This window comes from Rattus rattus, chromosome 5 (assembly GCF_011064425.1).
Source record: "Rattus rattus isolate New Zealand chromosome 5, Rrattus_CSIRO_v1, whole genome shotgun sequence".
In the NCBI taxonomy this organism is placed as follows: Eukaryota; Metazoa; Chordata; class Mammalia; order Rodentia; family Muridae; genus Rattus; species Rattus rattus.
The window spans coordinates 97,552,469-97,692,674 of NC_046158.1; the positions used below are offsets into that span (position 1 = coordinate 97,552,469).

The 140,206-nt window shown below is 41.8% G+C and overlaps 1 protein-coding gene and 1 pseudogene across 1 annotated transcript; one reads left to right on the forward strand and one right to left on the reverse strand.

Annotated features, from left to right (window-relative positions):
• Positions 1–3,203: 3,203 nt before the first annotated feature.
• Positions 3,204–99,889, reverse strand: Ino80 (INO80 complex ATPase subunit). The gene is made up of 36 exons (XM_032903970.1): positions 99,120–99,889; positions 82,971–83,156; positions 82,308–82,477; positions 82,112–82,179; positions 79,911–80,072; positions 77,197–77,317; positions 75,824–76,038; positions 74,013–74,066; positions 72,470–72,673; positions 71,185–71,380; positions 69,791–69,858; positions 67,937–68,146; positions 67,164–67,244; positions 65,538–65,633; positions 61,173–61,232; positions 60,242–60,384; positions 58,914–58,998; positions 57,949–58,066; positions 55,049–55,134; positions 53,832–53,999; positions 53,519–53,652; positions 52,553–52,620; positions 52,148–52,241; positions 50,911–51,082; positions 44,862–45,002; positions 39,208–39,433; positions 33,898–34,025; positions 29,788–29,882; positions 21,046–21,118; positions 13,401–13,559; positions 12,868–12,970; positions 12,224–12,312; positions 9,953–10,108; positions 9,527–9,686; positions 7,436–7,651; positions 3,204–4,754 (listed from the first exon to the last, which is right to left on the reverse strand). Exons 2-36 carry the CDS (start codon positions 83,111–83,113, stop codon positions 4,537–4,539), a joined length of 4,680 nt encoding a protein of 1,559 aa, XP_032759861.1. The 5' UTR covers positions 83,114–83,156; positions 99,120–99,889; the 3' UTR covers positions 3,204–4,536.
• Positions 99,890–118,140: 18,251 nt separating this feature from the next.
• Positions 118,141–126,058, forward strand: LOC116900959 (annotated as a pseudogene).
• The last annotated feature ends 14,148 nt before the right edge of the window (positions 126,059–140,206 follow it).

Genomic DNA, 140,206 nt, shown 5'->3' on the forward strand with positions numbered 1-140,206 from the left:
TTATCTGAAAGCCCAAATGAAACCAAACTATCACCATTAACAACCTCCCCTATCTAATCTAGCAGTCCAGATGACCACTGGAGCATCTGGACGACATCCAACTTGCCACTAGGGTAGAGAAATGGAAGCACGTTGTGGTGCCGGCTTTGAAGAGCAGAAGCCAGCAAGGAAGAAACGAGGAGACACAGGACCTCTACCAAACCTTTTTCCATTCACCTCTGTTGACACATGGTTCTGGGCCTGCCACTTAGGTTGCTATGTCTAAAGCTATTCTTGGGGCTGTCTGTCTGACACAGCCTTTGTGGCAATGGGTGGGCCATTCATTCCCACAAGGTCTGAAAAGGCACAAGTTCCCACTATTCAATCTCTCAAGGTCTTTCCGTAGAATCTATTGTTTCCTCATAGCAGAAACCTGGGCACAGCCAGAGGCCCTGCTTCCTTTACCTGTCCTCTCCCTCTAAGGGATGTGAGATGCATTGTGAACATGGCCAACAACAGGCTGCTACTTGGACTGTAGGGTTGCATCACTCAGGAGCTGTCTCAGAGAAGCACAGTGAGAAGCCAGATTTCTCTATGCCTATGAGGAAGAACCAGGGTCAGAAAACTGACCCTGAAGGAGTTTGGTGGTCACAGTAATGGCTTCACCATGCTAGGCATACAGGCTGGTCCTATAAATGACAGTAATCAGACAGGTTGTATCTGGGCAGAGGTCACAGTACTCAACAACACATGGTGTTGGTAGAACCCACATTGGACTGTGATGGAGGAAACAGTTTAAAATAAAAACTAAAAGAACAAATTCAGGTGTGCTGACACACGCCAACATTTGGGGTCTTGGAAATTCAGATTTATACTTTTTTTTTTTTGCAGTAGAATCTATTACTTAAGGTTCCAAGGTAGGCTGGTATGGTGGTGTACTTGGAAGCTGGAGGCAGGAAAATCAGGAGTTCAAGGCCAGTTTTCTCTATTTAGTGAGTCTGAGGTGAACTTGAGGTACCAGAGTCTTGCTTCAAAGAACAAAACCAAAACCAAAACCAAAATGGAAGAAACCAAAACAACAACAAAAAAGACTGAAGGCATGACTCGCTTCAATCGCCTTTTCTACTCAATGGCTGAACTCTTCCGGCAAAATCCTTCCTTGGCATTAAAAGCAGAGTGGATGTATGCAATGTGACCAGGATGGGCCAATCTGAACATCTGTAAACCTCTCCAGAGAGTTTCCAATTATAAATTAAGAACGGATGAGATCTGCTTCCTAGGACCTGATGGTCTGGTGCAAGCAGCTCATGTGAGAGCCACCAGTGAGGATCTGTGATGGACACACACCTGCAAAACCAAGGCTTGCGTGAAAGACACACCCAGCTAATTGCTCAGTCTGCATGGCCCACATAGTGTGCCCAGCCCAAAGTCCTGGGCACAAGCCAGTCCAGGAAGTTTCATTTAAACCCCAGGTAGAGCCTGTCAAAACAAGTGCAGCGGGGTTGGGGATTTAGCTCAGTGGTAGAGCGCTTGCCTAGCAAGCGCAAGGCCCTGGGTTGCGTCCCCAGCTCCGAAAAAAAGAAAAAAGAAAAAAAACCAAAAAAACAAGTGCAGCACAGACCTGATCTCCCAGGCTGAATATTCATGACCTTAAAATCCATTTATGTGGCCTTCCTGGCTGACTCCTGTAGTCACGTGACACTGACCAACAGGCCCACTTTACAGAGCCAGCTCATGTTTTATCCTGGATTGGGCTCTGAGGCTTGCTGAGAAATGCACCTTTTAGCCCACCTGGAATTCTCTCTAACCAGGTTTTGTTTGCTTATTTATTTAATTATTTCAGTTTTTCAAGACAAAGTCTTTCTATGTAGCCCTGTTTGTCCTGGAACTCACTCTGTAGACCAGGCTGGCCTCAAACTCAAAGAGCCATCTGCTTTGCCCCCAGAGTGATGGGATTAAAGGTGTGTATCTTGGTTTTGTTTAAGGAACCCCACACCCACCAAAACCTGCTCCTGGAAAGCTGGGCTGTTTTTACATAGAAAACAAGACATGTTTTGAAAGTGAGGAGATGGGGTAGGAGACACTTGTTGTGTTCAAAGCCTTTTTATTGGAAGATCACAATACTCTAACCAGGAAAAGGAGGCAGGTGTGTGAAAACTGAAGCCATGAGACAGCCCAAACACTGGTGAACAGTAATACTGTAGTGTGTTTGCAGTTCCCAGACTAAGAACTGACATCAACATGTGGGTGAGGTTACTCGGAGTCTCAGCTATCAGGTCTAAGAGAAGCAGCCACTGTGGATCTAAGACCAAGAGGAATGCACTGGTGGCTTTATTGAGATGGAAACCAGAGAGGCCTCAGTCTGATGGGCTAGTTGACTTGAGAAGTTATAAAAGCCACCCACAGCAGGGACAGCTCAGGGTACCGTTCATTGGGAACCTTGTGCCACTGTTTAAGGCCCTGGTCATGTTTACCAGCAGGAAAACAAGACCCAGGCTATCAACAGTGTTACTTGAAAATGAAGGTCTGGGGGTTGGGGATTTAGCTCAGCGGTAGAGCACTTGTCTAGCAAGCACAAGGCCCTGGGTTTCATCCCCAGCTCTGAAAAATGAAGGTCTGTCTTTAGTAATGGAACAGAAGCTGTCTAACAGCCAGTCTGTCTACATCAAAATATATGGGGTGAACCAAGGTTAGGGAGTCCTGCTCAAAGGTGATGCAAGAACATGTGAGTATTGTCTGTTCAATCTCAGAACAGTGACTGCCAGTCTAGGCTGGTACCTAGTGTCCTTTTCTCAACTGACCAGGCAGCTGTAAAAAGAAAGAACATGTGGAATCCTTAGGAACTCATTTTACTGTTTTCTTCCATGTTTCTTACAGGTACTAAACTCTGGGACAGTGTTGGTATTCAGATTACCACTCTCTAACTCTGCTTTGTCCAGGCCAGGCATGCTGTGACTGAACCATGAGGAACCCTCACCCCCAGGGCAGATACTGCAGGCCAGGGACTTGGTCCATCCTCTTCTGAAGGGTGGAGACAGATCCCAAGTGCAATTAACACTGCTCCTGAACACACCCTCAGCGCACTCCTTGTTCCACTGAGGTCCTCTTTGGTCACAGGAGAAGGTAGGACTCTGTAATGTTTTGACCCTGTCAAATCTCCAACCTCACTACTTTGTTTGTACTGCAAAGTACAAAGGCAGCTACAAAGACCACAGACACTTTAATTTACATAAAATTATCTCACTCCATTTTATTTAAGATTTTTTATCCAGTTAGTAAAAGAAAGATGTGTCTCTCTTTATACATATGTACAAGTTCAGTTATAAAAATAGACAGCACATTCAAAGAGAAAAAAGGCTTGGCATTTTCTGATTCCCTCTAAAGAGCATCTGTACACAGGAGTCAGGGTTTGGGTAGGGGAATTTTTATGATTTAAATTAAATGATTCCCCTATACCTACTCCAAAAAAAAAGTGTTTAAAAAATCAATCTATCTAAACTCAATTCCGCGATTTCAGGTGTGCAAATTAGAGGCTGGCCCGCCCAGAAGCACCTGTTCCACCAGGGACGTCAGGTGGAAAGCCCTCCCAGCCGCCCCTCTCCCCTCTCAGAGGGCAGCAAGCTCAGGCGAGTGGGCAGGGCAGGGAGGGGTGGTGCTGAGCCAGCTCCCTCCCCATTTCACTCCTGCTGTCCCTTCTTTCTCAGTGCAATACAGACAGTGCATACAGCCAAGCAGGGGCTGAAGGGCAAAGCCAGGGAGGCTGTGCATTCAGGATGGGCAAAGGGGCATCTGCAAGAGGGTGGTGAGGATGTCCTGCTGATTGAGGTGGTTCCTGGTCTCTTTACTGGCTTCTGGGAAGTCCCTTGAGTGGGAGCTGCTGCTACTGTTGCTGGTGGGACCTAAAGCTTCCCTGGTGTGAACCGTGCTGGACAGTGGAGGAAATGCTGGGAAAACTGCCTGTGCCTCTGCTTGCTCCAGCCTCTGTCATCCTCACTGCTACCACCTTCTCTGGCATTCCTTGTGTTCTTCAGTGATGACACTGTGATGACACAGTGATGACACTGTGGCAAATTGGGTTGAGAGACCCAGGCGTGCTCCCAGACTATGCGGACCAGGGAATCACTTCCTCCTTTCCTAGCCCTGAAGGAAACCATAACCTTTAGAGAAGTCTCCACTAGGGAAGGCTCTTCACAGCACCCATGGAGCCTTCATGAGGGACATAGTCAGAGCTGAAGGGATGGGGATGGAGACAGTGTGCCTGAGCATCTATAAAAGGGGTTGTGTCAGGCCCTTCCCCAGAAAGAGGTTAAGAGTACGGCTGTAGAGTACATCTAGGATGCTGTGGGGCCGAACCCAGGATATTCCTTTGGAAACAGGTGATAAAAGTGCTCACACCAAACACCTGCCTGTCCTCTCCTGCTACAACTGGTCCTTTCCACTCTCCAAATAGGATGCAAGATGCCACACTGGGCAAGCCATCCAAAGACCACCTATGGCCCAGGACTGTAGTCCCTGGTTTGGTTGAAGGAAGCTAGAGGGCAGAGATGGTTACCATGGTTACCGTCCTCCAGAGGGGTTGGTGCCTTTGCCCTGTTTCCGGATCAAGGAGTCTGAGGCTAGGCTGCTGGTCATGTGGAGGCTTTTAGGAGTCCCAGGAATATTATTTCCTTTGTTCAGAGGGGAACTTAAGGGAGAAGAGGCGCTTGAAGGTCCAAAGTCTGCAAGGCCAGCAGGTCGGACAATGGATGTCTGAAGAGGACTGCTTGCAGAGATTCCTGTAGGGATGGAGGAAAATGCAATGACCCTTAGTACCAGCTGTCAGCCTTGGGAGTCCCAAGTTTAGTCTAAATTTGGGCTGGAGGAAAGGGGTGGGAACCCTCTGTCTGCTGCTCCTTGCCAACATCTCTGAGGTGTATTTGCCTATTTTTCCTGTTAACTGCCTTTTGGCAAGATGGCTGCATTGTTAAGAGATAACAACATACACTCAGCCCCACCTACATTATCCATCCAGAGAGGAAGGCACACTCTTTAGGCTCTGGAGAGGGCACATGTCTGGTGTGGAAGGCCTGGGTTGCACAGTGAGAGCTCTAGCTCACTAGGCCACTAATGCTGTCTTGTCTTCTGGAAAACACCTGGATTCAGTTGCTTTTTATTTACTGAGATAGTATTATCTTTACATAGAGCTGACTGTCTTGGAATGCACTCTGTAGACCAGGCTGGCCCTGAACTCACAAAGATCTGACTATGCCTGCTTCCTGAGTGCTAGGATTAAAGGCATGCACCACCGCAGCCCCACTGCTGCGTCCTTCATTTCACAGAAGCCACTACTCTTCAAGTCTGGCCAAGGCCACCTGTTTTCTAAGCTCTATCACAACAAGGACTTGGGCAAACCTCTTATCTTTGGTGCTAGTTCCCTGGACAACAGTGAATTTTCCTTACCTACTGTGAGACAAACGTACCTATTTCTTATAATACACTGTCTAGTATGTTTGTTTTGTCTGTTTGCTTCTCCTCTTTTTCAGTAGCCCAAGCTGGTTTTGTCAAACTTACTATGTAGCAGAGAATAACCTGAAACTGCCTGCATCCAGCAAGTTCTGGGGTGTTCACCACCATGGCTGGTATGTTTCTTCTGTGTTCCATGTTAGGAAGACCTCTTTGCTCACATACAGGTCACTTCAGGATGAGTCCTCATTTTTCATTCCCAGCTATCAGTTTTTGTGGGTTTCCCTTAGGCCAGTCTACCTCCTTGCTTCCAGTATCCCTCTGCCTGCTTCTCTGATGTGTATCCCATTGCCTCACTCATGGATAAGCCCCGGCATAGCGGCTTGGATTACTGGAGTAACTACTATCTTTCAGGGAAAAAAAAGAGCTAAAGGGCTAAGGAACATCTGGGTAGGACACTGCACTTATTTCCTTAATGAGCCAATAAATGAGAGCAGAGATGCTGCAATGGGAGAAAGGAGAGGTGAATACGCTTTACTAAGTGCTCACATCAGGCCAAGCACCTTCTGTAGAAGTATGCCTTTCCTTTAGCCATCAGAAGCTCAAGGTCACTCACCATTGTCTGCATTATGACAACAAAGCCAGCTTCAGATACATTAAACTCTATCATAAAACTTAACAAACAAGGGCTGGAGAGATGGCTCGATTTTTTTAAGAGCCACTGGCTGCTCTTCCAGGAGACCGGGGTTCAATTCCACCCCGGGGTTCAAATCCACATGGCAGCTCATGGCTGTTTATAACTCTAGTTCGAGATGCCCCTACACTCTCACACACACATATGCAGGGAAAACACCAATGCACATGAAATAAAAATGAAAACAAGGGGTTGGGGATTTAGCTCAGTGGTAGAGCACTTGCCTAGGAAGCGCAAGGCCCTGGGTTCATCCCCAGCTCCGAAAAAAGAACCAAAAAAAAAAAAAAAAAAAAAAAAAAAAACAAAACAAAACAAAACAAACAAACAAACAAGCTCCCCTCCCAAAACCTATGAGCTTTGCTAAGCCCACCTGAGATTTTTGTTTGTAGCAGGGCAACTCTGGCTGGCCTAGAACCTGCCTTTTGGGTGCTGGGATTATGACTGTGTGTTACCATATCTACCTGAGGCCAGACTTGGCACAGAGGAGGGAGGCAGCTCTGTAGTGGGTTCTTTCTTCCTATACTTGGATGGCTTGCATTCTACCCTTAACCATCCTTTCTATGTCTCTATCACAGTTGCGCTACTTCTCTACAACTGTCACGAGTCCTTCCTCACACATGCATTCAGCCCTTAGCCACCCGGTTTGCCATGTCTTTCCAACATTGACTTTCATCGCTCCTTCTCAGTGTCACTTGGTAAGCTGCTCAGTGAACCTCAATATGCCGTGGTGGTTGTCAACACTTGCATTTGTCTGAATCCTTTCTCACATACAATCCCAATCTCCATTCTGAACGATGCCCCACAATCCTTACAGCAGGTCCATGGTTCCCCTGCTTTTGATCTGTAATCACCAGTAAGTCGTCCTCTTTCCACTTCTCTGTAAAGTGCTTATAAACCATCTATGACACACTTCTCTTCTGGTTTGTTACATCCAAGGGCATGCATGATCTACCAGCTCTACTCCTCTACTCCTATGTACACTTAGGTGTGCACCACCTAAGGCAGTGGCTCAGGTAGCTGGATGAATGTTAACTATCCTTGTTTAGATTACTGAAAAATAAATGTCTCAGAAAAAAACAATATCCAACTAGAATTAAAAGGGGAGGGGGGTTAGGAAAACTGGGTTTCAAGTGCAGCCCCTCCTTCAGTTCACTCTGGCCAGAGCTACAACTTCATAGACAGCAATTTCTCAAGAGTGCAAGGCTGAGTCAGAGCTGCTTGGTCCCTAAGCTGGCCTCTGGGCTTTGGCATAGAGTATCCTGCACACTCTACCTTGGATGCTAAACCGATTCTAGGTCCTTGACCACAATCTGCACCAACCTTTAGACACATTGTACCCGTAGGCGGCATAAGCAGCTGCAGAAGCCGCTGCAGCCCCTGCTTTGGCTCCTGCCATCGCAGCAGCGCTGCCTGCAGTGGACTTGCGGCTTCGGCCTTTCCCCGCTCCTTTGGCTGTGCTTCCTGAACCCTTGGGGCGGCCTCGGCTTCGAGCTGAGTGACCACGTCCTGCAGCTGGCACTTCCTGAATGGAAATTCCTGTGGGAACAAATAACCAATAGGGAAAAAAAATAAATCTTTAAAATGCTAGCAAATATCCCCTGATAGGGGATACTGGCTCTCAAGGGGTCCTTTTTTGTTTGAGACAAGGTTTCCTAATGTTGTTCAGGCTGGACTTTTTAAAATTCCTGATCTCAAGTAATCCTCCAATCTCAATCTGAGATCCTGAGTTCTGGGCCACAGGCACAGGATCTAGTGCCTGGCTCACCGAGACCTGAGGACATTTGGGGCCGTCTTTTAACATACCTATGCTCTTCCAATTGTCTTTCCTTCTCAGGAGTGCTTCCACCATGGTTATTATTTTTTATTCTAGCCCCTTACTAAATGAACTCCAAGGATTTGCTGCAGGAATTAAAGTGTTTCTGCCTTAAACAACCAACCTCTATCTCTATTTAAAGAGAGAAAAAGAAAAGGAACAAACCAAAGCTCTGGGCACTGATTCCAGGCTTGGGCATGTTAGACAAGCACTCTACCATTGAACCCCACATCTAATCTTATGTAGAAGGTTGGTTTTTGTGTTTTTGATTTTAAATATATATTTTGAGATGGGGGTCTCATTATGTAGCCATGGTTGGTCTTGACCGCCCTCTTCACAGCCTTGTGCTCAGTCCTATTTTCAGGCTCAGGCTTTAAAAAAATTAAGGTTCATCAAGAAGCAGTAGTAACATTGGGCCTCATGTAACAACAAAAAAGGAATGTCCCCAAAACTAACTTTAATGAAAAACTAGCAAAATAGAGGGTTTGGGGAGATGGCTCTGCTGGTGAAGTACCTGCCATGGGAGCACAGAGACCTGAGTTTGTATCTCCAGGGCCTGGGAGGGCACTGCATGTGTGTGTGTGTGTGTGTGTGTGTGTGTGTGTGTGTGTGTGTGTGTGTGTGTGTGGTGTGGGATGGGGGATGGGGAGGGCAGACAGGTGGATCCTGGGGCTTGCTGGCCAGCCAGTTTAGCTCAAACAGTGAGCTTCAGGTTCAGTGTTCTAACACCAAAAGAACTGGACAATGACAGAGGAAGACACCTGATGTTAACCTTTGGCCTCCAATACAAATATATACACCCCCAAATGTGCACACATACCAATCAAGAGAGACACCCACTGTCAACCTTTGCCCTCTACATGCATATGCATGTACCTACACAAAATTACACACTTGAATACACACATACACACAGACACATATTCATACTCAATATGTAAAGGGTTAAAAAAACTAGCAAAAATAACAGTGAAATACTAAAGACAGAATAAGTAGAAAACAAATACAAAAACTTTACAAAGTTCTTATTTTGCTTTTCCTGAATGTTATCTATTCCCTTTGCATGGAAAGACTATTAGAAAATTAAAATCTTTTTGTATATTCTACTCTTGGAAAAAAGAATAAAATTCCTATATCTGGGTTCATGAGATGGTTAGACAGGTAAAGACTGTTGAGACCAAGCCTGATAGGCTGATTCAATCCCTGGGACCACAATGGAGAATCAATTCTTGTATCCTGTCCTTTGACCTCCATGCTTTATGCACACACACAATAAATAAAAATGTGCCAGATGTGGTAGTACATGCCTTTAATCCCAGGATGTGGAAATCAAAGGCAGATGGATCCCTTATGAGTTTAAATACAGCCTAGTCTACATAGCAAATGCCAGCACTATGTGAGAGACCCTGTCTTTAAAACAACAACAACAACAACAACAACAACAACAAAAACAACACCCCTCTCCCAAATCAGGAGAAAAAAAGTAATAAAGAAATATCCCTTATCTTAAAAGGAAGTGGAGCTCACTAACCACCAAAGGAATGCTTCCTATTAAGTAGTGGAGCAGGCTGAAGCTATGAGAGAGTAGCACCACTTACCATTCACAGTGTCTGACACAGAGCCTGTTATGGAAGCAGGAGAGTTGGTGGCTCTAGACTGAGGCGCTGAGGAGGCTGGGTCATCCACGATGACTAACATGTCACTGCTGCTCTCATCAGGGGGAATGGAGCCAGTGTGAAGTTCGCTGCTGATTGAGATCTAGAAGCAGAAGGGCTGAGATTACTAATAACTTCAACTGGCTGTGTCCTTAGGCTCGAGTGAGAACATGCTTTGGGGACATGTCTGTACTTCTCTCTCCTGTCTGCTTTCAGTGTTGATGCTGCGGTGGGTTCTGAGAGTCAGTCTGTCCTTATGCAACCCTTTTCCACAAGGCTGGAAGTGAACAGCGCCCAGCACTGTGCCCCTGCTACAAGATCAGAACGCAGCCCCACTGCTGTGATGTAGAAATGCAGGAGGAGGCTCACCTCACTGAATGGGCTGGGCATGGCTGAGTCTACACTTATGAAGGAATCGTCTCCATCAGCAGAGAGGTTGGAATTGTCAGCAGCAGGGACAAACGGGATCACAAGGTTCACACCCTCTTTTCTCCTCTTCCCATCCAACTCATCTTCCTTTTTTTTCTGGGAATACAAAGGTCAGAAAATGCATAGAAACATGAGCATTTGCTCCAAAGAGAAAAGTGAGACTAAAAAATCAAAAATTATAGGCAGAGTCTTGCTACATGGCTGTGACTAGCCTGGTACTTGTTACGGTTCCTGGAGTGGCCTCATCATCCTGCCCAAGCCATAAGCACACACCTCACAGCTGACTTGAGACAGCTATAGTTTAAGCTGTCCTCAAATTTTCTCCATCATCCTGACAGCATCACTATGCTGGCTCAATTAATTTTGTGTGTATGTAACTGAGGACTGAACAAAGGGCTCTCACTCTCGAGGAAAATACTCTACCACCGCCACTGCTCAAGCCCTGAATCTTGAAGCGAAAACTTACAGAGGAGGAGGAAGGTATACCATCTCTCCAGACAGCCCATTTCTAGGCTGGCTCATTCATTGACTGACTGACCGACTTGCATTCCCGTGCAAGTAGAAGACAACTTGTGGGGATTGGTTCTTAACTTTCCACCAATTATATAAATTCCTGAGGTCAAACGCAGGTCATCAGGCTAGGCATCAAAGGCCTTTACCCTCTGAGCCCTCTCACTGGGCTTTTGAGACAGCCCGTTTTGACAGCTATTACAGGGTTAAAGGTGTATAATACTATGTAGCTCCTGTTGTCATTGTGCACTTTCCATTTTAAAATGTTCATCTTGAATAGGAGAGGTGGCTCAATGGGGAACGCTGATTGCTACATAAACTGGACAGTGCCAAGTTCCATCGCAGAGTCCATAGAAATGTAGGAGAGCGACAACTCCACACAGCTGTCCCCTGAGCCTCCCACACCCACCGTGGCATGTGTACAATAACACTCACACACAAAAGAACTCTTAATTTCTGCATCAGTCTATGTGAGAAAGCCACTTTTTGTTCTTTGACAGGTTCTCTGCCTGTCCTCCCTTCTTCCCTCCCTCACCAATGCATTTTTTTTTTTTTTTGGTTCTTTTTTTCGGAGCTGGGGACCGAACCCAGGGCCTTGCGCTTCCTAGGTAAGCGCTCTACCACTGAGCTAAATCCCCAGCCCCACCAATGCATTTTTAAAGGCACAGGGATGATACTCAAGTCCTTTAACACGAAGCTAGACAGACCCTCAGACCTAGACATTGTTTCTGAATGTTAAACTATTTCATCTTAAGTAGTGTTAAGTAATGGGTTGGGTATGAGAACAGAGCGGGGAAAAGCAGCCTGACAGGGAAGGGGCAGAGGTGTCAGCCCCAAACAGGAGGACTTTCCTTCATTTTTAGAATTTCCAAGACTATAAAAGAAGTGACTAAAAGGTATCCCCAGGCTAAAACTAGCTCTTCACAAAAAAGGGCTCTAATAGACCAGCAGACCAACCTCAGGATGCCAGCCATCAAAGGTCTATCTTCCAAGGGATCTAACCCCATCCTGTGTGTTTTTGGGGACTGTCTCATTATGCAGCCATGACTGGTCTGGAACTCAGAGATCTGCCTGACTCTGTCTCCCCAATGCTAGGAGTCACCGTGCTTGCCCAGGTCCTTTTAAAAGGGCCTATGAAAGAAGTCAAGCACTCCTGAGGCAGAAGCAGGAGGATATTTTGAGTTCCAGGCCAGTCTGGTCTACACAGTGAGCTCCAGAACAGCCAGGGATACTTAGGGACCCTGACCCCAAACACATAAACACAGTTCTATAAAGTTCTATAAGTTCTATGTAACATTATCACATTAGTCATCACAGTTATCACTGATTATCCAGTCCAACACTAGGGCGTGTGAAAAGGGAATACAGCTCTACATTTGACGTTTCTACCCCATCAGATGTCTACTAGCACAGAACTACTTCAAATAACACAGATAACAAGACAGCTCAGCAGATAAAGTGCTTGCCTGCCAATCTGGAGGACCTGAGTTTAATCTCCAGAACTTATAAGATAGAGGGAGAAAACCAACTTTCACGAGTCATTCTCGGATCTCCACATGCAAGCTGTGGTTTACTTAAAATATGTATGTATGCATGCATACATGTGTGTGTGTCCACATATATATGTCACCCAAAGGGTTTTTGTGCTTCTAAAACTTATTCCGGGCCCTGACAGTCACCATGCAACCTGTCTGGAGATACCTTTTCTGCGTACTTCTCCCGCTTGCGTTTGCGTTCTTTCACTCGGTTACTTTCCTCCTGCTGCCGTTTCTCTTCCTGCCGCAGTCTCACTATCAAGAAAATGTAGCAATCATAATCTTTATCCTCTGAAACTCTGGTGGTTCCCAAGGTATAATTTTTAAGAAAAACTTTTATTTAAGAAAAATATTGGTCTGGGTGCACACTTTAAATCCCAAGGATCAAGAGACAAAGTTAGGCAGATTTCGTGAGTTCAAGGCCAGTCTGGTGTACAGAGCTAGTTCCAAGACAGTCAAGGAAAGATACATAAAGAAATTCTGTCTCAGATAAAAACCAAAACAAAGCAAAACCCAAACAAACAAACAAACAAACAAATAAACGAAAGCCAAACAATTGTTTTCCTAAATAAGCAACAATAGTGTCTCAACAGCTTTTAGGTTCAAACTTGGAGTCTACGTAATTATGTGGCTTCCATGTCTTCTCTACTTGAAAAGAGATTATTTTGAGATGTGGAAGTGAGAGTCTGTCTGTCTGTCTGTCTGTCTGTGTCTCTGTCTCTCTTTCCCTCTCTCTCACCTTGATGTACACAGTGCTCACTCATTCTGAAAATCTGGGGAGGGCAGAACTTTGGCTGCCAGAGTACGTACGTTTCTTCTCCAGTTCTTCATCATCTAGAAGGAGGCTAACCACCTCTTTGGGTTTCAAGGTATCTGGTTTGAAGTTCCCACCAGAAATCACCATGCGCTGAATCTACACGAAGGGGATTAAAATGTCATGTCCATGTGTCCTTTCCCACACAGCAGCATCAGCATCAGCATCATCCCTGTGAATCAGCTCCAAAGGGAGGCTTTGGCACACTAGTTCTTGTTCACTGAACTGGCTCCTCCACATTATTTGTCCCAAAGAAAGGACAATTTGAGATTTTTTTGGGACAAACCAAGGTGGACTCTGAAATGTCACCCTTCCTCCTCCAAAGCTGAATATGCCAAACACAGGCCCTTCCTGGTGTCAGTGTGCACAGGAGCAGCTAGTAGGACTGCTAAGGTACAGGCTCCCATGCTTACTAAGAACACTAGCTTTGCCATGCCTAATGAAATATAAGTCTTAAATAGTTTTGGTACAGTTACTGTGACTGCTTTCTGTCCCTTCAGCATGATCACCCTTCCTTCCCAGTGCTTACCTCACTCTTTTCCTTGGCTCTCTGCAGAATACGCTCCTCAATTGTGCCTTTACAGATAAGCCGGTACACAGTGACCTGCTTTGTCTGCCCCAAGCGGTGGGCTCTATCCATGGCCTGCTGGTCTACAGTGGGGTTCCAGTCACTATCGTAGAAAATCACCTACATAGACAAGAAAAGGATGCAACAAAAACGGATGTACTCTGAGTGCAGGACAGAAATTCTGAGCAGTACAGCCACTCTTCTACAAAACTGATGTTATCCATGTCCAATTTCTTTCTATGATGTAATGATGAGAAAATGAGTTCTTAGAAGACCAAGCTATATGTTTGTTGCTCTGAAAAAATAGGCATGCCCTTGATCTTTCCACGGATTTCATTGAAAAGGTGAAACTATGAACTAGAGAGATGGCTCTGAGGATGCGGACCTAGGACAGTAATCTCCTGTACCTTCGGTTAAGGGGACATGACATATCGAGCCTTTATGGCATGTGCAGACACATGGTTAAAAAATAAAGAAAATTTAAAAGGCAGTGGTGATAGCAATTAGACAAGAGTGCTTGTATGTGCCTAAAGTCCCTGAAACTCAGGAAGCTCACATGGAAGGATCACTATCAAGACCATGTTGGACAAAACAGCAATAGTCTCTTAAACTAATATAAACGATAATATCAATAGCTAACAGCTACATCTAGTATTAGTAAGCTAATATATCATTAATAGTAGACTGGAAGTACAGCCAACATTCTAAGTCAGTAACCTCTCCGACAGTATCTCTATGGCCTGTACTAATGAGACCTCTATTTTAGCACTGGGTATGCAGCCTGATGGCAGAGCACACACAGCGGGTGTTCAATATGAACAGACCTTGGTTTGATTCTTGGCACTGGGGGAAAAAACCCTTATTTTATAGTTGAAGAGATTAAGGCATACAAGAGTTAAATAGAATTTGTCTAAGTGTGTAGCGGTGAGTAGTTGATCTGCTTTTGTTCCTGGCTGGTTGTGTGTCTGCACTGAGCGAGGAGCAGAGAGAACTCATCTCCGAATCCTTTTTTATGCTGTCTTTCCTGGTGAATACTACTTTTCCATAGTGAGATGGATCTCATGTACCCAAGCTAGCCTTGAGCTTCATATGTAGCTCAAGGATTCTTTCTTGAGCTTTCTTGAATACGGATTCTTTCTTTAGCCTCTACTTGCCAAGCATTAAATATTATTCATAGGCAGTTTATCTGTGCACTTATTTAAAGTTAGAACAATTCTCTTATTCTGTGCACAATTTGGATTCTGCGTAAAGATACATAAAAAGCATCAACATTTAAAATAAATCATTCCATATTTGTCTGTGAACTGCCATGTAGGTGCTAATAATCAAACCTGGGACCTCTGGAAGAGCAGTCAATGCTCTTAACCACTGAGCCATCTCTCCAGCCCTTGTTTTCATTTATTGATACAGGATATTGTTATATGGACCAGGTTAACCTGAGCTTACAGTGATACTTTTGCATCCTCCTCATGAGTGCTTGGTTATAGGTGCACTGGTGGTAGGGTCTATTACTTAAACACCCCACTGGTTCTTTTGTATGATGTCCTTTTTGTCTTGCTTTTTCATGCTGTTTTTCTATGTAAGCTAGGTTAGACTTGAATTCTCTGAATAGTGTTGTGATCCTCCTGTTTCTGCCTTCTAAGAAGTGGGATTAAAAATGTATATCACGACACATGTCTAGTCTTGCCTTAGGTATGATTGTTCAATTGTGGCATAGGTTAGATGCTGGGGGTGAGGCTATAAAGTGCTGGCAAAAGCAATTAGATCTACAGACCTGATGTGGAAATACACAATGTCTGCTCAAGGAACACTACAAATTTTACCAGAAGACACATTAGAATTTTAAATTGAACCTAAAGATTTCAGACAAATCTACCCATCTACCTACCTTCCTACCTACCTACCTTCCTACCTACCTACTTTCCTACCCACCCACCTACTTACTTACCTACCTACCTATCATGGCACGAGGGATCAAACCCTGTTATATGCTGGCAGCCAGGAGAATACACTATCAGTGAGCTACATCCTTTATTTCTGTGAGACAGAGTCTTCCTATACAGACTGGTAGGCCTAGAATTTGCAATATCGACAAGGCTGGCTTTGAATTAAAAATGATCCCTTATTTCATGCCCCTATCACGACTATTCAGAAAATCCATTTCCGTTTAACATTTTCAGAAGAGCAAAGTAAGGAAATACAAACTTAAGAAAAAGGAGACATATAGGGAACTGGAGAGGTGGCTAATATCAACAAGATGTTCCTGCTCTTCCAGAGGTCCTGGTTCAATTCACAGAGCCCACAGTAAACCACAGCTCACAACCTTCTGTGACTCTAGTTCTTCTCTTCTGGCCTTTTCTGATATCAGGCATGCCAGTAGTGCACAGACACAGGCAAGCAAAACACCCATACACAAAATAAACTATCTCAATATTAGTAATATCTAACATATGCAAAAATGACACTCACATGGGATGCAATCACAGTATCCTGAAGTGCCAACTTTACAGTAGAGATGCCTACGCCATGAATCAAAGATTTCTTTAACATCTGCATTGTTCCTAGACATCTGAGTGGCAACCAAACCATGATTTAATTTTGGCTCCTCTAGGCTCATAAACAGAAGACTAAAGCTTACTTTAAGCTAAACTTAAAAGATGTAAGTGGGACAAGAACACAAAAAAACCCAGGATATTGCTTAGAAAAAAAATCACAGGAAAAATACTGAAATATATAGTCAATAGGTTAAAGACAGACTAAGAATGAAAAGACAGAAATACAAAGCAATATTAGAGTCACCATTATGTGAGTTGGTGGGGGAGGGGTGTGCAATGATACTCAACTGAGACAGAGGGCACCCATATTTCAGGCTTCTGGTGAGACATTCTAGACACAAACAAGTTACAATTATAGTACCAGAGCTGATCTAGCCAGGGATGATGGAAGTATATCACGCAGAATGTACAGCCCAGTGATGACTAAGGTGAAATCTATGAACAGTACCCTCAGGAGGCTATAAACACCAAGCCAGGCAAGCACGTGGGGAGGCTACGAAGAGTCTGCCTGGTGTTGAGGGGTTGGACTATACAGGACAAGGGATGAGGGAATGAAATGGAAAACAGGAATATTGGGACAAGTTGGACCAAGAAAATATATGTTACTCTAGTCCCTTGGGGGAGCTACAAGCTAATTCCATTGGGCACAGGTTGCTACTAAAAGACAAAAGTTCCTTCTCTCTCCACACAAAAGCATCTGAAACAAGTCAGACAGAAAGAAAAATAAACCTGGGCAGTTTTATTGTAACAACCCCTCCCTAAACAGTCACATATACGTTTACTCCAGGAAGAAATACAAAGAACAACATAAATCACCTGTCATTCATTACTGTTAAAATCATGCTTTACTAACCAAGTAGACTAGAGAGCTCCCAATTTTACAAATACATGCTTACAAACACTTCCTTGATTAGTAAGACATCAAGTCTTTCCTGAATGAAGCACAAAGTATAAATACATCAAAAACAAAATACCTGTTAAGCACCCAACTCAACCAGCTTCCTCCATCAAACCAATAGAGATGCACTGGTTTCTCAGACAGTGTCCTATGGCCCGCTAGTTTATGTTGCTTTCCTTTCTTTTACTTTATTAAAAAATTAATAAAGCTTATTATGTAGGTACATTCTTTTTTTAAAAACATTTTTATACTTATAGTTTTTTGGTTTTTTTTTTTTTGGTTCTTTTTTTCGGAGCTGGGGACCGAACCCAGGGCCTTGCGCTTCCTAGGCAAGTGCTCTACCACTGAGCTAAATCCCCAACCCCATTTTTATACTTATAATGACTGCGAACTTGGTACAAATTTAATAATTTAAGCGAGTCCTATGTTGACATTTTGCTGCTTTGTGGTGGCTGATACAACGAACATTACCAATAGATTTTGTTTTGTTTGCATATTTAATGTGTTTTTAAAGCCAATTTCTTGTCCAATGTGGCCTAGAGAAGCCAACAGGTCCTATCATAGACCAAACTAAAGACAGGCAAGCTAAGAAAGAAAATACATTTTTTTCTTTAAAAATTATTGTTTAAAAGATTTGTGTATGATTATTTTGTATGCATGTGTATCTGTGTATCACAAGCATGCCTGGTACCTGAGGTCAGAATAGAGCATCAGATCCCCTGGAACTGGACTTTTAGACAGATATGAGCTGCTATGTGGGTGCTGGGAATCAAACCCTGGTCCTCTAAAGGGCAACTAGTGCTCTTAACTGCTGAGCCATCTCTCCAGCCCAGGAATAATTATAAAAAGTTAATATGCTCAACTTCTGTAGAGATCTTATCGAGCCTCACAGTCTTAATTATTTATAATGTGATGATATCAAAACCTGTCTCCAGCTGTAGCCTTTCTTTTGAGCACTGCCACATTAAGACTAAGACTCTTGCTTATACCACTTCTACCTTTCCAATTATGGTGTTCTCTACATTCTGTCCAGTCCTATCCTAGAAGCTAGGCACTTGAGCCAGGCACATGATTAGTCCCAGGACTTGGGAAGCTGAGGCAGAGGGGAATCAGTGTGGCTCTAGGCTGAAATCCCTTCCAAAATAAAATGCTAGCCCACGTTAATCCTTTGTTCAAATTCTTGTACTCCCCAATCTCAGTCTTACCATGGTCTATCAAGCCCTGCATGATCTGCCTGTGTGGTACATATATTCTACCTTCCTCTTTCACTAATTCTGTCCTATCTACTCTCTACTCCTTGCTGTTGCTTCATTTTGCCAACGGTCCCCATCCAGCACCCCTAGCAAGACGGGTTCTCTATGAACCCCAGAATGTCATGGAACTCACTCTGTAGACAGGGCTGGCCTCCAACTCACAGAGATCTGCCTACCTCTGCTCCTGAGTGCTGAGATTAAAAACATGTGCCACCACTCCCGGTGCTAACCAGGTTCTCAATCAGAGCCCTATACTTATCTCCTCTGCTTGAAGTGCTTTTGCCAGACTCACTCTTGGCTTGCTTTCTTACTAACTTCAGATCTCAGCTCAAATTTCACCCATCAGAGAAGCCTTAATATCCCATAGGAAACATGGGTCATCTACCTCTCTTACTGTTTGTTGTATTTTTCAACATAACACTTAAATTAGTTCTTGGAACTATTTACACTATATCAATTACCACACCTAGCAATGTAATTACTAGGAGAAAATAAAACTTCATGTTATTGAACATTGAATTCTTAATGCCTACAACAACAGTACCAGGTTCTTGCCTGATATGCTGTAACCATTTGTTTTTTTTTTTTTTTTTTTTTTTGGAGCTGGGGACCGAACCCAGGGCCTTGCGCTTGCTAGGCAAGCGCTCTAACCACTGAGCTAAATCCCCAACCCCGTAACCATTTGTTAAATGAGTGAATAGACATATGCAGGAATTGGCCCGGGTGTTAGATGCAACATGACTGATGAGTAAAGGAAGGGAGGCCTAGGAAGGACTGTTGACATTGGACTGGGATTTTGAAATACAAACGTAAGTTTACTAGGTAAAAAGAGAAGCTCAGGACGTGAAGACCTAGTCTCAGGTAACAAACACAGTGTAATAGAGTAATGGTGTACTCTAAAAATTACAGGCCAGCTCTTCTAGGAGGCAAAGAGATTTGGCAATCAGGCTGGCATAGCAGAAACGGGCTATAAGGGATGGGGCTTGTAAGCTGTGGATAGGAGCTTCAAGTAGCACATTAGTTAGGAAGGTTACAAACTGTATTTGAGTGCCAGTAGAGCCAAGAATGGATTTGGATCAGAAGGAGTGGCTAGGGAGTGGAATGAGATCAAAAGGTTAGTTATGGGGGTTGGGGATTTAGCTCAGTGGTAGAGCCCGTGCCTAGCAAGCGCAAGGCCCTGGGTTCGGTCCCCAGCTCCGAAAAAAAGAAAAAAAAAAGGTTAGTTATGAAAAATTGATGTGTGTGTAACTGTTAGTACTATCTGACAGAAATAAAAGAAAAAGAAAAAAAGATAAAAAAAAAAGGGGACAAGGGCAAATTTCCGTCATGTCATAGGACGGATGTCAGCAGCCACATCAGAGTAACCACATCACTAACACACATCACCATAGCCTGCCTTCCACACTTATGCCAACAGTCCATAGGCCTTCATGCCCTGTCCCACTTGGTAGTAAGCAAGATAAGGTTGAATTTTTGGGTGACAATTAGCATTCTCTTAGAATCTGAATTCTTCTTTGAGCACAGGTACTAACACAGTGCAGCCAACTCCCTTCAACAACTTTTTTGAGGATGCTAAGGCTGTAAGAGGACAAAGTGGGTCTAACTTAGGAGTGGACACTAAGGCCCAGGATCTAACTGCAGACCTGGCGCTATGAACATCCTCAGGCCTCTTCATCCTGTGCCTCATTTCTCTACAATTTCATGAACCTGTTCCTTGTGCTTGTGAGAATTTCAATGCTCAGATTTCAGAGACAGACCACAATAGCCACACTGAGTTACAGTGAGAACTCTCGGACTTTGGATTCTTTAAAAACTCAGAAATATTAGACTGCTTCAGACTGTCCATGGCCGATTTGCCTCCTGCTTTAGCAGAGGTGTGGGTTTGCCAGCTGCAGATCTGCAGATAGTTTCTGCGACTGTGTGACATTTGGAATTCTGGGGAACTTTACAGAGGGTGTATAAATGCTAGGGCCACCATAGGTGTGGTAGGTGACTGCTCAGGAGGGTTGGCTGTGGTCTGTAAGTAGTCAAAGTGGTCTGTTAGTGGTCAAAGAAGAAACAAGAAGAAACTAGATTAAGGGATCTCTCTCCCCTCTCTTTCTTGCCTATCTAGTGATAGGGGATGAAACCACTGAGATAAAGGTAGGAAAGTCACAAAATAGCAAAGACCATCTATAAGCAATAATTAATTTAAATCACGATATCCTTACATCTCTGTCTTTCTTTCTCTTCTATCTAGTGACAGGTGGTGAATCGGTAGTGGGGTAGGGGTGGTGACAGAGTTAAAAGGTGGGAAAGAGACCTGACCTAGTGGCAAAGACTGGCCACACTGAGTGCCATTTTCAGTCATGTCTTTTATGAAACATTTCCCATTTCACATTTCAATCTAAATGTTACTATGACTGCTACTAAATATATTTGAATCCACGGAATAATGCTAAGATTCAAAAGACAATTTCTATTCTGTTCCCTTTTAGAGGCTTAAGTATTCTTATCAGGAGACTGGGCATGAAAGGATGAAAAATTGCAAGAATATAATTAATTTACATTATTTTATTTATTAACAAGATCACTGTTATCCAAACAGCTCTGGGAACCTTGGACCACAATTTCTACCATTACCTTCTCTAGTAATGAAATCAGGCACTTCAGTAATAAAAAACCCTTTCTTATGTTCAGTTGTAGCTCCTCAGACAAATCCAACTGGACTGCCTGGTCAGCAGCCATTTCCTGTTCACTTATTTTCATGATATATCTCAACTGTCAGGAAAAGTGCTTGACACATAGTCAGCAATTAATCAAATCAATGTGTACGAATAGGAAAAACCAAAAGGACAGGTAACATGAGTGATGAATGGCATATTTACAGTAGAGACCCTCCATGGTCTCTCCTCACTTACTGTGTCAGCAGCTGTGAGATTGATGCCCAGTCCTCCAGCCCTCGTGCTTAACAGAAACACAAAGATGTCGTTCCTAAAGAGAAGGGGGAAAGACATGTTAGGAGGGAAAAGAAAGACAGAATGAGGAAACAGAGAAATCTCTAAAATTACAATCTAGGGCTAGAGAGAGTGCTGGCGCATTCTTGAGATACTACTGTGCAAAGGTATTCTGTCTTTAAAACTCAAAAGGATGGCAGCCATCTTGAAATCTGTACATGCTTTTGTTGCTACACTAATATCTCGCTGATAACCAATAAAAGTAGAAACATGGAGCAGATATTACAGAAAAATGTCATTATAGAAACAGACCTTGAGCTATACAATATTATATGCATATTGTTTGTTTTGTCTTTCTTGTGGTACTCCTGAGCACCAAACTCAGGAAACTGTACATGTTTGGCAAGCAGTCTACCTCTGAGCTACAATTTCAGCTCAATACCTTTCTCTCCTCTCTTGAGACACTTTCTTGTATCTTTGGCTAGTCTAGAACTTGGTACGAAGCTGAGGATGACACTGGATTTTTGGTCCTCTAATTTCCATCAGCCACGTGCTCAGATTATAGGGACATACTGCTAAGCCTAGTATACCCACATTAGCTGTTCTTCCTCCTCCTCTGCCTCATCAGGAGACCTGGTTTTAACTTTGTAACAATGGCTAGCCTGGAATTTGCTATGTAAGACCAGGTTGGCTTTGTATTCATAGAGATTTCCCTGCCTGCCTCTGAATGCTGGGAATTAAAGGAGGTAAGCACCAATGTGCCCAGCCTGGTTTTGGTTGTTTCTGTTTATGTATTTGTGTATGTGTGTATGTACATGTGCCCGCATGTAGGCACCACATTATGCATTGTGTTCTTCTATCCCTTTTCTCTGTATTTTGTGAAGCAGGCTTCCTCAGTGAACTTGAAGTGCATGGACTGGCTAATAAGCAGCAGGGATACTCTTATCCCTGGTTTCCCAGCACTGGGATTATAGGCAAGTGCTTTCATACCAGGATATGAACTTAGGCTCTCATATTACTAACTGAACAAGCTCCCAGCCTCCCAGGACAAGGTCTCTTTATGTAGAGCAGGCTATCCTCAAACTCAAAGTTCTGTTTGCCTCTGACTCCTCTGAGTGCTGGGACTGAAGATGCACACCATTAAGATAGTCCTATTTCAAAATTATTATTAAGAGTGAGAGAATGGGGATGGGGACAAAAAAAAAGAGTGAGAGTGAGAGAGAGTGTGTGTGTATATATATGTATATATATGATGTATACATGTATCACATGCATGTGTGTGTAAAGGTCAGAGGATGACTTTCGCTCACTTCGCCCTAGGTTTCAGAGAATGAGCTCGGGTGATCAGACACACTTGGCAGGGGCCACTTCACCAGCCTTCAATTTTTAACTAGTCAAAGCATTACTAAATTATGCAGAGGTAAATAAATCAGAAGAGAAATATTATTCATTCTCTCTCTCTCTCTCTCTCTCTCTCTCTCTCTCTCTCTCTCTCTCTCTCTCTCTCGTGCGGGGTTGCATACATGTGAGCGTACAGGATCATGTGTACCATGTCAATGAATAAGGGTCAGAGGACAGTTTTCAGGGGTTGGAGTTCTGGTTGTTAGTCTTGGCAAAACAAAAGCTTCTATCTTCTGAGCCATCTAGTAGCCCCCAAAGCATTCACTTTAAGATGACACAACTCAGAAAAATAAGCATCTATTGGGAATTCAACCTGTGATGACTTCAGTACCCTAAACTAATTTAGGACTAATCCATGAAAGATATTGAGACTGGACTTAATTTTGGATAAGGCCACTGAGCCCTAATATAGAAACAATTCGGTATTTTGATTCCTCTTACATTCTAAGTCCTTTTAAAGAATTATAAAGCAGCACATGCTATGTCATTCACTAGGCAACAAAGTATTTGACAAATAAAAAAGGTCTTTTCATTGAAAGTTTATAAACTAACAGGTGTCAACTGTAGCGTAGTGCTTGCAGACCCACCTCAGGCTACATTCCGGAACAATTCCGACAATCTATAAAAAAGGTTATATTAGAAAAACATGAAGATCCCGTAAGTCAAGTTGCTAATTTCTTCCTATACATAGTAGTGAAAAGCACGAATAGAGATCCAGTAGACATGGCTTTTTTTTTTTTTTGGTTCTTTTTTTGAGCTGGGGACCCGAACCCAGGGCCTTGCGCTTCCTAGGCAAGTGCTCTACCACTGAGCTAAATCCCCAACCCCTAGACATGGCTTTCTTCAAACTGCAATCTATACTCATATTTTTCTAAAGACAAATTTTATTTTATGTGTATTGGTGGTTTGTTTGCATCTATGTTTGCACACAAAAAGAGGGCATCTGGTCACATGGGACCATGGTTATAGATGGCAGTGAGCTAAGTAGGTGCTAGGACAGACCCTGGACCTCTGAAAGAACAGCCAGTGCTATTAACAATGGAACCATCTTCCTAGCTCCAATAACTATCTTTGGTTATGAGGTTAGACTCACCTGGACTGCATTTAAGAAAGTGAGCGAGAGAAAGAACGAACAGCTACAGACCAGTCTAGTTCACTGACATAAAGGAGAGCATAAATGTGAAATTTCAGATACAAAAGCACTGAATCACAATTAAAATGAGCTTTAATCCATGGGTTTCAGTAAAAAGGTGTGGTGACACATACCTGAAACAGAAGGATCTCTGTGAGTTTAATGCCAGCCTGGTCTACAAAGCAAGTTCCAGGCCAGCTAGAGCAACACAGTCAAGACAGTCTCTATTACCACCCTGGTACCCCAAACCCCCTAAAAGAAAACAAACGAGAACACCCACTGACATGAGAGCTCTTACCCCTTTAGGCTGTTCTTCTTTGATAAACTAATCTGACTTCTGAAACTGTTTCCTAGACTACATTGTTAAAATGAGTAACTGATAACATATTCATAGACATGACTCTAAGTGAAGAAACTTGAAATAAGCACTGGGTTAACCACTAAGTTAGATAGGCCCATTATGTGCATTTAGAAAACCTGACTTTCCTAGAGGTACACCACAGACATCAAAGTATATCTAGGGGGCCCTAGTTTGTCAAGGTTCAAAAGCTCTGCATTCCCAAAAAAGTTTTACCAGTTTATCCTTGAATTTTACTTTATTACCTTTTTCATAATTAATTAATTAATTAATTTTGGGAGGGACAGTGTCTTGGTATATTTATAAAGAAAGAATGCACTTGCTGGGTGGGGCGTGGGTCACGCCTTTAATCCCAGCACTGGGGGTGGGGGAGTGGGTTCAGAGGCAGATGAATCTCTGAGAGTTTGAGGATAGCCTGGTCTACACAGTGAGTTACAGAACAGCCAGAACTACAAAACCCTGTAAACCAAGGGAATAGAGAGAGAAAATATACTTGCAGTTGTGGTAGTGCATGCCTTTAATCCTAGCACTAAGGAAGCAGAAGGAGGTAGGGTTTTGGGAGTTAGGGGCCAGCCTGGTCTACATAATGAGTTCTAAGCCAGTTAAGGATACAAAATAAAACCCTGTTTTAAAAAAAAAAAAAAAAAAGGAAAAGAAAGAATTACACTTCTAAGAGATGTATTTCAGAGATGGAAGGACCGTCAGAAGCTCAATAGCACATTTTCCTTATTTGATGTAGGTTCTTACTATGTAGCCCAGGGTGGCCTTAGACTCTGAGTAATACTCTTGCCTCAGTCTTCTGAGCACTGGGATTACAGTTGTGGCCACTGTGCCAGTCTTTCTATTTTCCTATTTAACTGTGATTCATCATCTGTTTCAGTATTGCAGAATTTTACTTAACTTTTAGCATCATTTTTATGACTAAAATACAAAAGAAATAACAACAGCAAAAACTATGAGGCACTTTCTAGTTTATAAGCATATTTCCCAAGGATACCGGAATGTAAATGGAAACCTGTGATCTGATAGATCTTGAGACAACAACAACAACAACAACAACAACAACAACAACAACAACAACAATAAAGTTTTCAAATAAAAATTGACTAAGGAGCTGAGTGGTGCTGGTGAATACCTTAAATCCAAGCACTCAGGAGGCAGAGGCAAGAGCTTGAGGACAGGACAGTCATTACAGAGACACCCTGTCTTGAAAAACAACAAACAAAACAAAAAGATGGGTTTTTAGGGCCCAGCTGATGTGGAAAGACTGCCCTACCGTTTCACTTGAGCACTGAGGCTGCCTTGGTTCCATATAACTTCTTCCCCTGTCCCGATGCCTATGTGATATCTGCCAAGTGCTTTGGGCTTTCAGCTGGTAATTCCCTAACAAGTCTAGTATCTGAATCCCAAGTGGATGCCAGGGAAAGTAACTGAGTATGTGACAGGAAGTCCATCGGAAGGAAGCTGGGAAGGCTAAGAAAAAAAGAGCAGTGGAAAGACTACACACCGCTCATGGAGGTCTGAAGATGTGAGACCTACATGCAATAAACATTTGTAAACAGGACCCCCCCCACACACACACACAGAAAAATTCACACATACCCTTAAGTAATATAAGTAAAATAAATTAACACTTAGCAATACAATTGTAGGATAAAATTTTCTTACTATATCTTACTCTGGCGCCCAGACTGGTCTCAAGATTGCCTTGGGAGCCGCTGCCTCCAAATGCAAGAATTGTAAGCATCATGAACAGCTCGAGTGAAGATACTTCTTTTGATATCAATTATGTATGGAAAAGACAGCTTATGATGAGGTGCATCTTATACATCCAAAATCTGGGTACAATTAATGTAATTTAACCACAGAAAATAAGGATTATACAAATCTTGAGTTGTAATCATCAAAGAAGTTAGTTTCACTCTAGACTATATTGTCTGATTATTTACCTACAACTGTACTTGGACTTAATACAGTTAGATATACAAGTCAATGTTTTTTTTTGTTCTTTTTTTTTGTAGCTGGGGACCGAACCCAGGGCCTTGCGCTTGCTAGGCAAGCGCTCTACCACTGAGCCAAATCCCCAACCCCGACAAGTTAATGTTTTAAAAGTTCTGATTAGACAAAACAAAATTCTAGAAGGCAACAGTGTAGTTTGAATGCCCTCTAGGGGCTGGAGAGAACTCACACTCCCTGTTTGCTGGCTGCTGGAGTGTCTATGGATCTATGAACCAACGTTGCAGGGACACACCTTGGCCTCATTCTCACTCTCTTTAAATGTGCACTCATTCTAAGTCCCCTTTGCACCAAAATACTCAACCAGTGTGAGACATGAGTGGATGGGAGCAAAGACTTCTCCAATAAAGGAAAAGGCACAGTGTCACTATGTAGAAAACAAACAACACAAAACTCACCTACAATTACCCCACCCCACCCCCACAGCCCCGTTAGGGCTACCCTAACAGCTCAGATAACTAGGGTAGAAGGAGATGAGTGGGGAGCCATCTGTTAAAGGTCAAGGGGCAGAAGGAAGGCAGGCATAGGGCAACTCATCACAGAGCAAAGACCTTGTGAATGGCTCCTAGGATAACATACTAGTCACATGTTCTGAGCACTGCCAGGACATCCTGGCCAAATAGTCTTTAGTCTCAGTGAGACATTTTCCTGGAAGGATCCCTCATAAATAAGTCTTGTATGAAGGGAATGTAAATGGCTTTTTATAGGCACTCTTGTTTACTCTGGCTGACCTTTGAGCCACAGGGCTTTTGAGTTGAAACTACATTTCTTTCTTTTGATGTCTTTCACTAATAATAACGAAAATATTTGGTGAGGCATGCCTTTTATTTTTTTTTTTTTTTCCTTTTTTTCGGAGCTGGGGACTGAACCCAGGGCCTTGCGCTTGCTAGGTAAGCGCTCTACCCCATGGCTTTTGTTTTAAAAACCACCTGTCTTTTTCTCTATTTTAAGATGTCATTCAGACTTACAAGTTGAGAACTATCTTATGTGATAGTTCCCTTTGAAGCCACAGGAGGGTACTGGAACCCCTGGAACTGGAGTTAAGGTCAGTTAAGGTCACATGTCAGTGCTGGAAACTGAACCCAGATCCTCTGTAAGAACAGTAAGTGCTTTAACAGGTTTCAGCCCCAACAGGAATGTTTTCAAAACTACTGGCACTACTGGGCTTGCTCAATTAACTCTTCTAAGTTAATTAGGAGATTAGCTGAGAATGATGGTTCATGCCTGTAATTCCAATACTCGAGAGGCTGAGGCAGGACAATTATTGGACTTGAGCTGCACATCAAGATGCTAACAACAACAACAAAAACTAACACTGAAAAAAAATTGGCTGAAGAGATGGCTGGGTAGCCTGAGGAGAAGAAGTCCCTACCATCCACCTGAAGAGCAGGGGGCAGTGACACACCTCTGTAATCCCAGTATCCTTACACAGGTAGGTCCCAGGGCTTGCTGGCCAACTGAGTACCTAAGAGCAAACTCCTGGTTCACGGAAAGACACCTAACATTGACCTGTGGCCTCCACATCTCTCTTCCTCCTTCCCAATCTCCCTATTCCCCCAACTAGGTCAGCTAGAAAGCTATAAACTCAGTCACCAGATTTCAAAATGTTAGAGATCTGAGGGCAATTTAGAATAGAGAGATCCTGCTTTAACAAGAGGATCTGCCATTCAAAGAGCCTGGGTTATATGAGAACTTGACTCAAGAAAGCAAACAAACAAGTAAAACAATAAATAAACAAAATAAAAGAAAGTAATAAATACTTTCTTTTTTCAAGTATTAAAAAGATAAATACTAACCAGACATATAACTAAAGTCCAGAGTAGTTCTTTTTCACACTATAAAATCAAAATTATTTCCCTTAAAATTTTTTCTCAATTTTTAAAAATGAGGCTAGCCTTAAAATCGGCATGGTGACACACATTTTTACTCCCAGCACTCAGGAGGCAGAGGCCGGTGGATCTCTATGAGTTCGAGGTTGGCCTGGTCTACAGAGTGAGTTCCAGGACAGCCAGGACTGTTATTTACAGAACAAAATGCAACAAAATGAATGTGGTTACCCTACATGTAAGTCTGTGTACCAGTGTATGCAGAATCCAGAAAAGGGTCTCAGATACCTTGGGACTGGATTTAGTGGGACAGGACTTAGTAAGGCCACTGTCTGGGTGCCAAGAACCCAACCCAGGTCCTCTGGAAGAGCAGGAAGTGCTTAAATTCTGTGCTACGTCTCAAGCCCTTTTATCGATTTTTTTTTTCAATTCTCCAAATGTAAGGAGGAACACTAAGAATGGGGTTTAACAGACCTGTCTGCAGAGGAATTTGGCTTTCTCTTTGAGGAGAGCAGTCATTGGAATCTGCTCAGCACAATGAGAAGCAGCACACAGAAAAGTAATGGTTCTTGTGAACTCCCAACACTTACCCATGTATTTGGAATTTCATAGGCTCATAGCAGCTGGGAGAGAAAGTACTACTGAGAGCTATGAACAGAATAGATTGAAAGCTACTGCAATTGTCATAATGTTCTGTATCTACAATACTAGAAATCTCATAGGAAATGAACTATAGAAACAAACTAAAAATCAACCCTAAGCAAACTCTCAGATAATTCTCTTATTGTTGTAGCAGCAGTGCCTGTAATCCCAGCACTACAAAGGTGGTAGATATGAAGGCAGGGCATATCAAGAGTATAAGATCAACATAAACTACCTGTGACCCCATCTCTGTCCTCACCCTAAAAAATAAAACACCTTTACTTTCTAAAACAATAGGCCCTGATGAGTTGAGCGTGCGTGTGTGTGTATATGTGTGGTCCTGCATGCCTATAAGCCTAGCATTCAGGAAGAACTGAAGAATAACTGCAAACTCAAAGCCAGCCTGGTCTGCAAAGCTACTTCTAGGACAGCCAGAGCTACATAGCATATCTTGTTTTATATCGCTATTCTTTCTTGGTCTGAATCACTGTATACAGATTTAGTCAACTCTTTGAATTGTAGGCACTAGCTAGATGTCTTGCTATTTAGCTACTTGTGGTAGTTTGAATAGAAATGGCCGCATAGACTCACGTATTTGAATGCTTGGCCCATGGGGAGTGGTACTAGGCCGTGTGGCCTTGTTGGAAGATGTGTGTCACTTTGGGGGCTGAGTTTGAGGTCTCCTATATTCAAGTTAGTGTGACAGTGTCTTTCTACTCCCTGCAGATCATGATGTAGAATGCTCAGTTCTTTCTCCAACATCATATCTGCCTGCAGGTCACTACGTTTCTTACCATGACAATTATGTACTAAACCTCTGAAACTGTAAGCCAGTCCCAATGAAATATTTTCCTTTATAAGAGTTGCCTTGGTCATGGTGTCTTGCCACAGCAATAGAAATCCTAACTAAGACACTACTTTTGTTCAATCAGTGACCTCCAGGTTTAGTCAGTCAGTAGAGAGCAATTTGGTGAAGAAAACATGTAATGTAAGCTATCTGACTTCCACAAGTACATAGGAACACACACACACACACACACACACACACACACACACACACACACACACACACACACACACACACACACACACACAGAGTAGCGATTCATTAATAGTTAAGATTATTGGCTTTAAAAAAACCAACTCACGGGGTTGGGGATTTAGCTCAGTGGTAGGCGCTTGCCTAGGAAGTGCAAGGCCCTGGGTTAGGTCCCCAGCTCCAAAAAAAAAAAACAAACAAAAAAAAAAAAAAAAAAAAAAAAAAAACCAACTCGCCATTTAAAACCCTAGAGGAAAACTGAAAGAGTTTTTGTCATACAAATTAATATTACCTGGTCTGAAAATCAGCAACCATGTCCCGTCTCTCTGAGATCTTAGATGAGCCATCCAGCCTCATGTAGGTATGTTTCCTGTATACCATATATTCCTGCCAACCAGGATAAAAGGACACAATAAACCTGATGCCAATCATTACGTTCTAATTCTCAAGCTTTTGGGCCACCTCATCCATACCAGACTCAAGTCACTATACACAGAATGGGGAGGAAATGGTGATACAAGTACAATTAAATGAGTTTATTTTTCCTGAAATTCAAGATCAACCTAGCATCTCAATTTCAACTAATCCAGTCCAGATTTCTAAGGGCTTTATAAAAACGATCTCCCCCAAATAAAACAATCCCCAAACTAAAATGGTTTTTCTGTCACTAAACAATTTTTCATAGGTATGAACACAGTGAGTTTCTTTTCAGTAATTGGAAGGTGGTGGTAGGAGGAGGTTCAGGAGTTTTAAGAACCACCTCAGCTACAGAGCAAACTCAATGGCAGCCGGAGCAACAGGAGAAGCAGGTAGTCTCAGTGTCCTCTTCTCAACCAACAGTACCAAGAGCCCCTCAGCCTCTGGTTCCACACTCCATGTATCAGTCTGTGTACAGTCAAGCAGATGTTGAAAATATGAAATGGGAAACAAGAAACTAATAAGGGTTCTACTTATGAGATCGGGCCTTACTATGTATCCCTGAAACTCTGTGCAGACCAGAATGCCCCTGAACTTAGAGATCTGCCTACCTGTGCAATGGTAGGATTGAAGGCTTGTATGTACCATACCAGGACAGTTTATACTTTTTAGATAACTTTGGTATAGTGTATCATATTTTATTTTATTATTAGCTACCAGTATTCTCTTGATATAACTATCTTAGGTACGTACAGAAAAAAATAGTATGTATGTCTCAGGTACTGGGGAGTCTTAGAATATATCTATTAATAACCGCAGCAAAGGTAAACTGGAGGTTCAAATCTACTGAAAAAGCCAGGCCTTGTGGCACAGCTCTGTAATTCCAGCTACTTGGAAGACTAAAGTAGGAGGGTAAGTCCAAGGCCTGCTTGGGATACTGAGTGACTAAGACCAGTCTAGGCTGCTCAATGAGATGGTATTTTACAATAAGAAATTGAAAAGATAACCAGGGTTGTAGTTAAGTGACTATTTCAACCCTCATTACTACAAAAACTAACCAAAATCTAGAGGCCAGTAGTAAGTTCTATATTTTGGAAATATTTATATTGGTTTCCTGTGGCACTAATGACCTTTGCCATAGTGTAACTTTCTCCAAAATAGACTATATAGTAGGACAAAAAGTAAGGCTCAACAAATAGAGAAAAACTGAAATAATCTTGTGTATAGTGTGTGATCACAATGGAGTAAGAACACAAGTCAGCAGCAAATAAAATCCCAGTGAATGTACAATATCAGGAGATTAAACACACATTAATGAAGAATGAACAGGTAGGTTCTTTCAGGAAATCAAGATGAGAGCAATACGACTGCAGAGTTGCCTCCCTAGTGAAGAGAACACACTGCTCTCGTAAGGATTTAAGTTTGGTTCTCTGTACCCACATAGAGAGGCTCACAATGATGGCCTGTGATCCCTGCCCTAAGGGATCGCACACTATCCTCTGGCCCCTTGGCAACTTTATTCATATGTCCAGACCCCTTTCCTCCACGTATACATAAAAATGAAAATATTTAGAACAATGTGACCCTGGAAAGTCAGTTACTTCCTCTTACAAAGGACATAAAATTCTCTGAATCAAATGGAAATAAAGGATCCACCAAAACAAAAACTTAATGCAAGTAGTCCTAAGAGGAAAGTTTATGTAGCTTTAAGTGCCTACATTATGAAATCAGAGTTCTCTCAGAGAGATGTATCTTAGGGCCCACAACCATCCTCAACTCCAGATCCAGGGGGATCCAAAGCCCTCTTGTTACCTCCTTGGGCACCTGGCATAAGAAAGGCCCCCCAAAAGAAAGACTTTTGCTACCTTTACTAAGCTCATTGTGTATTGCTCTTTTAAAAAAAAAAAGAAAAGAAAAAGAAAAAAACTGTGTGTGGTGTTTTCCTTGCATATATGTCTGTGAACTACATTTGTGGGATGGCAGTGTAGTGGTTGGATCTGAGAGAGTTGTGAGCTGCCATGTAGGTGCTGGGAATTGAACCTGCAGAAGAGCTGCCAGTGACATTAACAGCTGAGCCATTTCTTCAGCCCCTCTTTGTAATTCATAACAGCTGGCAGTCACTACTTCACCAGGACCTCCCCAAGTCCTCAGGATGAAGCAAGTAGCTCACAGGAACTAAAAGGAGCCTTACTGTAGATCGTACTTCCCTTGTCTTAGCTGTTGGCATCACTTGGTCTGAGAGGAGGGTGGGAGGCACACCAGTCCTTTTAGTTGGACTATTAGAACCTTACTGTATGTAAGATTTACACCATCAGACATGGCTGAGGATATCACTTACTTAACATACATGAATAAAGTCCTAGGTTCCACTTTCTGAGCTCTATGTTGGGAAATGTGAGACTGGCATAAACACCAATCAATCAAAACATATACACCAGCGGCTTAATCACCTCTCTTATACTAGAACTTGTTAGGAGTTTCCTATCATTTATAAATACGTGATGTCATAAAACAAATCAGAAAGTTTGTCAAGTTAAAAATTAAAATCCAAGGTTGGGGATTTAGCTCAGTGGTAGAGCGCTTGCCTAGGAAGCGCAAGGCCCTGGGTTCGGTCCTCAGCTCCGACAAAAAGGAAAAAAACAAAAAACAAAATTAAAATCTAGGACTTAAAGAGATAAAAATACAATATATCACTAAAAGAAGTTGTCAAATTATAAAAAGGAACCTGCCTCCAATAGATAAACTCACTACAAAACCCACCTTCCAAAAAAACAAACAAACAAAACCCCCAAAAACCAAAAAAAAAAAAAAAAAACCAAACAAACAAACAAAAAAACAAACAAACAAGAAAAACCCCTCCGAGCTTCCCACCACTTTTTAAAATAATGTTTATAATTTGTGTTTGTGGGTGTGTATATGTGTGCATGCATAGATGTACCATGTGAAGGTCAGAAGACAATTTGTGCATTTTCAACCATGTGGGTTCTGGGGACTCAACGAACATCTTTAGACTTGGAGGCAGGTGTCCTTATCTGCTGAGTCATCTCAATGGCCCGACCTAACCTTTTATTGTATTCATTCCTTCTGTTATTACCAGGGTTCTTATCCCCTTATTCTTAGATAGAAATGGTCATGGTAATCGCTACTTAATTACTCCTTGAAGCAGCAGGCTGGAACATAGAACCTTTCACATATTAAACCCAAGTAAAAAATATGAGCTGTTTACATAGTTCTGATTACCAGATACCTTAGCCTCCTGCAGCTTTCCTATAAGAGACTTCTCTCTGTTGGCTTGTGATTATTTGTTCCTGTTCTATTCTACGTCTATGATCTCTCCCCCTTCCACAAATAAGTCATCATTCAGACAATAAAATAGAGAGAACCCAAACATGTAACTAACTAAACAAACAAACAAAAATACACCACAAAGTTGTCTTTGATGGCTAACAGTGGTGAACCATTGCTATACATTAACATTACTTCAGTTAACTTTAAATTTTAAATATACTAGTTAATTCTCAGACCTTATTCCAATGTCTGCAATATATAGTCAAGATGAGAACCATTACATTTAAGTCTGCTTGAAGAGCTGCTCCCTAGGTTTTTATATAAAAAACCGAATCCCCAATCCTGACTTCTATATAGAATTCAAGAACCTACCAAGCTGGGAGCTGCTTTAAAATTGTGGAATTTCTTTTCTAGTAAAAAGTATTCTGGGGTTGGGGATTTAGCTCAGTGGTAGAGCACTTGCCTAGCAAGCGCAAGGCCCTGGGTTCGGTCCCCAGCTCCGAAAAAAAGAAAAAAAAAAGTATTCTACTTCCCAGCTAGGGGAGAAATAGAAGTCCTCTGCATTATTAGGGGGTGGGGCACTTCTGCTCCTTCTATAGACTATAAAACCACAAAAAGCTGATATTAGTAGGGACACCGGATTCCTATCAAAATTAAATGTCAAAGACTCCTAGGTCCCCAAGGTTCCTTCTCCTACCTCCAGCAGGTCTATCATTCTGGTCATCTGAGAGTAGATAAGGACCCTATGTCCTTGAGACTTGAGCCGAGTCAACAGGATATCAAGGGCATACAGCTTTCCACTGTCAGTGATGAGGCTCTCCTTGCCTGGTGAGAAAAAAAAGGGGGGGGGGATGGAGGGAGGAAACTGTTTAATTGAAGCGACAAATCACTCACTACAAAGTTGTATGCAGCCAGAATTTCTATTATCAGGATTGCTTGTCTCATGGGAACAGGGACGTGCTCTAGAAGCAGAATGGAAAGCACTGTTAAATCCTGTCTCTGGGGGGGAGACAGCCTTTCAGCTGACAGGACTAGTAGATGTTTGATGCACAGTCTTACTGAGTGGACACCAAGGATACAAAGTTATTGCCAATGACAAATAAGTCCTGTGTTGTCAGTAACCTGGAATCTCTACTCCTTTGTTTACTTATCTCTAGAAACTTGTTTCTTCCAATTCAGTGCTTGTACTGTTTCAATGAGACTCATGAATGCTTGATCCTGTTAGTGAACTCTTTGGGAAAGATTAGCAGGTGTGGCTTTGTTAGAGGAAATGTCACTGGGAGTGGGGTTTGAGGTTTCTAAAGGCCATGTCAGACCCAGTCTCTTTCCCTCTCTGCTTCCAACTTGTAGGAAAGAGGTGAGCTCTCAGCTACTGTGCCAACACCATGTCTGCCTGCCTGCTCTATGCTATGCCAGGCTGATCATGGACTTAGATTGTAACACTGTAAGCACCTAATTAAATGCTTTCTTTTATAAGCTGTATTTGTCATGGTGTCTCTTCAGAGCAACAGAATAGTGGCTAGAACAGTGGTTCTATCCTGAAAGCATGAGAATGTATAGAGATACGGACAGAAGTCTGGAAACAAGGTAAACACCAAGAAAGGCAAATAAATGTGTTCACCTCTGAAACTCTTCAATACCCAGCTATCAATCCCAGGGCCATGTGCCCAGTATGTGCTCTTTCAATAGACCCTACTCCCAGGATTTCAGAAGGAACAGACTTTGAGTTTCTGTGAAATGAAAACTGCTTTCACTCACTAACTTGTGTTTTCTCCTTCCTCTTCCCATATAAAACACATTTCAGCCAGAGATCTTTTAAGAACATTAAACTCACAAGTTTTCATCTTATCCATTCAGTACCATTCACTATCATATCCAGGAAGGAGAGTTTCCTGTTTGCAGACTGTTCATAAACATGCCCTGAACAATTGCTACAACAGAAGAGGAAGAAAGGAGGCTTGAGGGGTTGATTAGAGCATGTATGGAAGTGGCTAGGGAACACAGAAAAAGAAAAGAAACAATACAGAGAATGTTACACTGGCAACTGCCTACAAAAAGTAAAAGAGACAATACGAAGTCAAACTGACTATCCTTAGTTCCCCAGTTAAAGCATGCTCTTTCTTCAGAACTGCAAAGGCCAAGTATTGAGAGGAGTCCAAGAGTTCTCAACTGTCATTCTTGCCACTATTTGCCAAGTACACAATTATTGTCTACACTGAACAAGAACGGATGTGCTGACAGCACCATAACAAATCACCAGCTGCTCTGTTTTGCTACAAAGCTATGGGTCCTGGATGTTTACTCCTCTGCACTGCAGCCCGCCTTTTCCCACCTTCGGAATGCTGCCAGGACACACTGCCCGCCCGCCCTCCCTGCCGCTGTGGCCCACACCTTTGTTCAGCCTCTTTGTTTGCTCCTGTTTAGATTACTGAAATGCTCTTCTCTTTGCTGTCTCCTCACCAGCACAATCAAGTGACTGCAGCGGGACAGGAGTGAGTGCCGAGCTTTCGCCCTGGCACCAGACAAGGAGGCCAGTGGAAATTCCTAGTCTGATTGGGCAGCCATGCTTTCCGAACAACTCAGAAGTTCCCTTCTCCTCACAATTCCTTCTCTAGGGCATGTCAGGAGTCTCAATTTTGATAGCTTTTAGTATTTCCCAGTTTTCCCTTTTTTAAAACCATACATTTTTCAGTCACTAAAAGGAGTGGGCAAGCTAAGCTCTCTACATTTTTATAGCCTGCTTATGTCCTCTCTCCACTCAGACACACCCCTTCAGAACAAACAGTAGAGTACACACAAATCTGTATGGTGTCTAGAATCTGTGAGGCATCGTGACTTTGTAATAAAAGATTTATTTATCTTATGTGTATGTGTACTGGCTAGTTTTATGTCAACTTGGCACAAGCTAGAGTTATCAGAAATCACAGAACCTCAAGTTGAGAAAATGCCTCCAATAAAATCCAGCTGTAAAGCACTTTCTTAACTAATGATTGATGGGAGAGGGCCAAGCATATTGTGGGTAGTAACACCCCTGAGCTGGTGGTCCTGGATTTTATAAGAAATTAGCCTGAGTAAACTATTATGAGCAAGCCAGTAAGAAGTACTCCTCTATGCCCTCTAGGTTCCTGCCCTGCTTGAGCTTCTGACTGACCTCCTCCACTGATGAACAGCAATGTGGAAGCATAAACCAGCAAACCCTGTCCTCCTAGGTTTCATCACAGCAATACTAACCCTAAGAAAGTATGAATATTTGCCCGTATGTATGTATGTATGTATGTATGTATGTATGTATGTATGTATGTATGTATACATACCATATATGTGCATGGTACCTATGGAGGTTAGGAGGGCATTGGAAATCCTGGAACTAGTGATTTGGACTTTTGTAAGCCACAATATGGGTGTTGGGAACTAAACCTGGGTCCTCTGTAGGAGCTGCAAATTCTCTTAACTTGGCAGCTGCCTCTCCAACCCCTTATTGACTTTAAAACTATGCTTAAACAGTCTTCACACTTCCTGCTTCCCAGAATTTCTTTAGTTTGGTAACTAGGATGAACTGATGCTAATATTAGAAAGGTGAAGAGGTAAAGACACACATGCACACATATACACAAGCACACATGCACATAGTGAAACATCAAGTATTGCCTGATTGTCACTGAGGGACGTGAAGGGAGTTGGACAAAATCTGGGTTGTTTTGCTTCTGTGGTGCTGGGGTCAAACACAGGGCTCATACATACAAGGTGAGTGCTATACCGGTGAGCTACATCCTTAGACTCATTTGTCTAAGGACTGAAAGAAAAGTCCCAAAGAAACAGACTTGAACCAAGAGATTGAAACACTTAAAACAACCAAAAATATCTGAGTTCTTCAGTAAGTGTGCTACATACACAGAGCAAATCAGTGTCCAGAATTTGTCCTCAGTGAGATATGTAGAAAAACAAGGCTTTTTTTGCTGTCCACACTGGTATCTTTGGGGTCTGGTATACATCATTCAATTTTTAAGAGCTACCAAGGTATGATGAACAAAAGCACTGCCTGGGGCAAAGCAAGACAAAGGCCAGAAACATAATTACCTAGAAATCAAGAAGATTCCATTCAGTTAAACCCAGCCTCAGCCCTTCCTTTAAAATAAGACCTCAGGCTGAAGAGGTGGCTCAGTGGTTAAGAACACTGACTGCTCTTCCAGAGGTCCTGAGTTCAATTCCCAGCAACCACATGGTGGCTCACAGCCATCTGTAATGGGGATCTCATGCCCTCTTCTGGTGTGTCTGAGGACAGTTACAGTGTACTCCCACACATGAATAAATAAATAAATCTTCAAAAAAAAAAAAAAATAGTAAGACCTCAAATGATCTTGAAACAATCAGAACTATCCATTCTCTCATAATCTTTCCTGCAATCCTATGGTATTTACATTTAAAAATGGGTTCTTACTGTCTACAGCCTAGGACCCTATTCAGTCACAAGACAAAAGATTAAATATCTCTTCCAAGGAAAGAAGCCCTCTGAACAGCTGAAACCTGCAAAAGCAATCGAAGTATGAAATTCATCAATTTTTGTTCAGTCTTCCAAAGAATGCAAAAGACTCCACCTTTCCCAGGGAAACAAAAAATGTAAAAGTATAGAAGAGATAAAACACAGGTTCAAATGATACCCTCCCTGCCCCCACCCCAGCTAGCCTACAGAGTACAATGGGGTCGGTGAGGAGCTTGTTGGTTCTCACAGTAAACAGCCAGTGAGGCTGGTGCTTTTTATCGATGCGAAAAGAACTCAGACACTTCCTGCTATTTAAACAAGGTCCATTTTTCTTTCAAAGAACAGGAAAAGCCACAAGAGATTCCCACAGCGCCAGCAATAGGCCTTCTACTCCTATACTGGGAACCAGAGAGCCAGAGTGAAGGAGGAAGAAATGCAGTGCATCGTGCTTCTTTGGGTACCTAGTCTCCACTCCACCTGTGTGTCTGCAATGTCCACCCTGTCTTACTTCATGCCTGGGCTTTCCCTTAACTTCTAAACACGGTTACCCACTGCTTTCCTGTATTCTAAAGTCATTTCCATATGCAATGTAGCTTTCATATACCCAGTCAGACATCTTACAGTCAAAGCACTCCAAAGGCTACCAACAGGATGGCAAAGCCTCCAACAAGAAAAAAGACAAACAGGCCCTCCATATTGGAATCCAGCTGTCACTTATACTAGATGCTCCCTTTTGAGAGTATAGTCCCTAGTATACATCCATTAAATTTCAATAATAATACAATCAAGATCGCAGAGAACTTGGACCACCAAACTAACACTGTAGCGGCACGCTGCACTCTGCACTCTGCACGCTGGCAGCAGGTGTAAAGTGCATCGGTCTGTGAACCCTCTGTGTTCAACTTCCTTAAGTGCAGCCCCACTAAAGCAAAGATGAAAACCTAGTTTCCTTTCCACCCTGGACCTTGACCCAAGGGGGTCTGGGAATCTGCTCGTGTTTTGGCACAAAACACACTGTTTTTCCTCTTGCTATCATTTAGATCTCTAGACCTTGTGCAGGACACTGTTTATGCTACTTAACCAGGCGCTCTGGGAGTGACGACATTCTCATTCATTCCACTGGCAATGGCACAAGACAACTGCACTCATTCGACCTGAAGCTGTTCCTAAACTTTGTGGGGGGTTTTCTTTGGGGGTGGGGGGTGGGGAGTGGGGAGGTCTCTGGTGGGAATGGAATCCCAGCTTTGTGCATACCAGATAAGTACTCACCCCAACCCTTTTAAAAAGTGGCCTTATACTCTTCTTATCAAAGGAGAGTACTCAAGAACAAATCTAGAAACATTTCAATTACCATCTTTGCACTCAAGACACAAAGTACTCATATTTTTAACCTATAAATTACAGGTGAGGAGAGACAGAAATCTCAGGAACTCTGAATTCCAAATAATAAAAACTATCACATGAGCTTGCTCTCCCATTCTCCTCTTGTCAAAGCTGAAAACATGTTCCAAAGAACAGAAAACTCACCTGGGATTCTGATGAAAGACCAGCCGTTCTGGGGCCTAATGCTCAACAGCCCTCCAGCTGGCTCTGGGAAGAACTGGGATCTGCGATTCAGCCAATCCGTAGCCAGCTCAGGAGCCCCATTCAACAAACACTGCTTGGCAGCCAGACTCCCTCCTTCCTTCAGAACTCCTCTCTCATACTCTGCACTTCTGTCATTACAGTAAGAATCCAACGGCACTGCGGTGACCTGCAGGGAAAAATTCGCTGACAATAAAATGGTTCTTCTGCCATTTTTCACACACATCAAGCCTTCGAGGGAAATCAACTTTTTTCTTCTGAGCCAGGATCTCATGTAACTCAGGCTGGCCTCCAAATTCTCAGGAAGCCAGGGATGACCTTGAACACCTGATCCTACTACTTTCATCTACCCAGTGTGGGATGACAGGCAAGTTTCAGGCTTGTGAATGCTGAGCTTTATCCCTATGCCCAGAACTCTGAAATCAGATCAAGGTGAATAATCTCAGACTGCTGGCTTTAAAGTTCCTCATCTAACCAAGTAAGATGATGGCAAAAACTAACTCTGAGAGGGTCTCTGGGTAAAATGCTAATCTCTAATAGCATGAGCCTGCAATCATAAGATACAAAAAGAAACTGGCATGTGTAGATAAAGTAGGAGTCTAGTCTGGCAATATCTACTCTCAATATATATTTACCACCCACTCGTTACTAGATGTGGTTTGCAAGTACTATGGCCACTTATGACAGATGGCAGAAAGGGAGCAGGAGACAGACAGCCATCATGAAAGGACTACAGTGTTTGACACATCTGAAGCTCTATTTAATGCTTTCATGGCAAAACTTCTTTGTTTCTCAATACTTTTCATGGATAAACCTAATGGAAAAAAGGGGAAACCTTTTTTCAAACCATGCTGGAGAAAGAAAAAGGAACATAGGGGACAGAAGGAAGCAAACATCAATAAGCAACATATTCATTTCCTGGCTAGAGCAGAGACTGCGTAAAACTCTTATGTCATCATGTAGTACATTCTTATGAAACTAAAATGTGGCCTTCCCAATGGAAAAAGAGTGCTTTGCCAATTTAGAAACACAGGTTTGTTTATCTGTGATGTCACGTGGTAGTAGACTGTTAAACATAACCTCTTGTTAACAAATAAAGGCTACAGTAATCCACCAGTCCAACATGATGAAAAAGCTAAAAGCCCATTCATGGTAAGCAGTAAATAAGACAAAATTTAAAAGCAGACAAAGAGATGGGGAGGCAGAAGGTATGAAGAGCTCAGGCCAGGGTGTGGAGGGATCAGAGCACAGGGCATTTGTTGTACCAAGCTAGGCAGCTCTATTATTTCTCAGAAGACAGGTTGCTAGGAAATCTGCTCTGCCATGAACTGTTCGAGGAGTGAACCTCAAGCTTGGATATGCTCCGTGATGGGAGCAGATCACAGAGATGATGCTAGGAGGGGGAGCCAATAAATACCCCGGCCGAGGAGTCGGAGCTACACAATACGGCTGCATGTGGAACCAGTTGCAGATGCTTCTAAGAGTCACAAGGTACCAAGACAGAAAAACAAAATAAACAGCACTGGCTGGCAGCCGGAGAGGAACTGAGTCTGTTATGAAACAGCACCATCTATGGCTCAGCTGCAAAATTACCTAAGGTCAGAGCAAAGGGCCAAGCTTGGTCAGGGTTGAAATGTTCCTGCAGACAAGTCTAGGAGACCTTACTGCTTTTCTTTCCTTCAGAGTATTTTTGTTGTTGTTTTCCTTCACACTCACTTTATCTTTCAATAGCTATTACACAGATGGAAACACAAAGCAGGTTTACAAGAACTGCATCTCTATGAAATGGTTTCTCTACTCAGCAGCAATCCAGCAGACTCTGGGCGCGAGCAGACATCTACCACGTAGGATGTTAGTCACATCACCTCAAAATATCTAACAGCTGTACTTCTATAAAATGACTAAATGTTTGGCCTTAGGGGAAGGTTCTGCATATATTCAAACACCATGCACTCCAGAATGAGTAAAATTCTAAATTTTTTCTTCCTGACTGCATTACCCTCTCCAAATGGGAACTCAACTCACGGACTTACTCATGTTAGATAAACTTTCTTCCACTGAGCTACATCCCTAGACTCTATGGTTTTGGGAAGCAGATCTCACATGTAGGCCCAGCTAGCCTGAAACTCATACTCCTTCTGTCTTAGCTTTCCCAGTTCTGGGATACTGGAGAGTGGAAACTAACATTGGTATATTTTACACTAAAACACAAATCCTCTACCTTCTCCTGACTTTCTGAAATGAAACATAGCTCAGACTTTGGGCCATAATCTCAAGATGGAAAACCAGACGCTAGATGCTCAGGATGAAGTGCAATGGAAGGATAGTGACGCAGGCACACTTCTCTCCTTGCTAAGGACTCAGATCTAGGCGCTCTTAGCAGTTTAAAAAGCAAAACTTTCCGGTTATAAACTTTCACCAAGATTTCATTTTTTGCTGACATCCAAGTCCAAGGCTGAATACAAGGCACACATCTTTTTTAATGTGTATGTTTTCCTAACATGTATGTATATGCACTATATGCGTGCCTAGTGTCCATGAAGTCAAAAGAGGCTAACAGAGTCCTTAGAACTGGAGTGATCAGTAGTAAGTCATCATGTAGGCGCAGCGAGTCTAACTAAAGACCCAATTCTTAATCATTCATTTAAAGTTTTTGAAAAGCTTTGGTGCTAAGCCCTGGTTCAATATACATGTGGACTTGTAGAAAACAATGATCTAAATATGTGAATGGTATATTTTGGAAGTCTAAAAGAGCAAAAAAAGTACATATCTACTTAGAATAAATCCTACTCCTACATTCACTCCAGCTTAGACACCTTGTGCTGACTTTGCAAACTGATGGTGTAGGTAGAGGGCGATGAGGCATGAAAGACATTCCTCCCTTCACCCAGTGGAAATACGCGCCGTGTCTAGTTCAGGCATATCTAACCTGTGCTTGCAGGTCAGATGCATTCATGGATAGCTACAAATAAAACACAACTCTTTTTGTACGTGACAACATCATATCACAATGTCTAAAGGTTGTGCCTCTTGCAACTTGCCCACACAAACCCCATGCCTTGCTTCACTAACCTCCTAAGTTACTGGAGTTTCAGGAGACGCTTCATCAAGCATTTAGGGCGTCCTTCCTGACATGTGTGCTTCTGTTCTAGCTGTGGGAGAGTGACTGCTCCAAACATTTCTGGGGTTTGGTAAGATGAATACCCAGGCTCTTCCTTACTCAACTAACCATGTACAACTATTTCTCAGCTACTGATAAACAGCTCCTTCCTTAATGGCAGTTATCCAAGAGCATGAACCAGAGAAATGACTTCTAGCAGTGGTAGGTCAGTCAAGGATCCAAGGATACCAATTTCTCTCTCCTCACCAAATGTTTAAGCTCAATAGAATGAATGGCATCTTATGAAATGTCACTTCACTTGGCCCTAGGGCGGATACAGAAGATGAAGCCTCGTTATATTTGTATAAAATATTCAGACATGTTTAGAATTTATGTCCTCAAAAAGATGGTGTAATAATTCCTATTTCAAGTTCAGCACATGCTACATGATAAAACCACAAGCGTGAGGCAAGAGAATGTGTGGGAAAGAGGGTGGTAAAGACAGCACATTTACAGTGACTACAACTTCCTTCAAGCTTAATTTTTTTTCTGGTGTTAGGGGTATGGTTAGAGTTAAGAGTTTCCCTGTGAAGCCCTTACCGTCCTAGAACTAGCTCTGTAGACCATGCTGGCCTCAAAATGTGTGCACCTTCACTGCTAAACCACATTTATTATTCTTCAGAGAAAGAATGCCATCAGACATGGTAGTTCAGACTTCTGGCTAGCCCCTGTAAAAACAGTTTTCTCTGCTCTTCTCTCCTTCACTCCTTATGAGACAATGCTTGACTTGAACTCACAGCCTCTTACCGTAACCACCCAAATGGAAGAGTGATGGGGATGTAAGTCTTCACACTTCTGGCCAGGACTGGACTTTACTATTTTTTTGTAGGTTTAAATTTCTGATCTTGGGAAGACTGTTTTTGAGTAATGTTGGTCATAGAGATTTGGAAAGTCTTGAAACATAACAGAATTTTTTATGTGCATAAATCAATTTTTAGTAGTTTTAATTGGGTTTATGACATACAGGAATAATAGTTTTGGCATTCCTCTTTCAGAAAACTAAGCTTCCTCTCTTAGGATCTTGGTGCAGAGATCAGGATAAAAGAGAATGAGAGCAGCCAGGTAGCAGTGAAGCCTCAGGCTGCTCTCTATACAAGAACTTGGCTTTAGGTACTTTCTATAAAAAAATACGTCTCACTAATCAACTATAATTCTAAGATTTCTCCAGAGAAACCGGAATACTTTCTCCATAAATACCCAGCAAACAGGGCTGAGAGTGGCATAATAATTAGGTTCACACAGCACAGGACCTCAGACAGAAATCTAAGCAGGCAGCAACCCACACGATTCACACTCACTGCTATTCATCTTCCTTTACACCCCTTGTCAGACTCTCTTTTTGGTACATTTAACAAAGTATGCAAGCTGATAAAAATAATGGAAGGTAAATGTTTCCAAGGAAAACCTAAAACAATTTCTTTGGATGGAACTGTGAAAACTTGGGATGGGTTAAGCAACAAGATCAAAGCACAAAAGGGAAGGAGCTCCTTGGCTAACTACTCTTCCTGAAGAAAAGAAAACAGCAAGGTGGGAAAACAGAAATGTTTTCAGTGTCTTTTCTCTGAACACTGAGCTTGGTCACATCACTATTCTGCCTTTCTTCCTTCACATACCTCTTCTGGAATATGGGAGTATTTTTGTCTGGCTATAATCAATGACGAAAGGAAGGAAGTTGAAGACATAGACAGAGTACTCAATCCAGTAAATCAAAGTAAACTTTTCAGGGCCTTTTGTCAGCAATCTTGGGAGTATTGTGATAATTAGGGTATGGGAAGACAGAAACGCTCAAAGCTGAAAACAACAGAAATACCACCAGCTCCCGCCACCCCCCAGAAGTTTAAACCACTGAACGGTTAGTACAAGCACTAGTTGCTGTTCAGGTGGAGCTCACCTGGGAACCATAGTCTGAGCAAGGCTGTTGAGGAGGTGGGAACCACCACACTAGGAAACTGCCTGATCCTGGACTGTACAAAGATAAGGCCAAATAGAATCTTCAACTAATTGAGCCACAATTCGATGACATCCTTAATAAAACTTCAAAGCAGGTGACAATGGCTTCCTTTTCCCTGATCCTGGTAAGGACTGATGTACCTGACAGATTGCTTATTCCATTACAGTTTACAGTCTCTAACCACGCACCATGTAATAATCTGCAAATCTACACATTTCAAGGTGAGAAATATTGTCTTAGGAAGACAGGATCATGGATGCTCTCCTATTTTTAATATTCTTTGACATAGGGTCTTACTTTCTATGGAACTCACAAGATTCCCATGTCTTGGGATCAAAAGTGAATAACCATACCCAGCTCTTTTCTTCTTTCAAACTAAGACTGACTTGTTTTTCAAAATCTGAACAGCTGAGAAACCGTCCCCTGGGTACTAGCTAATTTTTTACAGTATAGTCTATTTCATTTCTTCCCTCCTGTGGCACTTACTCGTGGACTGGCCACACACAAAAAGGATGGCAGCTCAGTGAGGAGGCAGCAACGAAGTGAGGAGGTAGCTGATCTCCGTTGATGGACAACCTGGTCTGAGTAGCCACTCACTGCTTTACAGTGGCTGCTGAAAACAAGAGACTATAAAAAAAAATAAATAAAAATAGTGAAAGGACAATTATTGTTAATAAGTCACATACTATTCAACTTAAAGAACTTTATCTAAACAACCATTTATTAGAACCAAGCAAGCAACATGTAGTTGAGGCCCCACTGATTTCAAAACGTGGTTTTATTAGAATACAGAAACAAGTGCCATTTCTTTTTTATTTTATTTTACTTTATTTGTAATAAGTATACTGCAGCTATCTTCAGACACACCAGAAGAGGGCATCAGATCCCATTATAGATGGTTTTGAGTCACCACATGGTTGCTGGGAATTGAACTCAGGACCTCTGGAAAAGCAGTCAGTGCTCTTAACTTCTGAGTCATCTCTCCAACCTGCAAGTGTCATTTCTAATTCTACTTTCAGAAGAGATATTTCAGACAAAATACTGCGTGCACTAGGTGCTTTGTTGTAACTACAGATGCAAACCCAAACCATGATGATTAAGACTATTTTCATCTAAATTTTCTCTTAATATAAAATCAGTTGCTAATAGCATCATGTAGTTCTAGCAAAGATGGTTCTTTTTGAGACAGTGTAGCCTTTGATGGTCCAGAACTCTTTATGAAGACCAGGCTAGCCTTCAATTCAGAGATCTGCCGCTGCTTTCTTAGTGCTGGGATTAAAGGTGTATGGTACAATATCCTGCCAATAGTGACTCTTTTGAATCACTTAAGTTGCACTATGCAATCATCTCTGGCCAAGCTATAAGTCACTAAGTAGCTAAGGCTGACCTCAAAACTTGTGGTAATCTTCCTGTCACTGTCTCCCAAGTGCAGAAGTTACCATATACCACCACATGCTAATTGTTTTTCTTATTCAAACAGAGACAGGAATACAAATGTACATGAATAGAAAACAACCTCTCTTTAGCCTCCATCAGACAACCATTTAAAAATTTTAGCTACCAAGACTAGAGAGAAGCTCAGTGGTTAAGAGTTACTAGCTGCTCTTCCAGAGGACCTAGCACCCACGTAGCAGTTCACAACTATCTGTAACTCCAGGGATCTGACAACCTCACATCAATGCACATGAAATAAAATGAAACGAATTTTATACATACATACATATGTATATTATAACTACCCATTTAATCTAAAAAAAAAGCTGCCTAAAAAAAATTAAAAATACTAATTATTTCCTTGGGGATATTGTGCTTACCTGGCATGCATGAGGTCACATATATTCAAACTGCAGCAACAAATAAAGGCTAGGTATGAAGAAGACTAGATATTCGAGGTCATTCTTGGCTATATAGTAAGTTCTAGGTAAAGTTGAGCAACATGAAACTGTATTTTTCTTTGGAGCTGAGGACCGAACCCAGGGCCTTGCACTTGCTAGGCAAGCGCACTACCACTGAGCTAAATCCCCAACCCCGAAACTGTATTTTAAAGTATAAATTCTTCATTCACATTATTATATCAGAGACTGAGAATATAGCTCAAGGTTAGAGTACTTGCCTACTACAAACAAGGACTTGAGTTCCATTCCAGCAACAAAGAAAACTTACTATATTTCTACTATCAAATCAAAAAAATTCTATTTTATGAGGTTGTCTTGAGGCCTTTCCCTGCCCAATTGACATAGGACTCTTTCACATGAACCCTTCTGCCATCTTCTTCCAATTAAGGGCTTTTGTAAAGACAAAACTTACTCATGTAATCCAGGAGAAAAAAATATTTTAAAGACAAGTGTGACAGTACATGCAAAAATTAGAAACAACATCATCAACTCCACAAGTGTGCTCCAAGCTAACTCTTCTAAGGTAAGGAAGGAAGTGAGGCCTTTGGGAGATGAGAGTGAAGACTATCTTAGCAAGCTTTCCGGTCCAGCTAAGCCACTCCATCCACAGATCCTGTAATGTGGGATGCTACGAAATAGCAGGACCCAGTGCCACTGCAGCCTTCACACCAAAAAAATGTTTCATCCCTGGCTATTATGGTAGATGCATCAGTCATTTTATCATTGGATCTTCATTCTTGATTCTGTCGTTTACTTGTACTAACTTTTCAGTGCCGGTTGGTAATCTAAATAGCCATTTGGATGAAGATCATCCACAAGACAACTCGTGCACTGATTTAACGTCATAAAAACAAGGAGTAGGATCACAACGGTTAAACACTTCAGGCTGTCTTTGCTCATTCATGCACTATTAAATAGGGAGCCTATTTTATAGACTAAAGCTTCTGAGTTATCAGGATCATTGTAAGAAATTCCCTTCCTGTGCAATAGAACATACACATCATTATCTGCTTTCATGAGCCACTCACTCATCATGTTCTGAATACAGCCATGAAAAGACATAGCTATTTTTAAGTGGAGGTTGACTGCCTGCACTGGTTGGCCTGTGTGTGCACAAGTCTCACTCATGTTCTAAGATGGGTTCCATCTATAGTACTCATGATTGAGGCCCCCAAGAATGGGATTGGAGGTGGACACCACCACATTCACCAGCATCTTCAGTGGTTTCTAGTCACAAAGGTACCCACAGGGCTTTGACAAGCCTAGTCCCATGCAGTTCTGACGTGCTTTGTCTTTTCTATAGATGTTGAGGTCTTTGCAACACCCACCAAGTACTTCTAATCTTTTAATACCAACTGTTCTTTTGCAAGCTGGTCTCTGCACTAAAGTTTTGTCCCTTTACATTTGTATCTATTATCACCTGAATGATTGATATGAAGATTATTCAGCTGTCACCCTTTACTAATGAATACTGACAATTAGGTACACTACCTTAGAAGTTTAACTACTGTAGAGACAAGGACTAAAAACGAAGCCATGTTGTTTCGTATTGTTTGTTGTTTTCCTGATTTCTCAGAAGTGTACTGCTGACATTAGTAGTAAGTCCTCTTACGCTCCTGGGATTGGAGGAGACCAGGGGCCTATTCTGCTCATTTCAGGAGTAGTTCAGGACTGGTAGTTGGGATAGCACTGGCATGAAGACCATCTCTGCATAGGTAACTGAAGTAACTCAACAACTAAGCTAATGGCCTTTGAATACTTAGGGCATCTTAACAACAGTTACACTATCTCTAAGCTATCTTTATTTTCAGTATTCTCATACAGTAAAGCTCAGCAGAAATTGATTATATTTACAGACTAAATACATAAGAGAATGAACATTTTCTCGAACTTCTTCCTTCCAACAATGTAGTTATTATTAAGAAGGTGATAAAAGGAGCTGGAGAGATCGCACCAGCTACTCTAGTCTTCCAGAGGACATGGGTTCAGGCCTGCCTGCGTGTGTACTTGCCTTTGCCTACATTTGTGTATGTGAGTTTTGCCCTCTTCTCGCCTCCATGTGGTACTCAAATGCACATGCAGGCAAGAACACACACAAAATAAAATAAAACCTTTTAAATGACAGGATGTCAAAACACATCAAAAGCAATCAATAAAATATCGGGCTGGCATGGTGGCACATACCTTTAATCCCAGCACTTGGGAGGCAGAGGCAGGTGAATCTCGGGGTTTAAGGCCACTCTGGTCTACAGACGGAGTTCCAAAAGTGCCAGGGGTACACAGAGAAACCATGAATCGAAAAACAAGCAAACAGGGGTTGGGGATTTAGCTCAGTGGTAGAGCGCTTGCCTAGCATGCGCAAGGCCCTGGGTTCGGTCCCCAGCCCCGAACAAAAAAGAAAAAAAAAAAAAAAAAAAAAAAAAAGAAGCATATGCTACTAAACCTGGCAAAAGTTATATCTTGTCTTTTACAATGTCTGTGTGTGTGTGTGTGTGTGTGTGTGTGTGTGTGTGTGTGTGTGTGTGTGTGTACGCGCAAGCGTTTGTATTTAGTGTAAACATATGTGTAGGCAACATGGGCCACCGTGTATGAGTAGATGTCTTGCAGGAATCTGCAGTTGTTGGTTCTGGAGCTAGAACTCAGGTCCCCAGGTTTCCCAGTCTCTGTAGCCCTGTTAAAAGCCTTACATACTCAATTCTTTTAAGCTAAGTGGTTCAGAGAAACCAGGGCAGTTTTAGATTTTGCAATTTAAAAAATTTACCAAATAAAGCCAGACATGGTGGCACACTCCTTTAATTCCAGCACTTGGAAGACAGGGTCAAGCATTGAGTTTGAGGCTAGCCTGGTCTAAAAAGTGAGTTCTAAGACAGCCAGCGCTACTACGCAAAAAAAAAAAAAAAAAAAAAAAAAATCCTAGATAGACAGACAGACAGACAGATGAACATGCTATAGCTAATATAGCTAATACCATGACATTTGTTGCTAAAGACAGTGTTAAATAGCAATTAATAAGGATACTTAATTTTTGACAATCATCATTTCTGACCAGGTCTTTAATTGGATATAGCTTAAAAATTATTCCATCTCGGGGTTGGGGATTTAGCTCAGCGGTAGAGCGCTTGCCTAGTGAGCGCAAGGCCCTGGGTTCGGTCCCCAGCTCCGAAAGGAAAAAAAAAAAAAAAAAGATTCCATCTCAAAATAGGGTATTTCCTATAGTTCTAGTTTTCAGCTTTAAATAAAAACTTTTAAAAAAATCTCCAGTACACATTACCGCCTACCAAACAGCTCTGAGGACACACACCAACAGAGCTTACATTCATAGCTGAACACACAGTTACCTTTTACTTTTTCCCCGTGGGCATAAATAAATATTGACCATATGGAGTTTCTTCCTCTGCCTCTCCCCACAAAGCCTAAGAGTAAAATTGGTTTTACCCTATACTGAATATATATCTGAAATCTGTATTACATAAGAAACTGTTCTTCTTTTATTATTCTTATCTACGTGTATGCATGCATTTTTGTTATATATATGTGGGTAGGTGTAGACCAGAAGTTGACATTCAACTGTCCTCCAGCTTTCTTTTCTGCAATGTGTGTGTGAGTGTTGCACAACTTGGTGAGTCTAGTTGTTTCCTCCCATCATCTGAGGATTACACTCAGATTCTTGAGATTCAACTCAGCTTCTCAGGCTTAGGAGCAAGCCCCCTTTCCACTGAACCCACTTGTCATAAGCATATTACAAACAACCTCTCCCACTTAATCTGGATCTGCCTTACACATACACCTACCAGAAGGAAGAGGAATGACAAGGAGAGGGTGGGGAAGAGGACAAGAAGAAAATAAAGGAAGACTATATATAAAGGGATGGTGAACATTTTCTTCTATAAGTCCGTACATGCAATTTTTGCTATACATGTACATATTCATCAGACACTGATATAACTTTTATTTTCTTTATTGAGACAAGGAAGCATAGGCTGGCCTCAAGCATTATGTATCAAAGGATGGACTTGAACTCATTTTTTTTTTCCCTATTCTTTTTTTTCGGAGCTGGGGACCGAACCCAGGGCCTTGTGCTTGCTAGGCAAGCGCTCTGCCACTGAGCCAAATCCCCAACCCCTGGACTTGAACTCTTGTCTCCACCTGCACAATACTGGGATTTGATATGTGCCATTATGAACAGTTAGCACATTCTTGCCTGAAAGCCATGGGCAAATTTTAAAGCCCTCAGACATAATATGCTACATACATTTTTATGAATTTTCACATGGAACTCAAGCAAATAAATCCTAACCAACATCAAAAATGGGCAAATGGCAAGCTACTACAACAGCTACAGGCCTATTTTTATTTTTTATTTGAAGACTGGGTCTCACTAAATTTTCCAGGCTGTCTCTGAACTTGTAGTCCTCTTGCTCCAGCCTTCTACACTTCAGACACATGCAGGCAAAACTCCCAACATATAAGATAAAAATAAAGGAAAAATATAAAGAAAGCAAGCCAATCGGTTGTTCACCACAGCAGAGTTATATAGAGCATTTAAACTAGAAAGCATACATATGGTAGACTGTAACTCAATACACAGCCCAGGCTCCGCAGGGGTACTTGAGGACATCTATGCACAGAGAGTGGCTTACCTTTAACAAAGGGCAGCTGCAAAGGTTGGGGAAGGAAAGTGGAAAATCAACTCCAAGAAGAAAATCCTTATTTCTCAGATATCTCTGATGACTCTCCCCATCTGGCTCTCCCCAAGAGCGCAGCTGATGGAGCCTGTAGGAGGCTTTCAGAGATAGGAAAAGAGCTAACCACCTGAAACAAACAGAAATGTGCATTCTCAGTGCTCCTGGGAACTTTGGTAGCTCACAAGGATCTATCTCATTATCATAGATATTGAGCATTTTGGAACAATTTCTTCCAACATTCAAAAAAGGCCATTTCATACTTTCACTCTATATATTTCTTGACATGATTTGTTTTTAAAATAAAATGCTTTATGAAGCTACAACAAAAAGTAAGCAAATACAAAAATATTCAAAAACACATCTCTATTTCAACAACTCTTAGCATACAAACCATCTTATCGGGGAGACAATAATTCCTAATGAGTTATCTATTACATTAAAAGCACCATAATGGGGGCTGGAGAGATGGCTCAGCAGGTAAGAGCACTGACTGCTCACTCAGAGGACCCAAGTTCCATTCCCAGCATCCTCATTTCATGGCAATTCACGCCTGTCTATAAAACCCTCACACAGACATACATGCAGGCAAAACACCAGTTAACATTTTTTAAAGAGTTAAAAATAAATTTACAAATATAATAAAATCAGTGAAAGCCATTTTGAAAACAAAAGTGCAGAACTAAATTTCCCAGAATGCTTGATGTAATAGCAAACATATCTACAAATACCTATATACAAACACAAATAGAAAAATAAAAGTAATTCTTTTTATTAATCTTTTTATATAAGTACACTGTCACTGTCTTCAGACACACCAGAAGAGGGCATCAGATCCCATTACAGATGGTTGTGAGCAACCATGTAGTTGCTGGGAATTGGAATCAGAACCTCTTTAGAGCAGTCAGTGCTCTTAACCACTGAGCCATCTCTGCAGCCCATAATTCTTTTTTATTGGTGGGTGGGACAAGGTCTCATGCAGCGTAACCTGCTTCCAACACCCAATACTCTCGCCTCAGCCTCCCCAGTGCTTAGATTACAGGTATGTATCACCATCATTCCTAGTTCATAAAAAATTACTAATGTGGGAAAAAGGCCCAAATGATGTAATACTAAATATCTAACTTCACATTATCACATTTTGTCCCTGCCTATTCCCAATGCTCTTCTATCAAACAGTAAGCAAACTTCTCACCTGGCCAAAAGTCCCTGAAGCATGAGGTTTGCCATTTCTGCTGGCGAGACATCAATAAATCGAAGGAAAGAAAAACAGCTTCCTTCATTAATACCTGGAAAATCAAAGAACAATACTGACTCTTAGGGATCCTGTTTCTGCCACCATGTGCAGGCTTACAGAGGGCTACCACAGGCAGCACTTACCTGGGTTGCAGAGATTTGAACTCCAGTTCTCACATTAGTGTAGCAAATGCTAATGTTCCATTCTAAGCCACCTCCCTAGTCACTAATTTATCAACCTTATTTTAATCAAAATAAAAGTCCAAACCATTACTAGTTCAAAACAAAATCTGTCTACAGGCAAAACTAAGAACACCCTGGTAAATCCCAGATACACCTTCCTAACAAAGATCAAAACACCTACCTTTTCTATGGAAGAGAGACTGCTGGATATAGTCTGGTGCAAATGGAGAAAGAAGAACCTTCAACCACCTGTAAAACAAGTAATTAAAGTAACTCTCAAGGGAAATAAAAATATTGGAAAGTTAGCTAAGCTGGAGGCTCCAAAATAAGAAAAATCTTTTAAGACTATTTCTACACATAAAAAGTTCTTTGTCATGTAACCATGCAAATCATGAAACAATTGTCAGAAAGTTCAGAATCGTTACAATAATGTAAATCTCTCATTATTCCACACATTATCAATTCTAAACTAAACAAAAGCACAACTCTGGTCATTTTCTCGTGTTCAAATCTGTTAAATAATCTTCAATTTTAGCTTCATTGGGTCACATTGAGGAATAATATTGTAACAAAGCTTTGAACTTTCAAAGTCCATAGCTCTGAAAAGCTGGCATACAGATATACATTTAAGAGCACAACAGAAAAGTCTAGATTCCAGAAGCATATTAGCTAAGTGATTATCTCAACATTTTTAAGCAGACACTATCGAGAGAGTAAATTTATAAAAAGTAATAGACTCAGTTCTGCAGTAACTGTGACTCTAAGTCACTTTAGTATACAAAGGCATTTTAGTATTTTACCTGTTGACTTTTGGTGCAAATACACACCTGTATACAGGTAGGTAATGGAAATGGCTAAGGTGCTTAAGGCCATCTAATGGGAGCATTAATAGCATTCCAACTCCCCCCCATAAGCACCCTGAATGGTTGTTTACCATTTATTAAATATCTCTTTATTGGACACTCATACATTCATCATATGAATCATAAATTTACCTACTGCACTAGGGATAAATCTCTGTAGTAGACCATTCACTTTATAAGCATGAGACCTTGAGTTCAATCTCTAGGGCTACTAAAAATAAATGTGCCCACTCAGCCAAATTACAAAAACACTCATCATCACCAGATGTTAATTATTTGCTCACCTATCTCGTGAATGGTTGAAGACCCTGATTTGTCCATGACGATAGATAAACTTTGAAATTTCATATGGCTTTAGGGAAATATGAAATGGAGACCACGTTTCTTGCCGTTCGAATAACTCTGGGTGATTACACACCTATGAAGAGAAATGGTAAGACAACATTGTCATTTGCAGACATCATTGCTGAATGTTTAACTTCCTGAATATTTACCTTCCCATTTTCATCTCCAGTGGTCTATTTGGAATCAAGCCTAGAGTCCTTTCCACAAAACAGGTCAATAAAAACATCATCAAAGCAAGTGACTAAGTCTTACCTTCCTGAATTGCATGACTAAATTCATGAGGCTGCTGGTGGTGTTCTGTGCTTGTTGTGTAGAGCCCATCGAAGACTGCAATAAGTCCTCAATGGAAATTTTATTCTTTAGTGCCTGATATAAGAGCTTTTGTCGGCTGGTCAATTGGCAGTACATTAGAATCTCAATCTAAAAAAAAAATTTTTTTAAACAAAACATTTCAGGTGAAACCATCATTCTTCACAGTACTCTCCAAACATACTCACACCTACATCTTACATGCCAACTGTGAAAGGACTCTTAGTGTACAACAAGCACCATGTGGTATATCAAGGAGAAAGAAAGAGGGATTTTTTTTTTCTACAATGCACTAAATTGGTTAACAGTATTATTCATTTGCTCAAAGATGATACCTGACTTTAAAAAAGACCAAATCTATAGGGCATGATAGTGCATGATTTAATCCCAGTATGTGGAGTTCTGCAAAAGCAAGAAACGCTCCATGCTTTGAGCCCAGCTTCAGCCTGGTCTACACAGTGAGATCTTGTTTCAAATGAAAATAAAACCTTGGAGAGATCTGCGTGAAACTATTTGTTTCAGAATACATGAATTAGGGATGGCCACGAGCTAATAACGACTTATGCTGTAATATGTGCAAAAGTGGAGTTATTATATTATTCTATTTTTGCAATGTTTCAAACTCTCCATTTGTATGGCCAGGCATGATGGCTCACACCTATAATCTCAACAGGCAGGAAGATCATTCAGAGTTTGGTCAGCCTATACTACATGAGTTCCAGGCTAGCCTAGCTTACAGTGTTAAGACCCTGTATAAATATAAAACAAAACCAACAGGAGGAGAGTTGTTAACAAAAGGAAAAAAATGTTACTTTGCCTTGGTTAGGTCCCCTATGACTGTTCAAATTCAAAGATCTTTTTTAAAAAAATATTACTTATTTAATGTATATGAGTACACTGTACCTGTCATCAGACACACCAAAGAGGGCATCACATCCCATTAGAGATGATTGTGAGCCACCATGTGGTTGCTGGAAATTGAACTCAGGACCTCTGGAAGAGTGCAGCCAGAGCTCTTAACTGCTGAGCCAACTCTCCAGCCCTCAAAGATCTTCTTTATCAAACTAATTATCCTTCAACTAAATATGTATCAAGGAAATATCCTACAAAGTTTAAGTTAGTATCTACTAAGATTCAAACTCAGTAAGTTTATTTCTTACCTTGTCAGACAATTCATTTTCTACATCTTTTTTGATTCTTCTCAGCATAAATGGCTTCAAGATCATGTGCAATCGAGAGAGTTGATCTGAAACAGGAAGTCCACAAATAATGCACTATATACTGATTGAAGACAGTCAAAACAAACTATAGCTTCCTCTCTCCAACACCCTCCAAATGCCACTGAGCTCGCTGATTCGCTAAAAGAATAAACTAGGTCCAAAGTAGAAAAGCAAGCATCTTATATAGACTGTTTACATTAAAACACACTTTTAGAAATTTGGGAGATTGCATCAAGATCAACTCAAAGCTAAAAGGAACTTCCAGTGTGTACTATGTAGTTTTTATCAACCTGACATAAAGTAGCATCTCCTGGGGAGAGAGAACTCCAACTAAGGAATTCTTTCCCATCAAGACTGGAGTGTGAGGACATTTTCTTTTCTTTTCTTTTCTTTTCTTTTCTCTTTTTCCTTCCCTTTCCTTTCCTTTTTTCTTTTGAAACAGGGCCTCACTGTGTAGCTCTGGGTATGCTAGAACTCCCTCTATGGATCAGCTTGGACTTAAATTTAGAGATCCACCTGCCTCCTCTGCCTCCTGAGTTCTGAGATTAAAGACATGCACCACTACACATGGCTGCTTTTTCTGGATTACTAATTGATTAGGGCATCCCCAGCCCACTGTGGACAGTGCCACCCTGGGTAGTAGTCCTGGGTAAAACAAGAAGGCGGCTAAACAACCCATGAAAGCAAGTCAGAAAGCAGTGTTTCTCCAGGTCTATATTTCAGTTTCTGCTTCAAACTTTCTGCTTCTGCTCCTCTTCTGAGATCTATGATGGCCTACAACTGGGACGTATAACCCATGTAAACTCCTATCCTCCCCCAACTACTTTTTTTTTTTTTTTTGGTTCTTTTTTTCGGAGTTGGGGACCGAACCCAGGGCCTTGCGCTTCCTAGGCAAGCGCTCTACCACTGAGCCAAATCCCCCACCCCCCCCCCAACTACTTTTGATCACGAAGTTTTTCCACAGCAACAGAAAGCTAACTGGGTCACTGTTTCCCCAAAATTATACATATAGAATTTATTTATTTTACTGTGTATAGGTGTTTGGCTGTATACATGTCTGAGCACCATGTACATATGTAGTGTTTAATGTGGTCAGGAAAGAGTGTCATATCTCAAGTGGAGTTACAGACAACTAGTGGCTACAAGTGCATTCTGGGAATTGAACACAAATCCTCTTGAGGAGCAGCTGGGGCTCTTAACCACTGAGCCATCTTTCCAGACCCTACTTAATTTTTCTTATAATTAGTAGATGTCAAGTTATGTCTATACAAAGCTATTGACAAACAAGGTTAAAAATGTTTGCAAAAGAAACAAATCCTAGGGCAGATGAAATGGTTCAATAGATGAAGATCCTTACCAAGCAAGCCTAGTGGCCTAAGTCTAAGTTCCCCAAAACCCACATATGGGTAAAAACAAAGAAGAGAACAACTCCATAATTGCCCTATAGCCTCCACAAGCTCACTGTAGTATATACCTTCCCATCCAACAATTAGAAAAATTAAAAGAAAAAAATTTAAATCCTAATATAAAAGGAAAATAAGAGATAACCTCTCTGATATTTGACTTTTTTTAATAAGAAAAACAAAAATGAAAAACTATGACCTGTTATATAATTTCCCTATGAATATATTTTTCATGTGATGTTTCCATGGTAATGTGGTGGTTTGAACAGGTTTGGCCCCATAGACTTCATGTGTTCCAATGCTTGGAGGTATGCTCTTATTGGAGTAGGTGTGGTTGTGTAGGAGAAGTAAGGCACTGTGTGGGTGGGCTTTGAGGTTTCCTAAACTCAAGCTATACCCAGTAAGACATTCTCCTTCTGTTGCCTAAGGAGAAAGATGTAGAACTCTCAGTCTTCTAGCACCATGTCTGCTTGCACGCTGCCACACTCCCGCCATGATGATAATGAACTAAATTTCTGAAACTGTAAGCCAGCCCCAATTAAAGGTTGTCCTTTGTAAGAGTTGCCTTGGTCATGGTGTCTGCTCACAGCAATGGAAACCCTAAGACAGAATGCCTACAAACCAAAATGAAGTATTTTTATTAAGCTTTATATATCTCACTTAGATTAGACTGTCTATAGTAGTGTTCTATTCTTTTTTTTTTTCCGGAGCTGAGGACCGAACCCAGGGCCTAGCACTTGCTAGGCAAGCGCTCTACCACTAAGCTAAATCCTCAACCCCTGTTCTATTCTTTTTAACACAAGAGCATTTAGATACTTTTTTTTTTTTTTTGGTCTTTTTTTTTTTTTTTTTGAGCTGGGGACCCGAACCCAGGGCCTTATGCGCTTCCTAGGCAAGCGCTCTACCACTGAGCTAAATCCCCAACCCTTAGATACTTTTTTTTTAAAAAAGATTTATTTTATGTATATGAGTACCGTGTTGCTGTCTTCAGACACACCAGAAGAGGGCACCAGATCTCATTACAGATGGTTGTGAGCCACTATGTGGTTGCTGGGAATTGAACTCGGGACCTCTGGAAGAGCAGTCAGTGCTCTTAACCAGTGAGCCATCTCTCCAGCCCTAGCTATTTCATTAACAGTATATTAACTACTTTGTAACAGTTTTATCCTCAACTCTTGTAGGAATCCTGAAAGAGAAATTCTTCACACAGAAAAAAATGTACATAGTTGCCCATACTAATAGATGGAAAATAAAATTCAGAGCCAGGTGTGGTGGCTCCTACCAGTAATTCCAGCTCTTGGAAAACTGAACCAGGAAATATCTGTTTGAGGCCACACTACATAGTGAATCCCAAGCCATTCTGGGCTGTAGTGTGAGACCTGGGTTACAGAGTCTTAAAACTCCACACAAAAAGAGGAAAGGCAAAGTAATACTTACTCTCATCAATAGCAGATTTGTTTTCAGCATGACTTTCAATGTCTTTGGAAAACCATTCATTAAATTCTTCATGGGAATCAAATAGTGTTGGCATAATGAAATGTAGCAGAGCCCAGAGCTTAAAACAAAAGAAAAATATCAAACAGATATGGTGCCATAAAATGATACTGTATGACTACATATTAAGATTTGGGGAGTAAATTAACAAATGAATGTGTGTTTATGAGACAGAAAGGATAAATGAATCCAAACACATGCTTGCTCAATGAACCCAAATATGTAACAAAAAATGATTTCTCAATTATTTGCAAACTGTAAATTTAGAAGTACATGCACTGCTGAGATTCTGTAGTATAGTTCTAAAGATGACAGTCACACAGCTGACTCCCCAGCTGACCACTCTGCAGAGTAGTATGAATAGCCACTAAGAGCCCTTGAGCACGGGCTAGACAATTACCACCTATGAGGCTCTCTTGTTGGTCCTATGTTCTCATGAATAAAGTTTTATGGGAACATAACATAGCCATTCAATTACACTCTACTTATGACTGCTTCCATACTGCATAAACAAAAACAAGCAGTTGTTAACAGTGAAATGTACTGTCTATGAAATGTAAAATACTATTTTCTCTTTTAGAGAAAGTTTTCTGAATCCTATTATGATGAATTCTAATGAAAAAAATTGAGGCCCTTGGGGTTAGAGACTATTATTTTCCAATTCTAGAGTAAAAAGTTATCTGTATTAGATGGGAAACACTTCCTAATGTACTCAATATTTATTAAGGAAACAAAAAGAAACACAATTGATAAACAATAAGGAAATAAGAATGCTGCCTACAAGACACTTAGGAAGCTACAATCTAATACGACTACGTGGTGAATATTATTTGTCTAAAATGGTAGGAGTCCAGTGTGGGTATAGGTGTCTTACGAAGATATACACTATTACCTTGAATAGTGCCTACCTCTGCCATGGTATTCTGAATGGGGGTTCCAGTCAACAAAAGCCGATTCCGACACTGGAATTGTAAGAGAATCTTCCAACGAACACTGTTCAAGAAAACAAGTTACAAATTATAAGTTGGCAATATGTCTTTCTGTAATTATACTAAAACCCAACATTTCTAAAAATGCTTTCCAAATATATTTAAGAATTATGTACTGTATCATGCACACAATCAAAAATTCTTTAACAAAAATGAAGATAAAAATCCCAGAATTGTGAGACTCATCAATACCGTTGGAATTATAGCTTAGAGGGGGGAAAAAAAATCCAAAAATAGGTAAAATGGGACCTTTACAGTTTCCAACTGTTCTTATCTTGGAAAAGGAAACGGAAAAGGGAAGGGAGAAGGAGGAAGAAGAGGAGAAGGAAGAAAAACATCAACAATAAAATAATCAAAACAAACAAACAAACAAAAAACCCTAAACTCAGTCAGGTTGTGGTGGCATATGCCTTTAATTCCAACACTCAGAGGCAGGTGAATTTCTCTGAGTCTGAGGACAGCCTGGTCTACAGAATGAGTTTAGGACAGCTATGTCTACACGCCTACACAGTGAAATCCTGTCTCAAAAAAACAAAACAAAAACAAAATCAAAAAGTCATCTATTTGGAAAGCACATATCTAAAAAAACAAAGTGTCAAAAGTCTTACTCTATGCTTTTGCAAATCACATGTGGAAGGGTGGATGTGAAAGGAAGTCTTTTCTTAACCACAGGCAGGTCTTCTCTCAAAGAGTACAACATGAATGACTGTCCTCATTAGGATGGGACATTTCATTTACCCATTACACAAACCTCTATGAGAAAGTCCTGCAGGTTCACATGAGAAACACAGCATATGCAATGTAGAACAGCACCGAGTCACATTATATACATAAGCACTATTATAATAAAAAGACTCCTTGAGGGCTAATAACCATTCAAGGACTGGAGAAAAAGTGACCAAAAAGAGATGACCTCTAATACTCATGGAGTTAATAGTCTACTTGCTGCTCAGAGTTCTTGTATAAAAATCATCCCTCAAAGAAAAGGCCAAGATCCTTTCTTATACAGAATTTTCTTTAACAACGAAAGTTATAACCATTATCTGAGGAAATTAATATTGAGGAAAAATCAAAATATTCTAAGCATGATATTTGAGTTTCAAAGAAAAAATACAAAGAATTTCTCCATTCTGGCTAGGCAAATAGCTCAGGCATAGACCATGCTATGTCACATTCTGAAATTCTGGCCCTTGCTGATTTATGTGAAGACTGCCACCCATGAGGCTGGTTTCTGCTGTGCATATCACCTGGAGCTACTCTTCAGTGCCTGAGCTTCATCCAGTACCATGTACTGCCACTTGACCCGCTGGAAATACTTGACATCCTGGACCACCAGCTGGTAGCTAGTGATGACCACATGGAAGGGAGCATCCTGAGTATATAAGGTCTTCTACAAACGTAAGAAGAAAAATAGGGAAAAATATTACGTCAAAGTTTTCAAGAACCATTTTTTTAATGTACATATGTAAGTATGAGTAAGTTCCAGGGATTGAATGTACATTATCATGCTTGCTCAGAACCCACTGAGCCATCTCTCCAGTAGGTATTAAAGGAGGCCTGGAGTTGTGGTACCCATCTTTAATCCCCGCACTGGAGAGACAAAGGCAGAAGGATCTCTGGGTTTGAGGTCAGGCTGGTCTACAGAGTGAGATCTTGTCTTTAAAAAGGTAATAAAGTATGAACACTCCTTTAAAAAGAAGAAGAATAGATGTTCTTCCGTCTATGTGACTGAAAGATGCAGTGAGGTAAAATGCAAATGTCCAATGTTTCTGAAGCATTTTCAATCAAATAATTTACAGTTCATGGAAGAAAAAGGAAGGCGGGACTGAAGAGACAGCTCACTTAGAGCTTGCATGGTGATGCAGAAATCACTTGTAACTCTAGTTAAAGGGGATCTAATGCCCTTCCCTCCAGCCTCTTAAGGATCTTGCATATATTTGTTATACATATGCCCATGCAAATACACATTAATTTTTTTTTAAAGAAAATAGGTCACTTTTATTTGCCCCATATCCAAAAATGTATTGTAGATTTTGTATGCATGAGGAATTTACTCAAGCCAAAGAGAACAATAGACCAAGAGGAGAGCAAGAGAGGGAGAGCGTGGGGAGAAGGAGGAGGGGAAGGGAAAGGAGGGGAGGGGGAGGGAGAGGAAGGGGAGAGGGAGACTGAAATTACCTGACTCCAGAATCTCCGGATAACTTTTCTATCATGAGGATTTCCCCAATATGGTAGCACCTGGAAAACAGATCAATACATTATTTTGTTCATGAGAAGAAACTGTAAGCATTATTAATAATGTTATTCTGAATGACTTAATAAGAAACTAGTAAGAGGCCAGGCAGTGGTTGCCCACAATTTTAATCCCAGCACTTGGGATGCAGAGGCAGGCAAATCTCTGTGATTTCAGGGCTGTCTGGTCTACAGAGTGAGTTCCAAAACAGCCAGGGCTACAGAGCAACCCTGTCTCAAACAAAAACGAAAACAAAAACACCTCTGCAAATCACATTTTATGAAAAAAATAAAGAAGTTGTAACGTGAAGAAGTCCTAGTCATAGCCATATACATTTTTCAGACACCAACACGAAATTCACTCAATTCCCAGACCTCAGCATCAGAGATCTGTGTCTGATATGATTCAGTCATAACCCTGAGTAGAACCTTCATCTAACACGAAAGTAAATACATTTTCAACAACCTAAGAGAAATGGCAATAAAAACAATGAAGTAACTGTACCGGGGTCAGCAAACCCTTTGTAGATTCTAAGCTTTGCAGTACACGTGGTCCCTGAGGAACGACTCAGTTGTTTTAAGACTATAAATCAATCATTAATGACACATCAACAGAATAGTGTGATTAGAGAACAGTGATATAAATATATATATCTAAAAGACACATATTTGAATCCCATGTTGCGTACTATGAGGTATGTTTTATTCAGTAACTTAAAACAAACTGTACAATCTAATCTTAGTTTACAGACCACATAAAAACAGGTTTCTAAATAACCAGAAATATAGTATGACCCAGTAAATCAGTTTGGGCATATGCCTTAAAATAATGAAAACAAGACATGTTATTCAAACAAAAATATACATGAATGCTTTATAACTCTGTGGCTGAGAGCAGCTAAAAGGTGAAAAACACCCTAAAATCCATCAACAGATGAGCAAGAACCAAAATAAAATATACAGTGAGTTTTTTACCTATTAAAAAAAATGAAGCATTGATATGTTACATTGTGGAAACCTGGAATTTTTATGCTGAATGAAAGAAGCCAAGCAAGTAAGGTCATATACTGCATGGTGTCCAATTATGTGATGCATTTGGCAAATAAATATTTGTATTTTCCAGAGGATAGAGGCAAAGGGAAATAAATTATTGCTTAGTGGACATAGGTTTAAGGGTAGGGCAAGACAGTAGGGATGAGAACAGTGAGAGTCGTAAAACACAATGAATACTTAAAGCTACTAAACCAAACACTGAAATTTTTACGAGAGTAGAATTTTAATACACTTATTTCATATGTATGTGAATGTGCATATATCCATGTGTGAACACTCTTGTGCCACAGCACAGGGGCAAGTCAAAAGACAACATGCAGAATTCACCTCTCTCCTTCTGCCGTCTGAGTGCGAGGGACTGACTTCAAGTCTCTAGACTTGGTGGCAGTGCCTCCACTTCTTGGTCTAGCCTGCCAACCCTGAACAATGGTATGTTTTTGGTTTGACTGGGTTTTTGAGACAAAATTTTGCTAAGTAGTCCTGATTGGCCAGGAAATTTGCTACATAAATCAGGATGGCCTCAAACTTGTGGCAATCCTCTGCCTCAACATCCTGAGTGCTGAGATGACAGGTATATACCACTCTCTTGGGAAAATGATACATTTTTATGGTATGAGTATTTTTATAATATAAAATAAGTTAAATAGAAAATCCAAGAGGGGACACACATAAGACTAGGATACCAGATTCTATTTTATACCCCATATACTAACATTAAAATGAAATTCAAGAGACAAATATACAAGATGAAAACTGAAATTGCGCATGAACGTTCAGCCCTAGGCATTAATGAAAGGAGAGATCTGGATGAAGACTGAGAGCAGTGGTTCTCAACCTCCCTAATGCTACAACTCTTCAATACAGTTCTTCATGTTGTGGGGACCACCAACCATACAGGTATTTTCATTGCCACTTCTTAATGTATTTTGCTGCTGTTATGAATCATAATGTAAATATCTGATATGCAGGATATCTGATATGTGAACTCTGAAAGGGCTGGTTGACACAGATTGAGAAACTGCTGCCTTAAAGTAACACCATGCTGCCATCTATTGGCCAGTGAAGGAGCAGCGTCAGTGGCTGTACAGAAATTAAGAACTATTTTTTGACATTGTATTCAACATGTAGCCAGCCATCATTTGAAAAGAAAGACCAAAGAATTATTTCCATTTTTCATATGCCTAAAATTTCGTGAGAAAATTTCAATTGAACCAATCTCATATCCTTATAGACCTGAAATTAAGTCTGCATCACATGTAACAACATTATAGCTATGGGCCAACGTGTTCAGCACAAAAACTATTTACAAGTGTCTAGTCTACATCATACCTAAGCTGATACAATACTTCCTGATCTTCTGAAGCAGGGCTTCATGCTGGCCTGAGACCTACTCTATAGCTGAGGATGCCCCCAGCCTTAGGTCCTTCTGCTTCCACCTTCCACGTGCCAGGAAATGGGCCAGCACCAGTTTTATGAAGTGCTAGGTGTTAGGGATCAAATCTGTGGTTTCATTTATAGCAACCAAGCGGTCTATCAACTGGACAGTATCTCTAGCCCAGTCAATCTCATTTTCTCCTCTCTGAATTAGTTAAATCAATTTTTACACTATCTATGTAGCCATTATAAGCTGAGCTAAGACTAACTTTAGAGTATTAAGAAAAATGGTTATTATGAAGAGACTAAAATACAATATAAAATTTAGCAAAATCTACTTTGAAACAAGACAGCTATTTCTATCATCTCACCTTGATCATCAATTCATATGGAAAACACTACAAATAACTTAAATTGGACTTTGAATTTCTCACTTATGTAGAATAAAGATGTATAGGCCCCCTTATTACTGTCATAAGTAATTTTTCTAAGAAAGGAATATAAGGCAGCTGGGAATGATGACTCATACTTTCAGCACTTGGCAGGTTGAGGCAAGAAGATCAGGAGTTCAAAGTCATCCCCAGTCATTCAGCACGTTCAAAGCCAGCCCATGTCTCAACAAAACAAAACAGCTAGATGTCATGTTTCACCTAGAATCCTATGTTAGAAATTGAAGGAGGCTGACTGCCTACACAAGTTCAGAACCAGCCTGGACTACATAGAAGATTCATTCTAAGACAGACTCCTGGAGTACTCGGGGTAGAGTATAATTCTGTCTCTAAAAGAGAAGAAAATAAATCAAATACAGATAAAAGGGACTGGGTAAGTAGTTCACTTTGTAGAGTGATAGTCTAGCATGCACGAAGCTCTGTGATCGATTCCTAAAACCACATAAACCTTGTGTGGTGGCATACTTAGAAACACTGGCTATATAACAAGTTTGAGGACAACCTATGACACATAAGACTGTATCAAAGGAAAAAAAACCATGGAGGCTGAAGAAATGACTCAGTAGTTAAGAGTACCTACCGCGCTTGTGGAGCACAAACACCTGTAATTCCAGTTCCAAAGATCCAACTACCCACACATAACTGCACATTGCACATTTAAAAATAAAAATAAAAAGTGAGATACAGATTTTTAACCCCAGCAATCTGGAGACAGAGAAGAGGAGAATGAGAAAATGAGAAAATGCCCTCCATAATATTGGGCTATATACCAAGTGTAGTAGCACGAGCTTCTAATCATAGCCTTCCAGAGGCAGGGACCAGTGGATCTCTCTGAGTTCAAGGCTAGCCCAGTCCACATAGAGAGCTCTAAGATAGCCAAGGTTACATATAGAGACCCTATCTCAAAATTAACAAGATTGGGTTGGAGAGATGGCACAGCGGTTAAGAACACTGCTCTTCCAGAGGTCCTGAGATCAACCCAGCAACCACGTGGTAGCTCACAACCATCTATAATGAGATCTGATGCTCTCTTCTGGTGTGTCTGACAGCTACAGTGTACTCATAGACCTAAAATAAATAAATATCTTTAAAAAAAAAAAAGAGATTAGTCTTTTCTAAGCAAGTCTGTACATTATTGTGTTGATTGATGTGGGAGGCCCCATCCTGCAGGGGGCAGTGACACACCTTCCTTCACCTGAGTGAGTAAAGCAGGCTGAGCAAAACATGCATGAGAACAAGCCAGTAAGCAGCACATTTCCTGCCTTCGGGTTCCTGATCAGAATTCCTTAAATGATGGGATATAAAGCTGTGAGCTGAAATGAGCCCTTTCTGCCCGTGCTTTCAGTCACAGCATTTATTACAGCAACAGGAGTCAATCAGTAAGTGGCAAAAGAAGCGACAGAAAGCTTATCTTAAAGAACAAGAGCATCTTTACCTTAAATTTAGGAACAAATCTTGTAAACTCCTGGTGCCAATTATTAAGTGTAGAAGCAGGTGAGATTATTAAGAAAGGTCCCCAAATGTTTTCTCTCTGCAACAGAAAATGAAGTCAGCCAGCTGTAGGAAAACTGAAGCTATTTAATGCTAAATAATAAATTAATGACAAGAGAAGTTTAAAAATAGGAATCACTTTAATAAGAGAAAGTGTACCTATCTCCCAAGTGTCTACACATATGGATTCAATGAAAAGCAATGTAAGTATAATAAAGACACACCAGGGAGGTTAAGTACTAAGCAATAACTCTCGTGACTTCATTCCTAAAATGTGTACAGCATACTGATTCACTTTATTATTTTCTACTATGTTATCACAATTCACTGCTATTAAATTAGAAGAATGTTAATTTTTCACAGTGTATATTACACATTTTCACAATTAATTTTCATAAAATCTGCCAGGCAATGGCGGTGGCAGCAGTTCAATCCTTTAATCCCAGCACTTAGGAGGCAGAGGCAGGTGAGTCTCTAAGTTCAGGCCACCCTGTTCTACAGAATGAGTTCCAGGACTGCTACAGTTATACCTAACTAAAACCTGTCTCAATTTAAAAAAAAAAAAAAAAAGAGGAAGAGAAGGAGAGGAAGAAGAGGAAGAAGAGGAGGAGGAGGAGGAAGAGGATGAGGAGGAGAACGAGATTACTGTAAGGTATATATTACCACTGATTTGGAAAAGGTAGAAAACTAGGCACCAGAGATTTAAAGACTTACTTCAAAGAAGTTAAGTGGGCTGGCTGACTATATGACACAGCTAGAAAAAGCAGTATTGTGATGAAAATCCAGTACCACTTCTTGCAATCATAAAGTCCATAACATTGTATCAGTACTTCTTTGGTTCTTTTTTTTTTTCCCCTGAGTTGGGGACCGAACCCAGGGCCTTGCGCTTCCTAGGCAAGCGCTCTACCACTGAGCTAAATCCCCAACCCCTGTATCAGTACTTCTTAAAAGAAGTAAAAGACAAGAATTCTAGCTATACCTGTTCAAACAGTGTCCTGGTCCCATTAAGAACAAAACAGGGGGGTTTTTTTGCTCAAGGCCCTAAAGGTTCGGTCCCCAGCTCAAAAAAAAAAAAACCAAAAAAAAAAAAAAGAACAAAACAGGTCTGGAGCTGGAGTAATGGTAATGGCTCAGAGGCTAAAAGCACTGGCTATTCTTTCAGAGCACCTGACTTCAATTCCTAGAACTCACAGAGTAGCTCACAACTGTCTGTAATTCCAGTTCCAGAATTACACCCTCACACAGATATATATGCAGATAAAACACCAATGCAAATAAGTAAACCGTTATTAAAAAAATGGCCTTCAAACATAGTAACAAGTTCTGCTATTTTGATACACTACCACAAGTAACACTGCTTTTAAGTGGTTCACTGTCAGTGGTGATATAGGCCTTGAATTCCAGTACTTGAAAGAAAAAGGCAGGCAGATCTCTGGGTTGGAGCCCAGCTACATCTATATAGTGAGGTCTAGGATAGCCAAAGCTACACAGAGAAACCCTGTCTTGAAAGAGAATTGAAGAGGAGAAGCCTAAATTCAGGAGAGCAAGATTGACAAACCCATCTACTCACCTCAGCCAGATGGGCCAGGAGGGCAATGCTCTGTACAGTTTTACCAAGACCCATTTCATCAGCAAGAATTCCATTAATACCCTGAAATACAGGAAGTGAGAGATGTATGGTCAGCACCTGACTGCACCACACAGAATTCATTTCACTTAATGCCAAAAGAGCTAACAAAGACGGTGGACCAAATCAACCAAGATTGGAGAGATACTCAGTACCAAGACTACTCATTAATCACTACTACAATGGTTTCTTTTGCCAACACTACAGTTATATGTGTGATTCATGATATATTAGAGCAAGACTAAGGCCAGTTCTTCACCCAACGTAGCACATATCAAGCAAATAATGCAGTTTACCAAGACAACCAAAAGCATACCTTACACTGGCTACACACAGAATTGCAGTTAGACATATGGATACCTTTCTGACTCTACCATGACAATGAAGTCTGAAATGGAGGGGTGGCTCAGCGGTTAAAGGCACTCACTGCTCTTGCAGAGGATGCAAGTTCAGTTCCTACGCCCACCTGGCTCACACCCAGCTCTAAGTCTGGTTCTAGGGATCTGATGCCCTCTTTGACCACCATGAAGACTGCATGCCTGTAGTGTAGTTACATACAATGCAGGCAAACATTTATACAGACAAAATAAAAATAAGAAGTAAATCTTAAAAAAAAAAAAAAAGCTAAAGATAAACTCACTTCACAATTACATTAATCAAAAGAAAAACAGATAATAAAGTAAAAAGAATAGGCTTGGCATAGTTCTAAAATTTACCTGTTCGTATAGATTTGCTAACCAGTTCATGCCTTTCAGCTGGTAACCTTTCAACTTGCCATTGAAAATAGTGGGTTGTGGAATATCCTCACCAGCCCGGATAGATGGGTTCGCTAAGCTATAACTCTCTCCAAACCCAGAGCCAGACTTGTCTGCTGCCCTAAGAGCAGCTGCCCGACTTTCCTTTGCATCTTCATCAAATGACCTTGTCTGAAAAATAAAATATGTCAAGAAACATACATAATAAAAAAGGTAAAATTCATTAACATACTTTACACTATAATAAAAATAGAAGTTTCTACTATCTTATTGAGTTAATGTAACAATTATATTAAAATGTTTTTATTAACATACTAAGCTACATTACTCACTAATTAGAAATTTTTGTTACAAGTTTTGATAACAAGAGTTTGAGTATATAAGAGATTATGCTGACCATAATTAAAGTACATGATCTACTTGAATAGAAACTGTCATTATCAAAGTCGATGCTTTGTAAAATATAAACATGCCTAGTAAATACTAAAAGCAAACAGGCTTTAATACAAAGTTAATTGAAGAAATTGTGTCAAGGTGAAATTTGGGTCTATTCTGTTTGTTTGTTTGTTTGTTTGTTTGGTATTTTGAGACAGGGTCTTTCCACTTAGCTCTGGCTGTCCTGGAACTCAGTAAATAGACCAGACTGGCCTGAGAACTCCTCTACAGTACAAGTGCTTGGATTAAAGGTGCATACCACCACACCTGGCAGTGTCGATTCCTAAGCCTAAGAAAGTAACAGAGGGCTCCTCTGCTGTACACTGAACTGCACTGGCTTCACTCATTTCAACCCAACTGCAGTTTCTAATTAATTTTATTAAAGATCACTGGCTCAAGAGCTAGAGAAATGAGTCAGAAGAGCACTGGCTATTTTGTAGAGGACCTGGATTCAGTTCCCAGCACATACATGATAGCTCACAAACTACCTTACTCCAGTTCCAGGGGACCTGGCACATTCTTCTGGCCTCTGTAGACACCAATCACACACATTTTGCAAACATATACTTGCAAGCAAAACACCCATGCACACAGGATAAAAATAATTAAAAAAAATTGACTAGCTCAGAAATAACAGGACAAATTACTGCTTGAGTGAACAAAATCAGTTACTTAGTTTTCTCAAGGCATAAGACTCTTGACAATCTTTTTCATTAAACAACCATGATTAGTCAAGAGGATACAAAACAACAAAAACCAGTTTGAGGCTCAACTCTAAACCTTTCAACGTTAATAATAGTAGAAATTCTATACAAGTGAACGCTTGCAATTCTGCCATCCCAAGCTCTTAGAACTATTCTGAAGCAAGACGGGGCTCAGTGGGTAACAGCACTGGCTGTTCTTCCAGAGCACCTAGTTCAATTCCCAGCATCCACATGGTGGCAATAACCATCTGTGACTGAAGTAAGGAAAGCTTTTACCCTATATATAGTCTGAGTCTCTCACACACACTCACCCATGTGTACACACACAGAAAGCCTTCACCCTACACATAGAGTGTCACACACACTAACCAGTGAATTTAACTGAAAACAATGAACAGAGACTAAAATAAAGTAAGAATAAAGAAAGAACATACAAATAAGAAGCTAGCACATTTCCCAAGACAACTACAATATACCTTTCCTTTCTTTCCCCCGCCTTTTTTTTTTTGAGCTGCATCTCACTATGTATCCTTGGCTGGTGTAGAACTGATCTTATACACCAAGCTAGCCTGAAACTCATAGAGCTCTACCTGACTCTGCCTTCCTGAGTGCTGTGAGTGCTGAGATCAAAGATATGGCCACCATGCCCAGCCTGCCTTTTCACTTAAAGACTTACTCGAGCTTGGTGAATATGGTAAGCATTTTCAGCATTCTTCAGGGCCTGGGCTTTAAAATGGTTACTATCTGAAAAGAGAAAACATGTAGATTATTTATTGCACTTGGTATTATTACCGTCTTCAAAGATTTATCCCACACATAAGTGGATCCCCAGTTTCCCACTGTATTTATCCTAAGGCTAACAAAGGACGAGGAATGGGCATGAATCTAGAAAAAAGTAAGGCGTGGTGACATACAACTTCAATCCCAGCACTTGGGAGGAAGAGGCAAGCAGATTTCTGTGGGTTCCAGGCCACTGGTCTGATGCAGTGAGTTCCAGGACAGCCAGACTGAGACCCTATCTCAAAATAATTAAAAAAAAAAAAAACAAAAAAAACAAAAACCTACAACAAAAACAAACAAGTAGAAGAACCTAGAAGTGAACCTAGAAGTATTTGTGGATGTCTCTTAACTCCAAGAGTGAAAGCCAGCACACAAAACCCATCTAGGAGTTAAGATTTATAATCTCTCAGGCCTAGGGTTTCTTTTTTTTTTTTTTTTTTTTTTTTTTTTTTTTTTTTTTTTTCAGAGCTGGGGACCCAACCCAGGGCCTTCGCATGCTAGGCAAGTGCTCTACCACTGAGCTAAATCCCCAACCCCAGGCCTAGGGTTTCTTAATAAATTGATACCAACTGTCAGGATAGGCAAGACCAACATGCAGATCAAAATTTTATGTATGTGAAGAGAAAGCAAATGAAATCTATACATGTGCTAACACTCAAGATACTCTGAAATATTTCCATTCTCCTGCACTTCTAGGTCAACACGATCTTAATTACTACCTTGTAAAAATACTCTTAGCATGTAACTGAAGATGACTTCCGACTTCTGATCCTCTTGCCTAACCCTCTGAAGTGTGAGATCACTACCACCTGGTTTATGTGATGATAAGTATCAAGCCCAGGGCTTCATGCAGCTAAGCAAATACTCTATCTCCCCATTTTAAGAGATACTGTGTATACAGTCACTAAAACTAAACAGTTCTAAATTCTTTTTAAGATTTCTTTTTTAGGATTTTGTTTTGTTTTCTTTCTTTTTTTAAAAAAACATTCTATTATATATATATGTATGTATGTAGGTATGTGTGTGTGTGTGTATGTATGTATGTATGTATGTATGTATATGAGTACACTATAGCTGTCTTCAGACACACTGGAAGAGGGCACCAGATCCCATTACTGATGGTTGTGACCCACTATGTGGTTGCTGTAAACTGAACTCGGGACCTGTGAAAGAGCAGTCAGTGCTTTTAACCACTAAACCATCTCTCCAGTCCAAGAATTTTAACATACACAACTTTGGCTGGAAAAATGAAGGCTAACTGCTCCCTCTACTTCCTGACCCAAGACTTACCATAGTCTTCCTGGGTGATGTTAACCACCACTCCTCCACCAATGTCGATTTGTCTCTGGGTAGAACTATCTTCTAGTTTCCTTAAAATTTCTTCCTGGATTCCATCATGGCCCATATCACGTTTCCGACTCATGAAATGAGCATACAACTCTGTCTGAGTGATTAAGAAGTTGAGTTTTCGCTGTTGCCTCTTGGCCTAAAGTAGGGGGAAAATTGAAGATGGTAAGAACATCCAAATCATAAATTATATGTAGTCAACAGAATTTAGCAAATCTTAATAAAAGCCTCCATATAATTCCTTCAAGACATTTTTACTTTTAAAAAGGCAACTATTGCAAATAAATAACACATAAATACACAAAAACATAAATTCAAAAGAAAGAAAAGGGAACAGAAAGGAGGAAGGATGAAAAGAAGAAAGGGAGTAAAAAGAGAAAAGGATGACTAAGTGACCAGAAAAGGCTCCAAAACTCTACTCTGAAAAAGACTCAGGTTACATCTGAAACCACATCCTCTGATCCCAACTCTCTCCTTTTCTTGACCTACCTTTCCTTCATTCATTCCACCTGCTTTACCAATGTCAGACAATTACTTATTCTCTACTATTAGACATACAAAGCCTAGCTCAGTTGAGAGACATCCCATTCATCAATAGTAATGGCTACAGTTTAAAATGGTAGATGGAAAAGAAGATAAGTCTCAGAAAACTGAATTGCTCACTGTCCCTATGTAACACAGCCTGGAACTCCAGTTCCAGGGAATCCATTGTCCTTTTCTGGCCTTTGCATGCATGCATGCGTGTGGTGCACATATACATAGAGGAAAAACATCCACCCACATAAAATAAAGTGAGAAAAAAAATAAAACAAAGAAAGAATACAGAAAAGGGCTAGAAACTCAGGAGGCAGAGGCAAGCGCACCTGGGAGTTTGAGGATAACCTGGTTTATATCTCCAGTTCCAGGAAAGCCAGAGCTACTACCTCAAAGACTCAAAGCAACAAACTTTAGTGCTTTGGTACTAAATACAGATTTTAGAATGTGTATGCTTCTGCCTGGCAGTGGTGGCACATGCCTTTAGTCACAGCACTCAGGAGGCAAAGGCAGGCGGATCTTTGTGAGTTCAAGGCTTTCCTGGTCTACAGAGTAAGTTCTAGGATAGCCAGACTACATATAGAAACCCTGTTTCAAAAAGCAAAACCACACCAGACCAAGAAAAACAAACAAACAAACAAAAAAAAACCCAAAGCCAAAACAAACAACAAAAATATGTAAGCTTTTGCCCCACCTCCCGCATTTCCTCATCCAACTTCCGCTGCTCCAAAGCTTCCTTCTCTGCTCGCTTGCGGTGCTCCTTCTCCACCTTCTCATACTTCTTCCAGTACAGAAGCATCTCCTTGGTTAAGCGCCGGGCACGAGGCAGGGTCTCCTTACAATTTTTCTGTGCTTGCAAAGCAGCGCGGCGCACCTCCTTCATGCACTGATGGGCAAGCTGCAAACAGCATTGTTATTGTACCAGGGAAGAACCCGATTCCAAGAACAGTTCTGCCTGGACTTTAAATCACTGTCCCCCAATCTTTTTAGTACCCACAATGCTGCTAAAGAGGTAACTATATCTCCTTCTCCCCTGCTTTGATTAATGCCTGTGAATATGACTCAGACCCCTGAGGTTAATATTCTAATTAAGATACCTATCCACATCTACCACTTTGGGTGAAACAAAGTATACTTACTATTGTGGAACTCTGTACTTTATGCATGAAATTCCCTTACTGTATTTATTAGCTTGAGACTGTCACAAGACTGGACCATTATGACTTGTTCCTTTGTGAAAGGTAGGAAGAAATTATAAGGCAGCAAGCACATGAGTGAGGGAAGAGGCAGCTACTGCTGTGGCTACCTAAGCAGTGTGCAGGAGACCCCGTTGCTATGAAGGATATATAGTTAACAACTGGGGGTGGGGTAGGGTAGGGCGTGGCTTTTCTTTGGTGGTAGTCTGTCTTTAAGTTGCCCATGTACCTTTAAGTAACTCCAACTAAACTAAATGGTTGACCAGTCCTCGGTACCCTAACTGGGATAAGCATATTTCTTCATATTTCCCCAGAAAAAGTCATGCAACAAAAAGACCTGAAATTTACTGGGAAGTTGCAAAGCACTATTACCACATTGATAATAAAAATAGCCATCACTGCTCTTTTTTGACATGTGAGGCATATTGTAACATGTTTTAATGTATCCTTTATTCACAAAAACTCTACAGAAGCAGTGTCATCACAATCTCTACTTTACAGGTGAGGAAATAGAGGAGCTGAGAGACTAGTCTGGCAAATCAGACTAAAACTGTTACCCCATCCAATACTTACCACAAGCTATTATTTTCCTCACGCCCACCTTTCTCTTTGTAGTTCCTATTACTGTGTGTGTGGCAGATGAGAGTACAGGTGCACATGTACATGGCACACGTACGGATATGCAAGGGCAACTGTGGGGAGTTAGCTCTTTCCTTCCTTAAGCGGTTCCAGGGACTGAACTCAGGCTGTCAAGTCGTCCACAAAGGGCCATTACCCACCAAGCTATCCCTGTGAGCCCCGTCATTTCTTAAATGAAAAATCTGAGCCCAGATCCTAAAGAGCCAGAGATTAATTTGACACAAAAAGTTCAAAATATCAGAAATATAAGAACAATTTTACTTATTAAACAGAATAGACTACCTAGATGTTTCTTTATATACTATCCAGTTCATGATCAATAGATCACAACATGTGAGAGTAGTGAGAATAAGCCCAAAGGAGAACACACAATAGACAAAATAGAAAATGGAAAAATGTTACCTTTCGGCTATTGGTAAGAAATAAGTTTCGAGCTGAAGACTTCTGCTTGTTAGCCTAAAACATTTGAAAGTAATATTTAATGTTCAATTCTAAGTAAGACTGCATAGCCTTTATTTAATTCCTGAAGGAATGAAAAAATGTCAAGTACATACAAGACAAATTTCTTTTGAAAGTCATTCAGAGGCACTGTCTGGCATACCATAAAACTACTAAATACTGGAACAAGAAGCTCCTGTGGAAGCTGCCTTTAATCTTATTTTAGTTCTACTTGTGTACATGTGGTATATGCATGTGTATGTGTTTAAATGTATGAGCAGCTGCACATGTGTGTCGGGGCTAGCATTAGACATTGGGTACTTTGCTCTATCACTTTGCTACTTATTTTTGACAGGTCTCAATAAACCTGGAGCTCAGATTCAGCGAGACTGAGTGGCCAACAAGCTACAGAAATCTTCCTGTATCACCTCCCATGTACGAGGATTATAGGCACATACAAACCACAATGCTTGGCTTTTTACATGAGTGCTGGGGACTAGATCTGACGTCCTTACACTATTGCAGGAAGCAGTCTACAAACTAAACATGTTTCCGGCCCTTTAAATAATCTGTACACTTCTAGAAAGAATTTATAAGGTCTGAATGGAGTAGGATACTATAACCTGATTCAAGCATGTCGCCTTCTTGGGCCAATGTGCAAAGCTGAAGGCAGCAGGGCACCCAGATCTGAGAATCATTATAAGAAACATAAACTGGCTTTTCAGTTTGGTGTACTAGCTCTACCTCCAACAAGAGCAAACTACTGCCACTATTCCTCAGATTCTGACCACCACCCAAGCCTTGTCTTCAATAAAAAATCCCAAGGAAACCCAACATAAGGTGACCTAGCAGTTCCTTCCCTGGGCTCTGAGTCTTCCTCTCCCATTTAAAAGTAACAATCCTTCGGTAATGAACTCCCAACCAGCGCTGAGGGTGGTGGCGCCTGCTTTTTATCTCATTACTCAGGAGGCAAAGGCAAAGGGGTCTCTGACTTCATAAGTTCCAGGCCAGCAAGACTGTGTGTGAAACCATGCCTCAAAGTAAATGGTCAGCCCGACTGCCGATCATGCCCATTTAATTCTGGACAAGACAAAAGAGGCAGCGTTCTGCCTACTGAATCTCCCTACCATGCTAATAAGGTGTTTGAAGTCTCAGGATAATAAGAATGTCTTGAAAGCAATTCTAAAGTGATCACACCTCAGGGGATTTTTTTCAGCCTTCTCTCAGTAACTTCCTCTAACTAGTTCATATGCTACAGTTTTCTCTTCAACAACAATTTCAACTATCTTCCTGAAAAATCATCTATCATCAAAGGGCACTAAGGCAGATTTTTTTCAACTACGAACAGATCATACATAGATCAAACTGCGGATGGCATGCTTGTGGGTGAGCAGCTCCACCCACTCTACGGTCCTGCAGAGTTCATTTGGTCTTTAGTTTTACATACTACATTGTTTTCTTTCAGTACATACTCTTTGAAAATAAAAATCATGGAGACACACACTTAGCCTCTACCCCTAAAAACTGACTCTATTACATAACATAGGTAAATACATGTTTGACTTGTTTCTGTTACATCTGGCCCTTCTCTTCTTATCTCTCATATCCCCATTCACCCACATGCTGGTCAGTTTTATTTACTTTGCTTACTTCCGGGGGTTGTAAGAGACATCACAAATATCCCTGAATATCTACAAGTGGATGCTGTCCCCATTCCTGTTACCTTGTTCCCATCCCTCCCTTTCACCCACCACTCACTCCCCCGACGCACTCACCTTTGGTAGTTCCTTTTTCACAATGCTCAGCCACACTTTCCTGCGGCGAGCATTGAGCTGTTCAATGGATAAGTGTTTCTTCTTGGTTCCAGGGGGAGGTGCATCATGAGAAAACTTAGCAAAGACTTTGGTCTGGTGATGGTGGTGCCGTGGAGATTCTTCAGAGGAAAACTCTTCATCGCGTCGTCTTTTTTTCTTCACTTTTTTCAACTTGGCTGCAAAGGAAAGAGATGCTCACAAGGCTGGACAGAACCAGTGAGTAAACATTCAGGAGCTCTGCTCACTCTACCAGAGGCAGGCAGTGTTCTTCCTTCCTGCTATCAGGCCAGTCAATAGTCGAAGAGGAGCATCTCACTAACTTAAAAAGAACACTGGACATTGACATTACCTTTGTCAACATGAAAAACTGAGGTTAAAACTCAAAAAACCAAGTGAGTTGGACTCCACACTGTGGAACTGTTATAAAGCTAAATCACTGGCCTCAACTGACACTCACAGAATGGAAACCTACTTCCAATTCGTGGAAATGCAAGACAACTAAAGAAAATAACAGGAAAAGTTGCATCAATTGATAGGCCAATAAAATGTTTAAGGAAAAAAAAAAAAAAACCAAATAGCAATACTTTACATTGAGAGGGAGAGTGGAAGATAAGGAGGGTATGGAAAAGAAGGGAAGGCTAAAAAAGATGCTTTTTGAGCAGAATTCTTATCTTCAGGGAAACAGAATCTGCCTTGCACAGATACCTTAAAACTCTGGTCCCATGCCCTTCCTGCTTTTCCAACTGCTTAGAGGTCAGAAGGAAAAGAAGACATTTCCTGGCAAACATGCAGAAACTACAGAGGTGCATCAGGAGTGACTCACCTAACCCCCACAACACCGCTATAACTCATCCCGCTCTCCTGTCAGTCTTCACACTTCCCCAGGCATAACCAATTGCTTCTCATCCCAGAATACTCTTAACAATGGCAGAGTGTACAAGATAAAAGGAAGGAGACTATTTTTGTCTAAACCTTTGTGCAGCAACCTATAGCTATAGTTTTGTTTCTTGAGTTGGAAGGGAAGGAGGAGGCTGTAAGACAAGGTCTCAGGGAGCCCAAGGTGGACTTAACCTCTATGTAGCTAACGAGAACTTGCTCAGCAGACTCCTGCTTCCACCTACCAAGTGCTCATTATAGTCCATAAGCTTGCAGTCTACAATTCATAAGTCTTTCTACGTCTATAAAAGCCCACACAATAAATGTAAAACAAGGTCAATAATGTCAGTAATTAGAAAAAAGTGACTATAGTTTTATAGATAAAATTTTCTAGTACACTTAAAGTCAAAAAAGTACCACGCACAATTCTGAAATTAAGAGAGAATAAATATACTTACCTTTAAGCTTCTTGTCTTCCTTGAATTTCTTTTTTTTGGGTCCAAGCAAGTGGCGCTGTTGCTCATAGAAAGGGTCGCATGTGGAGAGCAGGCCTGCACTGTAGTACTGGTACTGCTGCAACTGAAGCAGGCAAACACTGTGATGGGTCTGCCTGCGCCACAGCGCAGCCTTGAAGTCATCTTAGTTAAAAGAAGCTAAGCCAGAGGGAATCATAGCTCCTACACAGTTTCCCACAGAGACCAGTAAGAAATCAGTACATCAAAGAGAGTTTCTTTAACTCAGAAGCCAGACAGACTCAACTGCTATGGACAAGACAGACTGTTGGAAAGAACTCTGTAAGGGCCTTCGGGAATCTGAATTCCTATCACATCTTTTCTTTTCTACCTTCTTCAACAGAAGTTCATGTAGCCCAGGCTGACTTGAACTCCTGATACTTCTGCCTCCACACTCCAAATACTAGAAATGCAAATATGTCCCACTACACAGCAGATACACTTTTGGGGTGAAATGAGTTACTTACAAAAGGACTTCCCTGTAAGTTGTAATTTCAACATTCAGAAAGTGGAGGCAAGGAATTCTAAGTCAGCCTGAGGTAAATAAGACCTCTTAAATACAACAGAAACCAAAGCAAAAACACAGTAACGACACCACCACCACCAAGAGGTAAAGAGTTGTTTCTCTTTAGGAGTTCATCAAAGCCTAGAAAGACACCAGCAGATAAAGCTATTTGACACCAACCCTGAAAGCCCAAGTTCAATCCCTGGAATCACAGGGTGAAAGATGCTTGAGAGCTGCTGTCCTGACATCCACTGCACCCACACATGTGCTGTGGCAGACACATGCCCAAACACAAACTAAACAAGCAAGTGTGAAACAAATACAACAGGAGCTTATCATTAAGAAATAAACCATACTTCTACCACTAATAGGTTTTCAGATTTATTAGGTCCCTGATGTTAGCTACTTTGGCTTTTACTCTTTTATTTGCTTCAAATGTTTTTCTTGTTCTGTTTGAACTGTTTCAGTTTACAAGTCCCATTATGTAGCCTTGGCTGGCCTGAAACTCACTATGAAGACTTGCTGGTCTCACACATGCAGATGCCATCATGTCTTAGGCCTTCAGACAGTTTCTAACAGTCATCTCAGTATTTTCACCCATCAACAGTTCTCTCAACAACAGTTTATTATTAAGGATAGCACCTATTATTTTGCAATTAACATTAAAAAAAAATCTCATTTTTTTCATCCAACTGGTAGTAAATCTGTCAAAACATTTCATTTCACCTGACTCTCTAATCCACATTAATTTTATTTCCCACGTAAATTAAAAATCTGTTGGACTGTTTTCTGAGATTACATGGAGTAACATGGAAGACTAATATAAAGCTCTCTGGTTAGCATTAAAATTAAGTGAGCAGGCATCAAGCTGTACACTTAAAGTCCCAAGCATATATGTTTTACCTCAATTAAAAAAAAAAAATCAAAGCTGATCATGCCTGTGATCCCAACACATTAAGGCTAAGGCAGACTGATTGCCATGAATTCAAGGCCCACCTGGGCTACAGAGCGAGACATGTCTCAAAAAAAGAAAAATGAGTGAATATACAGAATGCCTTGGCATCAGGTTTCAAGAACATTGTGAGAATCAAAATTGTTAAGATATTCCACTGATCTGTACATTTATGTGTATTACTCAAGGTTCTCTGAACTTTCAACCTTAATACTGTTGGAAAATTGTTAGCTCATTTGTACAAAAGGCTATATTTCTGGCAAGAATAAGAATGTTTCAGTAACAAGTGGTCAAATGGTTATCATTAAACCTATCATCACTGGACTACAGGTCTATGAAGAAAAGTTTTTCCCAAACTGAAAACTTGAACAAGTAATTGTATTGGTAAAGATATATATACTGGCAGCCTCACAAAGGTAAGCATAGTGTCACATGACCCAGCAACTTCCCAGCCAAGTATACCAACCAGGAGAAATGCAAACATCCACCCACACAGAAACCTATACTAATCTTAATAATAACATAGAAAGTTTCTCCCAAAGTGGGAGAAATCAGTTCATCAACTGAAAAACAAAAACACAATGTTTATAAATAAAAGGTATTTGGCAATAAAAATGAATGAAGTAGTAACATGGGGCACAACATGAACAAACATGTAGTGTACATGTTACTACATGAGAGAAGCCGGACAAAAAGTACCATGTTATCTGATCCCATCTGTATGGAATGTCTAGAATGAACACATTTACAAGAACACACATGCATGAGGCTCTGCATTCCGTCTCTAACACCATCCAAAAACCAACAACCAGAGCTGAATGCAGCAGCACGGCAGCACTTGGAAGGTGGAGATGGGAGAACAAGTGTTCAAGGTCACCCTACTGTACAATACCAAGGTTCAAATAGATACATAAAATAAAAATTAGTATCGAAAAAGAAGGGAGACTAGTGGGTGTCTGGCATGAAGAAGAACAGAATGAGAGGCAGAAGCCAAGGTATCAAGGTTTCTTTCTGAGGAAAGTGTTCTAGAACTGAGACAGTGATGACGAAAACACACACTACAAATATACTCAGAAAACACTCAATCACCTACTTCCAAAAGCTGGATTTAGGGTATGTGAATCCTATCACAACAAAGCTCTCAAGAGTTATTGGATAGAAGTTTAAATAGTGTGGTTGTGAGTGTTCTCTTGAAACTCTCACCTCCTTATCTTTACTATATTTATTTTGGTGAAGTTTCTTATATTTGTGTAATCGAAGCATGTTGTGAAGTTCTTCTCTGCTGAGACTGAGTTCTTCTTCTTCATCATCATTGTCTTCACTCTGAGAATCTGCCTCACTGGACTCATCACTTAAAAGAATGCTCTAGAAAAGGGGTGAAAATGGAATATAACTTTTGCTGTGAAGCAATTTCTTTTACAATCTAATTATTTTTTCCCAGATGCTAGAAAAATGGCCAAAACAGCCAGGGTATAGTCATTTCTGATTCTTACACTAATCTTTATTAATTTAACTTTAAAAAAAAACCCTAAATGTTAAGGATATGAAGGCAAACAAAAAAATTAGAATATATCAATAAGGGAAAAGAATATAGCATATAAAGGAATAAGGACAAAGCAAGGTGTGATGGCTAAAGGGGGAGGGAAAAAACTCAAATATCCAGTAGTTCATGAATGGATAAATAAAATGCAGTGCATTCAGATGACTAGGCCCTAAGAAAAAAGAAGTACTAACAATTACCACACATAATAAACCTCAAAGCATTATACCAAGTGAGAAAGCCAGCCACAAAAGCCCACTACTATGATTTAATTTATATGAAATGTCCAGAATGGGCAAATCAAGAGATAAAATAGATTAGCAGTCAGCAGGGACTGAAGGACTCTCAGGATGGGAGTGGCCGCTAATGAGCATAGGGCTTCTGTATGAAATGATGAAATGTTCTGAAATTAGACAATAGTAATTCCCAGAAGGCTGTGAGCATATTAAAAGCTACGAAGTTACACAGTTTTAAAGCTTACATGTTACAGTCAGTGACTTATATCTCATTTTTTTCCTCTGAAACAGGTTTTTCCTGTGTAGCCCTGGCTGTTCTGGAACTCACTCACTCTGTAGACCAGGCTGGCCTTCAACTCACAGAAAGCCTCCTGCCTCTGCCTCCCAACTGCTGGGAGTAAAGGCATGTGCCACTGCCACCTGACTATATCTCAATTTTTATTTTTATTTTTAGATCCACTTGTTTTATATGTATCTGGTCTGCCAGCATGCAGCTATATGAACTCTGTGCGTGTTCAGTACCTGCAGTTGTCAGAAGGTATCAGACTTTAGTTATGGATAGTTGTGAGACACCATGTATGTGCTGAGAACAGAACCCAGGTCCTCAGCAAAATCAACTAGTGTTCTGAACCACCTCTCCAGAGCCATATCTCAGTATTTTAAAATGTGAAACTAAATATAAAGGTTTCTGTAGGTCTAACTTCCTAAAATCTTTTGGAAAGAAAGCAAGTTAGACTTTAAACCCATGAGTTCTAAAGAACATGGTAGTAATAGTAAAGGATCTATGGCATTTTGAGCTTATAGCAAAAGTAAGTTGTAAATCATTTGTTTTGTTTTGTTTTTTTAATTAAATGTTTGCACATACTAAGTAGAAAAATCTTTTTAATAGAAGAAAAACCACCCTCTATTTAATTTGGTCATTCACAGTAACAGTGTAAATATAAATGCTACACCACTCTACCTGCATATAACTGTGACCTGAGTAACTGTGTCCCTAACAATGGGACACACAACAGCATGCAGGCCTACAGATCAGGTTCTAATCTTACCTCTGCCACCGAGTCACTGTGCACCAGCCACACTAGCCTCTTCTCTCCAAACACACCAATTTGCCTTTTTAATAATTCCTGTATATGTTTCATATGCTTAAAGGCTCTTACCTTTGACATTTAAATGGTTCGTTCTGACCATTTAGAAATCTGTAGAAATGCTATCTTGAAATTGTATTTACTTGTTTATACTCTTACTTACTACCTCCCTCATTTAGAATATGATACAGCGCAACCTTGTCTCCCTACGATAATAGTACACGGCACATGGATGCATTCTAAGCATTTGTTCAATGAAGTACTCAAAAATTCATGAAAACTAAATTAACATTCCTGATTACAAGGTAAGCCAATGAAGAGAGAATCTTATCCAATCAATTTCTCCTCTTTTCTCAATGTCTCCTATTAGTGAAAAGTCTACTAAAAATTACTTTGTTGAATTCTCTTCAAAAAACAAATTCCAGTATAAAATAACTATTTCTAGAAAACTGTTAATATTCAGAATAGTCCGATAACTTTCCTTCTAATTATAATCTTAGTAGGTTATTTGGACTGGAAATGTTCTGTCTTATCTCTTACCTTTAGCCACTTTCTGCTTTTCTTCAACTTAGAGAAGTTATATAAATTCCCCTTGTCAGATTTTGATTCTGGATAAAGAAACATAAAGAGTAAAAAAAAAAAACAAAAACAAAAAACAAAACAAAAAAAAAAAAAATGAAACGCTGACTGCCCCCAAGAGAAATGCAGCTGCAGAGGGCTCCCACTCCACACTGACCTGACTGCAGAACTCCGTTCAGTGAATATGGGTTCAACAACCCAGAACTGCTTGCTCCAGAAGTTTCGCCAAGCAATGAATTTGGTGGTTCTTCTTTTACTTGTATTAAGGGATCCCCAGACTCGGGCAATAAGGGATTATTGTCATCCAGTCCATCTTCACTGTCATCACTATAAATGGAAGAATAGTAAGTCCCTATGTAATTAAAGGCTAGACAACAAAACATATTTTGAGCCAAATGTGATGCCTATAGACCTAGTACTTGGTGAAGACAGGAGGATCAGGAGTTCAGGATCAGTTGAGACCATTATGGGCTACATGAGACTCCCTCTCAAATATATATACATATATGTGTGTACATAATCTAAGTAGTCAGCAAGATGGCACACATACCTTTAAACCTTTAAAGTCAGTGCTCCAGGGGTAGAGGCAGGAGATCTGTGAGTTCTAGGCCAGTCTCTGGGCTACATAATGAGACCATGACTTAAAAAAAAAAAAAAAAAAAAAAAAAAAAGAAAGAAAGAAAGAAAGCAAAGAAAAGGAAAGGAAAAGAAAGTAAAAAGTAAAGAAAAGAAAAAGAGAGGGAGGACAAAGTTTAACCTTAAATCCTAAAGACAGGAATCAGAAATGTAATAAAATATTGTCAGAGATAAAATAACACACCTAGAAATATTCCTGTTGAAGATGGCTGATGTCTGTCGCAGAAAATGGTCCAACCGCAAGGCCCTCTCCAGGTACTGAAGATAAAGGGGCTTTGCCAGCTCAGTGCAGCTGCCATCGTCCCCGGCACCCAACTCCGAGGCCATAGAACAAATCTGTCTTCATGCACGAGGACCTCCAACTGCACAGCTGCAGAAAGGAGATAAGTCAAAAAAAAAATCCAAGGTTATTCCTGTTCCCCTTCTCCTGCATACTTGCCTTCAGTACAAGCGGGAATCAGGCTCTCTCAAACTCAAGACACTGAGACAACAACAGACCACAGAAAATTCATTAGACACTGCCTTCTAATGCAAGGGCAAATTTTGGAAACACTATCATCAACAGCAATACAATTTATGAAGCACTGTTTCAAACAACCCTGAGATTTTATACTCACTTCCTGTTTCTCCTCCACTAATTCCAAGAATGAATTACAATTAGCGAAATGACGTGCTGACCCGTATGCCCTGAGCAGAGCAGTACTTGTTTTCAACATCGCCTTCATTTTATATTTATATTCATTCATATGGTTAAAGTATCCTACTTACCAGAAGAACATATATATTATCAAAGTATTCTATAAAATCTCTCCTCAGAACTGGAATTAAAGTTTTGGTGGTTTGTTTGTTTGTTTTGTTTTTTTAAAGCAGGGGGATCATAGATTAAGGAAAAGTATAAACTTCCCCAGAGTGGAAAGACTCCAAGGAGAAATATCTCCTTTTAAAGTCCTGTAAGACTCATTCCAATCTTTAAGTGAAGTATACTACTTCAAAGTTTATATTGACTTACACTGCCATTTCTTTTTTTTCTTTCTTTTTTTTTTTTTTTTCCGGAGCTGGGGACTGAACCCAGGGCCTTGCGTTTGCTAGGCAAGCGTTCTACCACTGAGCTAAATCCCCAACCCCTACACTACCATTTCTAAGGATGGAAATTACTACATTGACAAAGCAATTCACCACTGACTGGCCTGCTCAGAGGCTCTATATAATCCTGGTTATACTCTGACTGTATGTCAGCTCCTCATAATAGCCTGATGCCCATGTTTAGTCTACTTAGGTGCTCTTGCACATATACACACACTTAGAAAAAATATCTACTAGTGTGAGAATTTTTATATTATAAGTCTGTTACTAGTTCAAAGTTGCAGAGCCTTCCTAGCCTGTGAGAGGCCCAAGGCTGGATACCCAGCATCAGAAACTTTAAAGTCCTAATTCTTTACCACCAACCTCTGCTACAAATGGCAAAACCAGGAAGTACCATCATTAGGCTGACCAGTCTCCACTAGGATATTTTATGCCTTCTCCCTTCACATCTAGGTTTGAGCTCTAAATTATTTGGTCACTTTATCCTGGTAAATAATCATGAAGCTCTTGATTAGGAAGAGATAACTATGTATCAACACCAAACTAAGGAGCAAATGCAAGGAGAAAAACTGGCTTGCCTTCAAAGAGCAAAAGTAGGTAGAGGACTCAACCACATGGGTAAGAAACATTCTGCTTAGTCTAAGCCTTAATCCTAAGGCAGTGGTTCTCAACCTTCCAATGGTGCAACCCTGCAATACATTTCCACCTGTTGTAGTGACCTCAATCACAGAATTATTTTCATTGCTACTTCATAGCTGTAATTTTGCTATAGTCATACAATTACAAATCATAATGTAATAATATCTAAGTTTTCTGATGATCTTAGGCAATCACTATGAAAGAGTGGCAGCTGCACTGAGCTGGCAACTTCCTAACCTCCTCAAAGGTTGAGAACCTTGCCCTAAGGGTTCTCTGAAATAGGGAAACAGTTTAGCAATTTAACAAGCCATAAGCCTCCATCTTACTCCAGTGTACTCCACCTTACACAATGTTCCTAAGATAAAAATGTAATGCCTACATTTTAAAAGTGCAGAACTCCTAGCTAAAAAAGGTTGTCCTTTCCACAGTGATAAAGAAAAACTATATTGTCACTCTATCAGTATATGTGATCATCTATTTTCTTAATCTTTCCTTTCTCCCTTAATGAAACCTGCATACTATTTCTCAAATGAAATATAGAGTCATTCCTAAGTTTACACACGACATTGATTTTAGAATCATGGCAAGACCCATAGCAATAGATGCATTCACATTAAAATGGCACATGATCTGCTTATAACCCTCATATATCCAATTTACTGTGGACCTCTCAGTTTCTTTTATTTAATACACTGCAAATGCTACACAAATATTTGCACTGTATTAGGAAGTAGGTAACAAGAAAAAAGTCTATACATGGTCTAACTTTTCCAAGTACTTTTGAATGGAGATAATCTCCAAAACAGGCTTGAAAATCAGGCATGCCTAAAAGGAAAAACACTGAAAACTGCAGCATCTCAGCTGGAGATGCAGCTCAGGTGCAACAGTGCTTGTCATGCATGCACAGTCCTGTTCAATCCCTAATTGTCATGTATGCACAGTCCTGTTCAATCCCTAGTTGTCACACATGCATAACCCTGTTCAAGCCCTAGCACTAACTACACAGACTGTACCATAAGCCTGTAATCCCAGAACCAGCAAAGTACAGCAAGAAGGATCAGAAGTCCAAGGTTATACTCAGCAACACAGTGAGTTCAAGGCCAGCTTAGGGCACATGGGAACATATTACAAAAAACACCAAACAGGGCTGGTCAGATGGCTCAGCAGATAAGATCATGTGCCCGCCAATCTGACAATCTGAGTTCAATTCCAAGAATATACATGGTGGAAGAAAAAAATCCCATTTCCACAAGTTGTCTTCTGTCCTCCATAGCTGTGCTATGGAGTGGGTGCACACAAACACACGCTTGCAAATAGACACACATAAACAAACAAACAAACAAACAAACAAACTTGGGGTCTGGAGAGATGGCTCAGTGGTTAAGAGCACTGGCTGCTCTTCCAGAGGACCTGTGTAAAATTCCCAGCAAGTAAACGGTAACACACATCCACTAGAAGATCTGATGCTCTCTTCTGGTGAGCAGATGTACATGCAGACATAACAACCATATGCATAAGATAGTAAAGTTTTTTTAAAAGAATTTAAAGAGGGCTGGAGAGATGGCTCAGCGGTTAAGAGCACCAACTACTCTTCCGGAGATCCTGAGTTCAAATCCCAGCAACCATATGGTGGCTCACAACCATCTGTAATGAGATCTGATGCCCTCTTCTGGTGTGTCTGAAGACAGCTACAGTGTACTCATATATAATAAATAAATCTTAAAAAAAAAAAAAAAAAAAGAATTTAAAGAATGTCACTATAAAAAAAAAAACCAGGGCGTGATGGCACACACCTTTAATCCAGCACTTCTAGAGGCAGGTAGATCTCTGAGATTTTGAGGCCAGTCTGATCTACAGAACAAGTTCCAGGGTACAGTATACTTACATACATAAAATAAAAAAAAAAGAAAGAAAACTAAACCAAACCAGGACAGCAGCAACAAATCCAAATGGACAGGCACATCAAAGGAGCACACCAATGGGAAACGGGAAACCCAATAGCAAAGCCGGAACAACTGTTGCTGTTAACAGCTACCATTCCTTATCTATGGATCTCCATTCTGTATCATATAGATTTCCTGCATCAATTCTATAATTGGTCATTTCTTTAAAAAAAAAAAAAGATTTATTTATTATATATAAGCACACTGTAGCTGTTTTCAGACACACCAGAAGAAGGCATCAGATCTCATTATAGATGGTTGTGAGCCACCACGGGGTTGCCGGAATTTGAACTCAGGACCTCTGGAAGAGCAGTAAACACTGAGCCATCTCTCCAGCCCAGTTATTTCTTCAAGCAGCTTTAGTTACTGTTCTATTGCAAACAAACAACCACAAATGACCGAGGCGACATATAAAGAAAAGCATTTAAATGGTGACTTGCTTACAATTGCAGAGAGTTAGTTCATGATCATCATGGCAAGGAGCACGGAGGAAAACAGGAGGGCATAATGCTAGACCAGCAGCTGAGAGCCTGTATCCTGATACAGAGGCAGAAGCAGAAAGAGATTGAAACTGGACCTCATGGGGGTTTTGAGGCCTCAAGCACCCAACCAGTGATACAAATCCACCAAAAACAAGGTCACACCTCTTAATCCTTTCTTTACAATCCTCCAGCTGGGAACCAAACATTGAAATATACGAAGCTATAGGGGCCATTCTCACATTCTCCTTAGAACCACAACACAGCTCTTTTTCCTTTTATTGAAGATAAAACATCTAGGCACTAACTGGGTAGTAATAGTGTACAACTTTAATTCCAGCACTTGGGAGTCAGAGGAAGTTGCATCTCTTGAGTTAGAGGTCAGTCTGGTCTACAAAGTGAGTTCCAGGGCAGTCAGGGCTACACAGAAAAATGCTATCTTAAAAAACCAAAGAAAGCTGGAGAGATGGCTCAGTGGTTAAGAGCACTGACTGTTTTTCCAAAGGTCTTGAGTTCAATTCCCAGCAACTCCACAGTGGCTCACGACCATCTGTAATGGGATCAGATGCCCTTTTCTGTCATGTAGGCATACATGCAAATTGAGCACTCATATACATAAACAAATTTTAAAATCTTAAAAAAATTTTAAAAAGAAAAGAAAACAAAAAAAGATCTAGGCACTAGGTATGTCATTATGTAACTTACTAATACAGCATGGATGTGTTATATATGTCCATATTAAACATGGCATGTATCTCAACACTCTAAGTATAGTAATCTGTATTAAGCTAAGCAAGTTCATGCTAAAATAACCCTCTTTCCTTGCTTGCCTATATATTCCTACTGCAAAGTTGGGCATGATAGCACACACACCTTTAATCCCAGCACTTGGGAGACAGGGATAAATGGATCTCTGAGTTCAAGGTGAGCCTGACCTACAGACTGAGTTCCAGAACATCCAGAGCTACACAGAAAAACCATGTCTTGGGGGGGAAATGATTTCCATTTCAACAGTGTACAGCCTGTGTCCAATTACTCATTCAGTTAATTGTCTAACTGTAGTATGCATGCGACCTGCAGCCCTAAGAAATACAACCTTATCAACTGTGAGTGCCCTGGGAGCCAGCCAGGTGGCTTAGTGGGTAAAGGCATCTGCTGTCAAATCTAACAGCCTTAGTTCAATGTTAAGAATCCAGAGTGAAAGGAAAGAACTCCTGAAGTTGTCCTCTAATGTCCCCCCTCACACACACACACACACACACACACACACACATACACACTGTGGCACATATGTGTGCACAAATACAAAAATAAACCAGGGCATAGTAAAACATGTTTATGAGTATCGGGTTTATATATACACTCATTTGTCTCAGATTTCATTCCTTTTCAAGGTTAAAAATTCGTATGTACACATGTGCAGAGGTGGAGTGTGTTCCTCTATCACTCCATCTTTATTCCTTTGTACGGCTAAGTTTGTGCATAATGTGAGTGTGAGATGTGTCTGCGATGGGTATGTGAACATCAGTGCTTCACAGGTTTAGGAATCAAAGTTACATTGACAGTTTGTTTGGCAAGTGTTTCTATCAATGGAGCCATCTCAAAAGCCTCTCCATCTTATTGTTGAGACTGGAGTTCTCACTAAACCTGGAATTTGCCATTTAGTAGCTTAGAGTGTGGAGCTTGGTCTGTAGCTGTGTATTGTAATGCAGAATGCAGTATCAGAAGGGATAGGCCCATGAGCCTTTGTGATGCAAACCTTGCTCCTGAATTTAAAACTGTTTTGAGATTTGGTCGGTTGCATGCATTATAATGCTAAATACTGGCCCTGGTTGACTGGGGACACTTAGCTGAAGAGATGTCATGTATCCTTGTCCCCCAAGTTATCCCTGATTGGTGAATAAAGATGCCTACACTAGACAGAAGAGAAATAAGTAGAGTTTTGGTTCCTAGGCTGGAGATCTGGGGCAGGAGACCAAGAACACGAGAGAAAAAACATGGCTTTGAAGGCTGGCCAAATGGAGTAGGAGCAGCCCAGGCAGAACATGGACAATTATAACAGGGTTATTGTTAGGGAAGTAGATACTAACAGCTTAGAGGGTAGTAAAGATGTATATAAAGGCTTTGTGTTATTTATCTCGAAACTAAAGGTTCTTAGGCAGGGTAGAAACCCCTGATTAAATATTTCTACAATACTAGTGGACCAGCAAGTCTCAGGAATTGGGCTGCATCAACCTCCAGCACTGGGACTCAAGTGGACTCCTCTAGACCCATTTTTTTTTTAACTTTTAAACTAAAGTGGTAGAGGTCCAAACTTGGGTCATCACGACCAAAGACTTTACCCATGGAGCCATCCATCTCTCTCTTCTTTTACTAAGATACGTCCATATATTTAGGCTCTCATCAGTCTACAATCCTTCCTGGGAACCTTAGACTTCATAAAGTGATTTTTTACTTAATTTGCACATATTTACAGGGCACAGTGGCTCATGCTTGTCACCCCAGCCTCTAGAAGCTTAGGTATACAACTAGACTAACAGCCACAGATTACCAATGTCCCTTCAGTATGGCAGTGCTCAAGAAACTGCTGCTGGGAAGAGCCAAAGGCACTAATGAGCAGACAGTAAATGCTGGGTAAATTGACTATGTGTTCACAAACCAGTAAATATAAAATGTCATAGTTTACTGGCCAGATCTGAACTAGGATTGGATCACACATCTGTGATTTTATAATCCTTAAATTATATGACCTATTCTTAAGCCTAAACTACCTTCTGTTCTAGTAAATGTAAAGAACTACCTGCTCTTTATTTTATATGCTGACTATTTCATTAGAGTGTATGTGTGTAAACATGCTCATATGCTCATGGCATGAGTATGAAGGCCAGAGGGTAACTAACAGTATTGATTTTCTCCTTCCACCATGTGGATGCAGGGAGAGGATCAACTTGGACTCAAGCCTTCACCCATTACCCCAACTCTCCAGCCACAGCTACCACTGAAGGCTATCAAGCGTTCATCTTTCAAGCAATTTTAATTCTCCAAGATTTGTTTTTACCAAATTTACAATTAATATCCTATTTCAATTTGAAGATAGAATTCAAAGCCTCACACATAGTAGCTAAATATTCTACCACACCATAGGAGTCACATTTCTTCATCTTTATATGAAAATCCTACCATTGCCTTCATCATTTCCTAAAACCTCCCTTTATGCTCAATCTGTTTGGGGTTTTTGGTTGTTGTTTGAAATATAAACACAGGAAACCATAGAAAAGTTTAGGGGTAAAACCAGGAATAGTGGCTCATATCTGTAATCACTGCATTAGAGGTAGAAGTATATAAAATTCAAGGTCATCCTCTGCTACATAACAAATTCAAGACCAGCCTAAGCTACAAAGGACCTTCTCTAAAAAAATGATAGGAAACCAGGAGGTGGTAGAATTAGATTTGGTCCAGCTTTTCAGTTAACATTCGAGATGCCCAAAGAAAGGTGCCTTGTCAAAGTCACACAGCTGGGCGGTGGTGGTTCATGGCTCTAATTCTGGCACTCAGGAGGCGGAGGCAGAGGCAGAGGATCTCCAAGTTCAAGGCCAGCCTGGTCTACAAAGCAAGTTCCAGGACAGCCAGGGTTATATAGAAAGCGTGTCTCAAAAAAAAGATTAAAAAAAAAAAAAGGTTTTTGCTGTGAGTGTGTTTTGGTTCGGGCATACTACAGACTGAAGCAAGAGCTACTGAGCTGCACTTCCAGACCTACACATACATCTTACAATTTTAATTTTTTCCCCTTAAACTTTATTTACTGAGTATGCACATGGGAGTTGGTTCTCTCCTTCCACTGCAGGTTTGGGGATCTAAGTCATGCTGATAGAACACACAGCACACACTCTTGCAGACTTGGACTTGCAAGCTGTCTGGTCGGGCCGAACTATGCTTTTCATGATCTTTGGAATGACTTTCCACTTTCCATCAGCCTTTCTGACAACATATCTGAATGACATTCGTGGGATAGGATACAGTGGTCACCACTCGTATACTGTTTGATCCTATAGATGTTTACTCTTTATTTTTCTATTTCCACATTTTATTTTACTCAGCAACTAACTTCGGAAAAGAATAGCCACCACATGCAAAACTGGAGTAACTCACTTGTTTACGTACATTGGTGTTTTACCTGCAAGTATGTCTGTATGAGGGTATTGGATCCCCTAGAACAGGAGTTGTGATCTGTCGTGTGAAGGCTGGGATTTGAACCAGAGTCCTCAACTGCGGAGCCATCTCTTCAGCTCCATCACTTGTTCTTTCACAGGATAAAAGAATATTCCTAGCAGCATTTCTGATGGTTGGTTTGTTTGAGACAGGGTCTCATGATGTAACTGCTGCATTCTCTCTGTACACCAGGCTGGCCTTGAACTCAGAGATCCACCTGCCTCTGCTTCCCCTGTGCTGAGATCAGGCCGCACCATCACAAGTGCAGAGCTTTTGCAGCATGACTTGTAAAGATGCATACAAACCGGAGACAGAAAATCCATGTTCTACACATCACCACATAAGCAATAGCTCCCTCATGTGGAGCAAATTGAGTGTTACAGCCATTGCTGTGCTTAGCTCCTAAATGAAGATGACTAATATTCACTGATGTGCTCAGTACTCAACACATGATTTAATTTCAGTTGTAGAAATTGTAACTTCTATTTTACAGATTAGATCTAAACTCAAACTTTAATAATGGCTGCTTAATTTATAATCCCAAGTAGAACTCATGAGGCAGATATGGGAAGCTCAGACTCCAACTCACACAGGCTACAAAGTGATTTTAATTCTATGACAACAAAACATCAATCTTATATGTAATCTTCCAGCTGCCTTTTAAGCAGTAAGGTGCATTGGTGCATCGCCACAGCTGCCACAGGCCCCTTTCAGGATAACCCTTATGTAACACTTGCACACTGAAGAGTCAGGCTGACTTTTTTAAAAGAGCTGTTTATGGTTTGTTTTTGTGGTTTTTTAATGCATTGGTGTTTTTGCCTGCATGCATGTCTAGATGAGGGTGTCAGATCTTGGACTTATATACAGTTGTGAGCTGCTGTGTGGTTGCTAGAAATTGGACCTTGGGACCTCTGGAAGAGGAGCCAATGCTCTTAACCACTGAGTCATCTCTCCAGCACCAAGCTGACTCTTTAATACCTTTATTTAAAAGGCCTCAGCAATCTGAATCCAAGCAAGCCATCAAAATGAAAACATGCAGCTAAAATGGTAACCATAAACTGAGGAGCCTCCTACACCACCCAAGTACAGGGACCAATCTTGCAGTTTTCTGGGATTGTTTTGTTCTGTGTAATCTTATGTGTGAATGCCTAGTGTCTGTGGAGACCAGAAGAGGGCATCGGATCCCCTGAAGCTAGCATTAGGGACAGTTGTGAGCTGCCATGTGGATGTAGAGATCTGAACCTGAGATTATCTTTTGCTTTACTAGTACAGCAAGCGCTCTTAATCGCAGAGCCACCTCGCCAGTCCCAAACAATGGTTCTTAAAACAGGCTTCACTTGGCATCCCTACCTAACCTTGAACTCATTTCTAATCCAAGCTGGCCTCCAACTCTAAGCAATCTTCCAGCCTCAGCTTCCCAGGAGCTGGAAATTACAGGCACTCACTGCCACACCCAGCTATTAAACCCACGTCTTCTAATTTGGGGCACTGAACTCAGTGACCTTGAACTTTTGGTCTACCTGCTGCTATCTCCTGACTGCTGGGATTAAAGGTGTGTGCCACCACTTCCATTTTGTGTGTTAATATGGGTCAAATCCAAGACTTGATATTTGGTAGATAAGCACTCTACCAACTGAGGTGTATCACTGGACCCTAAATACTATCCTACCAGGTTCTCTCTAAACTATTACTGGCTCTCAGTAGAAGATGACCTTGAATTCCTGGTTCTCCTGTCTCCACTTGCCAGAGCTAGGATTATAGCTGAATGCCACCATATCCAGTTTACAGAAATGTATTTTATAAAGAAACCTAACATTTTCCATAAGATTTTCATTGCTTTTTAGTTTGCTTTGAGGATGGTGGCTGCTTTTTCAGTGTATCCTTTGGCTAACATGGACCCTATTAGATTAAACTGGCTTCAAAATTACAGTGATCCTCCTGCTTCTACCTCCAACTTAAGGTTGTAGGTGTACACCACAATACCCTGCAAAACCATACAATCTCACTGTTGGGGAACTGAATACCAGTGTCCAGCCTTCTAGGCAAATATGCTAATCAACATGTTAAGGAGGAGCCATTCAATGTGACCCTTTTGGTAACACCCATCAAGTTAAAAATTCAGCTGTATAAACTCAAGATTCAACTGCTCATCATGATACAGATTTTCTTAGGGGGAAAAAAAAAAATCAACCATGAAGAACCATGATGCTATATAAAGACTGCCTCCTGTATAAGGTCAGCCAAAAGATAAAAATAATAGAAAATAAATTGAGAAGTCTGATATGAAAACATTGAATGTGATCCATATTTTAATAGACTAGAGGAAAAAGAGTGAACTGTATGGCATGCTTTTATACATACATAACTAACAAGGACTGGGATCTGCAGATGGGTTTCAGAGCATGGTTCTTACATTTATGTGTTTATGTGCCCTGACACCCTTTGCAGTCTAATAAAACCTGTTGTGTTAACCACTTCTCAGAATAACAGACGTCAGTTCTCAGTGCTGCAGATCAAATTCAGTTCCTTGTGTACAATAGGCAAGAACTGTATGACTGAACATAGAATATATTTTTTTGTTTGTTTTGATTTTTCAAGGCAGGGTTTCTCTGTGTATCCCTGGCTGTCCTAGAATTCACTTTATAGACCAAGTTGGCCTCAGACTCAGAGATCTGCCTGCCTCTGCCTTTCAGGTGCTAGGACCAAAGGCTTACACCACCACATCTGGCTCAGAAAAAGACTTTTAAATGTATAAAATATAACATATACTTAAAAATTCTTATGATTTAAAAAATTAGCTTTTTATCACTGAGTTTATTAACAAACAAGTAGAGGTAATACAGCCAATAAACCCTACAGTGTGCTGCCTACATTAAAATTGAAGAAAATGCTTATTCACTTACATGTTAAGATATAAATTGTTCCCACCCAAATTCAGAACCTTAATAACCCTTGCCCTCCCCTAGAGTTGAAACCGTAACTTAGTGATTCGACCCCTTGCCTCCCATACATGGAACCGAGGTTGAATCCTAAGTACTGTCAGAGCAGGTGGAATGAAGAGAGTGAGACAGAAGGAAGAAGGGAAAGAGGAAGAAGCTACAGAGTCCTGGACAATATCGAAGGTATCATTAGAGAAGCACCAGTGGTTTCCATAACAAAATTAGGACTGTTGACTATTAGGACATGTTCAAAGGAAAATGAACCTGAATTCCTATAGAAAGAGCTGGTGACAGTTTAGGGGAAACCTGGAAGTACAGTTATGATGATACTGGCTTTGGGGTTGGCAATATAGTTTCATTGGTAGACTGCTCATGGCCCTGATGGTTTTAACCCCATCACCATATAGACTGGGTCTAGTGGCGTATGTCTGTAATCCTAGCTCTTTGGAGATGGTGGCATAAAACCAAAAATTCAAGTTAGTCTCCACTAACAGCCTGGGTTACAAGAGATTTTACTCAAAAAAAAACAAATATGTTCTTTAAAATATTTCTGGGAAATTAAAAGAGAGAACACTGCCACTTACTGGCCATCTGGTTTTACTGAATATTATTTTGTCATCTGTAAAATTGGGATAAATACCAACCAAATTTAGTGAAAATTCAAAAGATAAGGCATTTGCCTTGCTAACTAGTTTATTTACTTATTAAATAAAATTATATATACATCTATTAATATTTAAATATCACTAAATATATTTACTCATTTATTTAAATTTTTTTTCAAGACAGTTTCTCTTCAAAGCCCTGGCTGTCCTGGAACTTACTCTATAGACCAGGCTGGCCTCAAACTCAGAGATCTGAGCCCAGCTCATTTACTTAATCTACCTAGAGATGTCTGAAGTAACCCAAGCTAGCTTTGTAGGATCCTTACGGGAATGGTTCCATGCCTAGTATATTTGCTGGGGGTCAAACTAAGGGCTTTGTGCATAACAGGCCAGCACCTTTTCAAACTACATCCCCAACACTAACTGGCTCTTAATAGGATCTTCATAGTGATGCTTCATCTCATCTTCTGAATGTTAGCATCTCTTAGGGGTGGGAGAGATAGCTCGGGGGTGAAGAGCACTGACTGCTCTTCCAGAGGTCCTGAGTTCAACTCTCAGCAACCATATGGTGGCTTACAACCATCTGTAATGAGATCTGATGCCCTCTTCTGGTGTGTCTGAAGACAGCTACAGTGTACTATGTATTCAAATTATAGGCATGTACTACCAGTGTACTCTACCACTGAGGCACACCCCAGTCTATTCAGAGAATTTTTTTTTTAGTCACATTCCCTATCAAAAAAAACAAAAAACAAACAAAAAAAAAAAAACAAAACAAAAACCCACACACCTATGTTCAAAACTGTTTTGAGAACTGGAAAGATGTTGTTAAAGAGGCAAAGACACTTGCCTCTAAGTTGGATGACCTGAGTTTGACCTCAGGAACCCACATGGTAGAAAAAAAAAAAAATGACTCCCATAAGTTGTACAAACTGTCCTTGACTTCCACACAAGTGATATAGCATGTACACATAAATACACATACTAAATAAAAGTAAGTATATGTGTCAGTGTGTAGGTGTGCACACGCACGTGTCTTTGTGTGTGTGTATGAAAAAATATAAAAAACTTGATTTGAATTCTTCTCCAGATGTAGAGCAATAGTTCTTTGGGACAAAAGATCCTTTCATAGGGGTTGCCTAAAGCCATCAGAAAACACAGATATTTAAATTACAATTCATGGGGTTGGGGATTTAGTTCAGTGGTAGAGCACTTGCCTAGCAAGCGCAAAGCCCTGGGTTCGGTCCCCAGCTCCGGGGGGACAAAAAAACCTAAATTACAATTCATAATAGTAGCAAAACTACAGTTATGAAGTAGCAATGAAACTAACTTTTATGATTGGAGTCACTTCTACATAAAGAACCCTATTAACCGGTTGAAGCATTAGCAAGTTTGAGAAGCACTGCTACAGAGGAAAGAGCACAGTAAACTAAAACAATGAAGTTTAATCCCTTAAAAACAAAATTCATTTTAGAATATAGACAGATACCAGGCAAGGTGGCTCACAGCTGGGACTGCTGAAAATCTGAGGATGCCATGGTTCACACAGTAACTTCCAAGCCACCTTGGGCTACATTATGTGACCTTGCTCTACCCCTGTCCCCCTCAAAAAAGATATGTATGCAGATTTTACCAGGCACACACATGCATCATTTACTGACAAAGACACACTCTGAGAAATATGACCTTGAGCTACTTCTGTTGTCATGTAAACATTATACAGTGGGCTTATATGAATACATAGGTATAGAAACTATTACACTCCTGGGCGATGTGGCAAAGACATGGTCCTGTATGTAATTCCAAAATGCAACTCATGAGTACAAAGTGATTATTCAGTACCCTGGAAGCTGGTTCCAGTGCTGCTCTCCTACACCACAACTGAGAGAAGCCAAATGAGGAACTGTCTGACATAGCTCCACATACTTTAAGTCACCGTTAGGTTATGTTTAAATGTGACACTTAGATAAGCATGATATAAATAGTTGTTTAGGGAATAGTAATGGAAAAAAACTGTTTCTGCTCAGAACAATCATAACCACCACAGACCCAAGGACAGAGCACAGAAGAGTCAATGCAAAGTGAACAGAGATCAGACAAGTCTGAGGGAAAATAGGATTTGTGAGCGGGTGAGGTAGCCCACAACAAAGTATGGCTACGAACCACTTCATAAGCCTGTTCATCAGAGTGCTAGGTCCGAAGCAAATTCAAGTTCTGCTTTTTGAAAAATTTTGAAGGTTTTAGCCCAAACTTGGTTAAGTACAAAGATGCAGAAGCCAATGCCAAGAAACACCAATTTAACAATCTCAAATTGTTATTTTATAGGAAGAGTGAGCTTCTGAATTTCTAGCATAAAATAAAACCAGGTAGCCCATACCTTTATAAGGAGGCAGAGGCAAGAGGATTGAGTTCAAAACTACCCTGGGCTATGTAGTGAGACCCTGACTCAAAGCACCAGAATGGGGGCTGAGACATTTCAGCATTAAGAGTGCTTGTTGCTCTCACATAAGAGCACCCACATGGTGGCTCACAACCACCTTTAACTCCAGTTGGAGGAAAACTGATGCTTTCTCCTAACTGGCCTGCACTGGCTCCCATATACACATGGGTACATCATACACTCAGGCTCACACACATATGAATAAAATAAATCTTAAAAAAAAGGTAACAGCAAAGTTTACATGCTGTACCATATATGAACCGTGAACATGTTACATTTAAGCAGCTAGTGAAACGTGGGTACATATTTTAGCATCCCTTTATGTAAAATTGAAATGTCAAGGGGGCTGGAGAGATGGCTCATTGTTAAGAGCACTGACTGCTCTTCCAGAGGTCCTGAGTTCAATTCCCAGCAACCACTTAGTTGCTCACAACCACCCGATGCCCTCTTCTGGTGTGTCTGAAGATAGCAACAGTGTGCTCATGTACATAAAATAAACCTTTAAAAGATGGAAACGTCAAGCACAGCGTCTGCTGTGCATACTGTTGCACACCTTTAGCCCCAGCACTCAGGGGGCTTAGGCAGCTTAGGACAGCCTGGTCTACATACTTAGTGAGCTGTAGGACAGCTAGAGCTGAATCATGAGACCCTGTCTCATTTAAAAAAAAAAAAATCTAAAATAGATTGTTACCAAGTGCTGTGGAAAGAGGGAAAGCAGTGATACCTTCTTTTAAAGTCACTGTTAAATGGTGGTGATAGTTGTGCAACTCTGCATATACTGAAATGTTCTGAATTGTGCCTGATTCACCTGAGCTGCAATCATATCTGATAAAGATGTTACTCCTTTGGAGAAAAAGCCAGCGATGGAAGTGCACACTTAGAATCTCAGCACCATGGAGGCTGAGGCAGGAGGATATCAAGTTCTTGGCCTTCCAGGCCAAAAACAAAAAACAAACAGGAAAAAGAAGAAAGAAAGAAAGAAAGAAAAGAAAGAAAGAAAGAAAGAAAAAAAGAAAGAAAGAAAGAGAGAGAGAGAGAGAGAGAGAGAGAGAGAGAGAGAGAGAGACAGAGAGAGAGAGACAGAGACAGACAGACAGACAAGACCGGAAGGAAGCATCAATAAGCCACAGTGAAAATGAGGAATGTAAATCATGTATCAGTAACTGGGAAAACTAAGCTGATCACCAGCGATGTCTTAAGGAGTTGAACCTCCAAATTCCTTCCCGATTCCTAAGAAGTACAAGAATGTAAATCAAAGAGTCCTGAGCACAGTTGCTTCTTAACTAAAATAGTTAAATGCCTTCTTCGGCAATATCCAACTTCTAAACTGTAGGGGGCTTCCATCCTCCGTGATTACGGAAGTAGTACTTTTCATCAGTAAGCTCAAGAAGGAATTGTCAAAGTAAGATGACACTCGCTTAGATGCACTGCGAAGGGGTGTCACAGACTCATTCCTAAGTCTGTGCACGTGTCAGCCTGTCCCCATCTAACACCAACTAGCAACTTGCATCATTTCACCCGTATCGTGGCTCGCTCTCCATAAACTGATACTCTATCAAGTCCATAGATCTCGTTCGTTTAAATTGACAGGCAGAACCCTCACCCGGTTCCTGGTCCAGCCCAACAAGCCTCCGCCCTGCCCCTCCCCACTTCCAAACCCACACACGTGTTAGACCGACACCGCCCCACCGGGTCCCACGTGCACCTGGTCTAACACTCCCCACGTGTGGGTGCTCCACGGGCTTCCTCGGGTAACTGAGGTCACCCATAACCCCAGAGCTCCAGAGGTACGACAGAAAAGCCGAGGCCCAGGTCTCTGAGGTCCCAACCCTATGGGGAGTGTCCACACCCATCCTCTCTACTAACCCCAACAAATCCAAGGGCCGGGGGCGACGGCCCCTTTAAGAAGCGGCCCAGTCGTCGCCCACAGAGAGGGGCGCATAGGGGCCTACACTACACCCCCTCCGTCCACCCGCCCACGTCTACTCAACCTCACCTCGGGCCGAGGGGCCCCGCCGCCGCGGCGGCGGCGGAGGGGGGGCGGGGTGCGGGCGGGGTCCGGAGGGGGGGGTCGCCCCGCCGACTGTGGAGCCGCGGTTCGCTCTCTGAGGCCGAGGGACGGTGACTGCGTTGGACGGGAACGCTCCTAGCTCGCTCCCTCGGCGGCTCCTGGGACCCCAAGATGGCGGCGGCGCTGAGGCGGCTGCGGGCGCTGGGCCGGCGGCGGCGGCGGCCACTTTCACTCACTGAGAGGAGCGGAGCAGGGACACGGGGAGCCATGGCGGGGGGGAGGAGAGGCGCCATAGCCAGGCCAGAACAATCGAGCAGGTACTCGGCTGGCTTACCCCCGCCCCGCCCACGCTCACTGCTAGTCGCTAGCCCGTGTCCACCGACAGTGCCGCTACGGTCGGCCCCGTGCAGCTTGTACCCCGCCGCAGCCGCCTGACGCCCCGCGCGGACCGGGGTTCTGGGGGAGACCCTCATCTATACTATCTGAGTGCAGATTGGTCGGGGCTGGGACTGGCGAAGATTGCCGAAAGGCGACGGGGAGGAGGAGGATGTCATCGCTGGAGTGAGCAAGCAGATCTCGCGGGAGGAAATGTCGCGAGAGCTCAGCGGCCCTGCAACCGCCTAAGAAAGGTTACTTTTTCCGGAAGTAACGTCAATGGAAACCGCCCAAGATCCTGGGAATAATTTTGATCTTGCCGGTGGGAGGGGCTACCTGGCATTCCCTCTGGAAGTTTTCTCCAGGTAGTGGGGCCTACCCTGAAACCAGTTTGGGCAGGAGCAAGTTCTTGTACATGCCAACTTGGAGACGTCTCCTAGTCGTCTTCCTGACGACGCTGTCCACCTTCTGCGCAAGATTTTACTTTCCATGCACTTTCCTTTTAGCCAGTGGGGTGAGTTGCCCTGCCTACACTTGAGCAACCGCAGGATTGGGCGGGGCGGGGGGCGGGGCGGGGTTGTTTTGTTATTTTATCGGAGTTTGTTTGTGGACTCAGTCTTTCTAGCTCATGCAAGCGTCCAGCTCAGGGAAAGTCTCCTGCCTCAGCCTCCCTAGTACTGAGGTTACGTGTGCACCATCATGCCATCTTCTGTACTTAATCCACTGGTTTCCAAGACTGTAAGGAATTGTTAGACTTCACCCTTTCGTCTTCTGCAAAAATCACCTGTTGGCTTAATACCTGTTTTGTCTGTACTGTGCCTTGAGCAACTCCCAATTGGGTCCAAGTTGCATCTTTTGGAACTGAACTATTTAAAGACTAGACAATAGAAAAAAAATGCTTTTTAATTTTTTTTTAAATGTCTCTTGGCCTCGATATGCCTTAAGTTCAGGAAGGGAAAAAAGTCCATAAACAAGACCTTAAATTTTTACAAAGTTTAACAGTAACACTTATTTAATAGGAAGGTCTGGCGAGACAGCTCAGCAGATAGAGGCGCTTGTTACCAATTCTGACAACCTGACCTGAACACCCACATGGTACAAGTAGAGAGCTGACCCCTGCTTATTGTCCTCTGGCTACCATATATGTCCTCTGTGATATATATATATATATATATATATATATATATATATATCTCAATGTATATATTTTTAATTACAAAAATAATTCTGCAAGTCAAAGCAAGCCCGTTTTTAAAAAAGAGAAGACCTCCAAGAAGTCTTACGTTATTTTGCCAAAATAGCCTGCTCGTTACTGATACAGAAATTTTTGTTTTGAGAGGTAGAAAAGCCGCATGTCTTACTGGGAAAGAACTGCAAATGCTCAAAAGTGGCCCCCTCATCACAAGCTCAGCTGCAGGGAGAACGGGTTAGAGAATTGTTCGGATGTTCTTCCCCACATATCAGGTGCCTAGTTGGGCAAGGTGCCACCAATGCTCATGAAGGGAAAAAACAAAACCGAGTTACATGGATGTGTTCTCTCTTTTGTACTTCTGATCAATTTAATTGTAACAGTACTAGCTGTATCAAGATAATTCATCCCAGATGAAAAATGTATTTGCCTCCATTTCGGCTCCTAGCGCCTCATTTGGGCTGGTATTCTGGCACTCCTGAACACTGCTGAGAGCTGAAACCCAAGGGCTCCATCTAGTGTCCAGTGAATCCTGCTCGAGGCAAATGGATCTGCCCCTACAGTACATCCTGTATGGCGGCTATGGATTGATCCTTGAAAAGTACAGAAGATAACTTCCTCATGGGACTTAAAGGAAGGGGTGGGAGCTGCTAAATTGCAGACTCTTGACAAAACATTGTAGGCTAATCAAAAATCTCTAGTTGACCCTTCAAAATATTTTGGCAAATTATCAGATGTACTGGTGGTATCTAGATGCCAATGGTGAGAATCTTACACACACATAAGACAATAAACAAGTTTTATCAGTCAATGTGTTCCTAATTGTAAACAGAAAACTACAAATGGTGGTTGGTATTTTAAGAGAATTTTGGGGGGGGGATTTAGAGCCGTGGGAAAGCCCTTCCCCAGCAAGCGCAAGGCCCCGGGTTCGGGCCCCAGCTCCGAAAAAAAAAAAAAAAAAAAAAAAAAGAATATTTTATGGAATAAGGAGATGGCTCATCACTAAGAGAGCATTTGCTGGTCTTGAAGAGGACCTGGCTTTGGTTCATAGCACCCACGTGGTGGGTCACAGTCCTCTAATAATTCCTGTTCTGGGGAATTTTCTGGCATCCCGAGATTAGACATACATGTACATATACATGCATACATGCAAACAGTGATACAATTTTTAAACATTGTTTTCATGGTGCTTAGTAGAAATGACTTTTAACAAAACAAGTTTACTGTGACAGAAATCAAGCACAGGATTCCAAACAGCTGAGGTAAATAAAGTGATGGGCCCAGCTTACAAGAGCATTCCTAAAAGCCTAGAGTGGAAACAAAGGGTTAGAAGAACCCAAAGGATGGAGGCAGTGATCAGCCCCCTTTAAGAAGTCAGTGCAGGACTGTAAGGGAGAAGGTTACTGAGTTAGATTGCCAAGGGTAGGGGAGACTGCTCCATGGGTAAGAGCACTTGCTCTGCACACAGGAGGCCATACATTCAAATCCCTAGCACCCACATGAAAAAATAAAGCCCCATACAGCTGTACATGTCTGTAATCCTCGCACTGGGGGACAGACAGGCACATCCCAGGAGCTCACTGGTCAGCCAGTGAGGCAAAAGCTTCCCATTCATTCAGTAAGAAGCCCTGTCTCATTCTGATAAAGTGCAGGCTGATAGACGCCACATGATTCACACCGCTAGCACGTCAGTGTGTACACAACACACTATACAAACAAAATGTCAAGCTGAAGAATCTAATAAAAGAATTGGGAAAACAAGGTTAAAACTCTACTGTTCGAATCAGACTCAGAAGGTGGAATTTCTAATGAAGAATGAAAAAACCCAACAGTTCTCTTAGATCTCACGTGCCCATCAAGAGAGAAGACAAGAAGACCTCCAAGAAGCCTGTGTTATTTTGCCATGTTATTGTTGTTATTATATTTTGGCAGGGTAATGCTAGGGATCAAATCCAAGGCCCTGAGCATGTGCTCCCCCCCTGAGGCACACCCTCACAATGGACAGATCACATATGGTCACACAATCCTCTTGCCTCTGCCTCCAAATAAAAGTATGGGCTATCTGGTTTTCTTTTATGCTGGAAATTCACAAGCTCCTCCTTCTATAAAACAACAATTTGAAATTGTTAAATTGGGGCTAGAAAGATGACTCAATGGTCAGGACTGCTTGTTGCTTTTAGGACTGGAACTTGGTTCCTAGCACCAGTATTGGTTCTTAGCACCAGTATTGGGCAACTCAAAACAAACCAGCTCCAGGGTATTTAACACCGTCTTAGACATTCGTATACACGCAAATACATGTAGCATGCATTTAATTCTAGCACTCAGAAGGCAGAAGCAGACTTTCAGTGTTCCAGACCAGTTAGGGCTATATAGTGAGAGCCTGGATTTTAAAAAAAAGGGGGGGTTGAGATTTAGCTCAGTGGTAGAGCGCTTGCCTAGCAAGCGCAAGGCCCCGGGTTCGGTCCCCAGCTCTGAAAAAAAAAAAAAAAGTATATATCTTTTAAATGACCTCCATATCCCCCACATTGGTTTATGGTACAAATAACAGTAAGGAACAAATTACTTTTCTCATGAATATGTGAACTTTCCTAAACACCCATCTACTGATGTTTAAAAAAAAAAAAAAAGTGAGAGATGTTTCAGTGGAAAAAATTCTTGTCCTGCAAGCCTGACAACCTAAGGTGAATCCCCAGGATGTGTGGTGGAAGAAGAGAACAGACTCCTGGAAGTTGTCCTCTGACCTCCCCATATGTACTGTGACATGTACACATATGCATTCAAACATGTTAGTAATAAAACTATGAGGGATTTGGAAAACACCTTACCCTGGCCTTCTGTAGGGTTTGAGATGCAGCCTTGGTGATACACACTTTAAGCATAACTGTTTTTATATGCCTGAATGCCCAGTTCCTCTACTTGACATGCTCATAAGACAGTAGTAGGTAACTTTTTTACCAGGCTGACTAAGGGTAGGAGTCTGACCTGAACCTGCCTGTGCCCTACAGATGTTCCCTGCTACAGAAAAGCTCCAGTCTTTTAGAGGACTAGGAGAAAACCTAGACCAGGTAAGAGAGGTCATAAAGCAGCCACAAGGCAGGAAACACACTGCAGTGACTGCTTGGGTAATTCTAAAGGAAGGCTGTGAAATACCTAACCTCAGGATACTGGTAAAAGAATGTAGTCATTTCCGGCAAATCTCTTAATTTAAAAGTTAGAAGATCAAGCAGTTCTTGAGATACCATCCTCTTCTTTCTACTGCAAATACTAAATTATCTAAAATGGTTTGCATTGGGACTAGGAAAATATTGAAGGATTCCTGCCCATTGTTCTCCTGGTGCCTTACATTCCCTTAACCACCCTTTCAGAACACGTTAGTATATTATATGAGACATAACGCATCCCTTTAAAAGAAAAAAAAGGCTCTTGGGGAGGGATTATTGCTCTTGAGTGGCAGAACCCCAAAACTCAAGCCAAAGGCTTTCCTTGGACTATGCATGCATAAGAGTCTAGCCATCCAACTACAGTCTTTGGGAGAGTCTAAGGGAGACCTAAGAGACTATTAACTTAAGGTCTCCTACAGAGTGTGTATGTGTTAAAGGACCCAGGACGCTGCCAGTGAAAATACTCTTCAGAGTTTAAATTTCTTGGCTTTTAGGGAACATAATCGCTGTAAGAACAAATGCAAATCTGTCAAAAGTCCGGTAAGCACTTAGGATTCGGATTCTCCAGGGGCACACAAGTTCACTTGAGAAGTTCACTATGTGTCACCCCTATGACAACAGTTGGGTGACATTCTGGGGCTAGCCAGAGGTTGCCATGGAATTTTTTTTTCTGAACATGTAAAGGGCAGAGACCTACAATAGACTTAAGAAATGCCTGCTGTCAGTCAAAGGAAAAGCAACTAAAGAGATCTGCCTACCTTTGCCACAGGCCACCACTATCTGGCTTTTTTTTCTCTTTAATTTTAAAAACAAATTTCTAATAAGTTTTGGTGCTTTTGTACATGGGAAGAGGGAAGTACTTTTTTTAGTATTATCCACCACTTTTGTTATTGTGTGGTTCCTCAACACATTTAAGTCAACCAAAAAGGGATAGCAATACCTTGCCTCACAGATCTATATAATGTTCTCCAGAAAGCAGAAAAGCTCACTATGGGACAGTGCATACACAGTGTCCAAAAATGAGGAAAAAGAATGTCATGTGGTGGTGCATGCCTTTAATCCCTGCAGAGGCAGATTCAGGTGAATCTCTGAGTTCAAGGCCAGCCTGGTCTACATAGGGAGTTCCAAGACATTCAGAGCTACATAGAGAAACCCTATCTCCAAAGGAGGAGGACGAGGAGGAGTGGGGGGGAGAGAAGAAGGAGAAGAAGAAATGAAACAGTGAAACCGGTTCTTGTCTGACTTCAAGGGAATTGAGAAGATACCAGACCATCCCTCTATCCTATTAGGCTTTATTTTTCTTTTTGATTTTTCAGAACAGGGTTTCTCTGTGTAGCTCCTGCTGCCCTGGAACTTTCTCTATAGACCAGGCTGGCCCCACTATCACAGAGATCTGTCTCCAGGGTACTAGGATTAAAGATGTAGGCCATCACTGCCCAACTGACTTTTTAATGTGTCTGGATGTTTGCTTGTATGTTTGTGCACAATGCACATGCAGTATCTTCAGAGGTCAGAATAGGAGACAAGATCCCTTGGGATTGGAGTTACAGTTGTGAGACACAGCGTAGGTGCTGGGAATCGAACCCTGGTCCTCTAAAAGAACAGTCAATGTTTTTAAATGCTGGCGGCTCTTTAGTATTCCCTCCTCCCTTTTTATTATTGCACATGATTTCTTCCTACAAAAGCTCTATATAACTCTATGCAATGCCCATTAATTTCAGTAAAGCACTTTGAATTAATAACTGACTAAGTGTTCCAGTAGACTGGGACTGACCCCACAACCATTGAGGAAACAAGACATGGATGGAACTGTTCACTATCAGTTTTATGGATCAAGGACAATGTGGTGCCAGACAAGCTGCTGTCAAGTTTGTAAGATACCATTTGAAGGATTCCCCCTCCCTTTTGCCCATCCTGCAAGCACCTAAGCACAGAATGCTGAATTTGTGGTCTCCTCTAGAGCTCTTGAAGTTGATAAAAATAAAGCAGTTGAGTAGATAATAAGACTGACTGCAGGTGTGAATTCCCAGTGTTCACACTCATGGCTTTCCCAAGAAGCTACTCGCCTCAGGGAATATGAATATTAAATATACTCCTGAAATTTTGTCTGATTTACAAGACATTGATGAAACAAAGAAACTGTAGGGCTGGAGAGGTGGCTCAATAGGCCACAGCGCTCGCTGTTCTTGCAGAAGACTAGAGTCAGGTTTCCACTCAGACAGCTCACAACTCCTGTAGCTCCAACTCCAAGAACTCCCACAATTTCCGGTTGCTATGGGCATTTGAGAAGACATTGACAATAAGAAAGCTGTAGTTCATTGCCTAGGACACCAAAGGAAAATAACAAAAAGAAATAAAATGGCTGACCAGGCTGGATGCCAGGGAACCATAACCCCTGAGGCTCTTTTTTAACTTTGCAAGTTATTTCAGTAGCATCCCCATTACACTCCTTAAGGCTTAAGATGTGTGAGTTTTTTATTTAGCTTTACTGGATGTGGACACTACACTTTAAAGAAAAAAAATCCTATGACTGGAGAGATGGCTCAGTGGTTAAGAGCACTGACTGCTTTTCCAGAGATCCTGAGTTCAATTCCCAGCAGCTACATAGTGGCTCACAACCATCTGTAATGGGATCCGATGCTCTCTTTTGGTGTGTCTGAGGACAACAACAGTATGCTCACATATATTAAATAAAATCTCTTTTTAAAATCCTGAAATACCTACGTTGTCATTAAAAGATCATCTCTACATCTGGACCACCTCCATGTATTCCTGATGAGCATGGGAGCCCTCACTTCTCAGACTGTACCCAACACATGGTTGAATTGCACGGATGTCGATTCTCTGTGGTTTAATCTGACTTGGACTGAATCCTTCTCAAATACTAGAAAGAACAAGGACATATAGAGCAACAGACGGAACCGACCCAGTGACATTCTGCTGACTTCCACTCATCCTTTACCCTTGCAATATTTACAACTTAAATACAGCTGGATGTGATGTGATGCCCAAGGCCTTTAACACAATCCTCCGGGTGGCAGGCAGATCTCAGCAAGTCTCCAAAAAAAAAAAAGAAAAAAAAAAAAGAAAAGAAAACAAAACAAAACAAAAGACAAAAACAAAACAAAAAAAACTTAAATGGACATGATATAGAAGAAACTCAAAGTGACAGGGTTGGTGCTATAAATAATTTGTCAATAAATTTGCTGCACAAAGTTAGAATCCAGTTAAGGAAGCTGCGTAGAGTAGATAGTAACAGGCCAACTAGGCCTGTTAGAGATTAGTGAAATTGAGAGCATCCACTAAGGGTGGATGGATGCTAATGTCTGTTCAGCAAGACTGACTTCCAATTGGGCTCCATTCCCACAACAAAGGGATACTACCCTGCTTAACAGCTGGCCATTAGGCTCACTCCCAAAGGATGCCGCCCAAAAGAGGCAGCACAGAGGGTCAGCAATTGTTAAGTCCTGGTCTACTGCTAAATCCCCTGTGCTTTTATCAGGAAGAGCATAATTCTGCCTCATGGGAAAAAATGAACTTGGGTAACAATTATTCAAACAAGCAAACAAAAGTAAAGAAAAACCCAACAGTGGTGTACTTAAACACTTTAGCCGAGCTTGGGAAAAAACCAGAGAGATTCTGGCAGTATTTTTACTGTGTAAATCTCCCATCTGCCCATGTGGCCAGACTTGCAGATTCCTGTCTGTTTAAATTGTTCAAAGTGGAGCCAGGACCTGAAAGGGAAGAGAGCATTTACGGCGTGTACAAGCCTAAGTAAGGTGTGTGGATAAAGTTGGTAAACTCTTCTGGCCGTGGCTGGCTCCTTTCTAAGCCCTAGTAGGAACCCATCACATTCTATATAAAGCAGCCCCTTTTCCTTTACTAATCTCTTAAGTGTTCATAGTGATTTCTCACTAGGAAGGCATATTAATATTAATTCTAGAACAAATACACCTCACAAGTCTCTGAAGTAACCAAAGACTAGAAGATGTGTGACCCAAATAGCGATTGAAATTTTCTCTTTAAAAAGGCAATAGAGCTGAGGATATAGCCCAGTAGGTACCATTCCTGCATGCACTAGTCCCTGAGTTTTTGTTGTTGTTTGTTTGTTTGTTTTGGTTTTTCTAGGCAGGGTTTCTCTGTATAGCCCTGGCTGTCCTGGAACTAAATTTGTAAACCAGACTGGCCTCAGTCTCAGAGATCTACCTGCCTTTGCTTCCCGAGTACGGATTAAAGGTGTGCACCACCATACCCTGCAACTTTAATATCTTAACACCACTCAAAACTAGGCATGGCAGTACACACTTGTAATTCCATTACTGGAGAGGTAAAGGCAGGAGGATCAGAAATGCAAAGTCGTCTTCAGATACATAGTCAACTCAAGGTTAGCCTAGGCTACATGATACCAAACCCCCGCACACACTCACAAAAAGAAAAAAAGGTCATCCCACCACTCAGGACTGAGACAGGAGAATCTTAAATTCAGCACCATTGTGAGTTTTATATGAGAATCTATCTTAAAAAAATTTTTTTAAGTCAATAGCCAGGTAGGTGTGGTGATACATGTCTTTAACCCCAGATCTCAGAGGCAGGAGGATCTCTGCAAGTTTGAGACCTGCCTTGTCTATTGAGATCTAGGATAGCTAGAGGAACATAGCATAGAGAGAACTTGTCTCATATACATGTTAACATATAAATGCTGGAGAGATTGTTCAGAGGTGAGAAGAGCTTCCAGAGAACTGGAGTTGGGTTATTATCACCCATGTCCGGGAAGCCCACCACTGTCTGTAACTCCAGTGGCCTCCAAGGGCACCAACACATGGCATATACTTATATATACATAAATAAAAATAAACTTAAAATCTTTAAAAGGCAAAAAACAGCTAACTTGACCCTTTGGGAGTAGCATAATTGTGTTTAGCTACATGTTTCTCTTTCCCTTGAAAACTAACCTTAATGGTTTCTGTTTACATTTACCTTGTTGCTTGAGCCTGTGTATACATAGATAACTCTAAGGGTTATCTCCCAAACCCTGCCTAAAACAAGATATGTAAGTGATAGTATCTTCCAAAACTTGTTGATTCATGACCGAACTGACCTCTTGGCTTTATCTCTGTGTTCTGACAAGTTATCTGATAAGCTGGAAAGGTGTTGAAGAACCTTGTGAGTATCTGTGTGAGTCTCTGAGTATCTGTGTGAGTGTCTGTGTATATGTAAGTGTCTGTGAATAGCTGCAGAAGAAGGAGAGCATGCCAATGGGCTCTCCGGCCAGCTGCTGTCAATCTGTCCTCTCTAAGACATAAGTACTCCGCCAACACCAAAGCTTCTCAAGAACTGAGGCTGAAGATGTAGTCCAGAGGTAGAGGTCTTGTCTACCACGTATAATCCTCTGTGTCTGAACACCAGCACCAAAATCCCAAAACCAAACCTAGGTACTTATACACCAGGAAGGTAGATCTAGGTGTACTCTTCCATCTACTCTCCTGTAGAACCTTGCCTTAAGGAGTAGTAGAAACACAAAGAGTTTCAAATCTGTCACCTTTGAAATTATGGCTAGTGAAACTGCCTGAGACAACTCAGGTGGGGTGCAGGGCAGGCAGAGAATAGAATGTTTAGCTAAAGAAATCTTCAACAGCCAGATTGCTAAGGTCTAGACCATAGCTTGGCTAAGCCAGGAAGGCTGTGTGGACGAGAAATGGCTCAGTGGTTAGAAGCACTTCCTACTCTTCCAGAGGCCCTTGAGTCCACATCAGGTGGCTCACAACCACCTGTAATTCCAGCTCCAGGGGATCTGACAGCCTCTTCTGGCCTCCACAGGTACTTTTCTAGTATGTACACAAACACATACACATAAACACATACTTAAAAACTTTTTTTAAATAGAGAGTTATGCTATAGCAAATATTTCTTGTTGTAATTACAATATTCATGTTTTTTCATCTTTATTAACTTGAATATTTCTTATTTACATTTCGATTGTTATTCCCCTTCCCGGTTTCTGGGCCAACATCCCTCTAATCCCTCCCCTTCCCCTTCTCTATATTGGTGTTCCCCTCCCCATGCTCTCCCCCCGCCCCGTTACTGCCCTCCCCCCAACAACCACATTCATTGGGGGTTCAGTCTTGGCAGGACCAAGGGCTTCCCCTTCCACTGGTGCTCTTACTAGGCTATTCATTGCTACCTATGCGGTTAGAGCCCAGGGTCAGTCCATGTATAATTTTTGGGTAGTGGCTTAGTCCCTGGAAGCTCTGGTTGGTTGGCATTGTTGTTCATATGGGGTCTTGAGCCCCTTCAAGCTCTTTCAGTCCTTTCTAAGTTTCCTTCAACGGGGGTCCCGTTCTCAGTTCAGTGGTTTGCTGATGGCATTCGCCTATGTATTTGCTGTATTCTGGCTGTGTCTCTCGGGAGAGATCTACATCCGGTTCCTGTCAGCCTGCACTTCTTTGCTTCATCCATCTTATCTAGTTTGGTGGCTGTATATGTATGGGCCACATGTGGGGCAGGCTCTGAATAGGTATTCCTTCTACCTCTGTTCTAAACTTTGCCTCCCTATTCCCTCCCAAGGGTATTCTTGTTCCCCTTTTAAAGAAGGAGTGAAGCATTCGCATTTTGGTCATCCTTCTTGAGTTTCATGTGTTCTGTGCATCTAGGGTAATTCAAGCATTTGGGCTAATATCACAATAATCGTGTTTTAAGATTCAAACTAACCTGGGGAATATCTGAAAACATGTTTCCTGGCTTTATCAAACATCCCCCAGGAGGACTAGGCATGATGACAAACACCAGTAATTCCAAAACTTGGGAGATAGAGGAATGGAGAGCGCGAGGTCATGCCCACCTACAAATCAAGTTTAAGGCTAGCCTGAGCAACTATAAGAACTAGGCAACAGGGATTGCGGATTTAGCTCAGTGGTAGAGCGCTTGCCTAGCAAGCGCAAGGCCCTGGGTTTGGTCCCCAGCTCCGAAAAAAAGAAAAGAAAAAAAAAGAAAAAAGAACTAGGCAACAATGACTTCCTCACGGTTGTTTTCTGGGATTTTCAGGGTACTGAGTCTATCTATTCTTGGCTACTTAAGTTGAAATGTTAATTTTACTGACCTTATTTGTGACTTCCGTTATAATTAAATGTGCTTCAAAATGTTCAGGAAAACAATGGCTAAAGAAACTGAGCAGTGATTCCACAGAACCTTTAATTTTTCTGCAAGAAATATTGAGCGCATCAAATTCATGTGAAACAGTTTCGTTCCTCCACTACAAGTGCACAACCACCTCACATTTATCAGCTACTTCTGTTGCTGTGATAAAATATCACGACCAAAGCAACTTAAAAGAAAGAGAGGGTTTTGTGTAGGCTTACGGTTCCTGAGGAAGATGAGTCCCTCATGGTGGTGAAGTGGTAAACATTATGGCTGGAGTAGCAAGCTTAGAACTCACATTTTGAACCAAAAGCAGGAGTCGGAGAGTGAACTGGTAATGGTGTGTGACTTTTAAGTCTCAAAAGTTGCCTCCAGGAACAATTTTCTTCCAGAAAGGACACACTCCCTAAACCCAGACTAACAGCACCACCAACTGGAGACTGAATATTATGTCTGAGCCTATGGGAGACATTCTCATCCAAACCATTGCACCATCCCAGAAGAAAGCGGCCTATCGGTCGTTGTCCCTCATCCTTCAAGACTGAAGAATTGGAAATGAATTGGGGTTTGTAACTGGGCTCCATAATGAACTAAACACTAAGACCTGGCGGCAGATCCTCGTAACCCAGCACTTGAGAGATGCAGGAACTGTTAACCCCACTGGAGAGAATGAGACCGCTACCACAAGGTTAAGCCAGATTTGAAGCAAGCTTTATTAAATATCTGCCAGGAAGATGGACTCTGGCCAGGTCCATTCCTGGGTTCCCAGAAAATGTTGAAGAGTCACATTTTCCAGAGGCATAAAAAGCAACCCTGGCAGGGGCAAGCTTACATTCTAACATACTTACTGCCTATGTTCCTCCGCCTACATCCAATCAGGCAAGTGTACAACATCCTGACATAGTTCCTGCCTATATGTGACCAAGCACATCGAGTGCAGCTGAGTCAAACAATTTTGTTTGGAGGAGCAAAAGTGTGTTGGTTGCTCTCTCTCATAAAGAATTGCCACCAGCATTTCGGGAAGTGTCTGTCATTGGGCAGGGGGCTTACAGGTTAGAGGCACTTCTCTTCCACGAGTTTCTCAGGCACAATAATTAAAACTTAAAACAACTTTGACTCTCAAAGCAAGAGCATCTTCAGCTAGATAGCCGGTTGAAGCTTAGCCTGAGCTCTGCGAAACCCCCTTCTGACTCCGGGAGGGATATGTAAGATGTGCACCTCATAAATGTACCTGTGAATATGGAAGAATGCGTTTTGTTTGGCATGTTATCTTTAGGGAGCCCATGGTAGAGGATGGGATATTGGTTCAGAACTATCCTTCTTTTCTTGTAATCTTACTTTTACCAAACTCCTAAATCAGATTTGGTGCTGGATGAGCTGTGAGTACACCGAGCTTGACAGAAACGGAATCAAGCAGTCAGGGCGTTCTGGAGAATGTCTTTAATCCTAGTACTCAAGAGGTCATCAGAATGACCTGATTCAGGCAGGAATATGTGAAATATGTACCTTAGTCCCTTGTCCAGGGGTCCCAAACCAAACACTGAATATTATATAAATTATGTATATATATTAATAAAGCTGTTTTCTAAGAGTTTTGAATCTGTTCCACTCTAAAGTTGATTCTCATTTCCGTTTTTATTTTTAGTTCTGGGAATGGAACTTGGCCTACCTAATGCTAATGTTTTAGGTAAGCAATCTCCTACCGAGAAAAGTTAACATCCCAAACAAAACTCGTTCTTCCTGTGTTCAAACTAGCCACACCTTGACTACACTTCCCCATCCAAATTCCTTTAATTATGGATAGCAAGTACCTGTGTGTATGGATAGTATAACCTGTAGGCGGGTTATACATTGTTAAGAAAATACTCACTGTATAATGTTACTCCCGCACAATAATTAGTCTGGGGCTCCCCATTAGTCTCAAGAAACCAGAGCACCACAGGTTATGTGAGGCGGCATAGGTAGCTGAGAAGGCTGTGTGTGGGCTTTAGCATCGCAGGGTTCTACGAAATGGAACCTTGTTCACACCAGCACAGTGAGGTACTGAAAGGTATAATTCACTTGATAGGTGGCTATCTTAATCAGGGTTACACCATGACCAAAGCCACTTGGGGAGGAAAGGGTTTATTTGGCTTACAATTCTACATCACTGTTCATCCTGAAGGAAGTCAGGACAGAAACTCAAACAGGACAGGAGCTGCCACAGAAACTATGGAGAAATGCTGCTTACTGGCTTGCTCCTCATGGCTTACTTAGCTTGCTTCCTTAGAGAACCAGGACTATCAGCCCAGAGGTGACATCACCCACAGTGGGCTGGGCCCCTCCCACATCAATCACTAATTAAGAAACTGCCCTACAGGGGTTGTGGATTTAGCTCAGCGGTAGGATGCTTGCCTAGCCCTGGGTTCAGTCCCCAGCCCCAAAAAAAAAAAAAAAAAGAAAGAAAGAAAGAAAGAAAGAAAGAAACTGTCCTACAGGCTAGCCTGCAGCCCAATCTCCCACAGGCATTTAATCATTCTTGTTTCCCTCCTCTTAGACAAATAAGTATAGCTTGTGACAAGTTGCAAAAAAAAAAAAAAAAGAAGAAGAAAGAAAAGAAAAAAGAAAGAAAGAAAGAAAGAAAGAAAGGAAGAAAGAAAGGAAGAAAGAAAGAAAGAAAAAGCAGCTCAGTGGTCACTTACTCAGCATAGTACAGAGGGGCAGGGTAGAAGAGGGTTAGACCTCCCTGAAGTTACAGATGTTCTTTCCTCCCTTACGGTGCAGCCTTCAGCACTGTAGCAGAAAAGCACTTGCTTAAGGTGATCCATAGACTTCTTGTTTTAAATTCACTGGACTGTGTTTTTTTATTGCTTTGAGGAGCTGGGAATTGAACCCAAAGGCTCAAGCATAGTCAACATGTATTCCACCACTGAGTTACACTCACAGCTCCACACAGCTGTCTCTGTACTCAGCATACACTGGTCTGGAACTAACAACCAGCTTGCCTCTGCCTCCCACACTAGGATGACAGGCGTACACCACCAGGTTTGTCTGGCTTTAAAGTTAAATCTTCTTTGTTTCTTTGTTTCTTTCTTCCTTCCTTCCTTTCTCTCTCTCTCTCTTCTCTCTTCCTCCCTCCTCCTCCTCCTCCTCCTCTCCTTTTTTCCCTTTGGATAGGGTCTCTCCAGAGCCTTTCACCTTTCACTATCCTGAGATCCACCCACTCTACCTGCTGATTGCTGGGATTAAAGGGATGGGCCACCACACCCAGCCAAAATGAAGTATTTCTTAAATGCATTAGTATATTATATAGGCTAGCATGGATGGCACTCTGTTTGAAATGACATGAAAAAACACAGGGGGTTGAGGCTACACCTCAGTGGCAGAACCTAGCATATGTAGAACCCTACGTTCAATCTCCAGTACTTTTAAAAAGGGGGAGGGTAGTGCACACATTTAATACATAGGAGGCAGAGGCAGGTGGACCTCTGTGGGTCTGAGGCCACCTTGGTCTCCAAAGTTCTAGTTCAGCTAGGGCTACACAGTGAGACCTTGTCTCAAAAAGAAAAAAAAGGGGTTGGGGATTTAGCTCAGTGGTAGAACACTTGCCTAGCAAGTGCAAGGCCCTGGGTTCGGTCCTCAGCTCCGAAAAAAAAAAGAAAGAAAGAAAGAAAGAAAGAAAGAAAGAAAGACAAAAAAATCAGGGATTTTACATGCACCCAATTGCCTTGAACTTATTCCCTCCGTGTAACTAAAATTTTTTTTTTCTTTTTTTCTTTTTTTCGGAGCTGGGGACCGAACCCAGGGCCTTGTGCTTGCTAGGCAAGCGCTCTACCACTGAGCTAAATCCCCAACCCCATAACTAAAATTTTTTTTTTCTTTTCTTTTTTTTCGGAGCTGGGGACCGAACCCAGGGCCTTGTGCTTGCTAGGCAAGCGCTCTACCACTGAGCTAAATCCCCAACCCCCGTAACTAAAATTTTTAATCCCTTGGTAACCTCCTAGTTCACTGCCTGAAACTTGATAGGTGAACTGTGGGGCTCAGACAACAATCTAAGATGTGCTGGTCTCAGCCGGTGATGATAGTGTGTGCTTTAATTCCAACAGAGGTGGGCAGATCTCTGTGAGTTCAAGGCTAGTCTGGTGTACGGAGTGAGTTTCAGGACAATCAGGGCTACACAGAGAAACCCTGCCTCAGAAAACAGCAAAAACAACAACAAGAAATATATATATTCAGTCTCTTTCTTGTCTGTAGAGCTGATAGTAATGAAAGTTCACTCTTTCTAGAAAAAAATATTATGTAGATACTTGTGCGTGTGCATGTGCATGTGTGTGTGCATGTGCGTGTGCGCGTGTTTATATTGTAGTGGTCTCTTCCTTATTCGGATGACTAATAGTAGTAAAAGTTCATTCCTTCTAGAAAAAAAAAATGTTTCTTCCTTGTTAGTATGGCTGATTAAATAGTGAAAGTTCACTCCTAGAATCAAATGGCTCCTGATTCAACCGCCTGTGACTTTAAGTCAGTTTGAATAAACAATCAGGAGTATCCAAGTCTTCTACTAAATTCTCCATTATTTCTTCCTCTCCATTCTTCAGAACTTATAATCAAATTTAGGGTATTCCAGAATGTGCAGTCTATCATAATACCTGAAAAACAAAACAAAAAAATATTAGAGAATCCTGGGGAAGGTCTCTGAAAAATGGTGGGTTTTGTTGTTTTTTTTTTTTGTTGTTGTTGTTGCTGCTGTTTACTGATTTGCTTGGTGGATTTCTAATTTTCATTTTATGTATATGGATGTTTAACTTACATGTATGTTAATGCACCATGTGTGTGTGTGGTGCCCAAGGAGGCTGTGTTAGACCTGGGTCAGGGGTGGGGTGGGTTGGGGGAACATTTCTAAGAAAGTCTTATTAAAGCAAGCTGTATTTAGAAGTGTAGAAGGGACTGACGAGAGGAATTCCTATCCCGAAGTCGAGGTTTCAAAGAGCAGCCAGACCCTCCCTGTCTTTTGAGGGCCCTTTTTTTTTTTTTTTTTTTTATTCCGGAGCTGGGGGACTGAACCCAGGGCCTTATAGGCCCCTAGGGCAAGCGCCTACTGTTGAGCTAAATCAACCCTTTGAGGGCCCTTTTTTAAGGGACGGGTTAGGGTTGATAGAAAACAACTGCTGAGATAATTGGCTGTTAGCACCTGGACAGATAGAGTAGGGACGCAGGCTCAAGGTCATCTGTAGGGTACAAAAGCGTGATAGTAGCACCTGGACAGAGGAATGGGGGACTCGGGCTCAAGGCCGTCTGTGGAGTAGATAAGCGTAAGAATACATCATGTGCAAGGGGAGTCACCTACCACAGATGTTCAGGGGGTTAGCAAGGCAAAGGGGTGAGTATACATCATCAGTTACAAGTTCAGCATAGGGTGAAAAACATGGTTTGCAGGATAATTAGGCTAAAGAAACAGAAACTTATTCTTGAAAGGCATGGAGACTTAATATCAATGTATAACACGTGGCCCTTAACAAGGTGGCTCCTGTTCTGATTCCACATCTGGAAGAGGATTTTAAACTCCTTAAGACACACTAGAGTTTGAGAACAGTGGCTTGTGAAAGGAAAAAATAAGTAGTCAAATCACAAGAAATAAATTAGATACCTTTATCAGTAAAAGCAACACACAGTTCTAGGATGACATTAGAGTCGGAAAGGAGGCAAGGCAAAGCATGTAATGAATTTGTCATGAGTGAAGAGCGAATGTACAAAAGTTTGAAAATATTTTACAGGTCTGACTTCTTGTGTCCATGATGTGATTTGGTCTTATTTGTCTTGAGAAAGTGTCTAACAGTATTGCTCAGACCTGTAGGCTCTAGTCCCCGGGTAGCTGAGAGGACAGTCACATTGTCCCGCATTGAGTTTCCAGGTTCTTAGTGTCTAGTCAGGAAAGAGTAAATGTGCAGTTTGTAAACACAACCAAGTAACTTTATTCAAAGGGAAGCTGTAAGCATAGGCCCCAATCAGACCACATGCTCTGAGACTACTTATGGAGTCAAAAGGAAGGGAGGGTTGGTCACTACAGGGTATTGTTTGAGAGGTTCTTTATTTTGATCGACAAATTTAGTTATGTAACCACTTTTCTACTGCTCATGCTTGACTGCATGATTACTCAGTTATACATAGGCAGAAGTAGATAAGTAGGAGGTTCTCCCTAAAAGCTCATTCAGAGAACAGTTTGCTATGCTGCACATTCGCTCAAAACCAGAAGGGTATGTGTGTGCATATTACACACGTACAGGTCAGAGTTTCAGTCTGTGAAGTGTATTAACAAAAGAGACCCCTAGTCTAAGAGAAATGGAGTCCCAGGTTGCTACCATATTCCCTATACTTCACCTCAACATGCCACCATGCTTGGCAATGAAATTACATTAATTATGCTTTATTATTTTGTTTTTTTACTTATTAAGGTAGGGTTTCTCTGTGTAGGTTTGGCTGTCCTGGGACCAGCTCTGTGGACAGATTAGTCTCAAACTCAGAGAACTGCCTGCCTCTGCCTCTGGAGTGCAGAGATCAAGTGTGTACCTCCACTTCCCAGCTGTGGTTTCGGTTTTTGTGTACAGTCTGTGAAGTGGCAGTTCTAGGATAGAAGGCGTATGGTGGCTCATTCTTCTACTCCCAGCGCTCAGGAAGCACGGCTAGTCAGATACCTGTGAATCTGAGGTGAGAAAGGGATAAGTAGTGAGACTCCATTTAAAACAAAACAACCTAAACCGAGAGGTCCTAAGCTCAGTCAAAGGGGTTAGGGGGTTGGGGGAGAGGGTGGTGAGGAGCTTAATGAGCCAACAAGCACTGAGCTAAGACTTTGACGTTTTTGTTGTTTGGTTGGTTTTTGGGACAGGGTTTCTCTATATGAATCTAGCTGACCTGGAACGCTGTAGACCAGTCTGGCCTTGAAGTGACAACAGAGATCCCCTTGCCTTTGTGTCTCTAGTGCTGAGATAAAGGCGTACACCACCACTGCCCAGGGTGACTTTCTCATTTTTAAATATATCTTAAACTCTGGCCATGGTCAACATGTTTTCTTTTACCTCAATCTTAAGTATTCTCAGACCACACATTACACATACACACACACACACACACACACACACACACACACACACACACACACACACACACCACAATGGTTAAGGAGGCTGAAATAGGATGTTTCAAAGAGAACCAATTGAAGGCCAGCAGAAGGCTGATGGACGGTAAAGGAATCTCCATGGGGGGTTTGATAATGACAGTTGGAGGTCTTCTGGAGGTCCCACCCCAGACTCAAGCCTGGGAGGTCAGATTTGAGGTTAGCCTCAGGGTCAAGTTAGTCACACAAGCAAGGTGTGGGACTATAGAGGCTGAAGAGGCAAAAGACAGGGCTGGGCCAGAATGGATAGACAGCAATCCCAGCTAGACTATCAGGTGAAGATATTTGGTGACTGAGTAGGCTGGGTCAGCACTGGGGAGACAGAGCCAAGCTGAGGTCCCTAAGAAAGTCAGGAGTTCTCTGCCTGTCAATCCTCCTGACACACAGGTGATCAGATGACAGATTGCAGGATTAGGTGTCTTCCTCTTTGTAGGGTCCAGGTGAGGGTGTGCCATGCTTTTCTCAGTCAAGTGTTTTCAGTAAACCCTCAGACCTGTTTTTGCATGTTTGTGGGCGCAAGGTACATACGTATGCAGGTACATGTGCTTGCATGTGTGGAGGACAACCGCAGACATCTGCTACCTTTATATTTAAGGCAGGCTCTCTTGTTGGCTTGAAATTCACCAAGCAGTCTACACTGACTGCCCAGTAAGCACCGGGGATCTGCCTGTCCTCGCTCTCTTCTGGGATGACAAGCTCCTGGGCCTTACCCATACCCAGCTCCTGTCACTTGGATTCTAGGAGGATTCAGGTCCTCCTCCTGCTTGCTTTGCAAGTACTTTGCTGACTGACCTTTCTCTCCAGCCCCATTTCTAGCTGTTCTTATATGATTTTAATACACCGGTGTACTGATACACTCCTGATTGATTCGGATAAATCCATCGGGTTGCATTTATCTCAGTTTTAGGGACAACTTATGTATCTGCCTTGTGGATGATAGCAAACAAAAGCTGGTGTTTACATGACCAACAAGGTACAGTCATCTGTCTCTGTGTTTGTACTCAAAATAGGGTTCAAAGCTGTTTGTAAAATGGAGTGTCTCAGGACAAGGCAGAGTCTGAAAAACCACTGTTCTACACACTGTGGAGTAATGTAGAACACAACCTGATGACCACCTCTAGATTCCGAAGAGCAATTGCTTTGTTTTTTGTTGTTGTTTTGTTTTGTTTTTTTTTGGGGGGGGGCAAGGTCTTGCATGTAGTCTGAGATGACCTGGAACTCAAAAAGATCTGTATGCCAAGTGCTGGGATTATGTGCATGCATATGTGATATGCAGGCAGCATCATATCCAACCACACATTAGCTTCCTGCAAACCCCCAAGGCTACTAGCACATGTAGCAATTTAGACTTTCTGACCTTTCCTATAATTTTTATTAGTGCATCTAATGTTGTTATATTTAGTTGTTTCCAAATCATTTTTCTGATGTGTATGACCCTTCTTCTCCACTTGTATGACAGTTCCCTTTGTTATTAAGAAGCTCTGCAGAGATGGCTCAGTGGTTAAGATCATTGACTGCTCTTCCAGAGGTCCTGAGTTCGAATCTTAGCAACCACATGGTGGCTCACAACCATCTGTAATGAGGTCTGATGCCCTCTTCTGGTGTGTTTGAAGACAGCTACAGTGTACTTATATATAATAGATGAATAATATTTTTTTTAAAAAAGAAGCTTTTCGGGTATTTTTAAAGATTTATTTATTTTATGTATTTGAGTACACTGTCCCTGTCTTCGGACACACCAGAAGAGGGCATTGGATCCCATTGCAGATGGTTGTGAGCAACCATGTTGTTGCTAGGAATTGAACTCAGGACCTCTGGAAGAACAATCAGTGTTCTTAACCACTGAGCCATTTCTCTAGCCCCAGCTTTTTGGTTTTAAGAGATCCCATTGGTCAGTTATTTATCTTCTTTCCTGGGCTACCAGAGGCCCATTCAGGCTTCATAAGTTAGCCAAGTATGCTTTTCCAAAAGTATTTATTGGATGCATATGAGAATTAAGTTATCCATAGTCCTGTTGGAACGAAATTGTGTTGTATGAGCCTCAGTTCAGTGACCAATGATCCTGAGCCATCGGTTTCCAGTTTTAACCATGGATTAGGTATTGGATGGCAGAGCTTTTGGAAGGTATATACATAGTCTGTGAACATTTACACTTGCTTCTGAGTGTGCGCTGTGTGCATGCTGGTGCCCAAGAAAGCTAAAAAGAAGACATCGAATTCTATAGAGCTGGAGTTATAGACAGTTGTGAGCTGTTCTGTGGGTGCTAGACCATGAAACTGGGTCCTCGGAAAGAGCAGTTATGTGCTTTTGACCAGTATAGACATAATCTTTTATCATCTGTGGTGCCTGCTCCTGCTCTGCTCATATGAAGTCCTGTGGCCCTGAAACTGTACATACAGACCTTAGTGTGATGTTTAAATACTCAGATTGTCCCATTAGTCTTTGTGCTTTGTGTTTCAGTGCAGGTGTCCCTATTGCCATAATTCTGTCTGTCACGGTCCTGCCTGCCATCTTATGAATGTTTAACACCCTACAACATTTACGAGTGGCGTTGTCTTTCTGTTCCTGTTGGTTTTCCCTTGCTAACTGTCCAACTCTTGTTTCTAAATTCTTCTTTTTGGTTTTATTTTTATGTGTGCACAGTGTAAGTAGTTTTATATGTGTGCATATGCATGTAGAAGCCAGAAGTTGACACAGCATCTTCCACTCTCACTTTCGATCTTATCTTTTATGTTTTGTTTTGAAGACAGGGTCTCTTATGAAACCCTTATCACCATGAAGATCAGGATGGCCTCAAACTCACAGAGTCTCCCAAGGGCTGGGAGTCAAAGTGTTCACCCACACCACCGTTTGCCTCTTAAGACAGGGTCTCTAGTGAACCCAGAGCTGGACAATTTTCTAGACTAGCTGGCCATTGAACTTCAGGGACCTGCCCATGTGACGGGCAATATTGCTTGTCAACTTGACAGGATCCGGGATTACCCACGAGACAAGCCTCTGGGGTTGGATAGATTAGGCTAATTTGAACATGCCTATAAGTTTGATTTTATTTTCTTCCTTTTATTTTGTTTGTTTTGTATTGTCGTTGTTGAGACAAGGGTTCTCTGTGTAGCCAGCCTTGGCTGCTCTGGAACTTGCTGTGTAGACCAGGCTGGTCTTAAACTCAGAGATCCATCTGCCTCTGTGTCCTTAGTGCTGGGATGAAAGGCGTGTGCCGCCGCTGCCTGGCTAAGGTTTTTCTTGCTGATTACTGGGTGTGTGTGTGCACAGTTGGGGTGGGGCAGGGGCACATGAGCCATGGTGAGCCTGAGGAGGTCAGAGGACAACTTGGTGGAGTCTGTTCTTTCATTCTGCCTTCTTGTGGGGTCAGATGGAACTCAGGTGGAGGGGTTTGTTTCTGAAATGCAACTACCCACTGACCCGCCTCACCAGCCCAGAATGTTCCTGATTACATTAGCCAAAGTGGGAAGGTCTACCCGGAATGCATTTAACACCTTCTGTCTACCCGGAATGCATTTAACACCTTCTGGCAGCTCCCTGAGAGGACCAAAGGAGAAGCCTTTGCTCGCTCACTCCTGCTCACCTCGCTGGCTAGCGCATCTTCCTTGCTCACGGGTTTTATCTAGCCTGTTGCTGCTACTCCATCCATCACTGGCGTCTGTTTCTTCAACCTTTCAGCGGGTACCAAAGGCTTTCCAGGAATTGTCTGATTCTTCTGACCCAGCCTGAGACGAAGGCATCTGACCTCATGGACTGAGCAGTTACAGGTCTTAGCCTCTGCAATGCACAGATGGCCGTTGTCGGACTAGCTAATCCATAGTGTGTAAAACAATCTAATAAATCCCCTTTTAATACATATTCACTTTATAAGTTCCATCCCTCTTGAGAACATAACTAACATAGTCTATCCATCCTCAGTGCTGGGTTATCGATGTTTGTGACCATACCTGCTTTTTACCTGGGAGCCGACGATACAAACTCAGTTCCCCATCTTTGCCTGGCTTTACTGCCTGAGCCATCTTTTCTAACTTCTATTCATTGTTTCTTTCTCTTCCTATTTTATCATTTGTTGCTATATGATCTACACATGACAGAATTAAAGTCGTAATTTGCCTAATGAATCTGGGAAGATAGCATTGAAGCTGCTATCTTTGGAGTATTTAAATAGTCTCACAAATTTACATTGTTTGCTCTCCCATATAAAGGGGCTGTGTTCTCAGCTTTCATTACCTATGCATATTGCAAGAGCGTATCAGACATCTCTGTCGTTACACGGTACTTCCCATTATATTGATTTACTTTATGAATGACTTCTATGTCTGGTAATGTGCCTGGGATGCCCTCTAGAAACTTCTATAAGCTACAGTTGATCATTATAAGCCATTAGGGATTTTGTGTGTGTGTGTGTGTGTGTGTGTGTGTGTGTGTGTGTGTGTATGTGGGTTGTCACATGAGCTATAACATGCACATGGAGATCAGAGGACAACTTTTAGGAGTCAGTACTTGCTTTCTATGTTGTTTAAAGCTGGGCTAAGTTACAGCCTATTGCGGGTTGCCATGTGGGTGCTGGGAAACAAACTCAATCCTTCTGCAAAAATAGCAAGTGCTCTTAACCACAGAGCCATCTCTCTAGCTCCTTTCCTCTGAGAGGATCTTGCTGGCCTGGAACTTGTGATTCTCCTGCCTCTACGTTCTGAGTGCTGGGATCACAATTGTGTGTCACATGAAACATAGTGAGACATTTTCTTAAACAATAATAATAATAATTAAAAAAAAAAAAAGGTCCAGGTGTGGTAGCTCTCACCATTAATAGCAGCACTTAGATCTCTGGAAGCACTTAGATCAGCAGGAAGTAGATCTCTGTGAGTTAGAGGCTAGGCTGATTTACATATCAAGTTCCAGGCTAAAATCTACAGCATAAGACCCTCTCTCTCTCTTAAAATGAATCTATTAATTAAAGAAAAAGAAATTGGAAATTTTATTGAAATTAATGGCATGTATTCAAGATTTTTTAAAGTTTTGACTACATATAGATATGAAAATACTTAATTCTGCCACTGGGCAACAACATTTTGAGAAATTCTTAAGTAATTTCTAATCACAAGAATATTTCCAGAAGTGACCTTGTTAAGTCAGACAAGTCAGTTTCGTTTTCCTTTTGCAGCACTGATTGTGCAAACTCTTTTCCAATTCCCACTCTGGACTCTGGCCTGACTCCCTTCTCTTGCTAAGTTGAGCCATCTGGTCCTGCATCTTTCCTTTGCAAAAGTTACATTCTGTTATGAAATGCTTCCGGTTTGCTCTGCGGCCCCACAGCTGTAAGCACCAGTTGCCTGGTGCCCACAGGATTTCATACCGATGAGGACCCCACCTGGCACCATTTCTACACCTTTCCTCTGACGTGGCTATACTATTTTGCCTTGGCCATGTGGCTCTCTTGACAGTCTGAATGCACACCACACTGTCTTCCTGCTTATCCTTACAGTGTGCATGGGTCAGCCAGCCCGGGCTCCTGGATTCATTCTTGTCTTTTAAGATTGCACTCTGCCTCAGTGAAAGTATGGCTCCTTACAGAGTCCTGTGATGCTGTTAACACCGACTCTTTCTCCTTCCCTTTTGTTTGTTTGTTTGTTTGTTTAACACAGGGTCTCAAGTGGAACCCTAATTGACCTCAAACTCAATATCCTGTCTGTAAAGCACTAGGGTTCCAGTCGTGCCACACCACATTCACCCTGGCCTTGAACTTCCTATGTGGCTGAGGATGACCTTAAACTTCTGAGACCCTTGCACGTTGCCACCACACCTAAATTTATGTGGTGTTAGGAATCCCAGTTCAGGCTTCAGAATACTAGGCAAGCATACTGTTAGCAAAACTACAGTCCTACCCTCTCATTTGCATTTAACATAGTTTTTAAAAAAAGCAATATATACGTTTTAAGATTCAATGTCCTTTGAATTCATATAACATTAAACGTTGTACGTGAGGCTAGGTGTGACGATTGCTCGCCCTTTATTTTGAGATAGACTCTCACTGAGACGAAGCTCACCCTTTTGGCTAACCAGGGTGACCAATGAGCCCTGGGCTCCTCCTCTCTCTGTCCCTCTAATGCTAAGGTGTCAGACATGTGTCCCCATGGCTTTTATGTGAGTTCTGGGATCCTAAACTCAGGCCCTCACTGCACATCTCCCTGGTCCTACCCCATAGCTTTTTCCATACAAGGTTTACTCTCTAACCCAGGTTGTGTTGAAATCTTGATCCTCTACTCTCTTAAATCCTGGCTCACAAGTTTCTGTCTACAATATACTTTATAAAGCTATTATAATCATTTTCATTTGTTTTTTTCCTGTCCATGGATTTTTGTTTTATTAGGACATCTTGTGTAGACCACACTGGAGTCAAACTTGCTAAGTAGCAGAGGCTGGCCTCAAACTCCTGATCCTTCTATCTTATTCTCCAAAGCACTGGGACTCCAGGTGGCACCAGCATGCCTGGCTAGAGTTAACATAATCTTATTAAGAAAACACAAAGAGTAAACCAGTAAGCACCACTCCTCCGTGGCCTCTGCATCAGCTCCGGACTTCAGGTTCCTCCCCTGTTTGAGTTCCTATCCTGGCTCCCTTCAGTGATGAACAACAGTTGGGACAGAGGAACAGACAGAAATAATAGAGCTTCTGAGAAGAAATGGCAGAATAAGATCTGTGAAGAAGAAACATTGTGGCAGAGGGTGAGAAGGGGGTGGACTCCGCCCTGGGACTCCTGGTTTCTGAGTCCATAGAAAGGAGGTTCCACCAGCGGGGAGAACTGGAGAAGTTAAATCAATCCATGGATGATATCAACAGACTAGAGACTAAACCTGAGGATGCATGCGGGAAATCTGATCTGTCCTGGTTGAGGCGACCATAAAACTAGAGGAACTGGTGAAGAAAATCAGCAAAGCTATGGAGGTCTCGAAGCCGCAGGGTGGGCAAGGCAGGCTCCGCTGGAAGCGCAGAAAGCCGCACAGGACTTCCAGAGGGCCACTGAGGTGCTCCATGCAGCCAAGGAAACAATCTCCCTGGCTGAGCAGAGGCTATTGAGGATGACATATGGCAGCTTGACTCTGTTTGGCAGGAAATGCTGAATCATGCTATTCAGGGGGTCATGGAGGCCGAGCAGGCCAAGACAGGGAGCGAGCTAGTGCCAGGAGCAGCAGCCAGGTACAACGCTGCCATGGGCCGCACGTGGCAGCTGGAGAAGAAACTCAAGCCATCAACAAGCCCAAGCCTGGGGTTGGGGATTTAGCTCAGTGGTAGAGCGCTTGCCTAGCAAATGCAAGGCCCTGGGTTCGGTCCCCAGCTCCAGAAAACAAAACAAAAAAACCCCAACAAGTGGTTCGATCCCCAGCTCAAAAAAAAGAACCAAAAAAAAAAAAAAAAAAAAAAACCAACAAGCTCAAGCCTTATTTTTATTTTGAGCTAAAGGCAAAGAATTATGTGCAGCTCGAGCAACTGAAGAAGACAGTGGATGACCTTCAAGCCAAGCTGGCCCTGGCAAAAGGCGAGTATAAGGCAGCCTTGAAGAGCCTGGAGAGGATCTCAGATGAGATTCACGAGCAGCGTTCCAATGCCATGAGGCCTCCGGACTGTGGGGCGGGGGCAGAGGGTAGCGTCACCTCAGTGGAGAACCTGCCTGCAAGCAAACCTGAGCCTGATATATGCCTTATCTATGGCTTCAGAAGCCTTTGAAGATGACCACTGCAGCAAGTTGGTGTCTGAAGATGACTTGGAAACCCAGTCTGTGTCCCTGTCAGAATTCGGGATGATGTTCCCAATACTGGGTCCTCAAAGTGAATGCAGTGGGGCCTCGTTCCCTGAATGTGAGGTGGAATGAAGAGACAGAACATAAGGGGCCAAGAATAAAACGAGTGACAAAAACCAAAAAAAGAAAACCCAAAATGACACAAAGAAAAATTATGTGTCAATGTCAGTCATAAGGATGATTAGCAAATTTAATTCAGTATTAGATGAAGTGAACCAACTTAGGAATCGAATCTTGGTTTAAATATTTGTAAAATTCATCCTAAACCATAATACAAAAAGGAAATAATAAAGCAACCATGCCAGTAAATATAGAAAATGAGTTGGTAAAATCAGGTATCCACTTATCTTTATTAAATCTCTTGGCAAATTGAAAGACATGCTTCATTAGATAAAGAAAATTCTTAAATAAAATGAAACAAAAAAATCTCCCATCTCCTCTCTCTCTCTCTCTCTCTCTCTCTCTCTCTCTCTCTCTCTCTCTCTCTCACACACACACACACACACACACACACACACACACACACACATGCTGGTTTTTTTGAGGACTGGGCCTCCTCTCACCAGTATTTCAGAAGAGCCTTCAACTCACACCAGCCCCTCCACTTCACTCACTGCCTCAAACAGAAAGTTTTCTTACTTAAAAAAAAGGGGTTGGGGGATTTAGCTCAGTGGTAGAGCGCTTGCCTAGGAAGCACAAGGCCCTGGGTTGGTCCCCAGCTCCAAAAAAAAAAGAACCAAAAAAAAAAAAAAAAAAAAGGGGTTGGGGATTTAGCTCAGTGGTAGAGCACTTGCCTAGCAAGTGCAAGGCCCTGGGTTCGGTCCCCAGCTCTGAAAAAAAAGAAAAAAAAAAAATCCCCTTTGACCCCCCCCCCCCCCAACCCTCTCCCTCTCTCTCTCCATCTCTCTCTCTCTCTCTCTTCTCTCTCTTTAAAAAGATTTAATTTATATGAGTACACTGTCACTTTCTTCAGATATCAGATTCCATTACAGATGGTTGTGAGCCACCATGTGGTTGCTGGGATTTGAACTCAGGACCTCTAGAAGAGCAGTCAGTGCTCTTAACCACTGAGTCATCTCACCAGCCTGTGAATGTACTTTCTAAATATACGTATGTGTACCATGTGCATGTCTGGGGCCCTCAGAAGTCAGAAGAGGATATTGGATCCCCTGGAATTAGAGTTATGGATGGATGTGAATAGGTGGTGTTGTGGGTGCTGGGAACTGAACCCTGGTTCTCTGCTAGAGCAACAAGTGTTCTTAACTGGTGAGGCATCAATCTCTTCATCACTGTCCTCCCCTTCCCCAATAATGTTTTTTTTACGGAAATAAAAAGCAAGTCAAGGAAGCCTTCCATTTATTCCCAGTTTCCTTCTGTAGAATACTAGAAGCCTCAGTCATCAAAAATCCAAGAAAAAAGGGATGAAGTTGTACAGTTTTCTGTTTGATTTTTGAAACACCACAGAGCCCAGGCCTCAACCTTCTAATTCTTGTGCCTTACTTAGTCTTCCCGGTGCTATAATTACAGGCATGTGCCTCTACACCAGAGTACAAATTCTGTAATTAGGAATAAAAATCATTATTCATAAGTGATATGCATGTGTAGAAAATATGAAATATTAAGATTGGTAGATTTTTTTAAAAGACTAAAATCAAAATCAGTGTGTAAGACAATGGAATTCCTATGTATTTGGAATAAGCAGGTAGAGAATAAAATTTTTAATAAATACTATTTAAAGTATCACCAAACAAAATGCAATATAGTATCATTGATTGGATAATGGGGCTGAAAAATACATTATTGGAAAAACAGCGCTTGCCTAGGAAGCGCAAGGTCCTGGGTTCGGTCCCCAGCCCCGGGGAAAAAAAAAAAAAAAAAAAAGAAAAACAGGTGGAATCTAAATAAATTCTATCGTTCAGGTCAGCATAGTTTACCAATGCTAACTTCATGATGGTTATAGATAGTTGTAGGATATTAGGGGACATGAGTGGAAAGGGTTCCAGGAACTTTCTGTTCTTTTTTTTTTATCTCTTCTGTAAATCTAAAATTATTTCAAAATAAAAAGTACCTAGAAGTTATCCTAACAAAGCTGTGTCAGAGATTTATGGGGAAAACGTTGTCAGGAGATATTAGAGAACGCTCCACATGAGGAGAGATTCAAACCAGACTCATACTAGGAGTTCAGGATCTCCTCAGTGCTGATTATCTCGAGAGTCATCTGTGGATTCACTACAAGATCAATCAGCACTTAAAAGTTTTGTGGGGGTTGGGGATTTAGCTCAGTGGTAGAGCGCTTGCCTAGGAAGCACAAGGCCCTGGGTTCGGTCCCCAGCTCCGAAAAAAAGAAGAAAAAAAAAAAAGTTTTGTGGGATTTATGAGCTTAACATTTTTACAAAAATACCTAAGGCCAAGTAGGCACAGTGGCTCACAAGAATTTTTATATTTCTAGCAGTTCCGAGGCAGAAGCAGAGGGTCAGGTTTGAGGTCATCCTCCACTACATAGAGAGTTTGAGGTCAACCTGGACTCTATAGGATCCAAGTTTAAATGCAGTGCTGAGAATCAAACCCAGGGTTTTGCTCCTGTTAGGTAAGTACTGAGCTCTATCCCCAGTCCCTGGACTGTGTTTGGTTTGTTTAGGAAGCTCCTTTGTTTCAGACAGGGTTTTAGGGGACTGGAGAGTTGGCTTGGTGTTTGAAAACACTGGCTGCTGCTCCCCTGAAGGATCCAGATTCAATTCCCAGCACCTGTACGGCAGCTCACAGCCCTCTGTGGCTCTGGTTCCGAGGCATCTGGTGCCCTCTTCTGGCCTCCTTGGGAACTAGGCATACACATTGTATCTGCAGGCAAACACTCATAACAGAAAATAAAGCTAAAAATTTTAAGTTGAGAGTGAGAGAGAGAGATGGAGGAGGAGGAGGAAGAGGAGGAGGGGGGAAGAGGAGGAGGGGGGAGGAGGAAGGGAGGAAGGAAGAGGAGGATGAGGAAGGAAGGGAGGAGGGGAAGGAGGAGGAGGAGGAAGAGGAGGAGGGGAAGGAGGAGGAGGAGGAGGAGGAGGAGGAGGGGGAGGGGAAAAAAAATAGGATTTTTTTAGATGACCTTAAACTCATGATCTTCCTGCCTCAGTCTCCAGGTATTCATACTACGCCAGGCTGGCTCAGACCCTGTGCTCCTCAGTTTGCCTTACCATGGCTCCTGGGGCATTTATTCCACTTGAGTGGCTTGGCTTGGCCATGTTTGTCTAAGCAGAGTTTTAAGAGCTGTGGTGTGGGAGCTGGAGAGATCAGTGGTTAAGAGCACTCACTGCTCTTGTGGAGGATGGGAGTCCACTTCCCAGCCCCCACATGAGGCAGCTCACAACTACCTGTAACTCCCGCCCCAGTGTTTTCCAACACCTCTGGCCTCCATGGGCACCTTCACTCACATGTAGAAACCCACAGACATGCACACAATTAAGAGTAAAATTTTAAAGAAAATAAATGAGCTGTAATGTGTTCCTGCCAGAACCATTGTTTCAAAAAACCATATCTTTTTGATGTGCATTGAGACATACCTTAAATCCCAGCATTCAGAAGCACGTGGGGGCGTTGGGGGTTTAGCTCAGTGGTATAGCGCTTGCCTAGGAAGCGCAAGGCCCTGGGTTCGGTCCCCAGCTCCGAGAAAAAAAGAAAAAAAAAAAAAAAAAAGCTACAGCCAGAAGCACGTGGGTCTCTGTGAGTTCCAGGCTAGCCTGGTCTACAGAGTGAGTTCTAGGACAGTCAGGGATACACAGAGAAACCCTGTCTCAACAAAACAAAACAGAACAACATATTTCCCATGTAGAGTTTGCTTCTTCAGGGCTGGTGAGATTGCTCAGTGGGCAAAGCATTTGCCATGGAAACCTGACAACCTGAGTTCAATAGCTATAACTCACAGTGAAAGAAAGACCAGATACCCACAAATTCTTCTCCTTCCTCCCCAAGAGTGTGTGGCCCGTGTGTGCACTTGCACACACTCACACTCAAACACACACGCACTAATAATAATAATAGTAGTAACAATGATAATAACAATAATAATTTAAAATTGTATATGTTTATGTGTATGAGGGTTTTACTGGCATGTACTCACTACATTCATTCCTGGTGCTCGAGGAGATCAGAAGAGGGTATCACAGTCCCCTGGAACTGGAGTTATAGCTGGTCGTAAGCTGCGCTATAGGTACTGAGAGTTGAACCTGGCTCCTCTAAACTAGTCCTCTAAACTGCTGAGCCATCACTGCAGCCTAAATTTTTTTTTAAAAAATGTAATTTTTTTTGGTTTGTTGAGACAGAGTTTCTCTATGTAGTCCTGAAACTTGATCTGTAGACCAGATTCTGTCTCAGAGATCTGCCTGCCCTCTGCCTCCTGAGTGCTGGGAATTTTTTTAAAAATTTAAAAAGAAAAAAAAAATTAAAAAGAACTTGCTCCCTCAGCTTAAAATGAGAAAACACAGGAAAAAAAAGTCTACAGATTTCAAGAGCAAGAAACAGATACTTGAGTTCCTGTTTATTTGGAGTGTGTGTGTGTGTGTGTGTGTGTGTGTGTGTGTGTATTTGTGTGCTGTCTGTATCAGGTGTCCTGCTGGCTCTCCATCTTATTCTTTGAGCTACCATCTGTCATTGGACCTGGAGCTGGGCTGGCAACCAGCAAGCCCCAAAGGTGCCCCTGCCTTCCCTCCACACTGCAGTGGGGTTACCGACCACAGCAGCCACACCCAGCTTTAATGTGGGTGCATGAGCTTCCGGCTCAGGTCCTCATGCTTGAGTAGAAAGTGCTTTTACATTGAGACATCTCCTCTCTGGCCTCGTTTGTCTGATGCTTCTGTTTTGTGTGTGACCATACGTAAGAGTCAAAGGACAACTTGCAGGAATTGGTCCTCCCCGTTCATCCTGTGGATTCCAGGGTTGAACATCAGGGTTGGCTGAAAGCCCTTTTGCCTATTGAGCCGTATCTTTGGCTCCTGTTTCTTTTGTTTTAAGTTGGGGTCACATGTAGCGTAGGCTAGACTCAAACTCACTACGTAACTAAGGATGGCCTTAAACTTCTCATCCTACTGCCTCCACCTCCCAAGTGCTGGGATGACAGGTGTAGAGCGCCATATTCAGTTTTACATAGTGGTGGGGATTGAATTCAGGCCTTTGTTCATGCTAGGCAAGTGCTGTACTAACTAAACTGTATTCTCAACCCTAAGAAACAAATGTTTGTTACTATAAGCCAGAAACTTGGAAGCTGTGTACTGCTTCAAAACTAATACATACGATAGAATAGACTGTGGTGTAGTCACGTGTGGCATAATAATATTTACACTAGTATGTGTGCGTGGTATGTGCACACACATGTGCACATGCCTGTGGAGCCTTTTCCCATTGCTCTCCACCTTGTTAATTGAGGCAGGGTCTCTCAATTGAACACCGAGCTTACTGATGTGACTAGTCTGCCTAGGCAGTTTGCTCCAGGGGTCCCCTATGGCTCTATTCTGAGAGAGTGGTGGGATTACAGACAGGTCACCAGACACTTGGGTGGGGTCTGGAGAGCTCATATGCCTACATAGCTTTTTAACCATGTCCTAGACCCTGTAAGAGTACTTTGTTTTGGCTTTTGAGACAGAGTCTTCTTTTGCGGACTGACTTGTCATCCTCTGCCCTCAGACGATGCGCTCCAGTGCAGTGCTCATGTGTACACGATGCTGATGGTGTAAGCAAACCTACTATGTGGGCAGGCTTATAAGTTATGCATAGTAAAGAATATCTAATAATAAAAAATAACTAGGTTACGGACTTGTGCATGTGGTATAAAACTTGTTGCTATTATTTTAAGGGGTGCTCATTCTATGTCTATATAGAAAAATAATTGTGGTGTATGTTAGTAAGTGCCTGTAATTACAACACTTGAGAGGTAAAGGTTAGGTGATCAGAAGTTCAAGGCCAGCCTGGGCTACATGAGATCCTATTTCAAAAACAAGAAAACAATCTGGGCTTTGTGGTGCATGGCTGTAATCTTCAGCTTTTGGAGACCTAGGTAGAAGGAATGGCCCATGAATTTTGAGTCCAGCCTGATCTACTACACAGCAAGTTCCAGGTCAACCAGGCCTACATAGGGACACTGTATTAGTCACTTTTCTCTTGCTGTAGTAAAGCAAAGGACCAAAAACAACTTACAGATGAGTTTATTCTGGCTCATGCTTCCGGAAGGCTCAGAATCCATCCTGGCGCTGTGGCATGACAGCAAGTGGTACTCCTAGAAGCAGATCCAGACAGTTGAGAGGTCATAGGGAAACCGGAAAAGCAAACAGAAAGATCAACCTGCGAATGGAGGGGAGGCTACCAACTCTCAAAGCCCACCCAGTGACACATTTGCTCCAGCAAGGCTGCGTTTCTTAAACCTCCCCAAGCAGCATCAAGGACTAGAGGATGGGTGTTGAAACAAAAGTATTTCTCATTCAAACCCTTGAAAACACTGTTTAAAAAAAACAAAAAAGAAAGAAGGGGCTAGAGAGATGGTTCAGTGGTTAAGAACACTGTCTGTTCTTCCAAAGGACCAGGGTTCAATTCCCAGCACTCACATGGCAGCTCATAACTGTCCAGTGATCTGACAGCCTCATACCACTGTATATTAAATACATTTTAAAAAGAAAAGAAAACGATAGCTGGACTTGCTGGTGAACAGCTTGATCTCAGCACTCAAGAGGGCGAGGTGAGCAAATCTCTGTGAATTTGGGGCCAGCCTGATCTACATAGTGAGTTCAAAGACAGCTAGGGCTAAGTAGAAACCCCGTGTCAACAAACAGACAAAAAATAAAGCAAAAGCAAAAACAAGCTAAACCAGAACAAAATCCATTTTTGTTCTTTCCATCTTTGCTCTGGATCAGTGGTCCTGTAATTCCCCATGCGATCTTCACACAACCGGGAACTCACCTCATGACATATCTGTTGGAGCCTATCCCTCCCAGGTACGCTATGCATAATACAACACAGAAAATCAGCCAGACAAAGACACACAACGTACGTCAAAATCATGTTCAATAAAGGAGCCAGGCACAAAGAAATGTGATGGGGTGGAGCATGGTTTTCCAAAACTAGGTTTCTCTATGTAGTCCTGGCTGTCCTGGAGTTCACTATGTAGACCAGGCTAGCCTTAAACTCAGAGAGATCCACCTGATCCTGACTCCTGGGTGCTGGGATTAAAGGTGTGTCCCACCACCGCCCAGCTACAATGTGACTTTATATGTATGACTTTCAAAAATAGCCAAAATGGGCTGGAGAGATGGCTCAGTGGTTAAGGGCATTGATTGCTCTTCCAGAGGTCCTGAGTTCAAATCCCAGCAACCACATGGTGGTTCACAACCATCTGTAATGGGATCTGATGCTCTCTTCTGGTGTGTCTGAAGACAGTGACAGTGTACTCACATAAAATAAATAAATCTTAAAGAAAAAATAGGCAAAACTACTTTGCTGGGCACATTTTTAGCTAGAAAAGCAAAGGCCTATCCATGGGATGATGGCCTTGGCTGGGAGCTGAGACTGTCAGTGGAAGTAAGGTGAGGGGCTGGGGATTGTTCAACAATTAAGAGTGTGTACCTCTGGGGTTGGGGATTTAGCTCAATGGTAGAGCACTTGCCTAGCAAGTGCAAGGCCCTGGGTTCGGTCCTCAGCTCCAAAAGAACAAAAAAAAAAAAAAAAAGAAAGAAAGAAAGAAAGAAAGAAAGAAAGAAAGAGTGTGTACCTCTGGCTGGGGATCTGAGTTCAATTTCCAGCACCCACATCAGGCAGCCTTCAATTGCCTGTAGCTCCTTCTCTAGGTGATCTGATGCCTCCTTCTGGCATCTTCCTGTAACTGCACTCACCTGCACATACCCATATCCCTCCATATCCCCACAGTACACAAGCATGGATATATTTTTAAATTTACTGAAAAAAAATGTTGTAAAGGATCAAAAGGAGATTCTCTGGCACTGGAATATTCTGTTTCTTGAACTGAATGCTCACTTCAGTTTTTTTCTCTCCAAACAGTAGGCTTTCATTCTACATTGCTTCACAAAATGGAAGGTTTCTGATTTGTTCCCCAGCGTTGCTCATTTGGGTCTCTACTTCTTCCTCAAGTGTTTCCAGTCATTACCCTCACCTGGAAATCACTACAGGCCTTCCCAATGGAGATTTCCCAGGACCTCAGGCCACACTGTGTTGCCCATAACTCAACACGGTTGTATCTAACACTTTGCTTCTTCTATTGTTCCTGGAATTTTTAATCCAAAAACCCCCCAGAAAACCACTCACACCAGTCTGGCAAAGCCCAGTATTTACAGTTCAGCCTACTGTTGGTAAATCACAATTTCTCCATTCTTTGAAGGCTTATGAGTTTTTGACTTTTAAGGATCTATTTAATTATTATTCTGTTTAATGTTAAGACCATCGTTGTGGTGGTTTCCAAAAGCTGCCTGCCTGCCTGCCTTTCTCTTCTCTTTCCTTCCTTCCTTGATTTTTTTTTTTTCTCTTTTTTTCTTTTTTTTTTTTTTTTTTTCTTTTTTTTTTTTTTTTTTTTGAGACAGGGTCTCACTGTGTAGTCCTAGGTGTTCCTGGAATTCACAGATATCTGCCCACCTCTGTCACCTGAGTGCTGGGATCAAAGTCATTTATCACTATGCCTGCCCTGATGCTTTTTTTTTTTTAAAGGTAGTGTCTTACAGGTCTGACCTCCTCTTGCTGCAGGAGTCACTGGAGTGTGTTACCTTATAACTTCAGAAGTAATTTTTTTTAAATTCAAGTATTGTATTATTTTCTCATTCCCCCTGATTTCTATTACTTGTTCAGCACCTGAAGCACATATAGAAATGCAGGAAAATTACAATGACATTTTCCGGGCCGGCCCCCAACTAGCAGAGGGTGACCTTGAACTGCTGATCCTGCCTGCTTCCAGCTCCTGCGTGAGTTACAGAAGTGCACTTCTGCATTCGGTTTAACATGTGCTAGGGATAGAACTGGAGCTTCACATGTGCTAACAAGGACCCCTCAAGCAGAGGCAAGGCCATGGCACCCTGCGCTTTTACATTTCAGGAAAACAATAAAAAGGAATACTTAACCCCAAGCATAAGAGAAAACATAAGAGAAAACAGGACAAATGCACACCACTCTAATATCCCTGCTGTCTTTTTAGCTTAGCAGTGAGTCACACAATTTTCCTGTTTGCATTTCATCATGACTGGACCTTTATTTTCTGATTTAAGGGAATATTTCAATACACAGCTTTCAGCTTTGATTTCCCAATCCTCCTTGTGGGTCATTTTCCTCTAATTGCATTCCTTGGATATCACTCCAAAGACCACTTCCTTTCTTACGCACACAACTTATTAGCAACTATTATTATTGTAAATTCTCTTCATCTTACCGCAGTGCACCCCTCCTTCCTCCAGGGAGCAAACAGACAAATGACTGATGGACTAATCAGTACTTCAGGTGTCTTCTTACATGTGCTCTTCAAAGGTCAGGTGGGGGTTGAGCAGGGGTGCAGGCTTTTAATCGCAGCCCTTGGGAGGCAGAGACAGGCAGATCTCTGTGAGTTCCAGGACAGTCGGTTCTACATAGTGAGACCACTTGAAACTTTCCAGAGAGAGAGAGTGTGTGTGTGTTTAAGTAAAGTTTCTTTGATGAAACTTGAACTCACCAATTGACTGGCTGACCAGTGAGTCCCAGAGAACCACCATGTCCAGCTTTTACATGGGTGCTGGGTTCCAAACTCAGGTCTTCACGCCTGCATGGCAAAACCTTACCCACTGAGCCATGGCCTCAGCTCCTGGTACTTGGTTTTTTTTTTCCCCTGGCAACTGGATCCACACTATGTAGTCCAGACTTTGTATTCTCGGTGAGTGAGGGCTTGGCCTGCCTGCATGTCTATGTACCACATGCATACCTAGTACTCAGAGTGGCCAGAGAAGGGTGCCATGTGTCCTGGAATTGGAGCTACAGATGTTTCTGAGCCCCACGTGGGTGCCGGGAATAGAACCTGTGGCCTCTGAACAGTAAGTTCTCAGAATTCCTGCTCTATTTCCTCAGCCCCTGACTCTGTATTCATTCCTCCTGCCCCATCCCCCAAGTGCTGGGATTCCAATCACCACCACACACCGTCCCTTTTCCTTTTTTCTTTTGTTTAAGATTTATTTTATGTGTGAGTTCACTGTTGCTCTCTTCAGACACAACAGAAGAGGGCACACTGGATCCCATAACAGATGATAGTGAGCCACTATGTGGTTGATGGGAATTGAACTCAGGGCCTCTGGAAGAGCAGTCAGTGCTCTTAACCACTGAGCCATCTTTCCAGACCTCACATTATCCTTTTTTTTTTAAAGACAAAAATCTTAGAATACACCTATAGCTTTTTATAATGCGCACTGATTGATGTATGTCATCCAGTCACTGTGTAGTAACACAATTCTAACTTTAACTATTGACCCAATTTCCCATCTCCCCTCCCTGCCTCAGGATTTGGAATCCCAAGTCAGATTATTCAATGACAGAAAGATTTATATTGGCACTCACTCAACAGCTGAGTAGTTCCTGCTCCCTCCAGTTCTGCAGCGGCCTTGATTCTATTTCCAAGTTTAATTCTCTAAATTTCCCATCATGTCTAAGAGCCACCCATATTTCCAATAAATTCTCTTTTGCTTACATTAGTTGAGTCAGTTCTTGGCTTGAGGGAACACACACACACACACACACACACACACACACACACACACACACACACAGAGGAACATATTGATGCTCTCTACCTCTTTGCCCTGCCTTTCACCATTGTGTTGTATGTTTGGTCCTCTCAACAGGGAAATTCTTTTCCTGCCACAGAGCACCCCCTCCTACCTCTCAAGGAGCTAGCCCACGCACTTCAGAACCAGTACAACTGTCACCTCCTCTCTAAATCTTTTCTGCCTCTCTCAGCATCAGCACAAGACCCTAAGGGGTTTTGGTTTGTTTTGGGGGATGGGACGAGAACTTGCATCTGTCACTGATGGATTGAAAGTCAGATCATCAGCCTTGGTGGTAAGCACCTTTGCCTGATGAGCCATCTTATACCCTTTTTTTTTTATTTAAAGAAAATATTTATGGGGCTAGAGAGACAGCTCCACTGTTAAGAGCAGTGGCTTCTCTTCCAGAGGACCCAGTTTGTCCCTCCCAGCTCTCACATGGCAGCTCACGCCTGTCAGTAACTCCAGTTTCACAGGATCCGATACTGTCTCATGATCTTTGTGGGTACCAGGGATGCATGCAAACCAAAACACTCATACATACTAAATAACAATACCAATCTATCCTTTTTTTTTTTTTTTTTTTTTTTGGAGCTGGGGACAGAACCAAGGGCCTTGCGCTTGGTAGGCAAGTGCTCTACCACTGAGCTAAATCCCCAGCCCCCCAATCTATCCTAATAGAAAGGATTGATTCAGTATGTAGCAAGAGAACAGTGGGTGGTGTCTGGGGAGACGGATTAGCAGTTAAGAGTATTGGCTGCTCTTCTAGAAGACCTTCCCAGCATCCACATGGCGGCTTACAACCATCTGTAACTCTAGTACTAGGAGATCCAGTGCTCTTTTCTGGCCTCCTTAAAGCACTATGTGCATGGGTTACACTGGCATACATACACAATAACCCTCCCCGTATAAAATAAATAAATAATTGACAGAGAACAGTGTCTAAGTAGTAACTAGAGTCCTACCTGCAGTCCCCCCCCCACCTCCTCTTCCTGAGGAACACCAGTGACAGCTGTTAGATGTAAACAGCTGATGGGATCATCTGATGACAATGTAAACAGAGGCCCGTAAGTGAAGCCTAGGGCTTTGATACCTCCACATTGCATCAGTAGCCTCAGTGACTACTTCTGCATTCCTGAGCTCCCAAATTCCCCCAAGTGCATTACTGTTTACAACTTGAAAGGCACCTGACAGCTCAGACCCAAGCCCTTCAAAAAGGAACTCTGTACTAACAACAAAGCAAGGCCAACAGCCCTGAGGGACAGTAAGTTCCAGGAAGGGAGAGGAGGGAGAGCTCTCTTTAATGTGAGACTTGGGATGTAATCCATACCTCACTTTATTAATTCTGTTCTTTGACAATGTCATACATGTATCTAAGGGATTGTGATTGACCCCCCCCACACACACACTGTCTCTCATCTCTCTCCCTATCAGCTCTTTAAACAGATTCATAGCTTTTGGTCTTTTTTGAGACCCATTTAGTTTAACCAGGGCCAACTGTGTGACCACTGGTTCGGAACTACCCACTGGAGCCTGGTGGGGTCACATTAGTTGTGTCACTAGTTGTGTACTAGTGACACTGATTCCTTGCTCACTCAGTCTGTCAGCACTGAAGAGTAGGCCCGAGGCCCTCCTCCACCCAAGCTTCACTGATAGACCGGTTTTTTTTTTCTTTCTTTCTTTCTTTCTTTTTTCTTTTTTTCGGAGCTGGGGACCGAACCCAGGGCCTTGCAAGCGCTCTACACTAAGCTAAATCCCCAACCCCGACAGACCGGTTCTTATTCAGATGTTTTCTTTTCCAAGACAGGGTCTCACTGTGTACTCCTGGAACCCGCTCTGCAGACCAAGCTAGTCTGGAACTCAGATCCACTGGCCTCTGCCTCCTAAGTGCTGGGGTTAAAAGGCATTTGGGTCTTTTTTCTTACTGTAGGTGACAGGCCCATTCTTTTTTTTTTTTTTTTTGGTTTTTTTTCGGAGCTGGGGATTGAACCCAGGACCTTGCGCTTCCTAGGCAAGCGCCCTACCACTGAGCTAAATCCCCAACCCCGACAGGCCCATTCTTGTGTAGTCTTTTGCAACTGTTTTGCATTTGTGCTGCCATGGCTGTGTCTTGCCCAGAAGAAGGTAATTGTAGCCCTTCTGTCCCTGGCTCCTGAGCCTTAGAGGAAATGGTAGAAACATCTTGTTTAGGGTTGGGGTTCAATGCCCACCTTTGCTTCCTGCTTTTGTTTTTGAGACAGGCTTTCTCTCTGTATCCCTGGCTGTCCTGGAACTCACTCTGTAGACCAGCCTGGCCTCGAACTCAGAAACCTGTCTGCCTGTGCCTCCCAAGTCCCAGGATCAAAGGTGTGTGCCACCATTGCCTGGCCTTCCTCTGGTTCTGGAGAACACACAGTTTACCAACATATATGCAGGTAACACTCATACACATAAAATAAAAAATTAAGAACATTCACTTTAAAATCCTTTTTCATGGGCTGGAGAGACGGCTCAGGGGTTAAGAGCACTGACTGCTCTTCCAGAGGTCCTGAGTTCAATTCCCAGCAACCACATGGTGGCTCACAACCATCTGTAATGGGATCCGATGCCCTCTTCTGGTGTGTCTGACACACCAGACAGTGTACTCATAAATAAACAAAAAATATATAGAAAATAAAAATAAAACCCTTTTTAACTTAGAGCAGTTTAGTTTGATTTTTGAGATGGGTCTCCTGTGCTCAGGTAGGCTTTGATCTCAGTACACAGCTGAGAAAGACCCTGAGCTTGGATCCTCCTGCTTTGCCCTCTCAAGTGCTAGGATTGCAGGGACGGCCACTACACCCTGCTTTGGTTCTGGAAATCTGAGAGGGAAGAGTAATTCCTTCAATGACACTCATAAAACAACTGATTGTCCAATGCTGATCCTGGACTGTCTCTGCGTCCCCAAGGTGCACCAACAGTCCCGTGACAGGAGACTGACAGACTTTTAAAAATTAGTGGAGTGTCTTCCCCATGTAGCCTACATTGGTCTCAGACGCCCACATAACCCCCCAGTGCTGGGCTCAGAGGTGTGCACCACTGTATCTAGCTAGAATACAGATTTCTAAACAAGACTCTAGACCTAGAGGTTCAGATATTACCCTCAATTATTTATACTCTCACGCAAAAAAGAGAAAAAGAGATGATCTGATACCAAAGCAGGTTTATTGATTTGCGAGCAACCCATTTCAGGCTGGTTTTTTTTTTTTTTTTTTTTTTTTCTCTAAGTGTAACATCTCTAGGCAAATACAATGAACTCAAATTTTACATTTACCAGAAGGAAATAACAACAAAGAAGTTAGCACTCTGCCCTCTTAAGATGAATGAAATATAAAGAAAGTTGGGGGAATGCCCCCACAGTGACATCACCTGTTCTCTGCCCCTGATGTGATGTGCAAAAGTGCACAGTTCAAATAAGGTCTTTTTTTTTTTTTTAAAGATTTATTATATATATATATATATATATATATATATATATATATATATATATATA

What these genes read in the sequence shown, in the direction of transcription:
- Ino80 (XM_032903970.1), bottom strand. Translation starts at nt 83,113, where the DNA reads ATGGCCTCGGAGTTGGGTGCCGGGGACGATGGCAGCTGCACTGAGCTG. An exon ending in TCCGGAGATTCTGGAGTCAG is followed by an intron (nt 60,385 to 61,172) that starts GTAATTTCAGTC and finishes TTACGTTTGTAG; the next exon opens with AAGACCTTATATACTCAGGA. An exon ending in GAATGATAGACCTGCTGGAG is followed by an intron (nt 29,883 to 33,897) that starts GTAGGAGAAGGA and finishes CCTGGTTGGCAG; the next exon opens with GAATATATGGTATACAGGAA.